Source organism: Astyanax mexicanus, chromosome 1, assembly GCF_023375975.1.
Source record: "Astyanax mexicanus isolate ESR-SI-001 chromosome 1, AstMex3_surface, whole genome shotgun sequence".
Classification (NCBI taxonomy): Eukaryota; Metazoa; Chordata; class Actinopteri; order Characiformes; family Acestrorhamphidae; genus Astyanax; species Astyanax mexicanus.
In genome coordinates this window covers 33,947,469-34,091,647 of record NC_064408.1, presented here as the reverse complement: position 1 = coordinate 34,091,647, position 144,179 = coordinate 33,947,469, and the positions used below count along the sequence as shown (strand labels likewise).

General features: G+C 37.7%; 5 protein-coding genes and 1 long non-coding RNA gene across 13 annotated transcripts in view; 3 read left to right on the top strand and 3 right to left on the bottom strand.

The window, feature by feature from the left end:
* Positions 1-31,588, top strand: part of aifm1 (apoptosis inducing factor mitochondrion associated 1) — a 34,016-nt gene extending 2,428 nt beyond the window's left edge. The window contains exons 1-20 of one of the 6 annotated variants that reach the window (XM_049466739.1): positions 1,773-2,025; positions 4,176-4,306; positions 6,204-6,327; positions 6,946-6,972; positions 13,144-13,242; positions 15,596-16,081; positions 16,225-16,284; positions 16,962-17,092; positions 17,319-17,449; positions 18,741-18,831; positions 18,998-19,082; positions 19,186-19,262; positions 22,694-22,802; positions 23,230-23,337; positions 24,226-24,314; positions 25,227-25,367; positions 26,649-26,791; positions 27,844-27,968; positions 29,910-30,100; positions 30,904-31,588. In XM_049466739.1, the coding sequence (XP_049322696.1) occupies positions 1,938-2,025; positions 4,176-4,306; positions 6,204-6,327; positions 6,946-6,972; positions 13,144-13,242; positions 15,596-16,081; positions 16,225-16,284; positions 16,962-17,092; positions 17,319-17,449; positions 18,741-18,831; positions 18,998-19,082; positions 19,186-19,262; positions 22,694-22,802; positions 23,230-23,337; positions 24,226-24,314; positions 25,227-25,367; positions 26,649-26,791; positions 27,844-27,968; positions 29,910-30,100; positions 30,904-30,975 (2,508 nt within the window). In that variant the 5' untranslated portion in view covers positions 1,773-1,937 and the 3' untranslated portion in view covers positions 30,976-31,588. Of the gene's footprint in view, positions 1-1,772; positions 2,026-4,175; positions 4,307-6,203; positions 6,328-6,945; positions 6,973-13,143; positions 13,243-15,595; positions 16,082-16,224; positions 16,285-16,961; positions 17,093-17,318; positions 17,450-18,740; positions 18,832-18,997; positions 19,083-19,185; positions 19,263-22,693; positions 22,803-23,229; positions 23,338-24,225; positions 24,315-25,226; positions 25,368-26,648; positions 26,792-27,843; positions 27,969-29,909; positions 30,101-30,903 lie in introns of those variants that run through there. The other 5 variants (XM_049466732.1, XM_049466743.1, XM_049466748.1 and 2 more) reach the window with 5 other exon arrangements.
* Positions 8,876-10,202, bottom strand: LOC125782497 (uncharacterized). 3 transcript variants are annotated; one of them, XR_007425178.1, is made up of 2 exons: positions 10,160-10,202; positions 8,876-9,017 (listed from the first exon to the last, which is right to left on the bottom strand). It is a non-coding gene; the product is annotated as an uncharacterized LOC125782497 (long non-coding RNA). The 3 variants fall into 3 exon arrangements; XR_007425180.1 differs by lacking the exon at positions 10,160-10,202 and adding an exon at positions 9,658-9,712; XR_007425179.1 differs by lacking the exon at positions 10,160-10,202 and adding an exon at positions 9,338-9,392.
* A 19,422-nt stretch (positions 31,589-51,010) lies between the features above and the next one.
* glra4b (glycine receptor, alpha 4b) lies at positions 51,011-88,253 on the top strand. Its single transcript, XM_049466730.1, has 10 exons — positions 51,011-51,470; positions 55,383-55,510; positions 64,752-64,819; positions 67,760-67,983; positions 69,097-69,179; positions 69,496-69,633; positions 70,409-70,623; positions 74,929-75,087; positions 81,293-81,400; positions 86,410-88,253. The coding sequence occupies exons 1-10, from the start codon at positions 51,403-51,405 to the stop codon at positions 86,689-86,691; spliced, it is 1,473 nt and encodes a 490-aa protein (XP_049322687.1). The 5' UTR covers positions 51,011-51,402; the 3' UTR covers positions 86,692-88,253.
* Positions 88,254-98,747: 10,494 nt separating this feature from the next.
* Positions 98,748-102,662, bottom strand: rpl36a (ribosomal protein L36A). Its single transcript, XM_007257493.4, has 5 exons — positions 102,576-102,662; positions 101,215-101,320; positions 101,042-101,109; positions 100,323-100,445; positions 98,748-98,822 (listed from the first exon to the last, which is right to left on the bottom strand). The coding sequence occupies exons 1-5, from the start codon at positions 102,576-102,578 to the stop codon at positions 98,802-98,804; spliced, it is 321 nt and encodes a 106-aa protein (XP_007257555.1). The 5' UTR covers positions 102,579-102,662; the 3' UTR covers positions 98,748-98,801.
* Positions 102,663-104,691: 2,029 nt separating this feature from the next.
* Positions 104,692-108,994, top strand: LOC111191589 (tripartite motif-containing protein 16-like). The gene is made up of 6 exons (XM_049466723.1): positions 104,692-105,341; positions 105,680-105,775; positions 106,132-106,365; positions 106,559-106,718; positions 106,983-107,039; positions 107,574-108,994. Exons 1-6 carry the CDS (start codon positions 104,748-104,750, stop codon positions 108,098-108,100), a joined length of 1,668 nt encoding a protein of 555 aa, XP_049322680.1. The 5' UTR covers positions 104,692-104,747; the 3' UTR covers positions 108,101-108,994.
* A 1,091-nt stretch (positions 108,995-110,085) lies between these two features.
* Positions 110,086-140,478, bottom strand: LOC103035994 (dystrophin-related protein 2-like). The gene is made up of 24 exons (XM_049466719.1): positions 140,368-140,478; positions 140,097-140,235; positions 135,958-136,030; positions 135,714-135,834; positions 134,251-134,359; positions 132,963-133,222; positions 131,789-131,935; positions 130,989-131,067; positions 129,536-129,596; positions 129,188-129,249; positions 128,171-128,245; positions 127,302-127,527; positions 125,294-125,379; positions 123,869-124,026; positions 122,467-122,633; positions 121,491-121,602; positions 121,031-121,167; positions 120,453-120,518; positions 116,711-116,761; positions 114,946-115,287; positions 113,655-113,856; positions 113,300-113,408; positions 111,620-111,712; positions 110,086-111,296 (listed from the first exon to the last, which is right to left on the bottom strand). Exons 1-24 carry the CDS (start codon positions 140,368-140,370, stop codon positions 111,277-111,279), a joined length of 2,898 nt encoding a protein of 965 aa, XP_049322676.1. The 5' UTR covers positions 140,371-140,478; the 3' UTR covers positions 110,086-111,276.
* Positions 140,479-144,179: the final 3,701 nt, after the last annotated feature.

Below are 144,179 nucleotides of genomic sequence, written 5' to 3'. Positions count from 1 at the left end.
TGATTGATGAATATTACTGATCTGACCATAAACAACCAAAGTAACTTAGCTGATACAGATAGATAGATAGATAGATAGATAGATAGATAGATAGATAGATAGATAGATACTTATATAGATGGACAGATAGATAAACACACATTCCACAGCTTACAAACTGTATATCTGTAAAAGTTCCTTCGTACTTTTAGAAAGTCTTTAGATTCAAGCTCAAAAATGGACAGAGGTGCACATTTCTGGGAGTAATTAATAAAATACAATTGTGCACAGTGTGGCTGGTGAGCTCTTATCTGTAAAGGACACTTATAACTCAATGGAACTTCAGATGAGACTGTTACTTGGTCAGTGCAGTACATACTGTAGTATTATGGCTTTTGCAGCTCCAGTAAGTCCACTGGACTGGTGCATCCACAGACACAGAAACGTTTGGTTTCACTTCAGCATTATCCTAACACACGCTGTCTCAGTACTGTGTTGCCATGTTGGTGCTAGCTGTAACACCTCAGCACAGCCTAATGTATGCTGTAGATCAGTCCAGATCATACCAGTGCACTGATTTATGCTGAATTTGACTTCAAACACATTAGCTAGATGTAAAGCCTTACCTTTTTGTTTCATAAGCCACAACTAAACAGTAAAAAACATGATTGAAAAGTGTTCTAAATCACATTAAATTAGTAAAAATTACATTTTACTTTGCCTCAATGGCTCTAGCACTACTGTTTTTTCAGTGCAGTGGGCAGGGCCAAGATACTGTTTCATTGATTTATAAACGTGTTCATTGGCTGGTTCATGGTCTATTCTAATGGACTGCAGCTCTCAAATAGTGTTATGTGCAACAAAACATTGAGTGTGTACCTGCTGCTAACCGCAGATGGAAGTGGTCGACAGTCACAGTCAGGTCTTCAAAACATAGATTTATAAAGTTTGTATTGTCTCAAACATTCTTCATCAAGACAGTGGGGATAAGCCAGTAGACTACTGGAAGCCACAAAGGCCCTCTGAACACTGTAATACTTTGTTCTGTGTTTTGGTCATGTATCACTCCAACAGTCTTTTTGTAGTTGTATTTGGGCTTACTGCTTTTTGGCTGCTACTCATTACTAAATTAGTCTTTATGCTGGGACCAATGCACAATCCAATATTAAGAGTCTATCCATTATAAGATTATATTTTTAACTCTTTATTCTGCTGGTGTGTAATCCACCCCAATGTTCTGATCAGTATCTAATCACATCTCAGGTAATACATCTGAAATACATAGCATAAACAAGTATCAGCTGATCAAGTAATGAGTGTCAATAACATGCCTGTCATTGATTTAATTAGTAAGCTACATTAAACTTTGTGCTTTTAGTCAGTTTTTATGGTTATAAATAATATTCATCCTAATAATATAATATTATAAGTATTTATAATTTAAAAACGTAAAACTCCATGTGCTTTCATAAAAAAAGATTAATATTTGTTTAGATAAAAACAGACGGACTGACACATGAATAATATGTTTATTAACAGATGTAGACGAGTATAAAACAGTGATAATGAACTTTAATTTGACAGGTAGTATAAATGCAACTTGAACTTACGTTTGACCTCCAACACGCACGAAGCGAAGTGCGCTATAAACAACCAATCATCAGACAAGGGAGGACTCTTTCCACCAATGGGCTACGAGCTTTCTTTAGCGACAATTATATCAACCAATGAACGAATCATGCGTCAGAGCGACATCCAATGAACGCGGGCGGGAGGCGGGACCTGGATCGGAAATAGGAAGGTCGTGCAGAAAGCGGAGTGACCCTAAGAAGAAGGACTCAACAGGGCCGCGTGTTTCTCTGTGTGTGTGTCTGGAACAGCGGTGGCGGGAGCGGTCGGTACCGGGGCTGGTTCTGGTTCTGGTGTTGGTGTTGAGTTAGTGTTTTGTCTGAGCCGCCATGTTTAAGTGTAAAGCAGCGTGGAATAAATTAGCCCCTCTGGCCCGAGCCTCATCAACTCTGTGTCGGCAAGCAGGGAAGAGAGCAGGCAAGTCCCCCTCTGCACCGCTCACTATTACTCACTATTACTCACTATTACACCAACTACCAATGTTTAACAGCTGTGGTGGACTTGCTTCTATCTGCACACAAAAATAAGCTTCGATACTGTTCAAGTCGTTTGTATGAAGATGGTGTGGTTTCTTAATGAAATTCTCTATTCCACCTTACATGATGCACTATTTAAGGTGGAACGGAGTATATTCGTAGTATAGAAGTCTCTGGTGCAGGTTTACCTGTCTCCAGTTGCAGCAGTAGAATTTGTTCATTTGTTCTTACTACTGCTAATAATAATAATAACAATGTTGTACAAGCAGCTTTTTCAAATATGTGTTAAGTAGGAGACCTGCTAATAAAAACATCTCTGAATATATGAAATTAAAAACCTGAGTAACAGTAGTTAGCTAGGACACCTTAAAACTGCAGCTGAATTCACAGGCCATTGGTTTGCGTTTGATTAAAAAAAAAAATATATATATATATATATATATATATATATATATATATATATATATATATATATATATACTGGATATATATATGTATATACTGGATATATATACTATATATATATATATATATATATATATCTGGCAGTGCCTCACCAGATGTGGTTTTAGAAGAAATACTGTAACTAAATAAAGTTTAACTGATGTTAAGAAGTCAAACCTTAAAGGAGAACTTTGGTGTGAAATAGACTTGGGGTGTAGTAAAACATGATTACGAGTACAAACTACAGCACATTTAGCCGATACTCCTAACATGCTTAAAGTGGTAGTAATGGGGGCATAGTGTTGCCCTTGAGAGTACTGGGGGTGAATGGAGGTAAACTATTCAACAAAATTTGTGCTTGTTTTCATGTATCACTACACCCCATGTCCATTTCACTCCGGATTTCTCCTTTTAAGAGTACATCACTCAGCAATATAACAGTAGTGTCATTCCTAAGGTGAAGGAACTTGGCTAATTGTTATATAATTTGTTCAAGGTGATCACATCTCAATTTAGTTAGCTAATTTATTTTGTATGTTTATGCTGGCAACATCACAGTGAATTAAGGAATATAGAAGTTTTATTCATAAGGTGAGGAGCTTATATAGCTAACATACATTAATTTAACTCTCAATCTAAGGCACCCTGTTTCATTTCATGCAAATATTGTGAGTAGAGCTTAATTGTAAACCATAATGCTTAATGCTGAACTTCGAAGGTGCCTGTATGGTGTTGAGGTTGTAAAGTCTATCTAGTCACTCACCGGCACAGTGGGAACCCCTCTCTCCACAAGTGTGATACTTTCTGTTGGCTGTTAAATCATGAAGTGTACCACAGTGTCCAGACTACAGGCACTAAAGGATTCTACATTTATACTTTATATTGTATCTTTATCTCTATCATTTTATCTTATGCTTCTTTGTAACTTCTGTGTACTATTTATATTTGCTACTGGATGTCTAGACTTTTGTCCGTGGTATCAGTGAAGTATCTATGTATCTATCTATACCAGGGGTGTCCAAACTATTTGCGGCCCGTTTCCTTTTTTGGAGCGGCCCGCGAGGTATTTTAGAAATAGAATGAAAGTTGGCCCGCTATTAAGCAGGTTTTTATAATGTGAGATTCAAAGTTTGAACGCTAGGTGTCAGAAACGGGCCAAGAGGTCTAAAAGCGGCGAGAGTGCGCATGTCTAGCGCAGAAAAACGAGGTAAAAGAGTCTAAAAGCAGAGAGAGTGCGCATTTCTAGCGCAGAAAAACGAAGTAAAAGAGTCTAAAAGCGGAGAGGGTGCGCATTTCTAGCGCAAAAAAACAGGCCAAAGTCTAAAAGTTGCCGTAATTAAGGAGTTTAATATTAAGAAACATCATGAAATTAAACATCAATTTGAAAAATCTTAGTTTACACAACACTGTCAAAGATAAAGATAGTAAGCGGTGTGTAAATGAAATAATCAGGAAAAAAGTATTATTTAAAGTGGTATATTTCATTATTTGTTAGTGTGGCCCGTGACTTAAAATATATTTCTCCTTCTGGCCCCCAACAAAAAAAGTTTGGACACCCCTGATCTATACAGTAGACAGCTACAGAATTTATTTTTGTACTTTGTCAACACACTTCATGTCTTGTGTCACTTGTGTTTGATTCTGCAGTGTTGAGGCATGAGAGGACGCCACAATTTGTCCAGCCGGCCCACATGTCCTCTGGGCCGTCAGGAGGAGGCGGGGAGAATACCCTTTACTTTGTTCTGGTTGGAGCTACATGTTTAGCAGGTGGAGCTTATGTAAGTATATTATCTTGCTATTCATCCACACTTTGGATTATTTGGATACAGTTGGAAAGATTTTATGTAGATTTCTAGTCTGGTAATTATTTCTGGGGAGCATCTAAATGAAAAAAGGTGTTTTAGTACATGAACTCTCAAGTAAAGGGTAGATTGGATAAGCTTGTACAGGGAAAGTCCCACGATGACACAAAATATAGTTAGGTATATTATTATCGTTTTAATCGATTAATATTAAAAGCTAACACAGTTGGAAAACATAATCTACAGGAAACCGCTCCAACATTTATGTGCTACTTTGTGGAACAAGATAATATAGTTTATTCACGTTAATTTGCATGCCATTATTGTTTGCCAAAATTTAGATTATTTTCCATGCTTAATTGTAACATATATATTACAGTAACTGTGGCTTTGTCTACTGCTCATTACTGCTTTCGTGTTCTGTGAGGCTTCTGTTATACAGTTTCCTCTGGATTAATTTAATCCATTGCTGTTTTAAATAATTTCTTAAGCAATAAGTTATCAACCCAGTGTGGTTAAACAGTAATGGATCTACAGTTGGACTTTAATCTCAGGATTGCATTTCTTTCTCGCATTCATGAACACACACAAACACACCTGCATTTTTTTTGCTGGGAGAAAGCCACAAGTACTAAATTTCTGCAGAATCCTTGTGATTAAAAGTTGTGTAAATGGATCTGGGTCACATTGTGTAATCTTGTGCATTAAATGTCCTGCAAATTATTGAGGTCAGTCATTTTGTGAATGGATTGGTTCTGGTCGGATTAAACAGGGCAAAGTTAGCGTTACTGACTAGACTTTTCTCAAGAAATCTTTTTGTTTTGCCAATAAATTGTTTCCTAGGTACCTACGGTATGAAATATTATTGCAAGACCATTTTATGGTGCTGGTATAATGATGTTAAAAAGCATAATAATACACAAATTTATATCCTGTTATATATCAAGTATTTTGTTGGTTTCATTATAAAAGTGGCAGTCCATATTATTTTGTTTCTATACTGAAATCAGAGGCATTTCTGAGTGGAGAAGGGATAAAATGTTGTGTTTAATGTTACCAGTGTGCTGAAATGACCATCCCTGCTAAACCTAATATATGGATTCTAAAACTGGGCTCTCTGGTCACTTTTCGCCGGAGTTCTTCTGGCCACGTCACACGTCTTTACCCATTATGTCACACATACAGCCCTTTTAAAAGAGGATCCGGTTCAGTTTTACTAAACGCGAGCAGCTGGTGGAGCAATGGAGACTTCAGAAGGGGAAACTCAGAGCTCAGTAGCACATTAATTTACACTGACAAAACAGACAATCGTATATAATAACTCTCTTACATCCTCTGAAGACATTTCCATTAGCAGTTTCCGACTAAGCGTACTCTCTCTCTCTCTCTCTCTCTCTGACTGAAATAACCTGGAATCGGATTCATTTGCTCTGAAAGGAGACCGCATCACACCCGCCCAGTTTAAAATGAGTCTATTGCATGCTCGTTGCAATTACCCATTCTCTCCAGCGAGGGGCATAAATCCCAAAACTTTTCTGCTTTAGGTAAGGTCAGACATTAAAATTGGAATGTGAAGTTGTTTATGTATCCAAAATATAGAAAAAAAAACATAAATTTTTAAACAGTTGAGCTGAGTTAATGTAATTGCAAAGAAAATGGGGTAATTGGCATTTTACTAAATTTCCGACTGCCTAATATGAGAGGTAAAATGCAGTTGGCTGTTTCTTACGCCAGAACCGCTCTTGCGTTTTTTCTGAACCACTGAAAGGCAGACTGTAATGTGAATGTGTTATTTAGAGCATATTTATTCTGTGCATTCAGAAGGAGTTTCTGTTATTTCTGATGAGTTTCTGCTCTGTTGTTTCTCTTAAAGGCTTATAGTACCTTAGTAGGAGATAGAGAGAGGTATCAGCAGAGAATCACAGAGATTGAAAGCAGATCCAGTAAACCAGCAGCAGAGCCCTCCACTCCTGCAAAAACACAGCCTGAGACTGCAGGTAAGCTGCTGAGACACTTTTGTTGTGTAGACTGTGCCGTGTTTATGTCTAAATTCCTATAGAAGGTCAAACCTTTAGTCACTCTTAGCTTTAGCAGCACACAGTTTGCTGCATGTGACATGCCTACAGTTCTAGTTTAGTGGTTTAAATAACAGAATAATGTGACTATTACCAATTGGTCTGAACAAACTACTTCACTGTGATTTATTTACACCCACTGAAATTCTTCTGGAGCTGTGATTGGTCAGGATACTGACTCTATACTGACCACTGTGGTTGGTTGAAGGGTTCATCTGTTATATGCAGACTGATTGTAATGTGGCCCTTATTTAGTTTATCATTTGCCAACACTGTACTCTCTAGTACTGTGACCTTCCTAGATGTGAGCTTGACAATCATTCTCTCCTAACTCCCAGACAGTCATAATTTTCTCTTATCCACCTTTAATCATGATGTGTTCAGTCACTAATAAAGCCTGGTGTTAAAATTTTAGCAAGCAAGAAGGTAGAAATAAGCAATGATAAATTATTCTGGTTTTAAGTGGCAGCCATTAAGTGTAGACTTTTTATATTTGCATGGAGTAATTCCGAGCCATTTTTTTTTTATAATTTAACGCAGCACAAGCAGTGTCAGAACCAACAGAAGGTGAGGGGTACTTTTTTTTAAATTTTATCTATGACCACACTTTTTTTTTTCTTACTGTCATGATTAAACCCAAACATGAATACAGCAACAAGCTACACAATGCCAGAGCAGCTCTGTGCCGTTTATATGGTATAACATGGGAGAGGATATTGAGAGAGATCGATCTACTTAAGTCATTGGTTTTAAAGGAGCAGTCAGTAACAGTTAATCTCAGTGTATTTAATATATTATTAATAATTTAGTAGTTTTTTTGACCAGAAATGAACTTTTTGCAAATCACTTTAGTTACTCAAGGGGATTAATCTTTTAGCCTGTTATCTTGAATTTTTAATAGCAGTAATTTTTATAATTCAAACTGGTCACTAAACACATTCCTGTCAAATTTTATTTAATATATATTTTTTACATTTAAATTAAACATTCAATTTAAATCAAATAATTACAACAGGCAATACTAATTTTATTAGATATTTGTGTACTGGTAATTTTCTGGGAAGACTTTACTTTGTTTAATTAGTCAGTTTATTAGTTTTTGCCTGTTGTTTTTTAATGCTTGTATCTTCTTTCTATAATTCTATTATTTTATATTGATAAAGAAAAGCAGTACACAAAACCTCAATCAGAAATTGCTGAAAATTTCGGCTTCCAGCCCAGTTAGCTTGGTGATTACTAACATGCAGCCTTTTCCGTGTTTTTATATGTTGTCCTATTGTTTTCTCTTGAAGCACGACTATTGTTTGATATAGTCTGTTGCACTATGAATGGCTGGGCTGCCAGTTGCAGTGATTCCTGATTGGGGGTTTATACATTAATTACACGTTATACAGTTGATTGACATCTAACTTTCCTGTACTCTGTTTCTGCATATGAAATGTGTATATGTGTGATACAGCACTACATGTTAGTTCTTTGCATCCATTGCATTTTCTTTTGTGATGCAATGTGTGCCTTAATATAAACAGACACACACATGCGCGCATATAGATTTTAACGACTTTTTCTGCATTTTTTTTTCTACTGTGGGTAAATACTAACCTTTGCTTTGCTTGACTTTGCATTGTACATGTGTATTAGTGTGTCAGCATATGTTTTATATAGCAGGATTTTACAGATGCTGAAGAAGGGCACGAGATGTTAATCCTAGTCAGGAATCAAATATCTGTCTAAGCACACTCCTAAAATCATCAGTGTGAAATTAAGTAGTGCGTTTAAGAGTTTCTATAAATTTTAGGTGATTAACAAACCTCAGTGAAGCTGGCCCCTCATATTATTAGAAATGAAATAAAAATATGTCCATTGGTTAGTGCTGCGTTTGTGCTGGTTTGTGCAGCAAAAATTAACGTTTGTGCTATTATCGTTTTTGAGATATTAAACATTTAATTTTCTGACCTGTTATGTAACCCAGCCCCTCATTTGTGGCCAAATCGCACGAAAGTGGTCTCATTGGTTAGTGCTACGTTTGTGCTGGTTTGTGCAGCAAAAATTAACGTTTGTGCTGTTATCATTATTAAAATATAAAAAATTATATTTATTTCCTGTTATGTAACCCAGCCCCTCATTTGTGGCCAAATCGCACCAAAGTGGTCTCATTGGTTAGTGCTACGTTTGTGCTGGTTTGTGCAGCAAAAATTAACATGTGTGCTGTTATCGTTGTTGAGATATTAAAAATTATATTTATTACCTGTTATGTAACCCAGCCCCTCATTTGTGGCCAAATCGCACCAAAGTGGTCTCATTGGTTAGTGCTGTGTTTGTGCTGGTTTGTGCAGCAAAAATTAACGTTTGTGCTGTTATCGTCATTGAAATATTAAACATTATATTTACTGTTAACCTTATTGAGATATTAAACATTTAATTTCTGACCTGTTATGTAACCCAGCCCCTCATCTGTGGCCAAATCGCACCAAAGTGGTCTCATTGGTTAGTGCTGTGTTTGTGCTGGTTTGTGCAGCAAAAATTAACGTTTGTGCTGTTATCGTCATTGAAATATTAAACATTATATTTACTGTTAACCTTATTGAGATATTAAACATTTAATTTCTGACCTGTTATGTAACCCAGCCCCTCATCTGTGGCCAAATCGCACCAAAGTGGTCTCATTGGTTAGTGCTACGTTTGTGCTGGTTTGTGCAGCAAAAATTAGTGTTTGTGCTGTTATTGTTATTGATTTATTAGGAAAAAAATATTGAATAGGTGTGAAGCTGGCCCCTCATATAATCAGAAATGAAATAAAAATATTTCCATTGGTTAGTGCTACGTTTGTGCTGGTTTGTGCAGCAAAAATTAACGTTTGTGCTGGTATCATTATTGAGATATTAAACATTATATTTACTGTTATTGACATATTAAGCATTTAATTTCTGACCTGTTATGTAACACAGCCCCTTATTTGTGGCTAAATCGCACCAAAGTGGTCTCATTGGTTAGTGCTACGTTTGTGCAGGTTTGTGCAGCAAAATTTAGTGTTTGTGCTGTTTTCGTTTTTAATTTATTAGGAAAAAAATATTGAATAGGTGTGAAGCTGGCCCCTCATATAATCAGAAATGAAATAAAAATATTTCCATTGGTTAGTGCTACGTTTGTGCTGGTTTGTGCAGCAAAAATTAACGTTTGTGCTGGTATCATTATTGAGATATTAAACATTATATTTACTGTTATTGACATATTAAGCATTTAATTTCTGACCTGTTATGTAACACAGCCCCTTATTTGTGGCTAAATCGCACCAAAGTGGTCTCATTGGTTAGTGCTACGTTTGTGCAGGTTTGTGCAGCAAAATTTAGTGTTTGTGCTGTTTTCGTTTTTAATTTATTAGGAAAAAAATATTGAATAGGTGTGAAGCTGGCCCCTCATATAATCAGAAATGAAATAAAAATATTTCCATTGGTTAGTGCTACGTTTGTGCTGGTTTGTGCAGCAAAAATTAACGTTTGTGCTGGTATCATTATTGAGATATTAAACATTATATTTACTGTTATCGTTATTGAAATATTTAACATAATAGGTCTTACCTGTTATGTAACACAGCCCCTCATCTGTGGCCAAATTCCACCAAAGTGGTCTCATTGGTTAGTGCTACGTTTGTGCAGGTTTTTGCAGCAAAAAATAGCGTTTGTGCTGTTATAGTTATTGAGATATTAAACATTATATTTACTGTTATTGAGATATTAAACGTTAAATGTATTACCTGTTATGTAACACAGCCCCTTATTTGTGGCTAAATTGCACCAAAGTGGTCTCATTGGTTAGTGCTACGTTTGTGCTGGTTTGTGCTGTTATTGTTATTGAGATATTAAACATTATATTTACTGTTATCATTACTGAGATATTAAACTATTTAATTTATTACCTTTTATGTAACACAGCCCCTCATCTAAAGCCAGATTTCATCAAAGTGGTGTTGTTTTTCTAGTGCTGTGTTTGTGCTGGTTTGTGCTATTAGAATAAATGTTTGTGCAAGTTTAGTTATGAGAGTTATTAGATAAAAAAATATTTAATTGGTGGCATTACCCAATATTTATTTACACACATCACCCAGCCCCCCTCATTTATCAGTGTGGTTAGTGCTCACAAAAAGGCACTCAGCCCGGTTAAAAGGCATTAACATGGCAGTCTGTTAAATATATGCTTTCATAAGTGCAGGAGCAATTTTTACCATGGTAAATAAGTTTTTACCATGAACAGTCATGTCACCTGAAGACATTCATCTGTGCTTTATTAGATGTGTAAATAAATATTGTTTTTCCTGTAGCTGAATAATCAAAATACCTGAAACATTTATTTTTTCAGCACTGCTGAATGAGACCACTGTGGTTTGGGCTGTATTGGGGGGCTGGATAATGCCACCCATTAAATATTTATTCTAATAGCACAAACCAGTACAAACACAGCACTAGAAAAACAACACCACTTTGATGAAATCTGGCCTTACCATAAAAGGTAATAAATTAAATAGTTTAATATCTCAGTAATGATAACAGTAAATATAATGTTTAATATCTCAATAATGATACCAGCACAAACGTAAATTTTTCCTGCACAAACCAGCACAAACGTAGCACTAACCAATGAGACCACTTTGGTGCGATTTAGCCACAAATAAGGGGCTGTGTTACATAACAGGTCAGAAATTAAATGCTTAATATGTCAATAACAGTAAATATAATGTTTAATATCTCAATAATGATACCAGCACAAACGTTAATTTTTGCTGCACAAACCAGCACAAACGTAGCACTAACCAATGGAAATATTTTTATTTCATTTCTGATTATATGAGGGGCCAGCTTCACACCTATTCAATATTTTTTTCCTAATAAATCAATAACAATAACAGCACAAACACTAATTTTTGCTGCACAAACCAGCACAAACGTAGCACTAACCAATGAGACCACTTTGGTGCGATTTGGCCACAGATGAGGGGCTGGGTTACATAACAGGTCAGAAATTAAATGTTTAATATCTCAATAAGGTTAACAGTAAATATAATGTTTAATATTTCAATGACGATAACAGCACAAACGTTAATTTTTGCTGCACAAACCAGCACAAACACAGCACTAACCAATGAGACCACTTTGGTGCGATTTGGCCACAAATGAGGGGCTGGGTTACATAACAGGAAATAAATATAATTTTTTATATTTTAATAATGATAACAGCACAAACGTTAATTTTTGCTGCACAAACCAGCACAAACGTAGCACTAACCAATGAGACCACTTTCGTGCGATTTGGCCACAAATGAGGGGCTGGGTTACATAACAGGTCAGAAAATTAAATGTTTAATATCTCAAAAACGATAATAGCACAAACGTTAATTTTTGCTGCACAAACCAGCACAAACGCAGCACTAACCAATGGACATATTTTTATTTCATTTCTAATAATATGAGGGGCCAGCTTCACTGAGGTGATTAACAAGATGACTGACAGGGTGTACTCACACTAGGCATGGTTGTCTTGTACCGTGCTTAAGCAAATTTGTACCTCCTCCCCATCCGCCTACACTCGCGATGTGCTTAATGTTCCCGGCCCTGACATGTATAGGTAATCACAATGCACCTTACTGTGTTGATGAAAGCAATCTGGTCCTCCCCCCATGCATCACTATTTACCGTGCTTACTATCAGTTTCCTACCTCTTTGCAAACTACATGTTTTCCAGCTGAAAGATACAACCTGTATAGGTATACGATGGTAATACTATCTGACTTACCTTGCCTTCGAGAGACTCTTTTCTGTGTAAATTTCACTTACACGTGACTTGAGTAACTCTCCTAAGGTATATTCATAACTAAAACTGTACCGCTTAAGTAACTGTGTGATTAGAATAGCACTACTGAGCACCTGGGTATCTGCTGGGATATTCAAATAAAATTTGTTAATTTATTCATTTTTTCAATATGTACTTTTATAATGGCCTTTTCGTCGAGAACCAGTTCAAATGAGGATATTTAACTTATGCATTTGGGAAAAAGGGCAGGTTGAAATAAAATCTGAAAAGCAGCATAATTGGTGTTCAGGCTTCTGCTAAATGTTTAAGTTTGTTTAGTTTTAGCTAAAAATGTTCATTTCAGTGCATTCATAATAATGGTAATAATACTTCAATACCCCTGCTACTCCTATTGCTTCTTTTAATAGTAGGTCATACAGTGTTCTTAATCCCTGGTTAAAGTGTTAACAGTATTACCACCACTGTACTGTATTATGTATACTAATTTTCCCTTCTCTCATTCTGTTAAAAAAATGTATAATGAGACAAAAGTAAGTGAAGTCAACATAAATACATACATGCACAGCCCATATGAGGCAAAAGACAAAGACCATATTTATTTATACTTATTTAATGGAGATTGCCTAGTGTGAGTACACTCTTAATCCTTGTCTTGAAATATGGCATCCCGTTTTGTGCATTTCAAGTGTTTGCCATGTCAACAGATTAACAGATTAATGAGTATTAGATGCAGACTTCGGATAGCTTGTCAATGCTATAGGTTATAAAGGTTTTATTTGCAAGTTTTCTAGTCAGTTGTGATATCAGACTGAATGGTTATAAAAATCCTATACAAAACTAATGTCTGGAAATAAAATGTAACCGTGTTCTGGGCTAAATTTCACAACCTGCTTGTCATTAGCTTGTAACCAAATGTGGTCTTTTATCATGAAGTGATCACTGATCAGGGCATGGGCGATGTGGAGGGTGTCCACCCACCTGTGGTAGAAGAATCAGCGCCCCCTAATGAGACCACAGCAGAAGTCCTAACAGGTTCTATAGATATGCCCAAAAACAATGGCCCTGACTCTCCTTGACCCCTGCCCCCACTGAGACTGTGTATCCCCCAGACACACCTCATTCATCATGTACCACCATTGGGTTGACTTGAAGTTTTACACTGGTGGAGGCTTTTCTTTATCTGGACTTGAACCCATTTGAATGTGCATGCAGGGAGAGCACCACATGTTACATGTTGCTTGTAGCCATCGCCTCTTTCTTTCTGTTTCTCAGTGTTCTGCATGCTACATTTCTGCACTGTTCCATTCACCATCTCTGCAACTTCATCTTTTGTGTGATGTCCATTTTTGTGAACTGTTTATTATTAACATTTGTTATAATATTGTGAGCATTTGTGACTGTGATTGTTTGTTTTTTTGGTTTTTCATCCATGTCAGCTCCATTGGCATACCTCCCCCAACCATAGTTCTTTATACATGTATGCATTTCAAGTGAATTTTCTTTGGTTGTGTTATGACAAATGTTCATTGCTAAAAGTAAAATTATGTTTATGCTGGTGTTCACAAAATTGGCCGCATCCAGCAGTGTAATGGTTGGTCTGAGGTGATGTTCTCTGAGGTCCCTTGTTGTCCCAGGAGTAGTCTTGTAGTTCTTCTTGTGACTTGTTGATGGATTTTCCTCTCCTGTCTCTCCCGTCGCACACTGTCCCTCCTAAAGACAAACTTTTTTTCTGAAAGTGAAAGTTTGTGTTGTGAATAATAATACTTTCTCATGTCTCTAACTAACGCCAGACCGTTCTCTGGGAAATGTTTTTTGACTTGTCATTTGTTAAGCTTTTGAGCTTATTTTATGTCCTTCAGGCTATTGGATCTGTCTTTGCCCTAATTTACTGTCCTCCTAATTGACACTGAAGTCAACATTTAGGATACTGGAGCAGGAGTTGGATTTGTTCACGTTTTAGTTATTGGGCTTTTGAAAAATAACATGATACTCCAACTTCAGACACATGTACCTGGATAATAGAGAAGAAATATTAAGTGGTCAAGAACAACATGGCAAAAAAGATCAGTTGGTTTCTACACTTCTACAGTGTAAGGATTGGAAGATCCTTTGATATTTTGGTTTCATCTCATGAAACAGAAGATGCTGTTTTTGCATTTGAAGAACCCCTTTCTGAGGAGTGTGAGAAGACTAAAAAGAAGCTGAATTGATAAACTATCTGCCCTCCACTATTGCCCATATATTTATGCTTCATTCTGTATGATGGATCTCCACAACGTTTCCACTAATTCAATATTGTTAGATAGACATTATACTCAATACAGGGAAAAGTATTGGGACACAACACACAATTAGAAAAATCAGGTGTTTTATTTATTCCATATCTGCTGGTACATAAATCAAATCACCAAACCATGCAGTCCTCCTTTATAAACATTTAGTGAAGGAATGGATCATTTATAAAAGACTCACTGAATTTCAGTGCAGCACTTAAAAATACTTCATTAAGTTCTTGATTTATCATAGTATGTGGACATGACCTGTACAGTTTTGATTATCTCGATATAGTCCTTTTGTATTTGCTTATTTAAAGTGGACAGTATATTGACTTAAAGAAAGTGATTTAATTTTACTAACATTATTGCTCCTTTTTTAAATTCCTTTCTAGGTCTGAATATTTTTAATGATTACAACTTCATTGCCCTTTCAGAGGGTGTAATTGTATTATAATGCCATCTTAGTATTGCTATATTATAGTTGTCTATAGTTTTTGTGTCTGTAACATTAAAATTTAAATAAAAAGGACAGTATTGTTAATTCCAAAAAATTCTGAAACAATATATTGTCCCCAAAATATTATGAAGGGCATACTGTTATATAAATTTCTTTCCTCCTAGATATTCCACAATTAACTATGAACAGTATTTTTTAAAAAGTGGAGGTGTTTAGGAACCACAGCTACTTCCACGGCCACTTAGTTAGAGCGGGGTTGCCAGTTATGAGGCATATAGTGCAGAAGTATTGCTAATTCTCTGTAGACTCAGTAACTGCAGATCTCTAAGCCTGCTGTTTAGGTTGCAAAAGGGGCAGCACCTCTATATTATTGCCTGTGGTTTTAGAATGGGATGTCATAAGAGCTCCTGTGTCCCAATACTTTTGTCCTTAAACTGTATCTCTCATTGATGGCCGACTGAGACAGTAGTAGAGTATTCTGCTTACCCAGCAAAAAGTGAAGATTTGGGTCAAGATGCACCACAGAGTTCCTGAAGCACCTACTGAACCTCACTAGTACAGTGATTATTGAGTTATTGAGGAGGCTTGTTTTGATACTGTTCTCCAGTAAGTCAACCAGTCTGTCTTGTGTATGCTCCATGTGTGGAATTAGAGCCTGTTTCTGAAGCAGTTGTGGAACCTTCCATTGCTGAACCTGTTCAAGAGGAGGCTCCTGTTCCTGAACCTGCAGCTGAACTGGTCACTGAAGCTCCAGCTCCAGAAGCTGTCCCAGAACCCCCTGTTGCAGAGCCATGCTTAGCAGAACCTGTAGTGGAGGAAGTAACACCGGAAGCACCCGTCCTTGAAGCAGCTCCAGAACTTGTAGTGGCTTCTGAAGCTCCGGCCCCAGAGACACCTGCCTCTGAAGCGCCGGCCCCTGAAGAACCGGCCCCGGAGGCAGCTGCCTCGCAAGAACCGGACTCTGGAGCACCCACTCCTGAAGCACCGGCCCCAGAGGCACCTGTTCCGGAAGTCTCCGCCCCTGAAGCAGCTCTAGAAGAGTCTGCACCAGAAATTGTCCCAGAACCCCCAGTGGCGGAACATCTTGTTGCAGAAGAGCCTGTAACTGAAGCCCTTGTTACTGAAGCAGTTTCTGCTGGTAAGCCTGATGCATCTGCATGGGGATCCGTCTGTGAACAAATATTGTAGACCAAATGAAGGACTTTTTTTGTTACGGTTTCTCTCTTAAATTGTGGTTAATCATTTCCCTGTGATTTTATGTTGGTGGGCAAAAACCAACAGAACCTCTTCCAGCAGCTGAGGCAGAAATCGTGCCTGAGACTCCACCAGTAACCCAAAGTGGTAAGAATCCAGTTTTAACTGGATGAAAACAGATGTTTTTTTACCCATATATAAAACATAAAAAGTAACAATACTGTAATGCTTTTAGCAACATTTTTTCCTACAACTTAAACATTTATTTTTAAAATTACTTTTAAAATTTTCAGCTACATTTCTTTCAAATGGATTTTAGTCGAAGTAGGATTGGGTTTTTAACATTTTTTTTATTATTATTTAATTTATTGTTCATGTCTTTTCTTGGTCATTTTGCTGTCTTTATGCCCCTGTCTTCCCTGCTGTGCTCGAGCCCACCCTACCAATTCCATTTTTATTTTTTTTAACCCCCTATTTAATTTTATTTTGACATTTTCCGTGTGACTTAATGCTAATGCTAACTATATATGTGATCACATCTCATTTTTTCAGTCGATGTATTTCAATAGGACAATTATTTTAAGTGTGTGATAACTGCTAAGGTGACTGTTAACGCTATGAACTCACACATGGTCTTACCATCATTCTTCCTGAATTACTTCCTTTTTTCCTGAAATGATCTCCCTCATTTTTCCCTCACTTCTATTGCAGAGATGACAGGTGTTGAAAATGCAAATGATGCAGCCAGAGTTGTAAGAAGTCTCCTCACGAAGTGTGTTTTTAGGTAATTATCTGAAACACTTTATTTTTTTACTTCGTTTTAGCTTCTGAGCCTGCGTCTGCTGCTGCTTCCACTGCTGTAGAACCTACACACGCCCCCTACCTCTTGATCGGTGGAGGTACTGCATCGTTTGCAGCTGCAAGATCCATTCGTGCTCGTGATCCTGGAGCCAGGGTGAGCAACTCCACTTTCACAGATTGACTAAAGATTAGCAGATATTTTTCAACATGTTAAACTGCAGTTTAACCAAATTGCGTATTTGTAGAGTTTTTTGTTTTATTATTGTGTGAAAATTAGAGGGTCAAGAGTTGAATCTTGAGGAACTCTACTCGTGTTAATATTGATTTATTTCTCTGCTGTTCATATATTTTGAGCTTAGGATCTTTTGTTTTTTCTGCAGGTTTTGATTGTGACAGAAGAAGATGATCTGCCATACATGAGGCCTCCTCTCTCTAAAGAGCTTTGGTTCTCTGATGATCCCACGGTCACAGAAACGTTGCGCTTCAAGCAATGGAATGGCAAGGAGAGAAGGTGTTGGTTGTTTTTTTTTTTTTTGTTTTTTTTGTTTTTTAAGAAAGGTTCTTAAAGACTGAAGCCTAGCTCATACGGTATCCTGGAGGAGAAATTAGAACCGAGAACAGAAACATTAGAACAGGCCTCCTGCAGCGTCTGCTGCTGCTCCATACTTTGAGTAACTATAGCCCTTGAATAATCTAGCTTAAAGGATAAGATTAATGAACTTAATGTATTCGTTAACTGGAGAACCAAGGGAACTGTGATGAACTGATAAACAGCTGCTTAAATACTGTAATACCTCTAAATTTTTTGATAAATATCTATTTGAATACTTAAAAGGAGTATTTTAAGTCCATTTATAGTGTTTATGGAACTATTAAAAAATAGTTTTGTAAAGGAAGCTGTGTTAAAGTTCTTGGCGTTTCTCTTTTTAAGGTCTATAGTTTAACTACATTCTTCAGGTGTTTTTCTGATAATGAACTCTGATTTCATCGTATATTGTGTCATTTTTTGTGGAACAAAGTAAACCCAATAGTAATCAAAGCCTTAATTTAAAGCCATAATGTTTGATACTATATGTACTTCTAACAGCTAACAGTACAGCAAGTATACAGCAACCTATATAAAAAAATATGAATAGTAATAATACAAGTACAGTGATATACCGTGAAACCGTCAGTATCTTGCAAAATACCGTGATCTGCATTTTTGGTCATACCGTCCAGCACATTATTTGAAGCCAAACTTCTACAAACTTTGTAATGTGCAGTATAGTGTGCATGCCATCTTATTCTATTTTATGTAGGCTTATATTTTTACTGCTACATATTTATTTAACTGTATTTTTTTTTTCATAAGAATTCTGTGCTAAATGGGACACAGAACTTAAGCTAAGCTTTTTTTTTTTTTTTTAAATAGCTGTTTCTACCCAGTTACAGTGGAGGGGGTTTTGCTGCAGTTGCCACATTTGATTTTGACATCCTCCCTGTTTTTTTTGTGTAGTTTAGTTTCTTTCTTTCTTTTTTTTTTTTTTAAAGTTTCTCCAACTGTAAAGTGCTTAGAGGGTTTTAGTGCTTTGGCTTTCACAGAATTTAGGTCAGTGTGTGATACTATTTTTAGTATGTGAATTAAATTTAAATGTAATTAATTTTACTAGTGTCATACACAAATGGTTAGCGCTACTGAAGTAACTGCCTACCTACAGACTTCATAATGAGTTTGCTTTTTTAATAATCCAAATGTTGTTGGAGTTATAAATGTTTAAAAAGTCTTTAAGGAAGCTCTTGTCTGTGTTTTTGGTTTCCAGTATTTATTTCCAGCCTTCCTCGTTCTATGTGAGCCCCACTGAGCTGGAGTCAGTGGAGAATGGAGGCGTGGCTGTGCTGACCGGCAGGAAGGTGAAAAACGCTGACCTCAGCACTTTCTCAGTTTACTGCTACTGTGCCCTCAGGCCAGGATCTGACACTTCTGATAAAAGTCTGAAAAGTATTAGATTCAGCAAAAAAGTGTGTCTGTGTGTGTGTGTATGTGTGTATGTGTGGTGTGTATGTTCATGTTCTCTAGGTGATGCATATGGATGTCAGGGGAAATAAGGTTAAACTGAGCGACGGTACAGAGATCTCCTACGACAAGTGCCTCATTGCCACAGGTAAACATGAGAATGAGAATTTCCTACACACTGTTTAAAAACCTTTATATCCTGATTCTAACCTGGATGATTAACCGTGTGTGCGCGTGTCTTTGTGCTTCAGGTGGAATTCCCAGAAATCTTCAGGTAATTGAGAGAGCAGGTGATGAGGTTATGAAGAGGACGACGCTCTTTAGGAAGGTATTTAGTACATATGCATGTACATACAGATGCTATGCATGTATGCTGTATAGTGGCAGAAATGATACCCACAGGAGGACTGTAGTTTGTTCAGACTCATTTGTACTGTTCAAAATATGTTTTATGTGTCTGGGAGATTAGTGCCAATATTACGTGTCATAGCACAAACCTTAAATGTATTATTGCGATTATACCACAGTTCCATTATCACTGTTTATTTAAAGAGTTTGAGTTAAAGAGGACAAAAATACAATCTGTTTGGTTATAAAAACTTCACAATTTAAAATAGTTACATTGCTGCTTTGTTTGTAGCTGCGCTGTTTGGTTTGTAAGCGATGTATCATTGCTAGGTTACCTGTATGTAGCGGAGTAATACATGAAGAGCATTGCAGGGTCAGATCTAACTGTGGTATAATTATTATTATTATTATACTTGATGGTTTACTGATGGTACATCCTAAAAAATGTGTTCAGACTTGATGGCTTTCTCACAAATTGAAGATAGTAGAGATGATTTGGATTTCTTGGTGTCCACACTGTTTCAAACAGCAGCGTAGTGATGAAGGACCAGGAACAGAATCACAAATACAACGAGAAAGATGTGAAAATACTGACTTCAGCCCTATCCGGACGGGTTTAGTTTCTCAAGGGGTCCTGGGGTCATTTTTTCTGTTATGGGGGGCCTCCTGTGCTTTTATTCCCGTCCAGAACGACCATGTACGAGTTTTTCTCGAATGTCCTCTGAAAAAAATTACAGGCTGAATTACCTATTGCTTATTGCTGAACTCCATGGTCCTCCAGTAATTTTAGTCCTGTTCAGACGCACATCTATGAGTTTCATCTCCTCACTATAATAAAATAGCTTTTTTTCTGCTGCCAGGCACTGTAATTACACTTTGTGCTTGTGTTTCCACGGAGATCCACATACAAATTCATCTCCAAATGTCCGAAATATGAGTCTGTCTTTTCTCTGCTCCTGGGTCTTTTAGAGTGCTTAGACTTCGCCATCAGCAAAACCTAATTTTACGTGAGAATGAGATTTCATGTGACTAAGAGAGCCAAAAAACTCACTGATCCTCCTGTTTTTTTCAATTGCAGTCCAGATGCAAGGGTTTTATCACTGAGTAGAAGTGTAAATTATATTTTTCACAGACGTCCCCCTGAAAACTAATGCCATCTGGACAGGGCTTTAGCCAAGTTATCCACAGTTCATTGCTAGATTTGTGCATTTAGCTGTATTATCACTCGCCATTATCATTTTAATCAGTAAAATAGTAGGCTAAATTACTAAACATCTATTTAAAAAATGACTTTATACCTTCCTGCCTTTGAATCCTGCCACAAGTAGGCACCATTTGTTTAAATTTAATTTTACATGATATTTACACTATATGTGGGACATCTCCCAAAATCTTACATAATAAATATTTAAAAAGCATAGTTTGCATTGCACACGTTTTACTTCTTTTGTTAAACTTTGTGCTAATCCACAGTGTTGATTTTCTGTTTGTGTATTAAGAGCTCTTTTTGTGAATGTGTGTTTTGTAGCCACTAGAAGGCACTGTCCCCCTCATCTCCTGTTTAGTCCACATGCAGCCTTATGAGCTCTGACAGCAGTCTGCTTTTATTAGGGTTTTATTTTAGGGTTCAAGCACCGAAGGTGCATAGAACCCTATTGTTTTTGCTAAAATTTTTCTTCTTATTATTATTCTTTTTCCTCTGAAAAAGCATATCTACAGCCTAAACCGTGAGACATGAAACTTGGTAGATATATGTAGTATTGGTGCATCTCGGAGGACAACAAAAATGGCACTGATTGGTTAAGTGGTGGCGCTATAAAGAAGGAAAGTTCATTTTTCACATTTTGCTCAATAACTCCAGAACCATAAGACCTATATTCAAAATTCTTTTTTTGCTGGATTCCTTGGGTCAATACCTACAACAGTTCAATTTGGACCATGCACTTCCGTCTATATAGATTTTTTGCTAATTTGCATAATATGCAAAACATACTTTTGCGAACTAGTCCTAGGAATTTTGACCAATCCTGACATGTTTGGTATCAAAATACTCGTGAGGGCATGGCCTTCAATATTCATCAAAAAATGTTGAAATTTGTAAACAATATGGCCGCCATATGCAAATTAGTCCTTCCGGACATATGCCCCATTCACTCCAACAGATCAATTTGGAGCACTGTTTCTCAGCAACAGTGCAACCTAGCAAGCTGAAACTTTGCATGCAGAATCTATTATACAACCTCTAAACGATGGTCAAAGGGCAACTGAATCAATTAACATGGCTGAACACCACCAGCCAATCAGCATTCAGCAGACATTTTGGCAGGCTGAATGTTGCCCAATCTGGATGATATTTGGCAGTTATGTTCAGGTGGAGACACTGTAGTGACCTGCAAAGTGCTGAAACAATCCGGCCACTGGGGGCGCTGTTCCAAAAAAACAAGTATATGTCAATCATGCTGTACTATTTTGACATGTAATTGTTTTTGCCATGTTTAGTACAGTGGCTCTGACAAATCTGTCAATACAACTCTGTTTAAAAAGTGCTTTGTTTATTCATAATTGCTAATTGTTTGAAAATAGCTATATTGATATTGGTCTCTGATATTTCAGTCTTGTTGCACACTGTAGAGTCTCTAGGTAAATGTTCATTAAAAACATTTGTGAAAATTTCACATACAATACTCTCCAGGCATCAAGCAATCTGTGCGTCCTTGGAATTTCCAACCTAAATTGCTGTAACTCTGCAGTATTTGCTGTAATCTCATAATGTTAAAGACCTTTGCACAATATCACTCTGATGAAGCGCCATTTAATTCAAAACTAGATTTAGAAAAACTTTGTAATTACATGTCATGTCAGACAATGCACTCGTTTGTGTTAATTTAAACTTGTTTGGTCAAACATTTCAGCTTGTTTTGCAAAGGTCAAAAGGTCAATCTGAACGCCACTTTGTGAACATTCTGGTTGAAGCCACCTGATCAATACCCATAACATGTAGACACCTTTTGACTAGTTCTTACTCACTTGATGAATATCCTACAAACTTCAATAGATTTGTATGTGAATTTAAGCACTGATCATGTTGAAAGGCCTCTGCTCAACATTAATAACAGGTGAAAAACTTTTGATAATTTCTAAATGTGACAGGGCGTCTCCAATCATATTAGCCCTTTTTACACATCACCATTCTATGCTCTAAGAGGCACCATTGTGCCAGTTGGTGCTTGAACCCGCAGATTGCCGCTTGTGGCTATATTTTATTTATTTCCCCTTCCTTTCTTTTCACGAGGCATTAAAGCATCTCCTCGAATGATTTCATCTGAATGCGTTTCGTGTTCCAACATGAACTTTTTGTTCTTTCACTCATTTTCTGGCCCTCTATTTTTTTCCCTCTGTTGTTTGCTACAGATCGAGGATTTCAAAGCGCTGGAGAAAGTGTCACGCGAGCTGAAGTCAATCACCATCATCGGAGGGGGCTTTCTGGGCAGTGAACTGGCCTGCGCCTTGGGCAGAAGATGTGAGTACAAACACCATCACTCAGCTGTCAGTCAAACGGCTGGAATCAGGTCAATGCACCCGGATCACTGCTTAAAAAAAAAAAAGATTAGTCACTGTGGGTGTCCCTCATTAGCGCAATGAGCAGGAAGGCAAAGATGCTTGTTTAGAGGGGTGTTTATTTTATTTATTAGTTTATATATTTTTCAGCTTTCTGGAACTGTGTCTGCTCTTCCAGAATTCCAGCATTTTGAAGAAGTACATGCACCATTTTAGCCATTAGTTGGCTGGAGAAACTGGTGCTTCATCATTAAAAAACTCAAGAGTCTCTGCAATAAATTGTAGACTAAGAAATTAATTTCACTTTCTAGTCTTGAGTTTGGGATTTCAGCATTAAAAACCTCCTCACTAGCAGCTAAAACTCTTTCCTCTGCTGTTTTTCTCTGCAGCTGCTGACCTCGGCCTGGAGGTGGTCCAGATGTTTCCGGAGAAGGGGAATATGGGAAAAGTTCTACCTGAATACCTGAGCAACTGGACCACAGACAAAGTCAAAAAAGGTGACAAAGAGAATATGATTAGGAATATAAAGCAATGCTGACATTTTTACATGTACAAATCAAAACAATGCTGATATATTTATATATATTATATATTTGATGTATTTTACAAAGAAATAGAACATCAGTTGGATTTACAAAGGCAGTAAAATGAATAAAAAGCAGGCATTTTAGTCACTTAAAATTTCACAGCGTCATTTAAACATTCATAAACGTAAAACAAAAACTAAAGTGGGAATGATCATGCTGGAGAGTACTGATAAAAACTGGGGAAAAAATGACTTCAGATGCCCGTTCTGTATCTCTCTGCTTTCTGCAGGAATGCAGGTCATTTATAGTAAGCTTAGAGTGTGAATGATTGAGGAGGAGACTATAGGGGAAGCTCAAGAGCTACATATAGCTTATATTAGTATATGTAGGCGCCGAGTGGTCCAGCGGTCTAATGCTCTGCCACTATGAGCGGGAGGTCGCAGGTTCGAACCCCCGCACAATTGGCTCTGCTCCCTCTGGGGTGGGTAGATGGCGCTCTCTCCCCATCACACTTAAGGTGGCGCCGGGCGGCACGAGGCGTCTGTGAGCGGATGAATCTGAGCCTAGCCGCTGTGCTTTCCTCCGAGCGCGCTAGCTGCTCAGGCAGTGATTCATCCGCAGCAGCTCGAAAAAAGGGGTGATTGACTTCACACGTGTTGGAGGAGGCATGTGCTCGTCCGCATCCTCCAAGGGTCACGGGCGTCACCGGTGATGGGGACGCACAAAGGGGTGGGACAATTGGATATCCAAATTGGGAGAAAATGGGGAAAAATCTGAAATAAAATATTAGTATATGTACATATACTAATGCTGCATATACTAAAGTCTGTCCTAAACTGAGTTTCTTGACCCTCACAGAGGGTGTGAAGGTGCTGACTGAGGCTGTGGTGAAGAACGTGACCTACAAGGAGGGAAAAGTGGAGATTAAGCTGAAGGACGGCAGAGTGGTGAGTCTGCAGACATGACAGTGTGGCTCAGACATCCAAGATTATATTTGAATAAAAATTATTCATATGGCCATTTAGTAATTGTTTGTTTTGTGCTAAAAATGGTCATTTTTGATACCGTTGGCAACTTTTGTACTTTTTTCTTTTTACTGCATTGCCAAGTAGGGGTGTGCCATATCGTATCGTACGTGATATCACCAAAAATTGTGAATATCGTGAACGATATCACACCCTAAAATATCGTGCCACATCACTTACTCCTAATTATCACATCAGGGTTCTACTTTTGTGCCGTTTTTAGCAAACAAAAAACGTACATTGTTCTCATTTTCTATTATATATCTACTAGAGACAGATTATATCTGTCCAGTATTATTTATTTTACTTTAATCCTGGATATAAGGAGATATTTGGAGTGCATTATTATTAGCATCATGACATTCTGGATCATTGACTTTTGTTACAAATCTGATTAAATTCTTTTTTTATATATATATCTGTTAGGCATATATTGCATCCAATAATAAAATTCTTACTCATTTTTCGAATTCAGTGTTTTGTCATATCGCCAAAAGTATCGTTATCGTGTAAATACCATGAAATATGATATTATTTTAGAGCCATATCGCCCACCCCTATTGCCAAGCATCGGATCAGGACTCTGTATGGGTAGATTTTACTCGGGGGGCAAAAAAAATGCAATCAGGATATTTCTACTACATCCCTTTTTATTATGCTATGTAATTCATGCTATGTAATGTTGCAGTGAAGCTTCATGTTAAATGGAGAAACAACATTGCAGCTTAATGCAGTTACCATAGTGTAATGGGGAACTGTAGTTAAAGTTATGAAAATAACTACATACAGTCTGTGTATAACTGCTTTGTTTATGTCTCTGTGTGTCGGCTGTAGGTGAAGACGGACCACGTTGTAGCAGCAGTGGGTCTGGAGCCCAGTGTTGAGTTGGCTAAATCGGCTGGGTTGGAGATCGACTCGGATTTCGGAGGATTCCGAGTCAACGCTGAGCTGCAGGCACGCTCCAACATCTGGGTGGTGAGTGTGACTCAGATCCTCCCCCGTCAGTCTACATATAACAGTCATCATGTTCCTCAAAGTGCTGGAGGTCCTCTGTAGGCAGTTTAGGGATTCAAACAATAAATCTTAATCAGGAATTCAGTAGTTACAACAATCTATCTCCCAAACCAGCTTTCTAAAAATGTGCGTCCAGATTCATGGATTACGTGAGTCATGATAAGTGGACGTGCCGTTAATGCAGAAAGTTCTCTGGCAATCACAAGGTCATTCTGACTGATTGCAATAAACAGCAGAAAGATTTGGAGGCAGTTGATCTACATGAATCACACAGACCCTTACAGGTTTCTCATAAATGTCACATATCTAAGAACAGTCACATCACACACTGTTAATTATGTTCAGTTATTGAGTAATACCTAAACCTGCCAGTGTCCTTAGTTAAGCAAGCTGTACTATGTTGGAAAAAACGCCACCTCCTGGTTGGTGAACAGGCTCCAGCCTGCCAATTCTGTGATACTCCTCAATTTATTAAACACATCTTAGTAGACCGCCCTGCGCTTTTAACCACCAGAAGGAACTTTTAGAATTATTATTATTATCGATGCCATAAAATAGCCAACATGTTGCTGATATGGCACAAAACACAAACAAACAAACAAAAAAATATTGGAAAAAAATGATATTGGGATATTTTTCTTTTTTCTGCAGTGCATATTGCAATGCTAAAACAAGTCACCATATTTCACTAGAAATCAATATTTCAACATGTCAAATAATATTGGGCTCATATGATCTACCTCTGCCATAGAAAATAAGGATTTTATTTTGGTACCAAGCAGAGAAAATCTGTTGCATACATTGCAATAACAGTGCTGAAACAATTTATCGTACAGCTCTAACCTAAACACACAAAGCTGTTAAAACTGTCATTAGGCTAAGAGCTGTCAGTGCGTTAAGTTAGTGCACTGTGTCAGAGCAGACAAGCTCAGCAGAGGTGGATCATAATGATCATCACAGTGGGATTCTGAATACTTTTGGTCCAGTAACAACTTGCGCAGCAGTTTTTATTAGTTGAATACAGTGAAAAAGTATGTTCATTCAGATATTGCTTAAGTTAGCAAATACAAAAAGAAGATATTGGATTTATTATGAAAGAAACGTTGTTTTATAAGAGTGTTGCTTTTATAAACTGCTGATTAGTTCAGTGATGGGTATTAGAGCAAGGAAAATGCTGATTTTCGTAGCATTTTTGTTTGAGTGTGTGTATTTTAAACTGTGTGTGTGTGCACGCACATGCAGGCGGGGGATGCAGCGTGTTTCTATGACATCAAGCTGGGCCGGAGGCGGGTGGAGCATCATGATCATGCGGTGGTCAGTGGCCGACTGGCTGGAGAAAATATGACCGGAGCCAGAAAACCCTACTGGCACCAGTCCATGTTCTGGTATGCACACACACACACACGCACATACACACACATACACACACGCACAGTGATTGTTGCTAATTGTTTGGGCTGTTTTAGGAATTGGTGTGATGTAGACAGTAGTTTGCGTGATGGCAGGCTGGCTTCAAGCATGCACATGTGTTCTCACACACCCCATGAGGAAGCCCTAGGCTCTTTGTCGCTTGACAAAAACAGTCCAAATATGGAGAAGACAAAGTCGCATGTGATAGCACTGTTCTCGAAAAGAAGCTTTGCAGACTGGATGTTTTCAGTAGATGCTGCTCTTTTTAATCATTTTGAAATATTATCATTTTCCACAGCTGAATAATTGGCAACTGGTATTAATGTAGTGACCTTTGTTATATACATGTAATGGTACAAAAATGCCATAGTGTTTCTTTTCAGTAAATTTCAACAGAGAGTTTAAAGTGCAAATTACTGTTTGCTTATTCTAATGCTGTACATCACCTCCCTAAGCTAGTTAATACAGCCTGTATTGTGTTAAATAAGCCCTAAAGTGTAAACATTTGCACACATTTGCTGACGGATTGTCCTCTTCCAGCCCACTCCATCCAAGGAGTTAAAATTAGATGTTTTATGAGGTATTGGTGAAATACATTATTTTAAAGATAAAGACAGATAAAAACAAGTGTACAAATCAATCTCTTTTCATACAGTAGCAAGAGAAAGATAAGACAGGAGGAGTGACGGGGACAAACAAGACTACAGTTAATTTAATATAGCAGTATTCCTACATGCATACAGTTGCTACAGTACCATGCAAATCTAATGACTTACAACTTAAGGTGTCCAATTGGCACACATGCATGTCAAATGACCTTATTAATCCTAATGGTGCACTCTGTGTAAGTGAGACTGCGTGCACCAAACCATGACCCCTGTACCATGATGGTTCGGGAATAAATAAATTTACACTGCATCGTTTACTTAATAGTTATACACTAAGATATAAATGCATCAACAAAGCGATACATATGGCACAATTATCATTTCAAATCTATTTAATATTTGTTTGTGTGTGCGTGTAGGAGTGACCTAGGCCCCGATGTAGGATATGAAGCTATTGGGATAGTGGACAGTAGTCTCCCCACTGTAGGAGTGTTCGCCAAAGCCACTGCCAAGGACACACCCAAAGCAGCAACCGAGCAATCAGGTACACACACTAACACATCACATGGATATGTACTCTTATTTATCTCCACACAGTGCTGTAAAAAAACTTTTTTGCATATTCATTACATTTAAAATAGCAGTCCTTAATAAATTATTTATATTTTTAAATGAAAGTAGTAGTGTTCCTAAGTGAATAGAGGGCAACATATTATAATAAATGGTATTAGTGTGCTTTTTCTGTCATTCCTGCAAAGCCACATATATTAATTCTAAAAAAAAGAGTGTCTGGTAGGTCCCTGAACCTTTTTTTCTGGCTCTAACCGCATTTGCTGGTTAGCTGAAAAGACTGGACACTGCTAATGGTGCTGATACAAAAGCTACTGCGAACATGGAGATATCAGAACAGCAAACTCTTGGACTGCTCAGTCACACCTGAAAACAGTCTAGCTCATTAAAGAAGCTACAAAACTGACCTTCCTTTGAGCAGATTGAGTTTCTGGAGCATCACATTTGTGGGGTCAATTAAACGCTCAAAATGGCCAGAAAAAGAGAACTTTCATCTGAAACTCAACAGTCTATTCTTGTTCTTAGAAATGAAGGCTATTCCATGCGAGAAATTGCTAAGAAATTGCTAAAAAATTGAAGATTTCCTACAACGGTGTGTACTACTCCCTTCAGAGGACAGCACAAACAGGCTCTAACCAGAGTAGAAAAAGAAGTGGGAGGCCGCGTTGCACAACTAAGCAAGAAGATAAGTACATTAGAGTCTCTAGTTTGAGAAACAGACGCCTCACAGGTCCCCAACTGGCATCTTCATTAAATAGTACCCGCAAAACACCAGTGTCAACATCTACAGTGAAGAGGCAGCTGCGGGATTTTGGGCTTCAGGGCAGAGTGGCAAAGAAAAAGCCATATCTGAGACTGGCTAATAAAAGAAAAAGATTAAGATGGGCAAAAGAACACAGACATTGGACAGAGGAAGACTGGAAAAAAGTGTTGTGGACGGATGAATCCAAGTTTGAGGTGTTTGGATCACAAAGAAGAACGTTCGTGAGACGCAGAACAAATGAAAAGATGCTGGAAGAATGCCTGACGCCATCTGTTAAGCATGGTGGAGGTAATGTGATGGTCTGGGGTTGCTTTGGTGCTGGTAAGGTGGGAGATTTGTACCGGGTAAAAGGGATTCTGAATAAGGAAGGCTATCACTCCATTTTGCAACACCATGCCATACCCAGTGGACAGCGCCTGATCGGAGCCAATTTCGTCCTACAACAGGACAATGACCCTAAACACACCTCCAAATTGTGCAAGAACTATTTACAGCAGAAGCAGGCAGCTGGTATTCTATTGGTAATGGAGTGGCCAGCGCAGTCACCAGATCTGAACCCCATTGAGCTGTTGTGGGAGCAGCTTGACCGTATGGTACGCCAGAAGTGCCCATCCAACCAATCCAACTTGTGGGAGCTGCTTCTAGAAGCGTGGGGTGCAATTTCTCCAGCTTACCTCAACAAATTTACAGCTAGAATGCCAAAGGTGTGCAATGCTGTAATTGCTGCAAATGGAGGATTCTTTGATGAAAGCAAAGTTTGATGTAAAAACAATGTTATTTCAAATACAAATCATTATTTCTAACCTTGTCAATGTCTTGACTCTATTTTCTATTCATTTCACAACGTATGGTGGTGAATAAGTGTGACTTTTCATGGAAAACACAAAATTGTTTGAGTGACCCCAAACTTTTGAACGGTAGTGTAAATGTGTAAAATATGAAAATAATTGGCAGATCCTTTTTCACAGCACTGTCTCTATGCAAATTATAAAGTATACAATTCAAAGGCTATGCACTTACAGAGAGACTGCATCGAGTAAGCATCAATTCAGATTTACTCTAAAATAAATTATGTTAACAGACACAACAGTATAAGCACATCAAGTACAAGTAAAGTTAATGCACCCCTTTTTTTTTTTTTTTTTTTTAAAGGTACGGGTATCCGATCAGAGAGTGAGACAGAGGCAGTTGCCGGGTCAGTCGCTGTTGGAAAGGCGGCCCCAACCCCTCCTCCACAGCAGAAGGAGGATTATGGGAAAGGCGTGATTTTCTACCTGAGGGATAAAGTTGTGGTGGGCATTGTCCTGTGGAATGTCTTTAACAGAATGCCCATCGCAAGGAAGGTAAACACGTGCACACACACGCTGTAAAAAACATGCATCACAAAATCATCCTAAAAGACAAACATGCATCACTATATCAGTTTACAACTCCAACATACATTGCTAAATTATTCTAAAACACAAGCAGTACATTGCTAAATCAGCCTAAAGGTATGTGTCCAATAGCACTTTAGTTCATCGCATTCCGTGACATGTTTTAATTCAAATGAAGCAACAGAAGCAGGCCATAATTTTTAATTAAGATTTAACATTTTTCATCAACCTCACTGTAATCTATGGTTCTGTAAATCAATGTTCTGCCATTTTTAGCTTCTTTTCTGTGTTTGGAAGGTGTCTGTTCTGTGTGTGTGGTGCTTGTATGTGTGTGATGTTGCAGCCTGCTCTTCCTTGATTGGCACAGCATGGCATCTGGATTCATTCAAATAAAGTTTTAAACTGCTAAATTATTCCATCTGATGTAGAGGCTGTTTTCAACGCAATGCAACATGGCGACTCTCTCCATTGAAATGAATAGAATGCTTTGAAGCTTAAGTGCTAGTGGACCCATACCGTTAAACACAAATGTGCATCACTAAATCAGCCTAAAATAAAAACCCTAATTTAGACTACTGAATATATATAATAATATCTATTACTAAATCATATGAAATATAAAAACACATGACTAAATCAGCCAAAAATATTAATATTTTTGTATCCATCAGTACAGTATCCTCCATTCCTCACTTGTCTCGTTCTGATGGCTCTTATTAGAAAAGTCTTGTTTTTAAATCATGTATGAATTTCTTTATGAATATTTCTAGATCATTAAAGATGGAGAGGAGCATGCTGATCTGAACGAGGTGGCCAAGCTGTTCAACATTCACGAAGAATAAAACAGCTGGACAAAAAACACAAGCACTGGATGGTCCAACCTGCCATCTCCACTTTGGCCTTGAACTCTCTCTAGAACTGCAGTTCTGCTTCCAGGCCTGGTGGTAGCAGTGCAGCCACAGTGTGCTCATGGACTTGTCAACTTAGTACTGTTCACAGTCTGCTGAGGGGGGAGCAACCCTCCCCCTGTTATTTGTATGGAAACATTCTGTACATGTTTTCTATCGAGGTCTGTAAATGTACGTTTAAATGAAATCTATGAATGCTTAATGCCTCCTACAATCCTAGTCCGACACTTTTCTGTGTATTGTAATGATTTATTACAGCCCTAATCAGGACCTGTTCAATCGTAGCCACTACAGGACTCGTTCTGAATTCAGCAACACACTAAAATGTTCTTTCGTCTGAATGTGGTGGTGGTGTTTGAAAGATTTAGTTGTTGTACTCTGAGGGATCCTGCCTGTTGCTGCAGTTCTGAATTGGATTTTAGAAAGGATTGAGAAAAAAACTGCACAGATTCATCCCTTGTTCCACTGGAGCCCAATTTGTCCTCATGTTTGCAAGATCAAAAAAAGCTGATAAAATATTGATCAAAATAAATTATTTTTAAACATTTTCAGAGAGATTGTGTTTTTTTTTTTTTTTTTTAATAAATTGCTTTTTATTTATTAACAGTGTTCAAGTTTTGACAATATTCTAAATCCAGTCATACATTTATTTTTTTATGAGTTTTGTAAGGTAAGTACTAGTGATGGTAGATGAGGCGCCATGAAGCGTTTCGACCCATAGGGAAACTGTATTGATACTGTGTCGATACAGTCACTGAATACTGACACCTACTGGACCTTAAAAATCCCTACAGGCAACCTAGTTGACGGACTGATTTTATGACCTAGTCTATACAAAATATGTTTCAAGTTATTGTATTTTATTGTATATTATATTATTGCATATATTCAGTTACATTTAAAATACCTTTGATATTCTTAGATACAGTCAATAAATAATGTAACATACATGTAACATGTAACATAACGTGAAAATCTAATTGAATGTGTTTGGAATGAGGATGCTTGTGGACTGTTTTTTTTTCCACACATTTTAATGGTTGTATACCTGAGTTTACTCTGGGTCTATCTGTGACTTTCTTCTCATGTTTGGCCCTATGATGCCTCAGCATTGAGGAGGTGAATTTGTTTCAATATGACAGTTCTGTCAAACAAATGCGACATTTAACCTGCAGAACATAATGTGAATAGTAAGCTAAGAGACAATTTGAGATGAATTTGGATTCAGATAGATCAAGTTAAAGCTCTGAAAGGATCCAGGTTAAACAATAACGCTATTAAAACAAATACGTACTTTTTTATGTAAGATTAAAATGGTTCCACACAGCAGAAAACTTTCTTTTTTCTTTGAAGCTGTTCCATAGTTTTGGATGAAAAAGTTGATGTACCGCTAAAGTGCAGAGGTTTTTTGGCAGACACATCCAGACAGATGCACGCTTCCTTTTAAACACAGATTGGCGCATTAGTGTCCTTTTGAAACAGTTTCTGTGTCGGTCATGTGACTTGCTGAAATCTGATAGTTTAAGCAATGATATGTTCAGCCGAAGTTTGGATATTTTCAGAAAGAAAAATGTAAGTAAATTAAATGAAGTAAAATTTCATTAGCCCAATCATCTTTCATGCCCTCATGCTGTTAGCATGGATGCTAGTTGACTATATTTTGTAAGTTTTCTAATTCTGTGCTAAAATCGAACTAACTCTGTGGCTCTTTTAGTTCACTGCCAGCAGAGAAACCTTATTAGGTTATAAAAAAATAACTTCATAAATAGATAAAAAGGCAAGTTTCAAGGGTTAAGTGACATCCTAGTTGGGGGAATCACCCAGCTATATTAGCTAGCTTTGTAGCTCCCATTCAAAACTGTAAGTTAGTCACAAACATTTCTTGCCTGTACTACATTTCAGTTATGAGGAGTAAATTAAAGAGGGTTTATATATATATATATATATATATATATATATATATATATATATATATATATATATATATATATATATATAAACTCTGTATGCAGATTTAAGGAAGCTTCCAGCTGTTGCTACGTTAGTGTTGATGCTAACATGAAGCTTAATGATGCGTCTGCTCTAGCGCTAACTCTCTGTGCTCTCATGGGAGCTGTGGTTGCTCCAGTAAAATATACCCACTGCCAGCTTGTAAACACACACACACAAACACACGCACAGCCTGGCCCAGTGGCCTCCTTTACCATCCTGGCACGCCACATACTGCACTAAACCGGACACTCTGGAGACTGTGGGCCTCTGACCTGTTACTCACTCAGAAATGCTCTCAGACTCCATTGGGATGTGCTGATTTCATTTATTTCACTGTTGGTTTACGTCAAACTCCAGTCGAGAACCACAGCACAGCCTGCTTCAGTATCATCCCGTCTGATTCAGCTCCGTCCGCTAATCTTCAGAGCAGTCCTAAAGCTGTAAAGACTTTTCCTGAATCTATTTGTTCTTTCTTTATTATTATTTTTATACACGTACGTAATTCTAAGCCTGAGCTGTGCATTTCTACGCCACATCATACACTGTATGTTAAATAGGGAGCTAGTTTAGATTCAGCCTGTGGGGTTCTTTCATCGCTAACCTAAATGTGCACTCAGTCTATTGGATGAGATTAGAGAAGTGTAGGTGACAGGCCTTGGCTGCACAACAGTTATGCTAATTATAGAATTTCTATATCAATAATACATGTTTGATGTGTTTGGATAAAATAGTTATGCCATTTTGTTCTTTGCACACTAATGATTCCCCTAAACGTGTTAGTCATTATAGAACACTTATGTGTCAGTGACCTATCTGCCCCAAACAATGAGGCTAACACTGTAGTGCATTAGCAGATAGCGCGCTTCTGTTTGGTTTTAATTTGTCTTAAGAGTCAATTATAATCATTTTGATTACTGAGAACAAATCTATATTTAATAATTAGATTTTTGACCATATACAAAGCCTTAAAAAAATGTAGTTAATGTGATGAAGTGGATAACACCACTGCTTGCTTGTGAGACTCCTCCTTATGTTGGAGACTGGGGTTCAGTTCCTGGTCTGGGTGACTGTACTGTGGTACACCAATAAGAGTCCTTGGGCAAGACTCCTAACACTACATTGGCCAAACTCTGTATTAGGAATAGCCTTATAATTTGCTCTGGATAAGAGCGGTAGCTAAATGCAGTAAATGTAAATGTAAATAAAATGACTTTACTGTTTTCAATGAAGAGCATTTAGGCTAAAGGTATTCTAGGACTTGGTGCTGCTTTCCTCTCAGAAATCATATGTTGGAGTTAGGCATTTCGCCTTTTCAAAAAAGACATTTTGAATATACATTGTTCCACATGACTTTAAAATATGTGATGCCCCTTGCTTATGATCACTTATTTCTTTTTTATTTTTTATTCCAAAATTCTTACAGGATTATTCCTGAACACAACTTTATTATATGTGAACACTCTTTTAGAATGTGACCAGGCTGAATGTAGTTAAATGTAGGTTTCTTCAGCATTATTGTTTTTTTTATTTCTAACCATTGATTTCTATAATTTATAAATATAATATAATTGAAACAATGAGCCTGTCAATCTCCATCTCACCATAAAAAAATCCTTAATGATGTCACAGGATTTATCTATTATTTTTATAGGTGGTAAACTGAATGGTGTGACGGGGTTGAAAACAAACTCCAGTTGAAATTTCTTAATTGGACATACTAATATTCCAGTTTAAATGAAATGCTGAATAATGCCAGTGCCAGAAGACATTTTAAACATGTTTTCCTTATAAAGGTCCCTCCACTTTCAAAATACATCATCTTAAGGGGGGATTCCTTCTTTTTAAAGTCTCCTGAGTGTACTGCAGCAGATATTACAGTATGTAGTGATGGTTAAATTTTCATTTTGGCTGTGATGTTGCTTTAAGCTGAGCCACAGTTAGCTTTAGAGCCCAAAATAGAGCAAGCAATAGAGGCTCCCTTAGGTGTGTTAAAGTCTGTTCTGTAGACCCCAGGGAGACGTTTGTTTTCCCTAAGCAAATGCACCTGCTTCAGCTAATGAGCAGGGGCTGCTCAGAGTCGGCTCAGGTGCAGGGAGAGCACTGAACTGTGCTAAGTTCTCAGTCCCTCAGCTGTGACTCAACAGGAGTCCTACTCATCTTAAGGTGCCACTATGTTCCATAATCATCAGATCTGAATATTCTTGAAAAAAAAAGAAATCCCTAAAAAAACTAATTTTAACATCTCAGCCAAGGTGACACATATAAATGTATCAATGTGAGCTTGTGAGTTATTTTAGGGACAGATTCTTTAACATTGCAAGAAGATGAGTCAAGATAGACAAATCTGATCTAAGCAAAAAAAAATCCTAATTAAATTAAAGCAATTAAATTAAAATGTTTTTATTATATAGCACTTTTCACAATTATGGATGAGGCTTGTAATATGAATGCAAAGACAACACTGCTTGCAAAATATTAATGAGTATAAAAATAAACCAAATAAGATGTCACAACCATGAGGTCCTTTACCTGTGATCACCCATTTCCATGGCAGTAATGTAGCTTGAGATGCAGCTTAGTGGTTAAAGGGCCGGGCCATTACCAACAAGATTATGTGTTAAAAACCCAGGGTTGGCAGGGCGCCAGGACACTTAAAAATGATGATTTTCTTAAATTTTACCAAGTTCAAAAAAACTCTGGAATATAATCAATAGGTAGATGGATGATCACTGGCCATCAAATCAAGCTGAACTGCTTGAGTTTTTGCACCAGGAGTGGAATAAAGTTATTCAAAAGCAGCGTGTAAGACTGATGGAGGAGAACATGCCAAGATGCATGAAAACTGTGATTAAAAAACAGGGGTATTACATCAAATATTGATTTCTTAACTCTTAAATCTTTGTGAATATAAAACTAGTTTTCTTTGCATTATTTTGTGTCTGAAAGCTCTGCATCTTTTTTGTTTTTTCAGCCATTTCTCATTTTATGCAAATAAATGCTCTAAATGACATAATTTTATTGAGAATTTGGGAGAAATGTTCTCCGTATTTTATAGAATAAAACAACAAAGTTCATTTTACTTAAATATATACCTATAAATAGCAAAATCAGAAAAACTGGTTCAGAAACTGAAATGGTCTCTTGAGTTTTTCCAGAGCTGTATATGGGATGTTCTCCTTTTTCTGTTTCTCCTGCAGTCTACAGATGTATTATTGGATGGAAAGGTGTCGAAAAGAAGATTAAACATAAATGTTTCTGACTGTCAGAAAGCAAACAGATCATTTCAGCTTCCAAACAATCCACACACATTTTTTCCCTCTATAGCCTAAAAAAATGATATATTTATCACACTGTAAAATGTGCAGCATGTTAGGTTGTGGCTAATGCACTAGCTTGGGGCTAACATATCAGATTGCTGCAGATCACGCCAAGTCCTTGTAACTCATACTGCATATTTTATAAATGTTGAATTATGAAACATAAGTAAAATATCATAGCACGGGTATATGCGTTTTTGGACTGACAAGTATGACTTTGGACACTACCTCAGTAGATTAAAAAAAGTAATATGAAGTGTACAATTTAGCTTTGCATTAAAATGTTACACTTATATAGCGCCTTACTAGAAACCCAAGGACACTTTACAATTTACACGTTTTACACACAACCATTTATACTCAGCACTCATCCACACACCAGTGAGAAGCAGCAGCCAATAGCAAACAGTACATTCTCAACCGGAAACGACCGTCCACCTGGAGGACTGCATCGGGCGAGAGAGAGAGAGAGAGGAGCAACGACGCGAACAGCGCGGAGAGCGCGAAGCGCGAGGGCAAGAGAGAGAGAGAGAGACCAATGACGGGAGTGAAAGAAAGCGCTGCAATTAAAAAAAAAATGGCTAGTGGAAGTGATGGCACGGAGACAGACACAGATTCTCCTTATGACCATTTTCATCACCTGGTAAGAAACCCACAATTGCAGTGTCATGAGCAAATGTCTACAATGAGCAGTTTCAAAGAACGTATAGTGATTTCTAGCTTGTAGTGTGAAAAAAGTAAAATGATTACAATTGTGAACTTTGAATGTGAACTGTTCACTTTGAGCATGTATGAACTGAACTTGAACTAGTTCAGAAAAGCTGTGAACTAGCACAATACTGCTGGGAGGTGAACGTGCTAACCACTAAGCCACCGTGCTGTAAAAGATGCAAAAATGCTGCAGCTATCAAGAAATTACAGTAATCTGTTACATAATTAGCATTTTTACAGGCTCAGAAGAATTTGCACAGCTGACTAAAGTTTTCACTTTCCATTTGGTAGCTGTTCAAGCGCGCTATTAGCATATATGTTTAATATATGTTTATTTATCTTTTTTTTTATTTTTTTTTTTTTACAAATTTTAGCCATAACAAGGCTAAAAAATGCAACCAATCTATCAGAGGGATAGCTTTTTTAAATCCTTTTAGCAGAAACAAATGAACAATTGGGTCTATTTTTTATAAAGAGTGAATTGATATCTCAGAAACTGCAAAAAAAAAAAAAAAGACTGAACAGATCGAGAGACCAAGAAAGACTAAATTATTTAATAGCACTGTAAAGGGGTCGGCATCTCAATGTCAAAGTCATCAAAATAGAGAAATAAAATTTAGGAGTGTAAAAAGAGTTTACCTCAAGATTCCTGGTAACACCCAAGAATATAAATATAAAGTTCTTGAAGTATTAGAATGGTAGAACATTTCTTTATAAGAGCAGATCAGGTCTTTGGACAGATGGAATCAAGTATAACTGAAGCAGACATGGAGAAGCTAAGGGTTTGTGATTTGAAGCCTTCCACTAGACATTCAACAAAGGTGAAACCATTGATATGGCATGGTCATGTATGGCAGACAATAAAACTGGGTCACTGGAGTTCATTGATATGATATGACTGCAGACAGAAGAAGCAGGATGAATTCTGAAGTGTATAGAGCTACAACCGGCTCAGATTCAGCCAGAGTGATAGGTTTGTGCTTTCCTGTACAGATGGATAATGACCCGAAACACACCACCAAAGCCAGCCAGCAGCTTCGTAAAGCAATAAAATGATATTTTCTTAAAACCCTGGATCACTCAATTCCATGAAGCAGCTTTTCACTTACTGAAGACAAAACAACGGGCAGAAAAACCTACAAAACAAGCAGTAACTGAAGACGGCTGCAGTAAAACCTAGCAAAGCATCTCAGAGGCAGAAACTCAGCATTTAAAGATGTCCATGAATTACAGACTTCACACCTTCATTAACAGCACAGGATTTGCTGTTAAAATAATCCTTATGTTTAATTTTTTTGTTTGTCCAGTAACTTTTGAGCTTCTTAGCACAGGCTATCTGGGACAACTAAAACATCTAGTACTAAGTTCCCCATTACACACACACACTTTTTAATTCTTCACTGCTCATTAATGATCAAAATAATGTATACTGCATTCTGTGCTCTTTTGTACTATTTCTGTTTTGTAATTTTAACATACATATTTTACTATACTAAATTTACTTTCTCTGTACCATAGACTGTATATAGCTGGACAGAGCATCGTGTCTCAAAAGTGAAGCCACCACAGGTCGGGCGCCCCCTGCTGTTCGGTTTCAGAAAGCTGTGTAACTCCACCCATCCCCATAGGTTTCAATGGCAAAACAGACAATTTTCAATCACGTTTTTTTTTTCTAATATACTGTAATTCTACCTCCATTATTTAAATGTAACAGCTAGTGTAACCTCTGCTTATATTGTCAAATGTATATATTCCCACAGAATTAGTTTTTAAAACGTTATTCAGCTCTATTCAAAAAGGTGTGGTTATTGTAAAAGGGCTGGTTATGGGCGGGACCAATAGCAGACCATCAGCTCCGCCGCTCCACTCTGCAGCCTGTGACCTCGAGGCAGCCCTCAGAGGCGGGGTTACTTAAATGAGTAGGCTGCTCTCCACAGTCTTTCTCCCTCCTCTGGTCTCGACTCGGGTATCAGCATCACCAACATGGTGGAAGATTTTGGCTTCATTTTCATTGAATGAATGGGAACGGCGACACGGCGTCCATCTATTTTTTACAGTCTCTGCTCTGTACATATACTATGCCTTTTTTATGGTATTTTCCGTTATTTGATTTAAATTTAATATTCTATATTGGGTACCACTTTAAAATAAGGCTCCTTTATGAAGGGTTTAGAAATAGTCTATAAGGGATTTTATTAATGGTTAGTAAATAGGCTGTAAATACTTTATAAACCATTAATAAATAGTTACCGCATATAAAACATATCCTACTTTTTTTTCATCAATCAGTATTAACTATATATATATAAAATATAATATATAGAAATAATATAATTATATATAATATAAAAACATGAAAAGTCAGTTTAGTTATTAGGGTTATTTTATGTTTATTTGCACCACCTTATGATAATTAGATAAATTATTAATTTGAGTAGTTAAAGTTGATAAAGTCGATATGCTATGAACAGTTATGTTAATGACTGCTGACTGATGGAACAGAAAAAGTGATATAGCAAGATAAGCATTCAGAAAGATCTGATGTTTAACAGTGTCAATTAATGTGGAATCATATTTAGTAAACAAGAAGCCACTATTATACTTTCTATATATGTGTTGTAACTGCTTATTAATGGTTTTTGAAGTATTTACAACCTCATTAATAACATTAAAAAACTCCTTTATAAACTATTTATAAACCCTTTATAAAGGAGTCTTATTTTAAAGTGTTGCCCTGTATTGTATTATATACAATGTGTTTTATAATGTTTTAGCACACTTCATTATTAACACTAACAGAAATTGTATCCCGGGGTGCCCCCATTTTTGCCGTACCACTATATGTGAGTAAAGACTTTAAATAAAAATTCGAATGTGCCTGTCCAGTTCGCACGGATCGCAAGGAATGACTCTCGAGCAACTTTTCTGTAGCACTTGTCAACCCTTGGCATGCCTTCTCTGTGCCTTTTCTCTCTTTTTTCGAGCGCTCTTTTGGCACGTAAGTATGAAGCTGGATGCCATGTGGAAAACAGCCATGGGTACTGTATGTGTATATTGGAGCCAAATCCATTCCCTCCAGCTGTGTCTCTACTAATGTGGAATTAAAATGGACAAAAGTAGGCTGCTCTTACTGTTTTTAGCTATGCTAATATACTTCAGTTCAAGTTAATGGAGACCTTTGATTGCTGCACCGTGCTATGGTTTTATTACTGTCCTTTACTTGTTAGCTGCATTATTGTTGTAGTTCACATGCAGAAAAATACACTACTAGTCAACAGTTTTAGAACATTAGAACTATTTTTTAGTTGTCCAAAAGCAGTTTTTTATTTAATCATCTTAGCAATTACTTCATTACTGTACTTCACCTAAACTGAGACTGAGTCTAATATTAAGCTGAGCTTAAGGTGTTGCCATGTGGGTCAGCCAAACCTCTTCCTGTACCAGTTTTCCCCAGTATCCAAAAGTTTTTGAAGGTATAGTAAACAGTACTCGCCCCTCTCTGTCTTTATCTATAAATGCTGTGGTAGAGAGTGCAGTAACACGAACTGTTTCAATACTGCTTTACTACACAAAGCTTTTGTAATTTGTTTAAATCTACTTTTTAAAAATGAAGTTTATTTCCATTGCTTCTAGTTATAAAGCTGTAAGCTATTATCCAATGTTTTGTTTGCTAAAGTTATCCAAAAGCAGTGTGTAAGACTGGTGGAGAAGAACACACCACGATGCATAACAACTGATTAAAAACCAGGGTTATTCCACCAAATATTGATTTCTGAACTCTTAAAACATTATAAATATGAACTTGTTTTCTTTGCATTATTTGAGGTCAGAAAAACTCTGCATCTTTTTTTGTTATTTCAGCCATTTCTCATTGTCTTCAAATAAATGCTCTAAATTACAATACTTTTATTTGGAATTTGTGAGAAATGTGTCCATAGTTTATAGAATAAAATAACAATGTTAATTTTACTCAAATATATACCTATAAATAGCAAAATCAGAGAAACTGATTCAGGAACTGAAGTGGTCTCCTAATTTGTATATATATATATTTATATATTTAGATTTAGATTTAAATTGTGCACTGGCTTTTATGCATTTGCAATTATTGATTGGACCTAAAGAGCTATGGAAAAAATAAAGGGAATTCTGTATCGCTTCACATTTTGTGTTTTAGTGACATTTAAATGGAATAAAAATGTTTAAGGCTGTTGTTTCAAATTATGGAAAACATTTGGCTAGAAACTGTGTTGAGTTTCCAGTACTGACTGTGTTTTCCTGTTTATACGATGCTAAATTAGCACAAGAATAGGCTAATGTGCTAAAGCTTCTCAAAGACTCTCTGAAATGAATCATCCTTCCTGTGTCAAAACAACTAAATATTACTTTTATTCAACAATAATAGCCTTGATTTTTTTCACAATTCTAATAAATGTGTACTTGCTAGCGCCTATTGGTTCCATTACACAGCTACATTAGGTCTTTAGCTCCAGCACAACCCTAAAAAAAGCAAACTTAAGATGTCAAACATGCCCTGGCCATGTGACTGCATTTAGGGTAAGGAAGATGAACTGTGTGAATTAGGTTTCTTGGTTTAAGTGGATAACTGCAATAAGTGCAAGACACAAAGACATGTAGCTAATAAGCTCTGTTAATGTGTACTGGGAAACCACGTCTCTTTCTGCTTTAAGGGGCTTTAATGTGATGACCCAAAGCTAAACCAGTAGGAATTGACCTCTTTGACCTTAATAAGGCCATGCTCTGCTGTTCTTCATACATACTGCTAGAGTGTGTGGGTGGGAGTGCATCCATCCAATCAGGTCACTGAGGGGTCCAGTATGTGTGTGTGTGTATGCGTGAGTGTGTGTGTGTGTGTGTGTGCTCTGAGGAGCTCGATGGAACTGCTATGTCAAAACTGTGCAGAGATTCTGGGTTGAAGAACGAAAAAAGCTTTCTCTCTCTCTCTCTCTCTCTCTCTCTCTCTCTCTCACACACACACACACACACACACACACACACACACGCACACACACTCCATCAGAATTCACTCAAGCATGTGAACATCACTGACCCCAGCATGCATACACACACAAACATGGTCCACTCACACTATAGAGCAGGAAGCAGAAGAAAAGTGTGTGTGACATACATATACACACTTTCTCTGACGCTTACGAACTGATGATGCCGTTCAAATGCACATGCATGTAGCCTGTGTGTGTGTGTTTGTGTGTGTGTGTGTGTGTTTGTGGTTGAAATTGGGCCTGATATGCATCAGTTGGAATCACTCCAAAGAAGGAACGCTCACATTAAAATTAACACTGGCCCTGGCCTAGTTACTCACACTGACTCCCCACTACACACACCCACTGCATCCTAGTCCTACACAAGTACACATATAATACTGTGCTATTAATTCCACTGCTTTGCAGCTTCTGGGAACCCCTGAATTCACGATTTTCTGGGCCTGTGAACCCCGCTGTTCAAGGTTTTTGGACCTGTAAACCCTAGACTTAAATATTCTAGCTTTTTGGAAATGTAAAACCTAAAATTCCAGATTTTCTGGATCTGTGAACTCCAGAGTTCTAGCTTTTTTGGACCTGTAAACTCTAGATTTATGGATTTTCTGTAAACCCATCAGAATTCTAGTTTTTTGGACATTTGAACCCTAGCATTCCAAATTTTCTGGGCCTGTAATTCCCAGAGTTATTTTTTTTCTGTGAACCCCTCAGAGTTCTAGCTTTTTGGAACTGCTAATGCTAGATCTCCAGATTTTCTGGACCTGTAAACCTTAAAATATATATTTTTTTCTGTGAACCCCTCAAAGTTCTAGCTTTTCTAGGCCTTTGAACTCCAGATTTCTAGCTTTTTGGACCTGAGAACCCCAGAAATTCCAGATTTTCCAGATCTGTGAACCTCAGAATTTTTTTTCTGTGAACCCCTCAGAGTTCTCACTTTTCTGGGCCTTTGAATCATAGATTTTCTGTTTTTCTGTAAACCCCTTAGAGTTCTAGATTTATGGACCTGTGCACCTCAGAATTATTTTATTTCTGTGAACTCCTAGAAGTTCTAGCTTTTCTGGGCCTTTGAATCTTAGACTTTCATATTTTCTGTGAACTATTCAGAGTTCTAGCTTTTTTGGGCCTGTAAACCCTAGAATTTTAGATTTTCTGTTAACTCAGATTTTCTGGGTCTGTGAACCCCTAGAGTTCAAGTATTTCTTAGAACTTAAGCCTTGTTAAATGATGTAGGCATGAGTGGCAAAGACATTTCTTCTGCTATTCTGTAAAAAGATTGGAGAACAACAAGCAGCATCTAATTCATTTTGTCTTGCCACTTTGAAGGACACTCAATCTCCTCTTTCTTAATATGCATAGTAGGGCTGGCCCGAATAGCGTTTTTTGAGCTCCGGATATTCGGCACTGATTCGAAGCGAATATTCGAATATTCGTTTTAAAAAAAAGAGGTAAAAAAAAAAAAAAAAAATCACGGCCCCTTTAATCCACTGAAAAATGTTCAATTTGCTCTGACCGATGAGACATATTAACCCCGGATTTTTGGTGTTTTTATCCCGGATTTTTGTGTTTTCACCCCATATTTTTTCTGTGTTTTTAGCCCAGATTTCTTTGTGTTTTCATCCCGGAATTTCTGCTGCCCCACACCGAGGCTGCTGCTGCACGGTTTCTCCGCTGCGCAAGCCAGCCCAGTAAATTGCTGTTTGTGTTTTCACACTTAGGCTATTTGCTTAAAAAAACAAACAAAAAAAACGTTTGTTCAGGAAGTATTTTATATTCTTAAACATTGTTGATTATATTAGAGGACAGTCATTGTAAACTGTACTTGGTCTATTTCGGTTAAAGGATTGTGCAGGGCATATTACTGATTTTGTATTTTTGCACTTGGGCTATAAGCTCAATATTAAATATTTAATTTGTTTAGAAATTATTTTATATTTTAAACCATGTTAAATTATATTAGAGTAGAGGAAAGTCATTGTTAATGACGTTATTGTACTTGGTCTATTTCGGTTAAAGCATTGTGCAGGGCATAGCCGTATTACTGATTTTGTATTTTTGCACTTGGGCTATAAGCTCAATATTAAATATTTCGTTTGCTTAGAAATTATTTTATATTTTTAAACCATTTTAAATTATATTAGATAAGAGGAAATTCGTTCAGACATCATTTTTGTAGGCCAGGCTTTTGTAACCGATTTAGCCCCTACTGTTGCCACATTACCCCTTACGTTTTATTATATAAATCAGTTTCGAAGAGCCTGCATTTTTTTTTATCATGTATAATAGAGGTCTGCGCGAGACTGATTTTTAAACCCACTCTTCCACGCTCCCGCGTTTCTGTCTCGTTACCGCTCCGCAAAAAAATTGCTTCTTTTAATCCCGCGCCCGCCCGCCACATACACATTTCTGCCGCTCCCGCCCCACGTTCCTAATATAAATTAAATAAACTACATTTAATGCTTCAAATTTACTTATATATTTATTAAAACAGCAGCGCTGAATAGTGCGGTCCCGTTCCTTACCCCAGTCCAAACACCATCGGTGTGTGCGTGTGTGTGTCGGTCCATCCTGCGCGTTGAGAGTTTTCTTTAGGTTTTTTTTTTTTTACAATTATTACAGTTTTCTTAACTATTTATTAATTTGCTCCCGCATCGTCTGGATTAAACTCCCGCTCCAGCCAATAACAGTTCAGTTCTGTCCCGCGCGCAAGATATTCTGACGGGACCCGCAAGAACAGAAGTGGTTAGAGTGAGGTGGAACTCTGGAAAGGAGAAAAAAAACGAATATCCGAATACCAAAATTAAAAACCGAATACCTACTCAACGAACGAATATCCGAATACCCGAATATTCGGGTCCAGCCCTAATGCATAGCTGCTATATTGCATTTTTCTTCTTCTGTGTTTCCAGATTATGTGCTATTTCTTTGCACCTCAGGTTTGTACTATATTTAGATTTCAACCAGCTGTTTTACATAAAAAATATTTTAGTCGATATTTAAATTTTTTGAGCTCCTACCATATTTTATTTTTGAAAGTTTTTATTTTTTATGTGTGAGCACCATTGGGATGACAACCTAATTTAATTGTAAAAAATATATTTTTCATTTTATTTAAAATAAAATATAGAAAGTGCCAGAAAAACATTTTATGGTCATTGTGGCCCTTATTTTTGTCTGGTACTAGAAATTGCTTCTTTTTGAAGTTGCTTTTGGAATATTTTCCTTGTCCTTTCCATCTCCCTCTATTTCTCTCGCTTTCCTCTACCCCCTCTATAATCCTCAAGTCTGAAGGCAACATGAAATATACATCCACCCCTGATTCCACAGAGACACCTTAAACTCACCATCTGCTCTGAGACAGCGACATGGCCAGGCTGGGCATGTGTGTATATGTGTGTACTCTCCCAGGTCACTTCGCATTATGAACGCTCTTTGGACAGTAGTATATGCCTCTGCTCCCACGCTCGCACAGTTTCAGCCTGTTTGGCTGATCAGTACAGTCTCTACTGCATTCAGTTCTCAAGGCTTTTGAACGTCTTATACCTGGAATATAACATCTCTTCACTCAGTGGCTTTACTACATTGCATAATTTCCAAACAATTATCTGATAAAACTTAAAACTTATTTTTCTTTCACCTTGTTTCTTGAAGATCAAGACTCTGAGTCAAGACCAAGACTTTTCAGTAGTCGAGTCCGAGTCAAGACCAGGGGCGTTGCCTGGGTATGTAAAGATCCGAGGCTATATATATATATATATATATATATACACTACCGTTCAAAAGTTTGGGGTCACTCAAACAATTTTGTGTTTTCCATGAAAAGTCACACTTATTCACCACCATACGTTGTGAAATGAATAGAAAATAGAGTCAAGACATTGACAAGGTTAGAAATAATGATTTGTATTTGAAATAACATTGTTTTTACATCAAACTTTGCTTTCATCAAAGAATCCTCCATTTGCAGCAATTACAGCATTGCACACCTTTGGCATTCTAGCTGTTAATTTGTTGAGGTAAGCTGGAGAAATTGCACCCCACGCTTCTAGAAGCAGCTCCCACAAGTTGGATTGGTTGGATGGGCACTTCTGGCGTACCATACGGTCAAGCTGCTCCCACAACAGCTCAATGGGGTTCAGATCTGGTGACTGCGCTGGCCACTCCATTACCAATAGAATACCAGCTGCCTGCTTCTGCTGTAAATAGTTCTTGCACAATTTGGAGGTGTGTTTAGGGTCATTGTCCTGTTGTAGGACGAAATTGGCTCCGATCAGGCGCTGTCCACTGGGTATGGCATGGCGTTTCTAAATGGAGTGATAGCCTTCCTTATTCAGAATCCCTTTTACCCTGTACCACCTTACCAGCACCAAAGCAACCCCAGACCATCACATTACCTCCACCATGCTTAACAGATGGCGTCAGGCATTCTTCCAGCATCTTTTCATTTGTTCTGCGTCTCACAAACGTTCTTCTTTGTGATCCAAACACCTCAAACTTGGATTCATCCGTCCACAACACTTTTTTCCAGTCTTCCTCTGTCCAATGTCTGTGTTCTTTTGCCCATCTTAATCTTTTTCTTTTATTAGCCAGTCTCAGATATGGCTTTTTCTTTGCCACTCTGCCCTGAAGCCCAAAATCCCGCAGCTGCCTCTTCACTGTAGATGTTGACACTGGTGTTTTGCGGGTACTATTTAATGAAGATGCCAGTTGGGGACCTGTGAGGTGTCTGTTTCTCAAACTAGAGACTCTAATGTACTTATCTTCTTGCTTAGTTGTGCAACGTGGCCTCCCACTTCTTTTTCTACTCTGGTTAGAGCCTGTTTGTGCTGTCCTCTGAAGGGAGTAGTACACACTGTTGTAGGAAATCTTCAATTTCTTAGCAATTTCTCGCATGGAATAGCCTTCATTTCTAAGAACAAGAATAGACTGTCGAGTTTCAGATGAAAGTTCTCTTTTTCTGGCCATTTTGAGCGTTTAATTGACCCCACAAATGTGATGCTCCAGAAACTCAATCTGCTCAAAGGAAGGTCAGTTTTGTAGCTTCTGTAATGAGCTAGACTGTTTTCAGGTGTGTGAACATGATTGCACAAGGGTTTTCTATTATCAATTAGCCTTCTGAGCCAATGAGCAAACACATTGTACCATTAGAACACTGGAGTGATAGTTGCTGGAAATGGGCCTCTATACACCTATGTAGATATTGCACCAAAACCAGACATTTGCAGCTAGAATAGTCATTTACCACATTAGCAATGTACAGAGTGTATTTGTTTAAAGTTAGGACTAGTTTAAAGTTATCTTCATTGAAAAGTACAGTGCTTTTCCTTCAAAAATAAGGACGTTTCAATGTGACCCCAAACTTTTGAACGGTAGTGTATATATATATATGAACTAAGGTCAGGGTTAAGAAATTCATTTAAATTAAGTATTGTACTAAATTATGGCTATCCACAACATCCAGCTTCTGCCTAACTAGTTAGCAAATTTTATTTTCGTTATTTATTGCTGTCCTGCAATCCTTAATTAAAGGGATAGTTCGGTATTTTTGACATGAGTCTGTATGGCATCATCATAACCAGTGTCGTGCATCCACACTGACTTACCCCCCACAGCGTCCTGTGAGCCGAGTTCTTGTCCAGTTTAGGTCAAAGCGAAAGTAGTCCGGCATGTTTGCTGGGGTCAGGAAAATAACTCCTTTTTCTTCCCAAAGCAGTACGTGTTCAAAAGAGTGATTTATTTACATCACAAAAAACTAACCCTGCAAAAGTCACGCCTCGTAAATCACTTGGGTCCTACTTTCTCTCGTTCCATATCAATGCGCGCAGCGCTGCAACCTGACAGCTAGCCTACGTGTTTGGGTCGCTTTGTTTACTTCTCGCCTCGAGAACATGTCTGACTACGAGAGTGACGAGGAAAACATTGATCACCGCTCAGAGCCACGGGGATATCTTTATGAACCCGAGTATACAGATGTTGAACTTCGCCAAATGGAATTAGATCGGGCAGAAAGAGAGAGGGTGGACAGAGAAGTGGTGGAAGATGAAACTGGAGCCACTGCTGGAGCTGCGATACCCAGGGTGGCCGACAAATCTTGGTGCACTTGTTTCAAGTGCGAAATAATGCAGACCGAGGTGGAATGCTACTGTTGCCACGAGTGGGACTTAGTTATGCCCGAGATGCAAGACCTATCCATTGATGAGGATGTCAGCGGGGCAGCTGCTTGCATCACAAACAAGTTGATGCGTGCGCAGCTCGCTGTCAGAATGACGCGCACTGATACGAAATGAGAGAAAGTAGGACCCAAGTGATTTACGAGGCGTGACTTTTGCAGGGTTAGTTTTTTGTGATGTAAATAAATCACTCTTTTGAACACGTACTGCTTTGGGAAGAAAAAGGAGTTATTTTCCTGACCCCAGCAAACATGCCGGACTACTTTCGCTTTGACCTAAACTGGACAAGAACTCGGCTCACAGGACGCTGTGGGGGGTAAGTCAGTGTGGATGCACGACACTGGTTATGATGATGCCATACAGACTCATGTCAAAAATACCGAACTATCCCTTTAACAAAATCAATTTGAAAATTAAATAGTTATTGGCTGATCAGGTACATCAGGGCAAGTTAAACACACACATATATATATATATATATATATATATATATATATATATATTTTTTTTTTTTGCTTAAACCTTGACTATCTATCTAAGCTAGCTGATTCTAAATTTAAGCTAACTGACTGTCACAGGCTGTAATTTATTAAGCACACAGTGGGTTTCATCTGTGTGTTTTGATTCAGAGACGAGTTTTTTTAACCAGCTATCAGAAACAATCTCATCACAGTTTACATAGTTAGTCTACCTTATATTCATATATATTTTATCATCAGGTCCGTGATTAGCGTTAAGATATTTCATAATTACATAGCGGTCAGTGGCCTGCCTCATTATTAATAATACAGCTCAGCTGAGTGAAACGATTCGGGGCTACTGGAAAATTATTCGGGGCTAAAGCCCCAGAAGCCCTGAACCCCTGAACCCCCAGAACCCCTGGTCAAGACCAAGTGCAAGAAAAAATGAGACCAAACCGAGACCAAATTAAAATTAAAAAATTAAAAATTAAATTAAAATTCCATACTGTTTATTAAAAAATGTGAAAACAATCACAATTTGCCCTCAAACAGATCCTTGCTAAGGTTAGCTAGCTTATTGCTAACGGTAATTAAACATTTCTGAAGTATGTGCCACTGTATCTTTGAAACTTTGAGCCTGATACCATAATTGGTAGATATGCTGGCTCAGAAGCCCAACACAACCCTTGCTGTTTTGAAGACCCTCAGGTCCTGTTGTCTGAACCGACAACCAGGTCCGCCCATTTCTTCTGTATCAGCACATCGACTACAAATCATCACTGTTCAGTTCAGTTACTGTCTAACACGCATCTGACATGCACGTGTTTGTTTTTGCTTCATATGTTTCGTCATCTTGTATATTTTGTTATATATGCAAAGCTAGCAGTGCAATATTATGATCATATATATATATATATATATATATATATATATATATATATACAAATTCAAAAAAAGTGTTTTCTGACTATTTCACACAGGGAAACTTGTTTTTGCTTTGTATAAAAGACGCTGAATCAGGATTTACGCACCACACATGCTGCAGGGTAAGCAAACCAGCCACTCAATTAGCAAAAAGAATCTGCAATCAGGCTCAGAACCGAATCAGCCGTCTAATAACACAACACCAGCAGCAGAGCAGAAACCTACAGAGACCAACCAGAGGAAACAGGAGGAGGAAAAGGGAGGAAAGAGTGATAAAAAAGATGGATATAAGACAGGGATGGGACTATAACAAATAATGCATTGGTGATGAAGATGGTGATGATGTGATCATGATAATGATCGTGATGATGGAAACAATATCAATAAGGATAATGCTGATGAGTGTAAGTTGATCATGATGATCATAGTGATGGTGCTTTTGGTAGCGAGTATGATGGCACTGTGGTGTTGATCATGTGGATGAAGTTGATCATTATAATGATCATTTTGATCCTATGAGTGATTATGGTGTTGATGATGATCATGATGATGGTGGTGATGATTGTGATGCTGCAGAAGGTGGTGATGATGATGATGGTGATTGAAACGATTATCCTGTTGCTCACGATAGTGTTGATGGTGGTAATGATGGCAATCATGATCATAATGACAGTGATTAGGATCGTGATTATGGTGGTGATGATGATTGCGATGCTGTAGATAATGATAATGTTGATGATGATATTGGTGGTGAGCATAATGATCCTGGTTTAGTGGTAATGATTGTGATGGTGTAGATGATGATGGGCATTGTAATCATCATGTTGATCATGATAGAGATGATGATGATTATGATCATGATGGTAATGGTTGTGATCATGGTTATTATGTGATCAGGTTCATCATGATAGGGATGGTAGTTGGTGTTAATCGCTATTAATGGTAACAATTGTTATAATTGTGAGGATAAAGATCATGATTGTGGTGATTATGATGGAACGGGTCATGGTAATGATAATGATTATGGTTATGATAATGAAGGTCATAATAAAGATCATGTTGATCATGATAGTGATGAAAGCAATGCTTTTATTGTTAATGATTATAATCACAGCAATAGTGGTGGTGATTATGATGATGTAGTGCATGGTGATGGTGAAGATGGTGTGTTTGTGGCATGCCCCTCAGGTGCACACGTATTACAGTTCATTTTTTTTTTCTATAAATGTCTTTAAACACATCACTCGCTCAGCTGCCTGCTGTGCTTTACACGCACACGCAAGACACACACACACACACACACATGCTTTTGTCTCTGCTCTGGCTCCTCGGGCTAGCATGTGTCCAGTGGAAGGAGAGAGAGAGAGAGAGAGAGAGAGAGAGAGAGAGAGAGAGAGGAAGAGAGACAGTGAGAACAGTGCGATGGAGAAAAGAAAAAGAGGAAAGAGAAAAGGGAGAATGTGCACAGAGATGTTAGAGTGAGAAAAGAGTAGAGAGGTAAAAGAGAATAGAGTTATTGAAAGGTTAGTAAGAGAGGAAGATAGAAAAGAGTGAAAATATAGCAAATTAGAGAAGGAGAGAGAGATAGAGAGCTGAAAAGTTCTCTGAATGCCTGATGCGGCTGCTGAGTCCAACTGTGTGGGAGGAGAGGGGTGTGTGAGTGTATGAGGGCTTCGGAGAACATCATAGACCACTTCAGAGCACAGAGAGAAAGAGAGAGAGAGGGAGAGAGAAAGAGAGGGAGAGAGAGAGAGAGAGAGGAGAAAGAATGCTTACACACGTGTGGAAGAGTAGCTGGATTTGGCTCCTGCTGTGGCTGTGTGGAGGAGTCCTCAGGTAAACAGCTGTTTGTGTGTGTAAACGGGGATGTTCACAGAGGTTTTCATTTCTGCATGGAGAGGAGATGTAGAAACCCCCCATGTCTGGAATGTGTGTGTGGAGTAATGGTGTGTGTGTGCGAGTTGGTTTGTTTGTGTATGCATGCAAATGTATACTATATATATATATATATATATATATACCAATTCTATGGCTATTATAGCTATATATATATATATTTATATAAAAACTTATAGAAGTCAATGTAAAAAGAGTTTACTTCTGGTAATTTTGGAATTTCTGGAATTTCTATTGGTCTATTTAGCAATAAATTTTAACTCAGTGTAAAATACAGTATGTTTAAATTATGTCGTAAACTAATTAACAAACTCTGTTTGATAATTAACACAAATAATTAACACAAAAACAGATGTCATGGCAATTTAACATCTAGCAATGATTTAAAGAGGATAGTTTTAAACCTAATTCCAAATCTTAAAAAAAAAATGATTATAAAAAAGACAGAAAATAGTTTTTAAACATTTTAACAGCTACAAAGTGTAGAGCATTTCTTGCTAGCTTTATGGACTATACTCAGACTTAACCACAGCCTATAGCCTTTATTAATAAGAAGTAAACTTTATGTTATAGTAAAAATCTGAACACAAGCCCTAAATCGTGGAGATTAACTCAGTAAAGATAGCTGCCATCTGGGAAAGAGCTATTTAAAAAGGTCCCATTTTGTTTTATTTTGACTTGTTTTATTGTTTTGCATAAAAAATACCTTGTCACTCTTTTGCCACAAATTATTATCCTAAAGCAGTACAATCAAATTATCTAATCCACTGAGGGTCTAGCTGATTTTACCACAGGTGGTCATGTAGCTGCATGAAGAGATGATTTAGGCAAAAACTCAGTATTGATTATTAATTATTATTTTACATGTAAAGATAGGTGTCAGACAGTGGTTCATTTAGTGTTGTGTTTAAACCTCGACCACTAGACAGCAGTGTTGTACTCAGCCTTCAGACCCCTCTGTTATTGTATAAATATGATTTTTTTTTAAACTCAGGTTTTATAAATATTGACTTGTTTATATATACAGTTCTGAAAAGAAATAAGATATCACTTAAAAATGATGAGTTTCGATGGTTTTACCAAATTGAAAATGAATATGAATATACCACAAGAGGAAGATGGATGATCACAAGCCATCCAACCAAACTGAACTGCTTGAATTTTTGCACCAGGAGTTATCCAAAAGCAGTGTGTAAGACTGGTGGAGAAGAATATATTCCACCAATATTGATTTCTGAACTCTTAAAACTTTATGAATATGAGCTTGTTTTCTTTGCATTATTTGAGGTCTGAAAGCTCTGCATTTTTTTTTTTGTTATTTCAACTATTTCTCAATTTCTGCAAATAAATGCTCTAAATGCTAAATGCCAATATTTTTATTTGGAATTTGGGAAAAAAATATTTTTTGTATTTTCTCTGTTTTTTAAGAAATCCTCTCATGAGTTTTCTCTTCTTTCAGTTATTAAATTATTATTAATATTTATTCCTATTATTTATTTCTATTAATAGACACTGTACACATATATGGTATGTATAGTGTGGGGTGAAGGCATGCTGATGTGTGGGAGTGCACTACACTTTATTTATTCTTCAGTGGCTGTGTGTTCATGTATATGTCTGAGCGTGTCCATATGTATGTGTGTGTATGTGTGCGCATTTTTGTGTGTGTGTGTGTGTGTTCATGCGTGTGTGTGTGTGTGTGTGTGTGTGTGGTGCATTTTGGTTCTCTGTAAATGATGAGGCTGACATACAGAGACAGCACTGTCCAGATTCATATTTTTACTGTCAATGAACAGAAAAGGAAGGGAAAAATTCTGCATCCAGAAATACTCATTCAGTTTGGGTTTAATGAGACAGTCTGCTCCCGCTGCTTTCAGACAGAGCTACCCAAAATGTGGGCCAGTAGGACAATCAAACAGGAAGCCAATATGAATTAACGTGAACTTGTCGTCTGGGTTGACTGTTGACACGTCTGGCTGCTTTTGTAGTTTTGGCAGAAAAACGTGACACACTTCTGCTCTCGAACGCGAGGTGAAGGAGCTTGAGCGTGAAATGTGTCTAAATGTGGAGTAAAATCCGCTGGACTGAAGCTGACTGGAGTGTGACACTGTGTGTGTGTGTGTGTGTGTGTGTTAGTGTGTAGGACTGAGAGAGCACTTTATAGTTATTCTTATAATCATTTAAGGCCTCTTGTAACACATGAAATATTCACATGTACAACAACTTGCAATTTAGGGCCAGATCTGTTGAGGTTTCTTAATGTGTAGAACTGGAAGAGTGTTTTAGACAGAGGGTGCGATCAGAGAGCTCTGCAGCGGGGCTAAGGTGGGTTTTAGGTTTAGAAACATATATATATTTTTTTTGGAGTTTAAAGTGCAGTGGATGCAGTAACAGATCATCCTTAAAGAGATCATCTGTTAATTTTCCCCTTTTGCCAAATTGTGTCTGTTGCTTGCTTGGTGTTTAGTCGTTTCTGCGTTCTGTGGGGAAAATACAAGGCTAATGTAGCTAACAGGTAAAGGAAGGATAGTTACACAGATAATTGTGCTTAAATCATTTTACAAACCATGTGGACTTGTTCAGTAATCTCTAATAGACTTTAAGTTTATGTTGTTTTTGACAGTGAATGACCCATTGTTATCTATACAAATGGACTAAAACATGTAACATTGCTTAATTTGGCGACTGGGCAATCCCAAGTTTAGTAGCCAGTGACCCTCTTGACTTCACACAATGCTACTAGTGTTTAAAAGGTGCAGGCTACACTGTAAGCCCGGATAAGTTGAATTTACTTTTAAAAAATTGAGGAAACCAGTTGCCTTAAAAAAGTTAAGTAATGGGCAATGAAAACTTAAGTTGGCATAACTTAGAACATCAAGTTATTACAACTAAAGGGGAAGTTGATTTAACTTTAACTTGACTTTTGTTATACTGTAAGACCAGATAAGTTGATTTTACTTAACTTTTTTAAGGCATCCAGTTTGCTCAATTTTTTCAAGCAATGAGGAGTGAAAACTTGAGTTAGCATAATTTAAAACCTCAAGTTATTTTAACCAAAGGGGACTTGATTTATTTCTAAGGTAGCCCAGGGGGAATCACTACACACTGTCAGAAACTGTTGGACACACCCAGTATGCAAATAGATTGTGACAGAAGCCAATGGAAAAGAAGCTGCTGAAGGCAACAGATTAACCTCAGTTATTATAAGTTGGTTCAACTCAAAGATCTCAGTTTGATTGTATATGTGCCCACACATTTTCAGCTAACTCAAAATTGTTGAGTTGAGTATTATTATGTAAAACAGACTTAAACAATTTGAGTTCAAACTACTGTTGGGTTTACATGTGCATTCTCTATTATGTGACACATCACCACAACTAACACAACATCACTGGAGTTCAACACGCTGGCAGGAGAACGCTAATAACTTCTAATTCTCTCACATAAATCGCTGGCTAGCAATGTGAGTCATTGTAAAAGAGGAGGAGCACCCTTATGGTGAAATGGAGAGGAGGGTGAGGGGTGGGGTTTAGCCAAGAGTTTTCTAATTGGTCACCCAGCAGCCAATGACTTTGGTATCACCAGAGCCTGAATTCATTCTTGAAAGCTCCTTCTCTTCGTTTTTACATGTGACACAAATAAGCACACCAATAAGGGCCTTTTTATTTTTAGCATTAGTTCTGTCTCTGTTTATCCTATCACAAATAAACTGAAAGATTTGGGAGAAGTGGCTGTTTCCATCTTAAAAGTGTGTCTAGTGATCTAGTGATCTTCTAATCAGATTTTATAATTCTCATTTATTTTGTCATTTTATTCATCTTCTTCTCTCTTTCTCTCTTTGTTCATTTTCAGGTTTGTTTCGGGAAGAGAGATGAAGTCCCCCAGCAGTAAGACAAAGCCCATGTCCCCCTCTGACTTCTTGGACAAGCTGATGGGAAAAACCTCAGGGTATGACGCTCGTATCAGACCCAACTTTAAAGGTACAGTGAGATTAGATCTCGATTTATATTAAGCAGGTGGTTTCACAAACATAAATGTTTTAGTCTCATTGTGGTCTAAAACAGAGTCTCAAGGCTAAATTACTATTGAAAATTATATTTATCCCAGTCTTAAGCCTAATCTGAGTCTTGGAAACTGGGTCACTGTATGTTAAATGTTAAACTATGAACTAACAATTCTTAAAAATGAAATTAGCTTATGTTGAGTTTGCATTCCACAACACTGATTTGTCGACTACATCAATTTTACGGAAATAAATCTGAGTGGCTTGAGGGTGACGGATTTGTGCACTTATTTGCTCAGAAAGCAACCTGTGTAATTAGGTTTGTTTAGTACATTGTTTATTTCTGAAGGTTTTAGCACAGTGGATCCAAAGGGATTATTCCTGCAGGAGAGGAGTGCACTTTATTTAAGGGTCATGGTCTATTTTAGGGGTTAATATTCACAGCTGAACTTTCTCTTTGAAGTTCCTCTCTTTCCTCGTCCAGTTTTTCTTCAAATCTTCTGTGCTCCTGCCTTCATTCCCTCTCCTGTCCTGCACTGCTGTCTCCGGGTGATATTTTTGTCACTTTGGGACATTTTGAAATAGCGGCAGAGCACAGAAGGAAACCTGCTGATTTCAGCCGGAAAAAGCTTTCTGTCCGAAACTTCACTCACTCTCGGACTGCGGGAATAACAAAGACAATCGCTGATAGGGGGTGAGCGAGGGTGTGTGTATGTGTGTGTGAGAAGAGGAGAAAGAGAGACAGAAAAAGGAGAACGTAAGAGAATGTTTTGACGTGTGCAGCAGAAATATTTTTTTCTAATCTGACAGACTCACCTGTGAAAAAGCTCAGGAACTCTAAAGGTCAGAAAGGCAAGGTGGAGAACTGTCTGAGTGGAGCTCTCAGGTCAGCGTGGGCTATTTTCCGCTTCACAGAGACGGACATCTGTTCTGAGTTATTTTTTCCCACGCATATTCCAACATGTCCTGCCTAGAAGATCCCACCTCCTATACTCAGACAGGGACTGACCAATAGTATCTGATCTTTTGCAAGATTGTCTTATGCTGCATAACATTCAGCTTGGCTGTTGGATGTTGGAGCACCCAAGCTGATTATGGTTCAGTTAAAAGATTATTTCCAAAAAACAGTTAGCTAAAGAGTTTAGAGTTAAGTATGACTGATTTGACAGACACATTCAGTTAATCTATTTCCCTCTGTGTGTGTCCCAGGTTAGCATTGTCAGCAATACTAGATGATACCAATGCTTTAAATAGTATTTTGAGCATTCTAACACCAGCTCGACATACACTCTAAAAAACAGGTATTATAGAAGTACTTTTTTGTACTTAAAGGTACACTTTTCATAATTGTACCCTCAAAAGTATAATATTGGTCTTTACAGGGTCAGATGTGTTTTCTCTGAGGTACAAAGTCATTCCTAACAGCAGTAAGTACAGATTTGTATCATTTAACCAGCCTAAAGTTACATTCAGTATTCTGTATCACTGCACTAATAAACTATATATATTTTAATTGCACATTTTTTATTTGAAAGCCAGACAATTTTGGATCATCACGTTTTTGAGCCATATTTAGTTGATGATAATGTTTATAATCTTCATAATCTCTACTGGCACAAAAAACATGGGTACACAAAATGACTTTTACTGAAAGGTACTTTTTTTGTACCTCAATATAAGGTACAGCCCCAGTGACAAGCTTACTGTACTTACTTTTCTTAGGGTGTAGGGTTGCCACCCATCCCGTAAAATATGGAATTGTCCCTTGTTTGGCAACTAAATGTTGCTTCCCGTATTGAACATTTGCTTCCCAATCATTTGCTTCCCAATCCACATGTCTATCACTCACACGTCAACACTAAACTCTTCCTGCCTCCGCTCTACTCCTCTGTGTGCTGCAACGGTTCCCTACAGACCTACTAGACCCCAGAGTAGCCATGGGTGGCATCCTTTATTTTAAATTCTAAAAGGTGGCAGCCCTAGGTCCACAGATACTTGAAAGTTAGAGAGTACTGTTTGTACGACTGATTTAATGATACATAGATCAACATTAGTGCTTACAATCTGTGTAATGCTACTGCTTTTTGTGCAAAGCAGCCATCTAGTATTCTTCATTTTGGGATGGTGAAGCTCTTCTGACTTAGTAAATCTAACCTGTGGGGATGTTCTGGTTAACATTTTCTACTTTCTGTTTTTAATACCTTTAAATGGAATGCAGCATTATATCAATCCCTGCTGTTAGTACTGTAATCTGATGAGACTGGTCAGAAGTCCTGTTAGTTATGTCAAACTTTCCTTTGTTAGTTGTATCCAGCCTCCTGTGCAGGAATTGGCTAGTTATACACTGCCTCTTATGCTGAATAACAGTGTTTTGTTTTGTCACCAGCAGTAGAATTATAATTGTGTTGTCATATTAACTCCGGTGTAAAATGGTAGTTTGGTGTAGTAAAACATGATAAGAAGTTCTTACCTTTGATGAATAGCACACCTCCGCTCTCCCACAGCGTTCCGAGATCCAGAAATTTTCCAAACACCGTTCAGACTGGGTGACTTTGCTCCGATAAATCGCTTTTTTCTCTGTTATCTGGGCTCAGAGTGCTCCAGTGGACTAAGGCTGCAAATAGTCAATCCTGCCACTATGATCAGGAGATCGTTGGTTTGAATCCTGTTCATGTAGTTTGCCAATGGCTGCCTGAGAGAGCACAATAGGCCTTGGTCTCTTTGGGTGGATAGATGGTGCTCTCTCTCCACATCACTGCAAAGGGGGATGTTGATCAGCACAAGGAGTCTGTGAGCTGGTGTATCGGAACCGAGTCACTTTTGCTTTGCTATTTTTAGTAGTGTTTTGCCCGTTCGAAAGGAGGCGATGGCTGACTTCAAATATGTCTGAGGAGGCATTTTCTAGTCCTCACCCTCCTGGTGTTGGGGCATCACTAGTGATAGGGAGATTCCTAATGAGTGGATTAGGTAATTGGCTGTGTAAATTGGGGAGAAAATGGGATTTTTTTAAAATATTGTAATAGGACTGCTAAGTTGTTTCCTGTCTTCATCCTGTGCCTCCAAGTTGGATTAATTAGTAATGATTAACCTAATCTGATATGTTTAATTTAGACAAATAATACAGGGCAGTACTTCCTGGTTTCTACATTAGTTGTGGCTGATAATTCTTTATTAAATGCTGTAGGTTTACGATTAGCCATTCGTTTGCTGTCTCCTCTTGGACTAACTGGCAAGTTGACCAACTGGATAGTGCTAATCCACCGTCAGGAATAGAAATATGTATGATAATAAATATGGTTTGATTGTCCAACAGTCTTCCACCTGCTTGTCTGGACTGTCCAAACTACGCGAGGTATTTTAGAAATAGAATGAAAGTTGGCCCGCTGTTAAGCAGGTTATTATAATGTGAGATTCAAAGTTTGAACGCTAGGTGTCAGAAACGGGCCAAAGAGTCTAAAAGCGGCGAGAGTGAAGTTTTAGCGCAGAAAACAGGCCAAAGAGTCTAAAAGCGGAGAGAGTGCGCATTTCTAGCACAGAAAATCGTGCCAAAGAGTCTAAAAGCCGAGAGAGTGCGCATTTCTAGCACAGAAAATCGGGCCAAAGAGTCTAAAAGCCGAGAGAGTGCGCATTTCTAGCACAGAAAATCGGGCCAAAGAGTCTAAAAGCCGAGAGAGTGCGCATTTCTAGCACAGAAAATCGGGCCAAAGAGTCTAAAAGCGGAGGGAGTGCACATTTCTAGCGCAAAAAACGGCCAAAGAGTCTAAAAGTGGAGGGAGTGCACATTTCTAGCGCAAAAAACGGGCCAAAGAGTCTAAAAGCGGAGAGAGTGTGCATTTCTAGTGCAAAAAACGGGCCAAAGAGTCTAAAAGCGGAGAGAGTGCGCATTTCTAGCGCAAAAAAGGGCCAAAGAGTCTAAAAGCGGAGAGGGTGCGCATTTCTAGCGCAAAAAAAGGGCCAAAGAGTCTAAAAGCGGAGAGGGTGCACATTTCTAGCGCAGAAAAACGGGCCAAAGAGTCTAAAAGCGGAGAGAGTGCGCATTTCTAGTGCAAAAAACGGGCCAAAGAGTCTAAAAGCGGAGAGAGTGCGCAGTTTTAGCGCAGAAAAAGGGCAAATGAGTCTAAAAGTTGCCATAATTAAGGAGTTTAATATTAAGAGACATCATGAAATGAAACATCAATTTGAAAAATCTTAGTTTACACAACACTGTCAAAGATAAAGATAGTAAGTCAAGTAAAATGGTGTTTAAATGAAAGTAATCAGGAAAAAGTATTATTTAAAGTGGTATATTTCATTATTTGTTTTATTATAGAGTCTGTGGCCCATGACTTCAAATATATTTCTCCTTCTGGCCCCCAACAAAAAAAAGTTTGGACACCCCTGGACTAGAAGGATCTCACCTCTTGTGCTAAGATTGAGGTGCATCTCACCTCCAGAGCTACTATAGATACTCTGCAAGCATGTGATGGTTATATCCCTAAAGCTGTAAATGACTATGATTGGCTAATGGTATCTGGATCCTGTTGAAGGATTGGCTGCTTGCATCCAACATCTACACTAGGAGTCACTTGTCCTAGGACCGGTTAGTGCTATTTCATCTGCTTTGCTTTGCTGTGTTTATTAGTGTTCTGCCTCCTGAACCTCCTGAACTTGAGTTGATTAACAGTGTCCTTCCTCTTGCACAAGAATCATAACCGGCTAGTATTGCTAGCACTGGCTAAAGCATGTAGAACACGGGACTGGCTAATTACAGCATAGGAAGTGGGGATTTTATAATATTGTGGACTTTATCCAGCACTTGTTTCTATCTACATTCCAACATTTAACCACCAGACCGAAACTGCCCTGATGCTGCAAATCAAATAACCATATAATCTGTGTTTTATTTATATGAGTTCAATTCTTAGCCTGTACGTTTATCGTGTTAAAACAAGCTACGTGGGACAAACTGCTAGCTAATATCGCCCTGGCTTACTGGAACACTCAGGGTTCCTCAGTGTAGCGCATTTGGGTGACAATACCCGCTAACCGCTAGTGGTTAGCTGCTAATGCTAATGCTCCAGCCTTAGTGTTGGAGAAATTCTGTAATCTAAGCTTACTGTAAATAAAGGAAAGAGCTTTATTCACCCAAATAAAGAGTTTTCAGGAGAGAAATCTGTGTAGATTAACATCCAGCACATGTTTATCTTTAAGAGAAAGTTTTTTTAATTACAGTTTTGTTTACCAAGCTTAGCTTTACTTAACTTAGTTAGCTACCCCCACCACCACACAGCGATTCAGACCTGCTGAATTAGAAGTTCCTTATAGTGTCTTTTAAAATGCGCCTTGTGTATTAAAATAGACTAGAAAAAAAGAGGTTCATTGATAGAGCCATATAATAAGGTGCACCTTATAGTGCGAAAAATACGGTAGTTTTGCAATTCTAGCAAAAACTGAGAACTTTATGCCTCGTCTCAAAAGACATGGACACAAAGTTTTAAATAAATATCATTCTGCCCTCTTTGACATTGAACTTTGTGCGTCACGTCATTTTAAATGAGTTTGCCACTCCTGGTCTATACAGACCCTTGTTTTAAAAATAAAAACATAATTGAAAAATTGATTTGCTGCAAGAGTAGTCTCAAGAACTTGATTAAAGTGGATCCTGAGACAACAACTGTGGCAATGTGTTGCTCTCACAGTGTGTCGTGAGGTCGTACGGAAAAGTGCCACAGCCGCTTGTCCACAAGTCTTTGCGTAAAGGGAATTTTTTCTGTCAGTGGGTCCATTTAGTTTGCTTTCCTGTCTGCTTGACTGTGTGTTAACCCACAGACCTAAATCAGTCGCTCTCCCTCTGGTTCTCTCTCTCTCTTTCTCTCTTTCAGCTCTTCTCTTTTCTCCTCTATTGCTCAGTTCACCAATACACTTGGCATATTCTGTGTGACACGTTTGCTGCAGGCTCTCTCTCTCTCTCTCTCTCTCTCTCTCTCTCTCTTTCTCTGTTTATCTGTTGTTGGTTAATTTTGTTCTTTCTTGGCATGTCTGATTCATGGCACTGCCAGAGCACATATTAAATATTAATATATGTCATTACTGTCAAAAATCCTGCACATCCATTCACGATGTGAATGTGACAGTTTTTCTTTACATTGCATCAGAATGTCATGATGAGTGGGCCAAAAGAAATGCTCCAAAGTGAGTTCCATTAAAAGTCTTTAAAAGATCTTCCTACTGTACAGTTGCCATTTTGGAGATACATGTTTTTTGTGATGATGTGGACAGTGATGATACACTATGTGCCTTCTAATTTATATATTCAGCTACTTTAGTTTGCACTCACTGCTGACACAGATGTGCAAATGCATACATACATTTAGTCTAGTTCCTGGAGAGACATATTTCCAAATAGAATAAGAGTCTCTGAAACAGATAAACAAAAACCTATTGGCACCATTGGAACAGATTACCTTATGACAGGTGTAGAATAAAAGAGTACAAAGCCCCCCTTTCAGCATTGAAACCAGTACTTTTTGGATTAATAGAGGCAGTTACTCCAAAAAAGCAGGAGAAAACCTTTTTAATACTCTTGATTTCAGAAGAAACAATTAATAAACAGGTGTCCTAATACTTTTGTCCATATAGTGAATGTATATAGCAGTAGTCATTTTGATTTGTTGATTTGTTGTGTACCTGTGCTACAAATGTAAAACGTAGCAACAAACAAACAAACAAACAAGCAAACATATGAATACATTTCTCTGTCATTAAGATAGAATGTGTACCTACAAATGCACTAATAATGGCAATAGTAATACGCAATAAACATGCAGAACAAATTTTCACTCTCTCTCTTCTTTCCCTTTTCAAACTCCCTCCCCATTTATTAATTCTCCTTCCCTCTTCCCTCTTCCTCTCTTCCCTCTTTTTTTTCTGTCTCCTCCTCTCCCCAGCTCTCTCGTCAACTCATACTCTTCCTCTCTTGCTCTCCACTTGTTCTCTCTCTCTCTCCATCTGTGGGCGGTCTCTGAACTCATGTATATTTCATTTCTGTTCCACATCTCCGAGATAGGGCTGTCAGTGCAGGCGAGGGAATGTCCCGACTGATCAGCTATAAATATCACTCTAAACCTTAATCAATTAATGATCGTTTCTGCGGAAACAACACAATCAAATATTTACTGCAGATAGTTTGGAGCGGCTGGCCACTAATTGGACCGTGCTGGACTGATCGTCACAGTCGCAGAGCGTCAGGCTGGTGATAAGTGAGAGCTCGCCAGTTGGCTGCTTTCTGCAACAAGCTCCTCTCACGCAGTCACTTCAGCGGGAATGATGTGACAATCTGGCAACCTTTTAGATAATTCACCACATTGATGGTATCTGTTGCAGTGAGCTACAGGTGGAGTGTTTGTTTGTGTCTCAGACTCTCATAGTCCCTCTGTTCTGCTTTGTTATTGTGGCGCTATCAGTTCTGCTTCATTATTTATCTCAACTGGGAAAAATTGGGCCAGTTTGTTTATAGAATAGGAATTTTAATGATTATACAAGTCATCTCTCTTAAGGCGTTTGTTCTGACAGTAGTTGAGTTGCGTTAAACATACACTCTATGAAAAACAGTATTGGAACACCTGCTTATTCTTGTGTGTCTCTTCTGAAATCTACCACCACACCTTACATCCCCAAACCCCAACCAACTCATCCCAAACCTATTGGATAAAGCACCATCAGCCCAGAGAACACAGTTCCACTGCTCCACACCTCAGTACTGGGGGATTTATACCCCTCAAGCCCACACCTGGCTTTAGTCATGGTACCAATAGCTTTATGCTCATTTTCTATAAAGAGTCCAATTCTATTGGACATTTAGGTTCGATACTTCTCTACTAAGGACTAAACAAGTGTCTGGTTATTTCATGCACATCTGTGTCAGCAGTGGGTTTAACTTAAAGTAGCTGAATACGTTTATTTGGTCATTGTGTCCACAAACATTTGGACAGCAGGCATACAGATAATGTAAATACTGTATGTGGTGTGTTTGGGGCTGCAAATGATTTACATTTAGAACATTAAAATAACGTCTTTTGAAGAGAGGCATCCAAACATCTGCACTTAACCCCTGTTTTACCCAAAAATTGTCAAACACGGGCACTGAGTGGTCCATAGACTGTAAAAAAGATGGACGCCGTGTTGCCTTTCCCATTCATTTAATGAAAATGAAGCCAAAATCTTCCGCCATGTTGGTGATCCTGAAACCCGAGTCTGCGCAGTAGAGACCAGAGGAGGGAGAAAGACTGTGGAGAGACCGCCTACTCATTTGAATAACCTTTTAAAAAACTAATTCTGTGGGGTTATAAAAAATAGACAATATAAGCAGAGGTTACACTAGCTGTTACATTTAAATAAAGGAGGTAGAATTACAGTATATTGGAAAAAAAACGTGATTGAAAGTTGTCTGTTTTGCCCTTGAAACCTATGGGGATGGGTGGGGTTACACAGCTTTCTGAAACCAAACAGCAGGGGGCGCCCGACCTGTGGTGGCTTCACTTTTGAGAAACGATGCTCTGTCCAGCTATACACAGTCCATGGAGTGATCCAGCAGTCTAATGCACTGCCACTATGAAGGGGATGGTGGCACCCAGAGGGAGCAGCACAGTTGGCCTGGTGGGTAGATGGCGCCCTCTCTCCCCATCAAACTCAAAGGTGGCGTCGGGCAGCACGAGGCATCTGTGAGAGGATGTATCAGAACCTAGCCACTGTGTTTTTCTCCGAGCGTGCTAGTCGCTCAGGCAGTGATGCAACAACAGCAGTTCGTAAAAAGGGGTGACTGACTTCACATGTGTCGGAGGAGGCGTGTGCTCGTCCGCATCCTCCTAAGGTCACAGGCACCACTGGTGATGACAATAGGATAGCCAAATTGGGAAAAAAATTGGGGAAAAAATCGTCAAACACAACTTTACAGAAGCAGGGAATAAATACATGTATTCTTTTTTACACTGGTATTACAATGATTATATTATTAGAATACGCATATTGGAATGAATGCAAAATATATTGTGTTCTATATCTAAAATTTTGGAAATAACATTTTTTTCTGACTGACATCTTTTGAAAGTTGGCATGAGGATGTGTTGTTTATTAAGAATAATGTTAATGGTGTAAACTCACTCCTGGCTTTTCATAATTGTGTGTAACAGATTGAATGATGGTCTCTATGTGTGTGTGTGTGTGTGTTTGTGTGTCTTTAGGACCTCCTGTGAACGTCACCTGCAACATCTTTATCAACAGCTTTGGCTCTGTCACAGAGACAACTATGGTACTGTTAGATACACACACACACACACACACACACACATGCACGTAGTTCTATGATTAGGGCAACCCGGATAAAAATGTGTTACCATGCATCGCTGCTGGCTGTTCAGACTTGGTTAAAAGGGTCAGAATATTTATGAAGCTTTAAAATTTGCATCACCTAACCTTTCCAGACCTAACAAGCTAATTAAAGTCTAAGACCTTGGAAAAAGATAGGTGAGTTCCTATCTCTTGGGGTACCCAAATTTTACATAGTGCTGCGTTCCATTTTCACTTTCAAAGTGTAACAAAAACAAAAAAACATACACTAATCTTGATTACGTTAAAACATGTTAACAAAAATATTTCTAACTTAATTTAAAGAACAGAAAACCTGATTCTGACGCAAGCGGAGATCAGCAAGTTTATTTCAAAATGTATTGTACTGTGAAGACACACGGGTCTTGAAAGTTTAAATTACTTGCAAATACTTTCACACAGTCCTTATTTTAATTTTACATCACAAACATACACACACACACACACACACACACACTCACACAAACACACAAACACAATCCTAACAAGTGCCATATTGAGGATCGCCACAGGACCACCATGTGTCACAGTGTATTACACCAAGCCGGACCAGCTTTAAATCAGAGAGCATCCAGCAGACATGCTATGAAGCGCAGAGAAGCCCACTATGAATAATATAGCAATGGCACACACACACACACACACACACACACACACACACACACACACACACTCACATAGTTTCAAAGGTCAAATTACTACAGCATGCTTCTCTGCTTGAACCCATGAAATAAACAGCATGAGGGTATTTAAATAGAGTGGATTGGCCACAGTAGACTCTGAGCTGCCAGATACTATACAGAATAATTTATATCAATCTGGCAGTGCAACAGCAAATCCTGATGACTAAATGAGGCGATGTCAAAAATACACCATAGTGCAGGGAATCTGAACAGGATCATATTATAGAAAATTCAAGAGGGGTGGGGGAGGGAAGAGGAGACATGAAAACTACATTTTCTATAGCAGTAGCTATTAATTAATCTAGTGCATTTACCCAAATAAAACTAATAAAAACCCATCTTTTATTTGCTAGCAGTTTGAAGCTTAAGGTTTTTTTTTTTTTTTCGTAGAACTAGCACTTGTGAAATTTGGATTTGTGTAAAATTCAGTCATTCTCATCCACCACATGCACCCTTCCTCTCTAGCACACAGCTTAGTGTGCATTTTCCTTATAACTGCAATGTCTGTATCATTACTGCTTTGTGCGACAACACATATTGTTACACTGTTAATTTCACACCTCAGTCCTCGTCTGTCTCGTTTTCTTTCTTTCTTGGTCTTTCTTGTCCCTGTCTTGCTTTTCTGTCATTTCCCCAGCTTGGTTTGTTTTCTACACCATGTGTGTTTTAAGCACATGACCCTGTTGTGTTTCTGTCTTGTCTCCACCCTAGCCCTGCCCTAGCCCCTCATTGTCATTAGTTTTTCTTATCTGTCTTGTTTGTAACTCTGCCGCCGCATTATCTTCCCCAGGTGTTCCTTGTCTGTGTATATATACCCCATGTTTTCCTTTGTTCTCTGTCATGCTTTTTTGACCCACAGTTGTGTTTATGCTTTTTTGTGTTTTTAAGCTAGTCTTTGTATTCTGGATTCAAGCAAGCTTCTTTTTATTCTTCCATGGCTTCAAATAAAACCGCTATGCACTTGCCTCCATCCTGTGACTGCATGTGCAAGGCGGTTTTAATTGAACCCATAGAAAAATAAACAAAGTGGCAACAAAAAATACTATAAAACAAACAAAAAAGGACTAGCTTGAAAAGCAAGGACTAACAAGAACGGAAGAAAAACAAACAAAACAAACAATACAGGATAAGCACAACTGTGGGTCCAAAAAGCACAATGGAGAACAAAGGAAATCGTGGGGTATATATGCACATACACAAACAAGGAACACCTGGGGCAGATGACGAGGGGGTGGGGTTACAAACTACACAGATGAGAACACTGATGACAGGACATGACAAGGGCGGGGCTAGGGTAAAGACAAGTCAACAAAAAACAGGGCAATTTGCTTAAAGAGCACATGGGGAAGAAAACAAAACAGACTGGGAAAATGACAGACAGAAAAGCAAGACAGGATCAAGAGTTTGTCTAAAACTTTATAAATGTAGGCCATTTAATATCTATTTCGATTAGCCATAATATTAATATATAAAATTAATATTCTGCACTCACTGGCCATTTTCTTTAGTTAGACTATTAGTTGTAATCCTTTTTTCTCTGCATACTTTGTTAGCCCCCTTTCACCTTGTTCTTCAATGATCAGGAACCCACAAGACCACCACAGAGCAGTTATTATAGTATGGTATGATGATACATGGTAGAGGTGTGTTAGTGTGTGTTTCTGGTATAAGATATCAGACACAGCACTGCTGCAGGAATTTCTAAAGCACCACAATGGATTATTTCTTAATTAGCTTTTTTTTACATGCAAAAATGCTTCTTTGCAATAATAGTAACAATAGCAGAACCTTTTTTTGCTGTATAATAGAAAAATAGAACCATCTATTCTGTCTTCCACCTGTCTAAAAATAACTTTAACCAGGCAAACACATTTTTAAGCACGCTTTGCCTTTGTTAAAGAACTCTTAAACTCCTTTTTAAGTGACTGGGGTGGATGAAATAATCTTCGTATTTCTATTTTAAAAACATCTGTTTGGTGCAAATGCAAATTCTGACCTCACCCCTTTTAATGTGCATTTAGTTCATCAGCCAAAACATGTTTTTTATCTGTATCTTCTTTACCTTTGCACTAGAGCTATGTATCTAATGTAGCAACCAGTTATATACTTAGCCACTTATAGTCACCCAATTAGCAATCATGATCTGAATTCTAATCCTTCTATACTCCACCCTTCCTCAGGATTACCGGCTGAATGTGTTTCTGCGACAGCAGTGGAATGACCCACGGCTGGCTTATAAGGAGTACCCGGACGACTCTCTGGACCTGGATCCCTCCATGCTGGACTCCATCTGGAAGCCCGACCTGTTCTTCGCCAATGAGAAAGGAGCCAACTTCCATGAGGTTACCACCGACAACAAGCTGCTGAGGATCTTCCAGAATGGAAATGTGCTCTACAGTATCAGGTTAGGACCACCTTTTCATAGAGTTGCTTTTTTTTTTTCACTTGGAACAAGCTGAGTGTGGTTAATGAAGATCTTCTGATGCTGCTTATATTGTGCCTATAAAACATTATAATAATAATGACCTGAATTGAAAATCTTTATTTTTCTTTGTGTTGAAATCATTTGATTTTGAAATATATACATTGGGTACAGAAAGTTTGCACTTTTTGTTTTATAGCAGCCATTTCCTAAAATAAAAAAGTATATTTTATTTTTCATTAATTTACACTTAGCACCCCAACCTGACAGAAAGAAAAACAGAAATGTAAAAAAATGTCTACAATGAAACAAAGAGTGACAAATTTAAAAGGGGTCTGAATACTTTCTGTACCCACTGTATTTGATGGTAAGATAAACAGCATGAATTCTGGATGTTCAGTTGTTCTATTTAATCACATTTTAAGATTTAGACTTTGAGAAGAATGTTTGCACAACTTGCACTAAAATAAAACTAAACAATTACAGAATCTCAGATAAGAAATGTAATCTTAAAAATAAACGATTCTATTATCTTAGGAAATGAGGGAGAATGGGATGCATTATTGAAGATCTCAAAAAACAAACAACTCTGGTTGCAGAAAAAGGTGTAAATAAAATATGATTGTGGGAAAATGTGTATATAAAACATGCAAATGAGTGCATCTTTCAGGCTTATGTAGGGTCTCTTATTTTGAAGGAATAATTATTTTCTCAATTAACAGAGAAACAGAACATATTTTAGAAACTAAACATTTTATCTGAATTAAATTTCACTTTTAATTGGTGCTATGCAGTACAGGTTCTAAGTTGTATGATTCTGACTTCATAAGGTAATAGCTACGGCTAACTGCGTGGGCCTCAGTGCTTGGATAATATGCATGTTCAGGTGTGTGTAAGAGTGTGTGTCGGCTGTCCAGCTGAGTTTGTCTTGATCTGCTTTTATACGCAGTCAGATCAGCAGCACCTGCTGTCTGTCACCTGGATAACACTCACAGGACAGGGACCTCTTCCAGGACAGGCAGTGTAAATCTGTCACACTTCCCTCTCTGTCTCTTTGAATCTTTGTAACTCTATCTATTTTTTTTCTCTCCTCAGGTTAACTCTAATTCTCTCCTGTCCCATGGATCTGAAGAATTTCCCCATGGATATTCAGACCTGCACAATGCAGCTAGAGAGCTGTGAGCCTTTACTTATCTTTATTAGTTATTTTCTTTTTGTAGATTATGTTGCATTTTGTATATTTAAAGGATAAACTCCTTATATCTTAGTACATAATTAATTTAGTTTTTTATGCTTTGTATTTAAGTTCATGCTGATTTACTTTAATACTGATGTACTTTAACAGTTCCTATTGTTCTTTAGGTAAGTATCTTCATCTTTTATTTCATTTTGTTGTAATCGTTGTCACAGGCACAATTTAGGCAGTTGCATAATATTTACTTCTCTCTCTCTTTCTCTCTCTCTCCCTCTCTCTCTCTTTCTCTCCCTCTGCAGTTGGTTACACTATGAATGATCTGATATTTCAGTGGCTGGACATTGGCCCTGTGCAGGTGGCTGATGATCTAATGCTGCCTCAGTTTGTACTCAAAGAGGAGAAAGATCTGGGATACTGCACTAAACACTATAACACTGGTACACACACACATACACACACACACACACACACAGATACACATTTTCAATGCTAAAATTGACATGCAGCAATGATAAATTTGTTCATCCCCAAAATAACCTACATTCCCGCATTACTGGTGTGCATCCCATTTAAAGTCCTCTTGATGTAAAGGTTGCAAACACACACACACACACACACACACACACACACACACACACAGACATACAAAACACACAAACATTTAAGAAGTTTAATAGTCAAAATTAACCCCTTTAGCCCAAGTATTTTTACTACACTCTAAGGCTTATACTCTATTCTGCAACAACATGAAAAGCAATGCAATCTGGCTGAGTTATATCAGAGGAAAAAAGCCAAGAACAATGAGATGTTCTATGGAGTTTAAGAGATTAATAAAAGACAAATGGCTGCAGAAATCACATTGCATTAATTTCATTAGGCCCCACATGCATAGTCTACATGTCATTTCAGCATTATTTGTTAAGTTAAAAGTCATGGGGCACGTCATTTATGTTAATTCCTGTGCCATCGTTTGTATTTGATTCTTTGTGAAGACCCAATTTTTAAATCTGTCATGATAGAAAACCTGAAAAGTGAGGACATTCTGCTTTTTTTCACAAGAGGCCTTAAATATGATGTAACACTATGATGCTTCTTGGAGATTTGGCCTGGACTAGTGGAAACACTGAACGACCTTAACATCTTTTTAGGTTTAGAGGAATATTTAGCTTCATAGTTTCACCAGTTTTAATGAATCTTTGTGTGTGTGTGTAGGTAAGTTCACCTGTATAGAGGTGAAGTTTCACCTGGAGAGGCAGATGGGTTATTATCTCATCCAGATGTACATCCCCAGCCTGCTGACCGTTATCTTGTCCTGGGTCTCCTTCTGGATCAACATGGACGCCGCTCCAGCCCGAGTGGGGCTGGGCATCACCACTGTACTGACCATGACCACTCAGAGCTCCGGCTCCAGAGCCTCACTGCCCAAGGTCTAGTATCAGAATAAAGATTCATTTTTACATCTATCCTTTTATTCATCCATACATTTATCTATCCTTCCATCTATCTACCTATATAGATAAACATGAACCATGCCTAATGCTAGGAATGAACTAGAATGAACTATTTATTCTATTCTATTCTAGAAGGGTATAAAACCCCCCAGTACTGAGCTAAACTAGTAGAAAGTCTAACCTCAAAACACATCATCCATCCAGCTTTCCACTCGTATACAACATCCAGCAATCCACAATGGTACCGCAATGATAACTGCCAGGTTCTTCAGTTATTTATCTGCCTATCCAACCAACCATCTAAGTTTTCCATTTATCCATAATTACATCAGTGTTTTAATTTCTCATTCATTCATTTATTCATTCATTTTTCCATCTGTCCTCCTACATCCAGTATTCATCCATGCATCTGACCATGTATCCTCTATGTATACCACAGTGGTACCATAGTAAATTCTGGTGAACCCATTAATGACTTATCTGTCCATGCAACCATGCAGCTATCAATTTATCCATAATTCCATCAGCGCTTTTATATCTCATCCAGACTTTTATCCACCCATCCAACTTTTCATCCAGCCATCCATTTATCTATCCACCCATCCATTCTTCTTTATCCAACTATCCATCCACGCCTGTGACCATTTATCCACTATTTATACCATACTATTACCACAGTGATTACTGGTGAATCCATCAATGACATCAATGGTCTGTCCATCCATCCAACCATTCAGCATCAACTCATCTATAATTTGATCAGCCTTTTAATTTCCCATCCATCCAATCACTCGTCCCTTCATCCTTCCATCTATTCTTCTGTCCAACTACTAATTAGTCCATGATTCCATTAGCGCATTAATATCTAATTCATAACTTATTCCACCCATCCATGAATCTGACCATTTATCCACTATTTACAGATCCATCAATGGCTTATCTCTACCATCCAGCTATCAATTCATCTATAATCTGATCAGCCCTTTAACTTCCATCCATCCATCCATCCACCCTTATATCCACCCTTCCATCCATCCAACTATCCAACCTTTCATTCACCCATTCAGTAATGTGTTGTGGGGGTTAGCCCATTGCTCTGAGGCCTAGTTATAATTCAGTAAGTCATGTATTTGATGTAGCTGATAGTGTTTAGCTGCTGCCTTTACGTCCCTCAGCACAACTAGAAATACCCAATCTGCTCCGAGTGCTTTGTCCTTGAACTGGCATCTTTAAGTCACTCCACATAAGCCTGTCATCAGTATGATTAGGGTTAATGTCTCACTGCATGATGAGAAGATGTGTGTGTGTGTGCGTGTGTGTGTGTGGCTGTCCTACATTAAATCTTCATATGCATAGTTGCACGTATGTAGCAGAAACACACCATGTACTGTAAAGATGATGTACTACACTCTATGTCTAAATCAGGGGTGTCAAACTCATTTTGGCCGAGGGCCACATTAGCACATGGCTGTCCTCTGAGGGCCAGATGTAACTTATAAATGTAATAAAATGTAACCAAATGTAATATAAAATGAATGTAATTACTCCTTAATGTTAAATAACTATATTCAATCAAATATTACAGTTGCATGGAAAAAATGTTTGCTTGTTGCTCTATTAACATAAATCCTTTTAATTTGTCATGGTATGAAATCCAAAAACTCCATCAATCAAGAACCAAACTATTCAAGTGAATAGAAATGACATCAAATACAAGTTATATTAACTTTGATCAAAACGTTTGATACTGAAAAGAGGCTTAATAAACATAAAATCAAAAATTGTGAGCTGCTAAGGACATGTGACAGATTTAGCATTTCCTCAGATTTAGCAGTTCCTCATCCAACCACTAGTCGGAGCTGCAGCTGCAGCAGCACAAGCCCGCAGTCTTTACTTAGTCAGAGCTACAGCCCAGCCACGGGCTACAGGGCTCAGCTCAGCCAGTCTGGAGCGTTTTTAAAATTTTTAAGTTCTTCTGTATAGGAAATAAAGGTTTTAACCCCACTAAACGGATAATACAGCTCTCTACAGTTCATCTTTCAGCCCAAGCAGCTAACAGCAGCAGTTTAGAGCAGTCGTCCCGGAGTCACTGCTCGGATTACATTATAAACAGGTCAGTTAGCGCGCTGCTAACCTCAGGATGTTTATAACTACGGAGTTTAGTGGACACACCACGGCTGCAAGGTTAGACTGTTGAAGGCTACTGAAGACTATTAAAGGCTATTGGAGGTTATTGAAAGGGTTATTGGGGGCAGAAATCAGTAAAGGCTGGTTAGATAAGTGATTCACGTCCTCGTCCTTTGCTGCGGTGAAAGTGTGACTATTTACACACAACTTATATCTCTCATAAAAAGCATTTATTTTGGTCAGTAACACAAAAGGCATACCGGTCTTTCGCCTTGAAGCACAGCCGTCCGTCTGCATCAACTTTTCTTTTTCTGGACATTATGGGATAAACATTTGTATGTCTCAATTCCACCCGCGAAGTTACGCCTTCCCTCCGGCAGGGTTTCCACATCAATGACTACACTGCCCTGTAGCGGCAGTAAGCCGTAACTTCGCGGGTAACACAATCGACAAGCATTGTGGGAAATGTAGTTTTTGGTCAAAGCACGCTTCTGACCTATTTATTATAGACACTAAGATTTTACAAGCTCTCGCGGGCCACATAAAAGGACGTGGCGGGCCACATTTGGCCCGCGGGCCTTGTGTTTGACACATGTGGTCTAAATGTTTCTGGATACCCCCCTAATGAATGAATTAGTTCATTAGTACTATTACTAATTTTACTACTGCTATTAAGTTGCAGTTATTATTGGCATTGATGTGCAAATGCACACACAGTTTGTCTAGTCCCTCCCTGAAGAGACATGCTGCCAATAGTACTGCCACTATGGACTACATGAAGATTACATTACATTACATTACATTACATTTGGCAGACGCTTTTTTCCAAAGCGACTTACAATAGTCAAGTACAAAAGTAATAGAAGGTAAGATAAACCATTTTTTAGATAGGGCTTAAAGGAGGTCGAAGGGAAAAAAGGGATAGAGAAGTGAAGGAGGGGAAGAAGGAAATGGGGTTAGAAGTAGTTAGTGTGTTAGAGGTGTTACGAGAGTAAGTGCTCTTTGAAGAGCTCTGTCTTCAGGAGTTTATTAAAGATAGCGAGAGATTCTCCTGATCTGGTAGTGGAAGGTAGTTTGTTCCACCATTGGGGAACTCTGTATGAGAACAGTCTGGATTGCTTTGTGTGAGTGTTTGGTAAAGCGAGGCAACGTTCATTGGAGGAGAGCAGCGGCCGGGAGGTAGCGTAAGCCTTCAGGAGTGATCAGTGCAGGTAGGAAGGAGCTTGTTCTGTCATCTCCTTGTAGGCCATTGTAAGAGTTTTGAATTTGATGCGAGCATCAACTGGTAGCCAATGGAGCTCAATAAGCCTGTTGGCATCATGCATGTTGGCATCAGGTGTGGGTGGATTAGAGCTGTGGAGCAGTGGAGAGTATCTGTGTTTGCTGAAATGATGGTGCTCCTTCAAGTATGTTTGGGATGATTTGGGGAGTTGGGAATTAGGTAAGGTGGCACTCCTGTCAGTGGCACTGAATGCAATCAAATACTCATACCAATGTTCTACAATTGGCTAGAAATCCCTCTCTGGACAGTAGAGACAGTTACTCCAACAAAAGCAGGAGAAACTCTTGTTAATACCCTTGATTTTAGCAGAATCAGTAAATGAGCAGTTGGACCAATAACATTGTCCATATTGGGTATAAATGCATGTTAAACTATTGACAAAAATACTGGTTCCTGATGCTTGCCATCAGCTGCAGGAGTCTGAGAGAGTTCAATTGGCCTTGCTCTTTCTGGGTGGGTAGATGGCGCTCTCTTTCCACATCACTTCCAAGGTAATGTCGGTTAGCACATGAGTCTGTGGGCTGATGTATCGTAACCTTTAAGCGTGTTGGCTAAGAAATGATGCTGCATCGGTTGTAGCTTGAAAAGAGGCGGAGTCTGACTTCTCATGTATCAGAGGAGGCATGTGCTAGTCTTCACCTTCCTAGTGTGTGGGGTGTAAATGATGATAGGGAGAGTCCTAATGAGTGGGCTGGGTAATTGGCCTTCCAAATGGGAGAGAAAATAGGATAAAATTAGAGATAAAATGATCAAAATAAATAAATAATGACAAAAAATTGTTATGATGATCAGTAATAAAGTGGATAAAAGGATATTATGGCTTAACTAAAAACTTTAAAAATACTTTTTTTATCTGTATGTGTGTGTTGCAGGTGTCATATGTGAAGGCCATAGATATCTGGATGGCGGTGTGTTTGCTGTTTGTTTTTGCCGCCTTGTTGGAATACGCCGCTGTAAACTTTGTCTCTCGACAACACAAAGAGTTCTTCAGACTCAGGAGGAGGCTACGGGAGGAGCAACGGCAACGAGCTGTGAGTAACACACACACACACACACACCTTCAGGCCCTTTACAGGCACGTTTTTGTCTCCTGTAGAGCCTCACTGCCTGGGGAAGAGAGCAGCTTAATTTTCCTGTCTCTCGAGACCATTAGCTGCACTACTATGCCACAGTGGTGTGTGGAATCACACATCTGCATAATACAACATCCCATCATCCACGAAAATGTAGGCCAAAGTAAGCGGTCCTCCTGGCCTCCTGGCTAATGAAGTCATACAGTTGTGGAACTCTCTCTACTGGAGGCAGCGTGAGAACAAGGACAAGTACTGCAATCTTAGAATGCAGTCGTACAACCATGAGCCACAGAAAGATTCCATTTCTTAAAGCATACAGTCCGGTCTATAGGTATTTATAAAGACACACAGTTTTTTATAGTTTTGTAGTTTTGCCTGAAATTCATTAAATTAAATTCATTAAATTAAATTACATTCATTAAATTACAAATCATAAATTACATTCAGTTATTATATATGGAAGCACACACTTGCCAAAAAAACCGAAATAATCCACTTTTTTATTATTAAGTAAACTGCTCTCATGATCTCATTATTTTGAGATAGTAAGTCATTATTTTGAGATACTATCTCAATATTTTGAGGTAGTAAGTCATTATTTTGAGATATTAAGTCATTATTTTGAGATATTAAGTCATTATTTTGACATAGTAAGTCATTATTTTCTTTTAGATCCAGTTGGAACAAACAAACAATGAGCCTGATTGTGGCGCTTTATTACGAACAAAAACAACATTACTACTTTAACTGATTAAACTATATATATATATATATGTATTTTTTTTAATATACTGAGACAGAGAGAGAGAGAGAGGGTACAAGCGAGAGAGAGTAAGAGTGTGAGAGAGAGAGAGAGAGAGAGAGAGAGAGAGAGGGTTCAAGCGAGAGAGAGTAAGAGTGTGAGAGAGAGAGAGAGAGAGAGAGAGAGAGGGTACAAGCGAGAGAGAGTAAGAGTATGAGAGAGAGAGAGAGAGAGAGAGAGGGTACACGCGAGAGAGAGTAAGAGTGTGAGAGAGAGAGAGAGAGAGAGAGAGAGAGGGTACACGCGAGAGAGAGTAAGAGTGAGAGAGAGAGGGTTCAAGCGAGAGAGAGTAAGAGTGTGAGAGAGAGAGAGAGAGAGAGAGAGAGAGAGAGGGTACAAGCGAGAGAGAGTAAGAGTGTGAGAGAGAGAGAGAGAGAGAGAGGGTACACGCGAGAGAGAGAGTAAGAGTGAGAGAGAGAGGGTTCAAGCGAGAGAGAGTAAGAGTGTGAGAGAGAGAGAGAGAGAGAGAGAGAGAGGGTACAAGCGAGAGAGAGTAAGAGTGTGTGAGAGAGAGAGAGAGAGAGAGGGTACACGCGAGAGAGAGTAAGAGTGAGAGAGAGAGGGTTCAAGCGAGAGAGAGAGTAAGAGTGTGTGAGAGAGAGAGAGAGAGAAAGAGGTTGAGAGAGAGTAAGAGTGAGAGAGAGAGACAGAGAAAGAGAGAAAGAGGTTGAGGGAGAGTAAGAGTGAGAGAGAGGGCGTGAGAGAGTGAGAGAAAGAGTGAAAGAGGGTAAGAGAGAGGGCGTGAGAAAGAGAGAAAGCGTGCGAGAGAGACAGAGAGAGTGCAAGAGAGAGAAAGAAAGAGCGCAATCGAAAGAGAGGGCGCGAAAGCCCCTTACTGTGACGGTTCGCAAAAAATTCACGTACCGTTACTCCCCTAGACATCACTAAATGCTGAGCTTCCTTCGCTGTGCTGCTTTTCCAGGTCTTTACTGGAGCCGCCTTTTCCAGTGTTTGCTGGTTTTATTATACTGTCTTCAGTAAGGGAAAAGCTCCTTAATTAGGTTGAGGTCAGGTAACCATTTTACAGCCGTTTAAAAACATTCCACCTCTCTACTTTAAAAACCTCTTGTAAAGTATTGGCAGTAAGTTTCAGGTCATTATCCATCTGTACTGTGTTAGAAATTCAGCCTTCAGGATTCATGAGTCAGATTCACAGAGGAGGAGAGGAGGCTGGATGTTCAAATTGCGATTTTCTGCACATGCAGACAGAGTATCATACACAGGCACAGGCTTAGTTGGGCAACAGTGTCGATATTCTTTTGGGTCCACGTCCCCCGTTCCTCTCTCTCTGTCCATCTGACTAATATATTTAGAGTTTAAGTACATACTGGTGTGAAAGAAGATGAGGGGAAAGGGGTGAGGGTGAGGTTAGGAATTGATTAAATTAGCACAGCAGAATAGCATTCTTTAAGTGAAAAGTTGAAAACATAAAGAAAGCCCTATTTGTTGTAGACAGAATCGCTCAACCACAAAGCTCATAACAGTTTTGCAGCAACATATAGTTCTCCAAAACACCAAATTCAACCTTTGGAATGAACTCAAGAGCTTTTCTTATCTCCTTAATCTGCATAGAAATAGCGTAACAGCAAAACCATAAATGTTGATACGTTTTGTTACTGTCCAAATAACTATGGAGCTGATTTTTAGCAAAACTGCACAGTAGTGTCGGGCTGATAATTTATATTTTTAAACATCATGATAATATTATAATATAGTATGATATAAAATAACTTTTATAGCAATCAGATTAATCTTGAATGACAAATGACACTTTGACATTCACTTTGACACAAAAGATCTCATTAAAATCATTTATATCAGTGAAAATGCATGTTTGTGTAAATAAGAAATCCAGGTATGGACCTGTAAGACCTTACTCTAACAAGAACACACAGCTGACTTACAAAAAGCCTCTACCTATGAATCTTTTAAAAGTTCCCCATCCACTGGACAGACTATGAGCAGGCTTCTTTCTTTGTCTTAAAATAAAAAATCTCACAAATATCACTGAATTAATTAACAAATAAAATGAATTAAAAATTGAATTATGTTTATGTAAAAAGGAAATGGTAGACCTGAACCTGTTTAATGAAATCTGCAGCATCTCCCACATTGAAATAATTAGTGGTTTTCAGCAGACTTATTAAGTTATTGTTTGCATCTCTTTGAATATAAATCTTGTAAATGCTGTAAATTAATATTAAAAATATCTATGATTTGGGCATTTAACTCTCTTGTACACTTGGAATGTGACAATAAATCTTATTTAAATTGATTTGATTTTGATGTAGGCCAGCACAAACTTTTGTTTAACTTAAAACGAAGATTCTTCTTCAAAATTTGCCCTGGTGCAATCCTTGTGCTTTTTTGTCTCTGTTTTATAAAACAGCTATCATTAAACACTCTGAAATAGTTAACTTAAAGAATCTTAGTAAATTGATTAGGCTCTCTGAGTTTCATTGGGCAGCTCTAAGGAAATCAGATTTAAAGTAGGCAAACAGAAAAATTGGACAAGGCTACAAGGAAAAAGGAACACATTTGAAGTGATTGTGAGGAATTAGAAGATACATCCAACTATTCAGACACTGCCTAGACAAAATTACTAGAAGAGGACTTATGAGAGAAAGCACAGAGGTACCACAGGCTAAGACTGGATTCCTGGTGTACCAGTCAACAATATAAAGAACTCTCTGTTTAATTGACCTGTATGTAGGGATGATTAGAAAGTCTTTGTCCTCAACTAAAATTTGTTGGTTAGTAATTAGTTAGTAACATTCTCAGAAAGTTCAATTTGTGAAGTTATTAACATTCTGGCAATGTTGCTGCATTGCCACGTGTGTCAGTGTTTTATTTTTTTGTTTGTTTTGGGAATGTTTCTATTTTGTTAGTATTCAATATGCTGGGAATGTCATGTGAGAAACATTCTGACAACATTGTGATGGAAACCATTATTCTGTCACATGTATTCAGAACATTCCTGGACTTTTTTTTTTTGTAACGTTACAAGCTAACCTTCCTGTAATCTTTTTAAAACATTGTTGTTAAACATTCTTATAACATTCTCTGTTTGCAAAGTCAGAACAGACACAAGTGTTATTTATAGGACAAATGCATGTAAAGACTTTTAAATACTTTAGCAGGGCATGGTATGTAAATAATGACCCCTGATCTTATCTGTAGTCTAGGCTGAAACATCGAACAGGGCTAAAATGCTGTTGGCTAAATGTTGCATGACCCACTTATGGTCAAGCTTCAGTTAATGTACAGATAGCCTGACATTCTCCTGATGAATTTGCTTGTGCAGTCAAGAATTCACATCATCATTATTGCTAGCAAGCCTTTAAAGCCCTAAGACAGGGAAAGAGACACAAAAACACGATACAGCCACCACAGTTGCAATTAGGTTCTTATGTTTGAATGTAGTTGTGTAAACTAAAGATTGTAATGTTGGAATCAGCAACAAGAAAGAAAGACTGTGGAGAGACAGCCTACTCATTTAAATAACCCCGCCTCTGAGGGCTGCCTCCACAGAGCTCACATATTCATTAGTCCCACCCCGGCTAGGTGTAACTCAGCCCTTTTACAATAACCACACCTTTTGACAATATAAGCAGAGGTTACACTAGCTGCTGCATTTAAATAAAGGAGGTAGAATTACAGTATATTAGAAAAAAACGTGATTGAAAGTTGTCTGTTTTGCCATTGAGCCTATGGGGATGGGTTGGGTTACACAGCTTTCTGAAACCAAACAGCAGGGGGCGCCCGACCTGTGGTGGCTTCACTTCTGAGAGACAATGCTCTGTCCAGCTATATACAGTCTAGGCTTAAACCTAAGTGTTAAGAAACAGTCTTTGATAGCAAAAGCACAAGTTTATGTTTGTCTAAACCATGAAAAGGCATGTTTATCTCTTGCCTGATGCTCATTATTGACACACCAGACTTTATCCCTGTAAATGAATGCACTAGCTAAGGTTCACATATGTTTTCCAATCTGATCACATTTCAGGTCAAATTTATGCAGAAAAACTGAAACTTTAGAACGCTTATCAAAACTTGTGCAAACTGTCGATGAGATTTCTGGGAACTTCACTTGGGGACTGTCAGGGTGAATAGTCTGAGAGAGCAGAAAGCAGAAATAATCCACTCTTCTCCCCCGCATCATCCCTCTATCCTCCTGCAGGGCACTCTGGCCTACTGGGGAGTGGTGTGTGTGTGGGTGTGCATGTGTGTGTGTGTGTATGAGCAGGTAGAGCTCTGTTGCCTTTACCTGGCCCACTGTAATTCTGTTGTCTTTTATGTTTTAGGTGTGTGTGTGTGTTAATTCATAAGACACACGCCTTGTTTCTACCCTGAAAAAAGTGTATTCAGCTCATTGTTTGTGAGTGTGTTTGTGTAGACACATATTGTAAACAGGTCAGTGCTTTGTGAGTAAGTGTGTTTGGGATCAGGCCGTGTGTGAAGGTCCTCTGTCTATGCCTGTGTTACTGTGTGAATGCTAGTAGCACTCACAGGCAACACAGGCATACACAGAGGACATTTTCAAAGTCTTGTTTTTATAATAGTTAGAAATAGAAATTCTCAATCTTGCAATGAGATATTAGAGTGTGACATCAGCATGCAGCCCTGTTAAGACTGTTAGACTATATGTGTGATCATCAGGCTACTGAGAAGGTCCTTTTAGAATGGTCCCACTAAGGACCCAGCCTGCTGCAGGCTAGGCTTTGGGACGCAAATACCCTCTCTATTACAGCATTGCTGACGAGTATAGGTTATGTAGCATATGATTTTAGTTTAGCTTAGTCTAGCTTGGTGATGCTGGTCATGTTGTTTGAGCAGCTTGGCTTTAGCTGGTCATAAAGATCGGTCTGCTCTTGCTGCTCAACCTGCTCAAGTCATGCTTGTCATGATGTTTAACCAGCATAGTCAAGATTGGTCATCTAGCAAATTTGCTTTTTTAGCCTGTTGACATTGATCATGATTGTAGACCAGCTAAAACATAAATTTTAAACAAATGTGTGTCAGTGTGTGTGTGTGTGTGCGTGTGTGTGTGTGTGTTTGAGTGGCTTAAACATGTGAGGCTCCCTTTGTTCCTGTGAGAGTCTGAAGACCAGCTGATGCATCAGCAGTGCAAGAAGTCATCCTCAGTTCTGTGTGTGTGTGTGTGTGTGTGTGTATGTGTGTGTGTGTTGGGGTACACAGTGACCTCGATTCAGAGCTTTAGTGTTTGTGCATTGAGAGTTTGAGTGGAGAGGAGGAAAGTGAGGGAATAATTTTACAGTGTGAATAAATGATGTGTTGTGGCTGTTTCTTACTAAAGGTGTGTGTGTGTGTGTGTGTGTGTGTGTGTATTTGTGTGATCAGGCTTCAGGTCAGCTCGGGGGAGCCGAGACGAAAAGCAAGAACAACGATGTTACAGGCAGCACTACGTCCTGCAGGAACACACAACGCCAGTGCAGCGCCTGTGCAAGGGTACACACACACACACACACACACACACACACCTACTTCAACCTCAAGTTTAACCTCAATATTCATACATTTTTCATTAATCTTTTTTTTACTAAAAACTTTGTAGGTGCATTTTTTATGTTTATTTTAGGACTTTTTGACATAAATTAAATCTGGCTGTTGCTCCTTACATAGCATCAATTACTTGCTAAATGGACCAATAGAAATTACCCAAAATGCCTCTAGGATGCTCCTAGCTAGCACATGGGTATGAAGCTGCAATCAAAATGATCCAACCACTATTTCAAATTAGATTTAATAACAAAAAAACTAAAAGAACAAGTGGTTTCTTTAAATTCAACAAAACACATCACTTTTAATGACTTCTGGGGCTTCGCAATTATTAAAATCATTTATGGCAAGTACTTTGTTACCCCCTTTTGCGCTTATGTCCTGCTTCTGTTCTGGCAGCATTCCAGAAGAATCTCAACCTATTCCTTATGGGCTGTTGTAAAACACAACATGCTGCATCTGCCTTCTCCTTTAGATCTCACCAATGTTTTCAAATGTGACGGTCATGCCAGAATCTTCCAGGACTTCTTTTGAAACCAAGCCTTGGTTGACTTTTACTGCTTTTGAAACCAGTTTGCGTGTTCCCATCAACAAAAGTAGGTTCCAGAAGCAAGAACTTTCGTTCGCAGCGGTAACCAAATACTAGGCACGGTGGTTTGCTGTTTGCTTTAAAATCGTCAGTGTGCCTCATGTATGTAACCACTAGTAAATTCTAATGCTTCTACACCCAGCATCAGTGGAAATCTGGAAATCTAAGCTTACTGTAAATAAATCGAAGCACTTTACTCACCCAAATAAACAGTTTTCAGGAGAGAAATCTGTGTAGATTAACATCCAGCACTCGTTTGACTTCAAAAGAATTACAGTTTTGTTTACTTGGCTTTGCACACACACATCACCCAGTGGCGAGACCTGCTCAATTAGAAGGAAAACATGGTGACACTCCTGTTCCTTACTAGTGTGGCATAATGCACCTTATAATCCGGAGCACCTTATGTATGAAAATAGATTAGACAATAAACATTCATTGATAGTGCGCCTTATAATACATTGTGCCTTGTGGTAAGAAAAATACGTTACCCCTTTTTAACTAATTAGCTCATCTGACATCAGCGCAGATGCTCTATATTAAATGTACTCGGATAACACCTGCCCTTTGCTTAAAACCAGGTCACTCATGAAAGAGGCCAATGAAGGCTAGCATGACTCAGAGTACAAGGCTCTGGTATAGTCAGTCTAACTCCCCGGCACACTCACACTAACCTCATATACGCTACACAGACAGTGTGTGTACACACATACACACAGTAAGTACACCACACACACATATGCCCAGATGATGTGTCATGCTGTGTCAGCTTCTCATCACAATGCCACAATGAGTAATTATATAAATGGCCAGCAGGTTTATAATCAGTGATTGGAACAACACCCTGCAGCTTCTCTCCGACCCAGTCTCTTTTTTTTATTCCAGCGCTGCTCTTATCAAATCAAATCAAATTTATTTGTATAGCGCTTTTTACAACAGGTGTTGGCACAAAGCAGCTTTACAGAAACATGATTACAGGACAAAGAATCAGGCAAAACATTAAACATAGAAAATACAGAATACAGAACCCCCAGTGAGCGCGGAGGCAAGGAAAAACTCCCTCAGAGCTGCAGGAGGAGGAAGAAACCTTGGGAGGACCAAGACTCACATTTGAGGGGGGACCATCCTACCACTGGTCTTATTCTGCTTCACAGCTCTGAAAACTAACTTTAGCTACCAACTTTGTTTTTTAATGTCCTGGCAATGTTTTGAGAATGTTTCTCCTGTTTATAAAATTGTGACATTTAAAACCAATAAATACACATATACTCACTGGGCAAAAGCAGTAGGACATCTGTACTAGGGGTGGGAATCGATTACTATCTCACGATTCGATTCGATTCCGATTTTGGGGGCCACGATTCGATTCAAAATCGATTTTTGATTCAAAACGATTTGAATTATAAAAATTTCTGCTTCTGGCTTATGAATCTTATTGAAAAAAAAACCCTCCATAATATACACTGGTCCTGGAGCAAGTAATGTGTTACAAAAACAATAAAATGTGCAGGAATGTGGGTCCTCAGTGACAGAGGAATCACTGGGATATCACAATGACGTTAATGAACAATAAATAAATAATAAATAACACTGCTTTATTACCAGGCTACTAGCGGGTGTGTGTAGGTGACGCTGCTGGGCTGATGTGATGATAGCAGTGAAGCGCTAAAGTTCAGGAGCAGCTGCTGATTAACTAGTTAATTTTAGGCCGTTGTATTTCTTCAGAAAGGGGGCAGGAGGTGGAGAAATTAATTCATATTGTCCATTCCTTAATTCCTCTGTGATGAGGAGCTGAAATTAGCTCTGATTAGCTTATTGTTATTTTTCCGTTCCGCCTTAAATGCTGCAGCCCGCTGCCACCTGTAGCGTTATTTAAGGTGGAACTGGAAAGTTAGCTAGTTAGCTAGCTAACAGTTACTGAAACTAACTACTAGCGATCTTTTTTATGCTTGTTATGAAGCATTCTGCCATAAAACATTGAAACTACACGTTAATCTAAGGTAATATAGTGCTTGTTCTGCCATCTTACCGGTGATTCTCAAACACCTACTACGCTCTGTGTGGGTCTGGAAGACCTCGGTTTGAAGGGACAAGCGGGTTGCCAGGTCCAACAAAAATACCCAGCCCAAAATCAGTCCAAAACCCGCCCCTCAGAATCGATTTTGGGACATTTTAAATCGATTCTGAATCGTAGTAAATGAGAATCAAGATTCTTATGTGAATCGATTTTTTGGCACACCTCTAATCTGTACGTTTAAGAAAACTCTTTATAAAGAGTTTTTTCTTACTTTTGTTGGGAGTAAACTATTTTTTGGAGCATTGCTGCAAGTGTTTAATCGCTTTCAGCAAAAACAATGTTTGAGAGGTTAAGATTCTGGGTAATCACCACCCACCTTATCATCTCCAACTCACTAACGCATCGTAAATGTAATGGATAAAGCATCACCATTCCAAAAAACACGGTTCCACTGCTCCACAGCTCAATACTGCAGGATTTATAGTCTCCTACCCCACCTGGCTTTGGACATGGAGTCTCACAGTTTATGGAGTCTCACATTTATGTGAGTTTTCTTCTATTGGGAATACTTCTCTGCTGGGACTAGTGTGTGGAGTGTTCTCTGGAATGATGATCTCTTCAATAATTTTGGGATGAGTTGGGGGTGATGAGGTTGGATGGAGATTATCCATTATCCTGACCATATCATTATTTGTTTTGCCAATAAATGCAATCAAATCCTCACAGCAATTCTCATAAAAAATCTATTATCTAATAGAAAGTCTTCCATGGACAGTAGAGTTACTTCAACAAATCAGGGTAAATTCTGTAATAATACCCTTGATTTCATAAGAAATAATGACTGTTCAGGTGTCCTTATACGTTTTTCCATATAGTCTAGCTTCTGTGGTAACATCTGCAGAAGCTAGACTATCTAGACATCTAAAATCAAATATTTTACAACTTATTTAAAGTGCTAATTATACTCGAGTAAATTTTCTATACAAAATCAAATCTATCGCACCTTAAAGTATGCAACAAGACATATAAATATTTTTTAATACTGCTGCTCATACAGTAGTAGTCAGAAGTTTGAAGACCCCTTATTCAATTTTCTTTTTTTCCTACATTGTAACTAAATACCAGTCATCCAGACAATGAAGGAACACATAAGGAATACTCTGGGAACTCTGATGAACTTATCCTGTGCAACAGAAGTAACTCTTGATCTTCCTTTCCTGGGGTGCTCCTGATGAGAGCCAGTTTTATCAGAATGTTTTTGAAGGTCTTTGTGACTGCACTTGAGTTCTTGAAATGTTTTGGATTGACTGACCTTCATTTCTTAAAGTATCTTTTTTTTCATAATATGGATTAGAACATTACTCAAATATGGCAAATCACTGTATATCAACTCTACCTCTTCACAACACAACTGATGCTCTAAGACACATTAAAAGGACAAGAAATTCTAAACAAGAGGTGCGACTTTGAATTATCTAAAATATAAAATATTTTGTGGTTTGATCTTTTCTGTATGCTAAATAATTCCATATGTTTTTCTTCATATTTTGGATAACTTTAGTGTTAATCTACAGTGCAGAAAATTTTAAAATAATGAAAAAACACTGAATTTAAGGTGTGTGTCCAAACGTCTGACAGGTACTGTACTTTACTATAATTTACATAACGTACATAACTTATATAAACACTAGGGCTGTAAGAAAATTTCAATATATTTAAATATTGCAATACTTTCTTTGCAGTACAGTAGCACTTTTTAAAAACACAATATAGAGTTTTATTTGTTAGTTTTTTTTTTCAAATTTTTCTTATTTTCTCCCCAATTTAGACAGCCAATTACCCAACCCGCTCATTAGGAGTCCCCCTATCACTAGTAATGCCTCAACACACCAGGAGGGTAAGGATTAACACATGCCTCCTCCAATACCCTGTGCTGTGGACATCACCGTAGGAGTGATGTGGGGAGAGAGCGCCATCTACCCACCTGGAGGGAGCAGGGCCAATTTTGCTCCCTCTGAGCACCGCCAGCTTGATGACAAACCTGCATGAGCGGGAGTTCGAACCGGCGACCTCCCGCTCATAGTGGCAGCGCTTTGGACCGCTGGACCACTCAGCGCCCCCCCTATTTGTTAGTTAATTTTACAGATTGGAGTCAGACAGTGGTTTATTCAGTGTTGTGTTTAAATCTCAACCACTAGACCACAGTGTTTTTAGAATTCAGTCAATGAATTTTTAGAATTCTTGACTTGCTATTCCAAAAGCAGACATAAAAGATAAATATAAAAGTGGACTGAAACCCTGCTGTTCTGGCTCTTTTTGAGGTACTGGTATCTTCTCTGTTCGGTGTTGCAGGAGGAGCAGCTTGCTCAGCAGAATGCAGATGTATTCTTCCCTGGTTACGGCCTGGAGACCTTCCTGTCAGGGGATGGACCCATCTCTGAGACAGCCGCCATGTTCGCCAGTCTGCCTCCTGGCCACGCCCTCTTCGAGATCCGCCGCCGGTTCATCGACCGTGCCAAACGCATCGACACCATTTCACGCGCTGTCTTTCCCCTCAGCTTCCTCATCTTTAACGTCTTCTACTGGCTCACGTACAAAGTGCTCCGCAACGAGGACATCCACGCGGTCCTGTGAGCGAGGCGTGCGCTGACCAAAGGACTGGACTGTGTCAAAAAGCCCCTTTCACATGCCACGGCTTACGGCATTATAGCTTCAAGCTCCTTGTGTCCTAAGGACAGAGATACAGTACAACAGGAGATATGTGCAATATAGGTAGGCACTTTTCTGAAGATTTAAAGGGGCCATATTATTAAAAACATATTACAAATATTTCCTTTTAAAATAAGAGTTTAAGGTCACCTGTAAATCGATACGGTTCATAGTCGATAGATCAAATGCAAAAACGGCTCATTTAAAATCATATACAGAACATATATCTGTTCTGGTGTCCTTTTTTCTGAAGATAAGCTTTACTCTTAAAAGCATATTAAAAGGCAGCCAATCAAAAGTGAAGCACTTTAAATAGTTAATCTGTCATAAAGGCACAGTACCCAAACCAACATAAAGAACTGTAATGAATTTAAAGTCCTATTAGGACAGGACTAGATTTGCTTGGGAAAAGGGAATAGTGTAAGTCTATGTAAAATGACAGTCATTTTTAAAATAACTTCAGGATATATTAATCTGGTGCAAACTAACATGGGAATGACTACTTCATCCAGTTTTGTGAGAAAAGAGTTTTTGTTTTTTGGTAGTATATAGATGGTGTTTAGTTTCATAGTGCCCAGTACAGATAGCTCAGCTCATTCAATCTATGTCTGTTAAACGACATACAACACGCAAATCCAGAAAACAAGTCAGAGCAGGTGATGTAGTGTTTAAATCAAGCAGCCACTCCCATCTCAGCAATTTCTTATCCCATGTGAATGGGTCATAAATCCTGTAGATGCCCTTTAGAGGAGGTTGATAATTGTCATGAAAACATGATTTTTGCACACAAATATTATAAACATACAATACAGGTCAAACGTTTTAGAACACCCCTATTTTTGATTGATCCAGTAGCAGTGCTGTACGGACCAGACAAGCTGCTGTTTTTTTTTCTTATCTTAGCAATGACTTTATTACTGCACTTCACCTGTCAGACCTCTAATTTTTCTCTTCACTGCTAAAAGTGAGACTTATTCTAATGTTAAAAGCTTAGCTAAAGGTGTTGCCATGTGGGTCAGCCAGACCCGACTCTTCCTGTTCCAGTTTTCTCCAGTTTCCAAGAGTTTTTTTTAAATGCGTAAGAAACAGTACTCATCGCTTTCTGGCTTTATTTGTAATCTCTCTAAAGGAAACACATTTACATTTAACAGTCACTGAATTATTTGGGTTTGTGTGTCTTTTTCTAGTTTTTATGATGATATTCCAATTCTGCTTTACTGCTGGCAAAAATCTATTTCTAAAGCTCAGTTTATTTTTAATGCTACTTACAAGCTGTCAGAAGTTTACCAATGAATTGCCCGCTAAAAATAGCACTCTCTTTTTCCAGAATTTTTTTTTTACAATATTATTATTATTATTATTTACTTTTTAATTTTTTTTTGTTTGTTTTTAGCTAATTTGTTTTCCTTAAAGGCCCTGGTAGACACTAGATTTGGCACTATTTCTGGTTATTGACTGGACCTAAAGAGCTTAAATAGCTCTAAAACTAGATTTTTGACCGGTAATGTACATGTAGGGTGAAGTGAAAATAAAAGTAGAATATGGCCTCTTTAAATATTGCAAGGGTTGGAACACATAAGTCATGTAATGTGAAAGGGATTTGGAACATCTCAAGGATTTAACTACTGCACTAGGAGTGCAAGCAGACCAACCTGGACATTCTGTTTGGCTCCCATGTAGAGTTCTGTAGATCCCTTTATGATTCCCATATCCTTCCACAGCGTCCTATTAATCAGCCTGCGGACTCTCCATCAGTCAGGACATTCTCTGATGATGAAACATTGACTACTGCAGTCTACACTTTAAAAACATAATGATGTAAAAACTGATCTGATCATACCATCAGGTCACTAAGTGTGTGGAAGTGAGTATATGAAGCCCAGGACACACCAACCCAGCATTCTTCCACAAAACAAACACATTCAAACATTGCACTTCATTCATAACACATGAGCAGAATGAATTTCATCTAAATTATTCATAAAACACTTAACAAAGGTTGAATGACAGGCTGCAGGCTAAAATCACACAGAGTATATCTGGCCCAACACAATGAATTTAACTATTAACCTTTAATGTGTAATGTAAAAAAAGGAATAATAACTGCACTTTACTAAACCACTACCTCACAAAAACGTCATGCCAAAATAAAAGTCACTATAATGAACAAACCGAACCATGTCAAAATAAGTCACTAACTCAAAAAATAAGACCATGTTAAAATAAGTCACTAACTCAAAAAATAAGTCACTGATACAAACAAACCCTGTTAAAATAAGTCACTAATACAAACAAACCAACAGACACTGTTAAAATAAGTCACTAATACATACAATCAGACCCTGTTAAAATAAGTCACTAATACATACAATCAGACCCTGTTTAAATAAGTCACTAATACAAATAAAGCAACATAAAGTAACATAAACAATTTTTTTTTTACTGAGTTGGTCCAAAACTTTTTTTTTTGGTTTAGTTATCGTTACACTACTACTTTATACTACTTTTTTTTTTACTGCACAACAACCCTTTTTGTGGCTAACATAAAGTCTGTGTGTCCTGGGATAAACCTCTCCCAATCTTCATTTTGGATAAGTTAAAAAAACATGTTTATAAGCAAACATCAATTACTGTCACACACTAAGGCAGTAAAATTATACAACAGAAACTCTGTACAGAACTGCTGAAGAACCAATCAGAAGAGAGTGATGTTACAATAGAGATTAAAAAGCACCGGTAAATAGATTTTAATGGTCACATTTGCACAGGATTTTGTTTTTCCATGTGACAGTATGTGTGGGGAAACTAAATGGCAATAGCAGCTGTGTTCGTTTACAATTCTCAGAAGGCTTTGAGGACTTTTGACACTGTTCACTTGTTATTTCTTTTCAGTGTAATTTATTATAAATGAATAAAATGGTAAAATTATTTCTGTCTCATAGTTTAACGCAGTTTGTGTAAATATATTCATAATAATGCAATCAAAATACCATAGCAACATGCGCTGACCTTAAAAACACAGAAGCACATGCATTCAACCTCAACACACACACTCTGACATCAATCTGTCAGACATCTCTTCCCCAGCACTACAAACACTTGTTATGAATCATGAATGCGATGTCACTCTCTAATGAGTCATGCTCTCATCAGATTAGCCTCCTTCCAGCAGTGAAGAAAAAGAAAAAATAGACCAGAAATCCTAAAAAGACGAAGAAGTGAATGACTTGAAATATACCTTTATTACAGGCATGCATATTTTGGAAATAATAAAAAAAATAAAATAAAAAAAATAATTTGTACCAAAAAATGACAGATTTATTTTAAATCATTGTTTAGTACATTTATGATTATAGTAGTGCAGTAGTGCTAAGGAATATTTGTAACTCAAAAAGCACTCCTGAGGTTAATGTATGATTAGAGTAGCAGTGCTGAGGTAAATTTGGGACCAGAATAGCACTGCTGATGTAGCAAAATGTATGTTTAGAATAGCAATAAGTATTTGAATTTGTAATTAGAAAGCACTGCTGTGGTAAATTTAGTGTTAGAAACCACTGTTGAGGCTAAAGTGTGAATGGAATGGCACTGTTGAAGTAAGTACATGATAAGAATATCAGCACAGGGGTGGATTTATTATTAGAATGTTAGCAATGCTGAGGTTAATGTGTGACTAGTATAGCACTGCTGAAACAAATTATTTTTTGTTTTTTCTGTTTTGGGACCAAAAAACATTTTGGAATGTCCTTACATTATTATTATTATGCATTTATATATATATATCTTGGTATATGATATAATTATTTTGGGAATAGCAATGGGCTGGTAATGGATGGGTATAAAAAGGTTCTATTGAAAAGGAATAACGGCCTATTTATTAAATGAAGAAACCCAAATGAAGGAGAACTAGTTCAATTAAATTAGTATGAACTAAAATTTGAACTAGTTCATTTTAAATGTGGACTGACAGTGAAGATAGCTTGCCTTAAAAGTCCAAACCCTCTGAAACAAGTTCTTTAAACTGCAGACGAAATGGAACATGGTTCAGTTGATCCAGACCAAGAGCACCTCTTTTGGTTGGACCAAATGTTGATGCTCTGATCTGGACTAGAGCTTAGATTCTCTGCCCGAACCCGACCTAAACCGAGGACCGACCCAAAATCGACCCGAAAAAACATAACTAACTCGAACTGTATTGTGTGTTTATAAAACTAACTAAAACGAACTGAAATGACTGATAGAATACCCTCATTTTCGTGTTTAATTTATTTATAAGCGCTGTTTTACAGCGGAGTTGTACAGCGGGCGGTGTTGTGCCGATTCTGTTTGCGAAGCGGAGTCGGATTCAGCAGGGAGTCGGATACAGCACAGCAGCGGCAGCGAGCGACACCTCGTGGTCCGTGGCGTTAGTTCTTGTGTAAAAGCAGCAAAATACGACAGAAAACACTGAGAAACTGCAGAACTATGTATGGGATTACAATATGAGCACGAGGCAGATGAAAGAGAAACAGGAGATACAGTGTGTGAGAACCTTTACCTGTGAGTAGCTCATACCAGAACACGCAAATCTCTCTCTCTCTCTCTCTCTCTCTCGTTTCTTAGATTGATCTCTCTGATGAGATTTGTGAAAACTAATAAAAACTAGCAAGCCCACTCTAAAAACAAATTAAAACTTACTGAACTGTAGGAGAAAAAATAAAAACAAAATTAAATTAAACTATAGTAAAAATGAAAAATGTAATCGCGTAGCTCTGGGCGCACGTGAACGCCTCCGCGTTTGACTTGCAGCACTGTGTGTAGCTTTTCTCAAAAATCACCCAGCTCGGGCTGGGTCGGGTCGGCTTTTTAGGGCCCGATCTAAGCTCTAATCTGGACTGTGCTTTGTGCCACCAACTGTTTTGGTTTGGAATAAACAAGGTAGGTGTGAAAGCACCGCTTCCTAAATTCTATACATTCCTGATTTGTGCAAATCTATCATGCTTCCCTGATCTGCACTGAACAATTTGGTCTTTTTTATTGTATTATGTGTTGTTACATCCAGTTAGCTACCAGCTGTAGTCAATCATGATCTTAAGCAGAAAGTTAAAAGGCCTTGATGTTGGCAAGTTAAGACATTTGTCAATTTGCAGCACCACTGTAGCCTACCGATAAAGCAATGGGTGTATTCATAGGTGTGATCCTGTGTTTATTCCAGGAAACACCATATTAAAACCTACTTATTATTATTTTTTATTAAATATGTATTCTGTACACTTAGGCTGATTTAAACTGATCATTTAAGGCCCAATATTACCATATTTTGCCATCTAAGTCTATGATTAAAAACAACTATGCAATTGAAGAGAAAATTAAGTAAACCCTTTGGAACGATCTTGATATTGACATTGATTACTGATGAAACGTGATATGATTGTTATATAAGTCACAATTACAGACAAACACAGTCTAACTGAACATGTTATAGGACACATTTGTCTAAACATCCTCAGTGCTGGCTGGAAAAGGTAATTAAACCTCTGCTGATTACTTCTCCAAGAGCTGACTGGCAAAAGATGTTTCAATTTGCAATGTAATTGAATTTGGAAGTGTGGGTTTCACAAGTGCTGTTAAAGAAGTGATAGATCCACTTACTCTGAACCTAACATGTAGGTAATTGTGAAACTTAAAAACAATTCAAAACAGTACATAATTTGGGTGTTAATTAATTAATTAGATTGTGTTTGTATAACAAAAATCAAACCTCCACTATCTATACCAAAACACTTGCTATTAGTTATCAACGTATATATTAATATATAGAATCAACTTGCAACTGTGTACATGTGCACACGCAATTAAAGCAGATAATTAAATAAAATTATTTTGTAGACCCCAGAAAAAATAAACAGACCTACAATCTGTACAAACCCACAGCTATTCTTATAAGAATCTGTTCCATCTCCCTGCCTCTTCTGAAGTCCGGCTAAAGCGAGATAACCTCTGACCAAGCCTGGAGGTCCCTCACACATTCTCTCTCTCTCTCTCTCTCTCTCTCTCTCACACACACACACACACACACACAATCCTTCTTGTAAATGGGGCAACATGTCACACTCAATTCTTAATCAACATGTCCAGAGACGCTGGGGCACCGCGGCTCCCCCCCAGGGGGCGCTGATGTTCCTCTGGGCTTTCCCTCCAAATACTCAGCCTTTTTATTACTGTACAGCTCTGCACCGCACCGGACACCCAGCTAAAACCACCTCAATCCATGATTGTGCAGCCAGCAGCTGAGCAAGTGTGGGTTAGGGGGTTTCGCTAAACACACACACACACACTTAATACACAAGTGCCTCGGTTGACCCGATATCAAACAGAGCAGCTAAGTTACTTCTCTCTGACTTGTAGAAATGCTACATGGTGCACTTAAAGGAGAATTCTAGTGTAAAATGGACTTTTGGTGTAGTAAAACATGTTAAAAAGTACTTACCTTTGTTAAATAGGCCACCTCCACTCTCCCACAGCTTTCTGAGATACAGTCATTTTGTACTTTTAGGCCAGCACTCTTTACAACAGCCGTATCGGCGCCAGCACTGTACTGATAATGACAGACATATATACATAGACTCCGCATAAACTGCCTTCTGGCGCCGGCTGCTATGCCAGGAGGCAGGCTATGCAGGATCTATGTATATATTTCTGTCATTATCAGTACTGTAATGGCGTCGGCCGGAGCTACAAGGAAGCGCTATGGGATGTAAACAGTTTTTTAATAAGCTTCTTGTGCATTTTTAAGCTATAAATGCATCAATTTAAATGCCAGGGCTTTCCAGATATTACCAATGAGGTGTGGAGCTACTGGATAACAGTATAAAAGGGATTTATCAGGTTAAAATTTGCCCCGATACAGCCGTTGTACTGGGCAAATAGCACACAATTACTGGATCTCAGAAAGCTGTGGGAGAGTGGAGGTGGGCTACTCAATAGGGCTGGCCCGAATAGCGTTTTTTGAGCTCCGGATATTCGGCACTGATTCGAAGCAAATATTCGAATATTCGTTTTTAAAAAAAGAGGTAAAAAAAAAAAGGAAATCACGGCCCCTTTAATCCACTGAAAAATGTTCAATTTGCTCTGACCGACGAGACATATTCACCCCGGATTTTTGGTGTTTTTATCCCGGATTTTTGTGTTTTCACCCCATATTTTTTCTGTGTTTTTAGCCCAGATTTCTTTGTGTTTTCATCCCGGAATTTCTGCTGCCCTACACCGCGGCTGCTGCTGCACGGTTTCTCCGCTGCGCAAGCCAGCCCAGTAAATTGCTGTTTGTGTTTTCACACTTAGGCTATTTGCTTAAAAAAACAAACAAAAAAAACGTTTGTTCAGGAAGTATTTTATATTCTTAAACATTGTTGATTATATTAGAGGACAGTCATTGTAAACTGTACTTGGTCTATTTCGGTTAAAGGATTGTGCAGGGCATATTACTGATTTTGTATTTTTGCACTTGGGCTATAAGCTCAATATTAAATATTTCGTTTGTTTAGAAATTATTTTATATTTTTAAACCATTTTAAATTATATTAGAGTAGAGGAAAGTCATTGTTAATGACGTTATTGTACTTGGTCTATTTCGGTTTAAGGATTGTGCAGGGCATAGCCGTATTACTGACTTTGTATTTTTGCACTTGGGCTATAAGCTCAATATTAAATATTTCGTTTGCTTAGAAATTATTTTATATTTTTAAACCATTTTAAATTATATTAGATAAGAGGAAATTCGTTCAGACATCATTTTTGTAGGCCAGGCTTTTGTAACCGATTTAGCCACTACTGTTGCCACATTACCCCTTACGTTTTATTATATAAATCAGTTTCGTTTTTTTTATCATGTATAATAGAGGTCTGCGCGAGACTGATTTTTAAACCCACTCTTCCACGCTCCCGCATTTCTGTCTCGTTACCGCTCCGCAAAAAAATTGCTTCTTTTAATCCCGCGCCCGCCCGCCACATACACATTTCTGCCGCTCCCGCCCCACGTTCCTAATATAAATTAAATAAACTACATTTAATGCTTCAAATTTACTTATATATTTATTAAAACAGCAGCGCTGAATAGCGCGGTCCCGTTCCTTACCCCAGTCCAAACACCATCGGTGTGTGCGTGTGTGTGTCGGTCCATCCTGCGCGTTGAGAGTTTTCTTTAGGTTTTTTTTTTTTTTACAATTATTACAGTTTTCTTAACTATTTATTAATTTGCTCCCGTATCGTCTGGATTAAACTCCCGCTCCAGCCAATAACAGTTCAGTTCTGTCCCGCGCGCAAGATATTCTGACGGGACCCGCGAGAACAGAAGTGGTTAGACTGAGGTGGAACTCTGAAAGGAGAAAAAAAACGAATATCCGAATACCAAAATTAAAAACCGAATACCTACTCAACGAACGAATATCCAAATACCCGAATATTCGGGTCCAGCCCTACTACTCAACAAAGGTAAGTACTTTTTATCATGTTTTACTACACCCAAAGTAAATTTAACACCAGAGTTCTCCTTTAAATACAGTCTAAACAGGTTCAATATAGCACTGACTAAATATACATTATGGACTTTAACAATACTGAAACCATCTAAAAACTAGGGGGAATATATGCTTCTTAAAAAGTGTTTCTTAACCTCTTGAGACCATGCCTCCTCATATGGGGGCATTACATTTCTGCTTCTCTAAACCATGATACTTTTTTCTAAAACGTAGACCCTTTTGACCTTATATAGAGACACTGCCCATACCATCTAGTGGTCACATGATAATATTTCACACAATTGATTGAAAACAAAATAGGCAGATTTCTAGTTTTTGTTTTTGAGGCCAGTCCATAGAGAAACATGGGTCAATTCTCATTCAATTTTGAAATTTAATGACCTACTGTAGAAAGCTAAAAATTTTGTATTTAGCAGCCCAAATGGCAAGGATGATTTTAAGTTTAGGTTAAAATAAACTCCATACGAGGAAATTGTTTTTTTTTTTTTTTTTTTTTTTTTTTGCAGTAAAGTTTTGTTTTTATCAGTGGTGTGCAGTGAGGCCCTTCTAACCCTTCAGAGAAAACCCTGCATGTAAAAAAATTACGTAATTTTTAACCAGGAAATATATATATATCATAGCTATTATTATGGAAATCTTATCTTCTACTAATGCTAATTTGTTAGTTCTTTAAACTAACAGAAATAAAACTTGGTGGGTAGTCATGCCAGACCATACCTGTCAAGTTTTGGACTTAAAAATAAGGGATTTTTTCCGCCGCCCCAACAGCCCAACCGAGGGCTTGTGCTTTATATATATATATATGTATATATATATATATATATATATATATATATATATATATATATATATATATATATATATATATATATATATATGAAATTGAAGGGTGCACAAATTTACAAGAAGGACATGGATCAGATATATTCCATAAGTAAATAATTGTCCTAAGGGGCCTACACAATTACTAATCTTTCATTAATACTTCTTTCTATCGTTCAGTCCACTCCTGATCAGTTCAGTTAATTCACATTTTCTCTCTCTCCAGCTCAACCATCTCTTCTACCCCTTCTAAATAATACATTACACCACAATACTTGAGATTTAAACAAATTCTAACAAACCCTAAAACTAGCCCTGAACAAATAGAGTTTGGAAATTATAGTTATTGGCTGATCAGGCACATAAGGGCATATATATATATATATATATATATATATATATATATATATATATATATATATATATATATATATATATATATATATATATGTAGATTTTTCTCAAACCCTGAATATCTATCTAGCTAATTCTAAAGTTAAGCTAACTGAGTTACAAGCTGGATTTTATTAAACACACAATGGGTTTAATTTATGTTTTGATTCAGAGAAGAGTCTTTTTAACCAGCTATCAGAAACAATCTCATCACAGTTTCCATGGTTAATTACCTTTCTTTTAGAAAAATCTCCGTATATCCAGATTAGTTTTAACGACAGCTGCTCCCACTAGCTGCCTGAATTCACAGCTGATTGGCTGTTTCTCCTGAAAGGCGGGACTTTCTCCTTGAACCGGCACCACGATTGGTTAAGAGACACACAGCGGTCAGTGCATTGTCGCCTATGGCCTATATATTTTTTTATTTAGTATAATACGGGAAATTTACGGGAAAATACTAATACGGGAGGACGGCGGGAAAGAGGAGTAAAATACGGTAGTTTCCCGGCCAAAACGGGAGACTTGACAGGTATGTGCCAGACTGTCATGAAAGGAAGGGAAGCGGGTCATCTTCAGTGCTGATGGTCTTCATTACAGCCACTTTGACAGACTTAAGGTACATTAATAAGGAGCTAACTTTGCTGAACGCACACTCCAATGTGCTATTCCAACAGGACAATGCTTGTATACTGGTGTCATCTCAAAAGCTTCCCTTAAAGGCCTTAGAGATTTTGCCAGCCACACCAACACACCTATCCTTCCCTGAAAATAAATACACTATTAATTAACAAACATTTGGCAGGTCGTTACACATGCATTACAACTTACATGTGTACATCAAACTTTGTGTATTATTAATCTTTCTTTTGAACAACATAGCATTACAAATTTCTTTGGCAAGTATATCTAACCCGGCAACACGCAAAACACTTTTCAGTGACAACAGGGCAGATTCGGGATAACTTTTCAGTCACTGTTTAATGCACCATCACCTCACCTCTCATAGGTGTTAATTTACTGACACATGAAGCCAAAGTGCATTTCCCCCCACTGTGGCACTGCAGCTAAATGATTCTGCTGACAAGTGTGTCTACAAGATATTTATTTTTTGCAGAACAGGGGAGCTTTCATGCATAATGTGTTTTGGAGTTATAAGGGGCAAATGTGAAGTAGCATTTCACAGCATGGGTTACAAACAGAACATTGTGCATGTCTGAACTGTTCCACCAAGCTGTCTTATCCAGTTAGGTGGACATGGCTTTGCTGTCTGTTTGCTAAGTTTATTTTTGTATTAAGTTGGAAATGTCTTCAAATGGGCTGTTTAAAATGTCTGGATGCATTAATTCTAAAACATTAGGATTGTCATTTCTGATATGCTGTTTCATTCTGGGACTAACATGCAGGGAGAACCACAGTGGAAAAGGAAAACATACCAATAATACACATGACAATGACTAATGAACGTTAGATGACCAACAAGCAAGAGTTTAAAAACTCCACTTTTTTACCCATTCTCTGTCATTGTCACTTTAAACAATTGCTTGCTAATATAAACACTGATATTTGCACCCAACGCAAGAACACCATATGCAATGTTGGTCACATGTTATTGTTCTAAAAGTTGCATAAATTTACACATTTAAATATTTAAAGTAAGAAGATACATTTAAGTTTTTTTTAATGACTGGCTTTTTTTTTTATTTCAATACTAACCAACTCGCAAACATGAAAAAAAAAATTAAAAACTTTCACTGACAAATTTTTAAGCTAAACACTTGAATGCATAATATTCAAGTGGCTTGTGAGGTTTTCCTATAAATGAGTAAGCTGACAATATATTAAAACCATTCAGAATATAATAAATCACCAATGGAAATGGAAAGCACTACAAATTACTTAATGACTTGTAGTATCCACCTTATTGTGTAATATGCAATTAAGAGGGTAGTGTTATGCAGGGGGAGCACTTTGTTTAAACTGATGTGACATTTAACTATAGCTCTTGCGGGATAGGATTTGATGCTTTTTTTGTGTGCCTTACACAGATTTGGAACATACTCAGGCCATTATACGTGTGTAAACAGGACTTGGGTAGCAAGTTTAAAAACAATTACACCTAACTTTAACCATTTATTATTTAAAACAAAGAAAAAGGCAGGTGCTGATTATTCAATAAGTAATTCAATACAGCAATGTAAGTAAAATCAATCATTTTAGGAAAACAAGCAGCAAACAAGCACAGGAGTCAGCATGTTTCTGTATACAACTTTTATTGATGGAATAGCACAAAAGCGTCCATGGCCCAGCTTAGAACTGGATGACCTGGCCCTGTAACAGACAGACAGAAGGGAAACATTAGTTTCAACACAGAGCAAATGAGATGCTATTTGACCCAATATTAACCGAGTTGAACCTCAACATATAGTCAACAAGTCAATGTATCTCCAACAAACAGTTCAAAGCTTTTCAAGCCACAGTGTCTAATTCCATTTTAATATATTCATTCTACTTCAACACTGAACAGCAATTACCCAGAAGCCCCCAATTCATGGAGGCCTACACGCATGAACTAAGTGGTTTGAGGGCGATACTCAGCCATCCTGAAGCATACCATTAAAACTGCACTGGAGCATTGAGAATTCTGAAAGCAATCAGCTGAAAAGAACTGTGACCTACATCACTGGTATTTTGCTTTAGTAACAGCTGGAAATAAAAATATTCTATGCAAAAAAAAGCAATTAATACTCCTGGGAGTTAAATTACACATGATCTGTAGATACATCAGTCCTGTTTACAGATGCCCTTAGATACACTGTATGCATTTTTAACACCATGACTGAGGCAACTTAATCAGTATAAACTGTTAAAGATTTTATACAGACAAAAAGGACATAAGAATATGTCTAGTCTGCCAAATCTACAGAAAAGTATTTTGTAAGAGCATAAAATCAAATTTTGATATAATTTAAAAGAGAATTACTTTAGGCAATTGCTAACCTACAGACTTAAAGCACTTAAGTGAACATCCCACAACATGCACCTAAAGCTCATTAAACAAGACCACAGAAGTCTGGAGTGTCCAAACACAGATATCAGCGCAATGCAGATGATTAACCATCAGCACCACTATGTGGCCAAATAATTTAATGCACTTTCACTAACAGCCAAATTATGCGTAGAAATTACATCAGTTTTCTAAAATGTATAAAAAACATCTCTGGAACATACTCAATTAAAACTTAGTCTAAAAGTCTACAAAACCTATTAATACATTAGATTAACTGATTTAAGAAATATCCCATTCCTCAAGGACTCACTATTGGGTACAATTATTCCTACTAATGAATTGCTCCTCTAGCACTAGTAAACCATGAAACACTAGATATCAATTTGCACTGAACAAATCCTAAAATTAAAGAGAAACTACTTGTAATAAAATACTTTTACCTGGTTTGATAACAGTATTTTCTGTACATAAACATGCATTTTATTGGATGAATTCATAATCCAAATGCTACAACTAATATTTATATCTGTTATATTCCCAGTTCTGAACTTACTGACTCCATGACACTAAAAGGATGTTAACATAAGAATCTTAGAATTACACTCAATCTATTAAGCAATTATAACCCTTATATTAGTGCAGACCTTTAATACGGCACAGATTCTCTCCAAACTAAGTCTATAAGAACACACACTTTGTAACCACCGTAACTGTCTTACACAGTGAATATGGTCACTTCATATGATTTTCAGAATATCAGATCCTTATTGATGCTAAATGTGGATTTAAAGACCAAATTAAGTGTTTTTGAACAGGCTTACCTTTCTCTTCTTGTCTCCACCCAATTCAAAGTGTTTGCATCTCTTAATGGCCAGCATCCTCTTAGAGCGGCAGTTGGGCTCCACACACTCCAGCCTCAGCACGATCTTCTTTGTGGTTTTGGCCTATTGGAAATTTTAACAAAATAAGTAAATTAAACGTACTAATAATAAGAATTAAATAATAAACACCTCCCAAGTACTGGCCAACAATTCAACAACTATTTTAGAACATATAGGATATATTTTCCCAGGAAATAACATTTGTATTTAAGACCATTTAATGCCACTAAAACAATGGTGTAAACACTATGGGTTATGTTTACATATTGTTTAAACCAGTAAAGTATTTGAAAGGTTTATCCTGGAGTCACAAAAATACATACATTATGGTTACTCGCATTTCTTAAAATAATGGTGATACTGTCACCAATCACTAGTTTTATATTTAAGTTTATTTTATATCCTTTGGACATGTAAAAGACATGTCTAAAGGTTAAAGGTAAAAATTAACATTTTAAATTTTAAATCAGTCACTTTTCTTTCTTGACTACCTTGCTTGCTTCCTACAATTCTATTATGTAAAGTTCAATTTAGAACAAGTTTAATTGGAACAGTGTCCAGAGCCAGTTCAATGCAAACATCTGACACCAAAAAATGGTTTACATGCAAGTACATAAAGACCATGCTTACAACTTCCTCAAGGCTAGTCATCTACATACCTTTTTCCTGAAAATAGGCTTTGTTTGTCCACCGTAACCGCTCTGCTTTCTGTCGTAACGCCTCTTACCTGAAAAACATAAAATAGGCTATATCATCACAATGCACACTATAACACACAACATTCCTACATTAATGTTTTAGTCATTGCTAAAAAAACAGGATGAACACTTACCCTGGGCATAAAGAGAGTCTTTGCCCTTCTTGTACTGGGTAACTTTATGAGGCTGGTGCTTCTTGCACTTCTTGCAGTATGTCCTGCGGGTTTTCGGTACGTTCACCTGAAAAACAGCAAAATAAAACTTTTGCTTCAGTTTTCTGTTTCAATTTAACCTATTAAACCCAGACCACTTTATGAATATTGATGCAAAGTCCAAAATTGTATTAGATCAATTCAGTGGGCAGCTCATTCATATTTGTTTCCTATTTTAGACAGATGACTAAATATTTTAAGATTGAAATCTCGACGTAACTAAATTGACAACAATTTTATAAATATTAGTAACATTTTGTTCTAGAAATCATGTAAGAACTAACTTAGTTATATGGAACATAAAACGTTCATTTAAGCATCTGACCTCTTAAAACGGCTGAAACAGACAGTAAATATACACAAGCAGTAAATATACTTTTAAAAGGGGCTAGTTTTATCTTCAGCACTCCAACATTTTGTAAATGAATGAGGTGAATGAACTGCTGTCCTGTAGTAATGATCTCAGGATGTTCAGTAACGTTATGTGTTACTGAGGGACTTCATTAGGTAAAGTAAAAAAAACTAACAACATTTATACAAAAATGTATGATGTCTGTGACTCAACTCCACGTGGGCTCTTTTGGGTTAAGATGTCAGGTAGTTAGCAACGTTAAGGTGTCAGTAAAGGTACCTAAATGGAGCTGTTGCAAAATTTAAGGTGGACTATTCAATCTGAACAGTTTAGATAACGCTAGCTAACCTAGTAAACTAGAGTTTTACACAACGGCATGCCTGCAGATGCATCAGTCATTTTTTATGAGCGAAAATGCGTCCGTCCCACGCTTTAACACCGTTTTAAAGACAAAACACCCAAATGTTAACCATATTAGACGTACCCTCACGCATGGCGCTGCCTGTAACTAACTAGCTCGCTAGCTAACCAAGTTAGCCACTTTAGCTATAGCCTGTAGGTAGCTACAAAGAACTTAATAAAATATTTAAAGCGCCGAGTTTTAAGTATTAAAATCCCAAATCCTCCAGGAAAGCTCCACACTAATTACTACATACACAACAGACCTTCTTAATCACACCCTTTTTACTCTGTATGCCCTGTTTTTAACCACCAGCCACTGCTGTCTGTTGAGCTGAGCTAGCTAAGGTTCCTTGTCCCGGTAAAATTGCTTTAAATATCTTATTATACACAAATGTGCTCAAATAAAGCACTTGCCTCATTGCCAACATGTTACAGAACCATATTTAGTGGGTTAAAAAGAACATGAATTGTGATATTTAGAGGATTAAATCGGATTTTGGGTGAAAATATTCTCCTCCGCTTTACATACCATGGCTGCCCTCCTAGCGCAGGAACGAAGAGAACGCGCATGCGCGCTGCACGGGTTTATCACACGGAGCGGCGGAGCTCGGCGGTGCTGCCCCTGGCGGACACTCTCAGTAACTACAACAAACAAATCTACAGGAACTGGATCATACTAGTGTACAGAGTAAACACTCTCATTAATGTTTTTCAAAAAGAAATTATATCATATATCATATATGAGAATGTGATACTTTTAAAACACATTTTTCTTACGAATGGAAGTACAGACACTAACAATAAGCATACATTTCCTTAATTGTTTAATAATAAGCAATATCTTAATTTCAGATAACTCAAATTAAACAATGTTTTGATAAATGCAATTATCATTTATTAAAGTACTTTACAGGATAACATTGTCTCATCTATTTTTTTTAATAGTTCCTAAATGTTCAGACAACTATTTTGAAGACTTGAATAAAGCAAAGTATTTTTCTTTTTTCCACAAAATTAAAAAGTTATTGCAATCTGAAGTATCTGTTTTATAGAATATATATTTAATGTTAATTTGTGGTCCATACAATAATATCTGTATGTTGTAATGACATATAATATATATTGTAAACCTTCATTGATAAACACAATGATGTATTATGAATTTCTTCGAATTTCATGGAATTCTAATTCTACTTCTACAAATCTGCTTCTGTAAGAATTAAACTTTTAAGTGTAGCTAGCCAGCCAGGTTCATGATTCCTGCAAACAGCAAAAAATGAATCCTCATAAACAGAGTTATCCACAAGGAAGCCAGAAAAGAAGAAAGAGAAGAAGAAAAGAAAAAACAAGATAGCAGTAAGTGATCATTTACACTGGATAAATTGGGCCTGCGTATACAAATAGTGTAATTTAGCAGCAGGAAGGCTAGCAACAACACATAAATGTGTAAGGTTTAAGTCGGCTAACCTACCCGCCTGGCAGTAAATGCTAATACATTTTAGAACAGTGCAGCTTTTTTCAAAACAGCAACTTTACAGGAGAGAGAAAAAACCTTCTAAACCTTTAATGTACATCAATTTAGAAATAGTTTATTTTAGGTTATTTTGAAGTGTTTGTATTGATCTGTACATCAAGACATTTTGGCACAGTGTAAAGGACAGCTTGTCTGTTCAAAGGGTTCACATACTTTTTTCCACCCTGCACTGTGAATATTAACATGTTGTGTTCAATAAAACCATACAACCATATATATATTTTATGTGGTATTAGTTTAAGCAGACTGCGTTTGTCTATTGTTGTGATTTAGATGAAGATCAGAACACATTTAATGTCCAATTTATGCAGAAATCCAAGTAATCTGAAGGGGTGCACATACCTTTTCTTGCAACTGTATGTAGTAAACTAAAAATCGTCAAAAATGGAGATACTTGTTTTTCATTGCAAAGCGATGATATGCAACATATGTAAGCAGTATTTGCCCTGTCAAAAATATTTTATTGATATAGTGTGTCTGAGTGTAGGTGAACCACAACTCCACAGCAACATAAATCTTTCTGAAGGTTTTTTGCTGTGAAAAGACAGGGGTTTGATTTGCCTTTTTTAAAATAAATCTTTAGCAATCTTTGCGATCTTGCAGACCTCACCTTCTTTGCAGAAAGAATTGTTCAAAATAACACCTAAAAGATTTTACACCTCACTGGTAGAGTCCAGAGAGGCGCTACCATATTAATCTTTTTCCTTAAGATGGCGGAGCCCAGAGAATAGGTTACGTTACGGGTTTAAGATTCTTGTGCACTTTTAATTCTACCAATGAGGTGTGGAGCTACTTTGAGCCTGGACAAAAGTGTAAAAAGCAATTTATCTACAGGGGCAAGAACATGCCCCATATCATTCATTCTAAAGCCTGTTTGGACAAACTGCTTAAAATTTCTGGATCTCGGAAAACTGTGGGAGAACGGAGGTGGGCTGTTACTACATCCCAAATCAATTTTACACCAGAGTTCTCCTTTTAGGTTGTAGTTCCCAGTCCACCAGTCAGTTCAGTCCTCTCTTTCTCCTCCTTCTCTCTTTCTCCTCCTCCTCCTCCTCCTCTCTGTGACACTCTGAACAGCAGGAAAACAGGAAGTCCCTCCTTCTCAGTTCAGAGTAAATGAAAGTGATCTCAGAGTGCTGCTCTCTCTTAGTCTAGAAGTGCAGGAAAATGGCAGAGGCCAGTATTTCAGTAGATCACGATCAGTTCAGCTGTCCAGTCTGTCTGGATCTGCTGAAGGATCCAGTGGCTGTTCCCTGTGGACACAGTTTCTGTATGGTGTGTATTAATGGCTGCTGGGATCAGGAGGATCAGAGGGGGATCTACAGCTGCCCCCAGTGCACAGAGACCTTCACTCCAAGGCCTGTTATACGCAGAAACAACATGCTGGCTGAAGTGGTGGAGAAACTGAAGAAGAACACAGAACTCCAAGCTGCTTCTCCTGCTCCCCGTTACGCTGGAGCTGGAGATGTGGAGTGTGATTTCTGCACCGGGAGAAAACTCAGAGCCATCAAGTCCTGTCTGATGTGTCTGGCCTCCTTTTGTGAAGCTCACCTTAAACCTCACTATGAAGTTCCTGCTCTGAAGAAACACAAGCTGGTTAAAGCGTCCACCCAGCTCCAAGAGAAGATCTGCTCTCAGCATGATGAAGTGATGAAGATCTACTGTCGTACTGATCAGAGATCTATCTGTTATTTATGTACAATGGAGGAACATAAAGGACATGATACAGTCTCAGCTACAACAGAGAGAACCAGGAAACAGGTGAGAACTATTAAATTATTATGAATCACATGATAAGCAGAATAAAATGAGTAAAATTTAACAGTTCAGCAATTTCAAAAAAGTATATTCTTTACATTAGTCTTTAAAATATAAAGAAAGTAGTAAAGCTGTACACAGAGCTTTTTAATAAACAGGTCAGAGCAGTTAGTGAATATGTAACCAGCCAACACCCAACAACACCCACCTACCTGCCCTGTTTTGCTCATAGTAAAACTCAGTAGAATAAGAGTGAAAGTAACACAAATCTCTGTAGATCATAATAATTAAATAATAATTCACAGAACATCATAAATATCATAAATTGTATCTGTTGATAGAATCAGCTGAAAGAGGTGCAGGAGAAACTCCAGCAGAGAATCCAGGAGAATCAGAAGAAGCTGCAGGAGCTGAAAAAGACTGTAAACACTCTTAAGGTAAGAACTGAGCAGAGATTTGATATTTCAGAGATCAGTCTGGATCTCCTCCAGTCAGACAGTGAGGAGATACTGTGTTGATACTTTAGGATCAAAATGATACAGTTCTTCCCCCCATCCTGAATGCAGCTAAAGCATGTGTAGATTCTGAAGATATGAGGCTAATGTAGCTAACAAATCATAGAGGCTAATTCCCACCAATCAGCATTTAGTAATCTGCATCAGCAAATCTTAACCTATTTATGAGATAATTTCCAATTTACATAATTTCAGATGAACTGCCTGTAAAACTACTGTGTGTGTGTGTGTGTGTAATTGTGTTTGTGTGTGTGTTTGCGCGTGTGTGTGTGTAACAGCGCTCTGCACAGGCAGCAGTGGAGGACAGTGAGAGGATCTTTACTGAGCTGATCCGCTCCATTGAGAAAAAGCGCTCTGAGGTAACAGAGCTGATCAGAGATCAGGAGAAGGCTGAACTGAGTGGAGCTGAAGAACTCCTGGAGAAACTGCAGCAGGAGATGGCTGATCTAAAGAGGAGACACACTGAGCTGGAGCAGCTTTCACACACAGAGGATCACATCCATTTCCTCCAGGTAACTCTCACTGATCTCCAGAGGAAGCTGCTCCTCATCAAGCTTCTAAAACTCCTCTCAGCAAAAGTTCATGAAGCTCCAATAAATAAAGCTGTCTGGAATCCCAAGTTTCTCTTTAGTCGAATTTGCTCTGAGCTCCTTCATTTCTCCTCTCCACCTTTATCTTCCTCCACTGTGTTTCTTCTCTCTGTAGAGTTTCCAGTCTCTCTGTGTCTCTTCTGGATCTGAGGACTCTCCCAGCATCACTGTCCATCAACATCCCTCATTTGATGGAGTGAGGAAATCTCTCTCTGAGCTGAAAGAGCGACTAGAGGAATTCTGCAGAGAGGAATTCAGGAAAATTCATTTACAGGGTAAGAGCGGCGTTTCTTTTGCATAGTTTAAAAAAAATACCTTATTTTTAAAACAACTGATCTAAATATTTAGAAATAGAGAGAAAGAGAGAAGGGGTAAGTAAAGTGAATTTCCCCAAAGTCCATAAGAAATAAAGAAAAACATTTTTTTACTTTATACAATATTTAACTTGTATGAAGTTTTTTTTCTTTCTCTGTGTTCTATTCTACTCTGTTGATTTGTTGGAATGTTGTGTGTGTGTCTGTGTGTGTGTGTCTCCACAGCTGCAGCAGTTCAGATTTTACCATCAGAACCAAAAACCAGAGAGGATTTTCTGCAGTGTATGTATAACACACACCACACACACAAACACTCACACACACAAACACACACACACACACACAGACTCACATAAGTAAACTCACTGGGGGTTCTGTATTCTGTATTTTCTATGTTTAATGTTTTGCCTGATTCTTTGTCCTGTAATCATGTTTCTGTAAAGCTGCTTTGTGACAACATCAGTTGTAAAAAAAACATTATACAAATAAATTTGATTTGATTTAACTAAACAATCACACACACACAAACGTATACACACATTGCAAATACAATTTTACACACGCACACACAGTGTTGCACACACACATTATTAAACATACACACACAATTACACAAATGCATAGACACACACACACACAACCACATACACAAACAATTACACACATGCATGCACAATCACATAGACAAGTATATACACACAATAACACACAAAGAATGTCACACACACACACATTCACTTCCACAAACAATTAAACATGTACACACTTTTTTTTTAACAAACATAAAATGATCTTTTTTTGTTGATTTTTCTGTAGATTTCTGTCGGCTGACTCTGGATCCAAACACAGCAAATCGTTTCCTCATTCTGTCTGAGAAGAACAGAGTGGTGAAGTGGAGTAATAAAGTTCAGCCATACTCTGATCATCCAGAGAGATTTGATAGCTGGTGTCAGGTGTTGAGTAAGGAGAGTGTGTGTGGACGCTGTTACTGGGAGGTTGAGTGGAGCACTGAATGGGGAGGGTGTGTGTACATCTCAGTCTCATATAAAGGGATCAGTAGGAAAGGATCGGGTGATGATTGTGGGTTTGGATACAACAGTCAGTCCTGGAGTCTGATATGTTCTTCCTCTCCCTCTTTCTTCCACAACAACATTAATACTGTTCTCTCAGCTCCTCCATCCTCCAGAATAGGAGTGTATGTGGATCACAGTGCAGGAACTCTGTCCTTCTACAGCGTCTCTGATACAATGACCCTCCTACACACACTCCACACCACATTCACTCAGCCCCTCTATGCTGGATTCTATGTTGTAGGAACTGTGAGGTTATGTGATAAAAACTGATGTGTGTGTTAAACATTATAGATGATAAAATAATCTCCTATATTTCTGTTTTATTAATGAACTGAGATATAAATATAAATCATATATCTTTCAGCTCATCAGATGAAGATGATTCTTCTCCACAGAGCTGAAATCACTTTCTCTCAGTCTCTCTGCTGGTTGAGTGTTTAAACAGATGCAGATAAAGAGCTGAAAGTGTTGTCAGTAACAGCTGATGGAAAATGAAGCATTAGATTAGGATGTGAATGAGTTCTTTTACAGCAGCTCATCTGCAGTCTGTCAGCTGCCATCATGATTTCCATCAAAAATCAAGCCTTTTATTCCTGCAGCTCTAAAACATCTCAAATCTGTGCTCCAGACAGTTTTAAATAAATAATGAAATGTGATTTAACTGATTTAATCTTCATCAACTCACACAGTGTTGATTTTCTAGAAAGCTTTTTTACTGTGAAGTGTAATGTTTCATCTCAATCTGATTATTACCAGTAATATCTTCTATATGACTCATTTATCAGAGAATAATGATGTGCTGATATCTGAACTACAGTGCACTGCTGTTCATATCTGCAGGTATTTTAGAAGATCAACATAAAGTTTATTCATCCTGAAGGGAATTTCATTCATAGCAGCAGAAGAACTGCACAGATCACACAACTCTATTAGGATATATATAATCTTCTGTTGAAGCCTCTGTAGTTTTGTTCCTGAAGTCTTCTTTAAACAGTAGATTGTGATATCTTCACTGCTGCCCTCTGGAAGTTGTTGCTGATGTCACTAACAGTTATTTTATTGTCTTGCACAATTTTCTGTCATCTGTTTTCCTTGGTCTACCTGTTCAACTGGTGTAATCTGTTGCATATTAAACCAGTGATAACTTCTTCAGAACATTTCAAACGATTGTACTGGCTGTGACTTATATTTTTGATCTTCTCTTAGCTTCACAATTGCTTGTTTTTAACTATAGACAGCTCTATGGTTTTCACGTTGGTTACTTCTCTATATAATCTTATATATAGAGATTATAAACTATAATCCTAAATCTGAAACTGATTAGTAGACATTCAGTGCTATTTATTGTTTAAATAATCAATGTATCAGGACGCACCTGGGCAACAAAACACACCTGATGGTTAAATAATTGAGTTGTCCTCATTGTTTCAATATTTATAGAGGACATTCTACATTTTCTAATTTATAATTTAATAAAAAAGAAAATAATTATATGGACAATGTATATGGACATGTTTATATCCCAATGTGATATTTGCCTGCTAAATGTCTACAATTAATAGTTTTTTTTTATAACTGGTCATAATATAACATCTGTTTGGTTTAGTTTATCCTGATATTGTATTATTTGGTAAATTAGAAATATGATTTGGAGCTGTTTCTGAGGTGAACAAAAGCAGCATTGAGGCTGACATTTTAAACATTTTGATGCTTTGTAATATTAATTACTTAACAAGGTTTATCTAAAAAATGATCTAATATAATAAATGTAACACATCTACTTACACTTGTGGTTTATTGTGTGAATAGTAAATCAAAATGGCCTTTTGGTGTTAAACTTGAGATTAATACTACATTTTAATGCTTAAAAATCTTCCCAGGACCTTCACAGAGTCACATAATCCGCTTTTTAGGTGCAACTGCGCAAAAAGACATTCCTAAGGCATTTATTAGTGGCCCAGAATTATCTTGTGTTACGAATGATCTTAAAAACTTACTTACTTATGAAGGAGTTTGGGAAATGCTTGTAATTTTAAGAATGTAGGAGTTTGAGAACTGTGACAGGGCCTGGAGGAGATTAAACAAACGATTTTTTAACAGGTTAAGTTAACAGCTGAGTAATTACTTAATGTGTATTTTGCAGTAACACAGAATAAAACCAATTAAAATATATTTTTCTAGCTACATTACTTTCATTTAATCCCAAGTCTCTGTTATTTAGGACACACACACTGAAGTAGCTGGCTACTTGGATTATTTAATTCAATCATATTTTCACTCAGTTTGTATTATCTTTAACTGCACAACATAAAAAACATATACAATACATGCCAAAGACTTCAAGACAAATGTGACTCCCTGATTTTTAAATACATTGAGTTATGGAGCATTGAAGCACACAATAACTGAGAAAAGTGCTTCAAATTGAAAGTATTGATAAGCAGAAAAACATATTAAATTCCTAATGATTATGTTGGCATCATAGTTTAAATTGCAACCGACAAAATGGGGCTCATTCTTCTTAAAATGAAACAAGTGCTGGCACTCTTCTGCAAAGTTCAGTGGCCTATTTTCAGTAAAGGAACGAAAGTTCATACTTATCTCATGTTAACACTGTGTACTCAGTTCAAATATGAAAATAAAGTGAATTTGTTCTGCTAGTCAATCAACAGTACAGTATCTGCTTAATTACAGTTAGCCATTACTGAATGTATAATCAATATTATACCACAGTTAGCAATGTGACTAAGAGGCTTTTTATGAGTGCTGGTATCAGCCGGTAATGCACTGTAACCGAAGCTCGCCATGTATTACTCCACCACATACAGGTGACCTAGCAACAATGCAGCGCTTACAAGCCAAACAGTGCAGCTACAAACAGAGCAGCAATGGAACTATTTTAACTTAAGTTTTTATAACCAAACAGATCATATTTTCTCGTCCTCTTTAACACAAAATATTTCAATAAACAGCGATAATGGAACTGTGGTGTAATCGCTATAATACACTCGAGTTCCGAGCTATAACGTGCTATAACGTACGGTACTCGACCTGCAGTCGCAGCACAGCATTGCCAAAATTACATGTTATAGCTAAATTAGACTATACAATAGTACCTGTGAGTGTATAATAGTGTTTTTAGTATATATTAGTGTATATTAGGAGTTTTTATAACCCAACAGATCGTATTTTCTCATCCTCTTTAACTCAAAATCTTTTAATAAACAGAGATAATGGAACTGTGGTATAATCGCAAAAATACACTCAAAGTTCACATTATAGCACTCTCTCGTGTATTATTGCTTAAATATAAGAATGCACATTCCAGAACCACTACAGACATTAGATTTCAGTCCAGCCATGAACTGTCCACTCCTGGTTTGCTGCCATCCTGGTGGTTCCTGGTAATATCCTGAAAGCAGACCCAATTCAGTGACATCTGTGGTTTACAGGGCAGTGGTGCTGTCTGGAATTAACAGGACAGAGACACACAGAAGCAGAATTTTATTAACTTTTTAACGTTGTGAGTAAGTACAATTAAATGCGATATAAACTGGTGTGTGTTACAATCTCTCTTTAGGATAAATATATATATATATATATATATATATATATATATATATATATATATATATATATATATATATATTAATAACACACTCTAAATGTAGATATTGTGATGTTAGAAACTGAGGTGTGTGTTACAGGCACTCCGGTCATTTACAATCAGTAATTCTCAGAAATTCAGAAAAAAATATCTTTCTAAACCCTCAACCCCCCTACTCTCACCACTTTCTGAGGGGAAGGTGTGTCTCAGTTGTTCGATGACTTGCTGCAGGTGGTCAGTGGTGTGGTTCTGGCTGTCCTGTTGGATACACACACCTGGACAGCAATGAAACCAACCAGTCATAATGGAGCTAAGAACTGCTTTACATAACAATGATCTTCTAGCTTCTGAATCTATTTCTGAAAAAAAATCTGTAGTTCCCAGTGAAATAAAAACAGTTCCTGGTGAGGCTGACCTGCTGGAGGAGAAACAATGTTAAGACAATACTGATGAATGCCGAATACGCACACGTTTTTTGCAGGTTTTCCTTAATTTTTCCTCTTTTTTCACTACTGAATAAATTAAATAGCCTAAATGTATTTTGTCGTTGTCATGCATATAGCCAGCATGTTGAGAGTGTGCAATAGACACAAAAAAATGATAAAACTTCAATTATCATTTAATTATAAATTTACTTTAGTTCTACAAAAGGTAGCCTTGCAGTGCTACTCAAGTCATATGTAAGTGAAAATGTTTGTAAAAGGATAGTAAACTAATCATGAACATGATAAGTGGTGCTGAACGCTTTATTCTCTTTCATTTTTGTCGAGTTGAGCCTAAAAGTCCTCTGCTCTGTTAGAGGAAACACTGAAATAAAAAAACAAGCTTTTCACTACTTTAGATGAACCCCAAAAGTGTTTTTTGATACTTATATAACTGCCACATATAATGCTAACCTTAATTGTCAAATTGTGATAAAATCATTTGGACTGATTCTGTTGGTCCAGTGTAACACAGATATACAGTGGTATGAAAAAGTTTGCGCACCCCTGATCATTTTCATGATTTTCCTTTATAAATCATTGGTTGTTTGGATCAGCAATTTCAGTTAAATATATCATATAGCAGACGAACACAGTGATATATGAGAGGTGAAGATTTTTAGGATTTACAGGATTTACAGAAAGTGTGCAATAATTATTTAAACAAAATTAGGCAGGTTTAGTTGATTTGAATACCTTTAGCACTAATTACTGGAACACAACATTTGTTTGGTAAGCTCATTGACTCTTGACCTACATACAGAGGTGAATCAAATAATGAGAAAGGGTTAAGGAGCCAATTGCAAGTTTTTCTACTCTTTGCATCTTCTCTGAAAAGTGGCTACATGGGAGACTCAAAACAACAAAACAACTCTCAAATTACCTAAAAAAACAAAGACTGTTCAACATCTTGGTTTTGGGGAAGATACAAAAAGATATCTCAGAGATTTCAGCTGTCAGTTTCCACTCTGCAGAACATAGTTAGCAATCGCCTGGAGGCCTCACCTTAAAGGATCTGCTGCTAGCATCTAGGTGTCAGAAACCACAGGACACCTTCAGAGGTTTTATGAAGTTTATGCCTTAAAGGGACAGAGCGGTTGTGACGGCACAGTTTATTATTAGGCAGGTGGTGCTAATGTAATGACTAATGTTTGTATATGTTAATGACCTATACAGATATCTTTATGCAGTCTCAGACACAAACATGGACAAACGATGGCTATCCATCAGAACGGCCTCAAAGTGGCAAATACTTCTGCAGGTATTTGCCAGAACTCATTCCACATACTACATAACTTAATATAACTAACAGTAAGAGTGAGATACTGTATCTATAGTTGAGGATATGTGTCTAGTCCCCTGCAGGACTGAATGAAGTACCTGTTGTTTTAGAGCAGTGCTGGATTAGCAGTTGTGGTGGGCGGGGCCCAGGTGAGCAGGTGGAGGTGGAGCTTCCTGCAGAAATGCTGTTCTCAGACTCATCTCTGATCTAATAAAAGCATGATTCAATACACAGTGTAATTTAAAAAAAAAAGTTAGCCTTGTTGTAAGTTAAAAATGACTTGGGGTCTATTAAAAGGTGATGTGTAATACAGACATATAACTTATAATACACAGGTGTACATACAATTAAAACACACACACAAATATATACATATATATAAAAAAATAAAATTCAGAGTTATATATGCAGGTGCGGTTTAACTGTAGCTTCTGTATGCATGTATGTGTGTACCTGCTGTAGCAGTAAGGTTCTGAGTTGCTGTATTTGGGTCTCCAGCTGCTCCTTGTGTTCCTCCAGCATGAGCATTCGCCTCTCCAGTTCTATTTGTAACCCTGACCTCTGATTTTCAGCTGATCTTGGTGACCTCTGTGAAACTTGGGCTTCAGCCTCCTCAAGCTGCCACTGCAGCCTCCTGTACTCCCTCTGCAGGAGCCTGCAGGAACAACACAGCTTTACACTAGACACTCTCTAACTAGATTATTAATAAAGTGTAACTTTTGATAGGTCAGGAGTTATTAATGGTTGTACACAGATGTTCAGAGCTTTCGAAGAATAAACTGACCTGATTTTAATGAATAAACTGGATGATAAATTGAAGAGTGGTTGAAGAGATTGAATGTAACCTTTTAAACAGGTTTTCAGATGTGTTAAAGCTGATGACCACATTTTAACAATAAGAAAATGTGTGTTTGGTAAATTGTACTTTAAATGATGTGAATTTCTTCTTCTCTTAGCAAAGAAGGTTCAAAAATATTTACTTATTTTTTTCTAGAAATGTGCTTTTTAGAATTTTAGAGTGAAGGAACACTGTTTATTAAACACTTATTCATACATGTAAAAGAGGACTGACCGTTTACAAACTCCACTATTTTTATAGCACAATAATGCACATTTCATGTCTGTTGTTCATGTAATTGATTGGTTGGCAAATTTTTGAATGACTTTGTTACTCTCCTACTGATTATTTTGCTGGTTTTCCCCTATGTTAATTATGTATGATAATTAACGTGTGACTATTAAATGTTACATACACTGTAAAAAACATTTCTGTAAAAACTGTTATTTTCTTGCAGAAAGCTTGCCAGAAATACACTATGAAAAATGTATTTTCCATTAAGCAGAAAATGCTTAAAAACAGAGAAGCACTTTTTTTAAAATAAAAAATACTACTTAAATTCCTTTCTTTTTATCTAAATTAAAATCTAAAATGAACCCCAAAGCATCACATGAGCACTCCATTGTTACAATACTATTACATTACAAAGTCTAACAGGTCCCACAATGATATTTTATTTTAAGATCAAATATTCCAATGCTTAATTATGTTAACAAAAAGACAAAACTTTTTAAGGGGTGTCCTTACTTTTTCACAGGACTATATGTATATTTTTATCCCACTCATCGGATTGATTAACCCGCACTCCCACTGCATTACATACAAATATTGCCCCATGGGAATGCAGACATCTAATATGTAAACCTTTAAACACATTAATCACAATATTTCATAAAGCTTCCGGACCTGTTCTGCTGCTCCAGGATGCAGATGGACCTCTGCAGCTGTACTCGACTCTGCTGTCCTGGGCCGTTGGTCAGAATGTCTTCTCTGATTGGCTGTTTCACACAGGCGTGGCAGTTGTGCTGGTTTGTGCCAGATGAAGAGTCCATGCAGATGTTGGTGTATTCAGGCTTGGCACTTGGTGTGACGGTCCAGTCTGCGCAGATGTTACTGTATTCTGGCTGTGTGGTCAGTCCGCCTGGCCGTTCTGTAAAGGTGTGGTTGTATTTGAGGAGGTGAGGGCAGGGTAAAGCATCAGGCTCCAGCACTGGGCTGTAATAACGAAGAGGGTACTGCTCTTCATCACTGTAGTAACCAAGCACACATACACACAAATACATACAAATAAAAAATGAGACCCACCAAACATGTAAAATAAAGGGGCAGCCGTTAAGATAGTAACAACAAAGTACTATGTTCCAATAATTGCCTGGAAATTAGAGCAACGGTGTTAAAAAAGCATAATAATTCCATGGAGGTAAAATTGAATTTTAAGCAAATGCCCTTAAATTAAAGTATGGAATGTGCTCTTTAATCACATCTGATTGGTTTTATTTGGAATTTCAAACTGTGGAACGGGGAGATATCAGTCCCAGCTGACAGAATTGAGAACAGTTCTCAGAAGGAGTCAAACGAGCACTGGATGTTAATCTACACAGATTTCTCTCCTGAAAACTGTTTATTTTGGTGAGCAAAGCGCTTCTGTTTATTTACAGTAAGCTTAGATTACATCATTTCTCCAGAACTAGGCTGGAGCATTAGCATTAGCGGTTAACCACTCCGGCAGCGCTAGCCGGGGTTAGGAGCAGACTACATGCAGATAATACTCCCCTCTGTGAGCACAGTAAGAGTGTAATATTAATGCTACTCCAGCCTCAGTGCTGGATAACTAAACTGAAACTCCTCTATAATGCTGTACTTCAGCGGAGTGGCTTTACTGTTCCTTAGCCTACAATCTGACTGGTAAAATTTATACAGAAGACACACTGGATTAAAAGGCGCACTGACGATTGTTGGGGAAATTTAAGGATTATAGTGCAAAAAATACGGTATATTAATTAACCCTAGGCCACGTTCAATTACTGTTTAACTAAAATATTAGGAGTAAGCTTTGCCTTATTTAGTAGGGTATTCTAGATTAATTATTAATTGTTTGCCGAATCTGTTCCCTCCCCAGACAAATCCTTCACAAAAAAGAGAAAAGTAAGTCAAAAATTTCTCCACAGGCACGGGATTTTTTCTAATGGAAATGTTAGTGACAAAAAAAAATCATCCTTTGATTTCTTTTCGACAGGACTGTACATACTGTAATGCCAAGAATGAAGTAAAGTCTGATGATATTTATTGATTCATGGTTGTGGTTTGAAATTGCAGTGAGAGACCAGAATATTTCTGTAGCCTAATTTACACTACTAGCATCCCCTTGGCCCATTATAGTGTAGAGAGCGCCACCTGCTGGCATTCACATTATCAGCAAGAATGAAATAATCACATCACAGTCGTTGGATTAAGTAACGACCCCCGCCCCCCATTTAAAAATGCTCCTGACACCCCTGTACAGCACAGTGTATTAACATTCTGCAGACACTGTGCTGTATAGTATAATTCAGCACAGGTCAGTCAGGAAAACACCTTAAAATTAAACTCTTCAGTTTACTCATACAGAGGAAGCACTGCAGGGGTTTAGTACAGCAGTAAATACAGCAGTAAATAAGGTAATGATACTCACAGGCTTTGGTTAAAGAAAGAGCAGTTCTGGTTCTCCATTTCAGCCAGACTACTGAAAAATATAAACACATAAGCCATTATATTCATATTTCTACAAAATAAAAATGTTCTTTTCACAGTAAAGACAATGTCAGCGAATGATAGGCCTGTATGTTGACATGACATTGTACAATACATAAACATGTCCTCAAATATTTTTGCTAATCTATTATTTTTACAGAGCCATTAACATCAATAAAGCTTGTATACCAACTTTGTGTGAAAACAACAGTTACATTTTATTTATGTTTTACTTATTTCAGATATTTAAACATTTTATACATTCCAGTTGAGGGTCTGAATATTATTAAAAATGAAATTGTTAACGGACTGTAAAAAGGGAGTAATTGCATTTTTATGATATGAATATTTATATATGAATCATTATTATTTATATCTTTTATCACAGTTATTTCTGGGACAGTTTATGGTCCAGACAAATTAGCTATTCTGACAGGTCTAGGGTATAATGCTCAGAATGTGACTGTATTATTGTCAGAAGTTTGGGCTCACATTCTCATGCATATTTGTCCTTTATTTGTATTATTCACTACATTGCAAATAAATATTAAAGACTCGAAGAAACACATATCCAATTAGGTAGCAGATAAAAGACACATGACATTAAAAAACCCAACCCAGGTGTTATTATGTAAACAATTATTATACAGTTCTGGATACTAATGTTACTAGAGCTTAATTAAGAATATAATTATTATTAGAAGTGTATCTAATTTAAGAGAGATAGAGAACCATTCCAGGTTCTACCTTATGAAGCCAACTGAGAGAATAATGTAAAGAGAGGGCAAGGTTGGCATCAGATAAAGAGGTGCGAGTTTGAAGAATAAAACATATTTTGGCTTGTTTAACACTTTTTTGTTTACTTCATAACTGTATATATGTTTGTGCATTGTTTCAATGTCTTCAATATTAGTCTATAATTGGTGCTGTATATCTAATAGACAGAAATAAATGTTTTGTACCACCAGAGGGCAGTAGGAGCGTAAAGTATTTTTTTTATATATATAGCCTGCCTAAATTTACTCTGCTGGAGAAAAATAATAAACAAAGACTGACTACATCTACACACACACATATGCACATGTAGGCTAAATATTAACACATAACCCTGGGTGTTGGCACTGATGTGAGGTGCCCCAGGCTGTATGCTGCCTAAAGTCCAGTACAGTGACAGTCACCAGGGGTCCCTCACAATCAACCTTCATGACCAGTGTGTGACCGGCTCATGACCCACGGCTGCCCTCTGTCAGACTGTGACTCATTACTATAAACCAGGGCATGGCCCACTAAACCAGACCCCACCGTACAGTGCAGACTACAGTATACAGAGTACAGTCAGTCACTGCGTTCACTCATTCACTGTATTACATTACATTACATTACATTACATTACATTTGGCAGACGCTTTTGTCCAAAGCGACTTACAATAGTCAAGTACAATGTAAAATAAGTTTAAAGGAAAAACATCTTTGGATGGGGATAAAAGGAGGACAAAGGGGAATAATAGGATAGAGGAGTGAAGGAGAGGAAGAAGGAAATGAGGTTAGAAGTAGTTAGTGTGTTAGAGGTGTTAAGAGAGTAAGTGCTCTTTGAAGAGCTCTGTCTTCAGGAGTTTCTTAAAGATAGCGAGAGATTCTCCTGATCTGGTAGTGGAGGGTAGTTTGTTCCACCATTGGGGAACTCTGTATGAGAACAGTCTGGATTGCTTTGTGTGAATGTTTGGCAAAGCGAGGCGACGTTCACTGGAGGAGCGCAGTGGCCGGGAGGTAGCGTAAGCCTTCAGGAGCGAGTGCAGGTAGGAAGGAGCCTGTTCTGTCATCACCTTGTAGGCGATTGTAAGAGTTTTGAATTTGATGCGAGCATCAACTGGTAGCCAATGGAGCTCAATGAGCAGCGGGGTGACATGTACATGTATTATCCAAATGAAACAGAGCACTGTGTTATTATATATTAAAATTCATTCAGGATATTAATATTTCTAGAGCTTTAAAATATTAAGATTTTTTTTCCCAGTTTTCCTTACATTAAAATGACATGCGTAGCACAATTATTTAAACTGACACACAGAGAGTATAACCTCTTCTCAAGTCCTCTCAACACATTTTCTGCTTTACACACAATTTATAATTCAAAACAGCACTTTTAACACGATTCTCTGCATAACACACAACAAAAGTCGCCTGTGAATGGAAGAGTGAGAGGGAGAGAGAGTGAAAGGGAGGGGAAGAGTGAGAGGGGAGGAGGAGTGATGGAGGAAGAAGCGTGGGGGAAGAGGAAGAGTGAGAGGGAAGGAAGAGTTATTTTGATAAAACCAGCCTAGTTTACAAAATTGTGTTTTGGAAATTGTAACAAAAACTTTATTAGAAGTTCATGTTATTAGAACTTCATTGTGGATATTACTATTACAGCTTTCTTCTGAATATGAATGTTATTAGAACTTCATTGTCGATATTAATGTTATTAAAACTTAACTCTGGACATTAATGTAGTTAGAATTAACACAATTAAAAATAATATAAAACAATATACATATAAATTAAATTAAAGAGGTTTATATTTATTAAAAACATTGATTTTAATCTGTAGTGCATGTTCACTGTAAGAAGTATGTGAAGCTACAGTCCTTTGTGTGAGTGTGTGTGTGTGTGTGTGCATGTGTGTGTAGGTGTACAGTAGGTAATGTGGGCTAAAGTCCGCCCTGCAGCTCAGCCCAGCTAATCTCCACCTGATTCCACTAATTAACTCCTCCAGCCGAGCACACTGATGAGGTTAGTGAAATCAAGCAATCTGCTCTATACAACACAAGCCATGGGACATCTGTGACATATAGAGTGTGTGTGTGTAAGAGAGAGACAGTGTTGGGGAGGGTGCATGTGTGAGACTTACCTGAGGGCATGCTGTGCAATCATACAATGGAATTTAAGATAACTGAATGAAAACCTGACTTTAAGAAATGGCTTTTAATGCTGAAAAACACTCTTTTGTAATTGCACAGAACACATTTTCACACATATAAAAAAATATTTTAATGAGTTTAATAATGTTTATCTTTATAATAATTAAGATAAAATAATTAATAACTAGACATTTCAGAGTAGCAGACAATTCCATGATAATTGTTATAAAAGTTATAAAAGCACCAAGAACAAAGTTAAAATAAAAGTAACATCTAGTATTTCCCATATTTAATAAGTAAAATTAAACTTATAAGTTAGATGTACTGATGAACAGAACACGTTTAAATGCAGCTAAGACAATAAGATTATGAAAAAAAAGATCTATTTTGTAACAGATAGTTTAACAGAGAGTTTACTGTGTCTAAAAGGTGACACTGAGCATTTATTTACTGTAACTTTACTGTATTCCTGACTGATTTAAGGAGCTACAGAAGTGTCTGGATGGTAGAATCAGCAGGATCTCATAAGTGCAGCAGGAAAATCAGCAGAGGTTTTAAACTCATGAAATGAAAATATAAAATGTTTAAAGGCAGTAATGCAGTCAGAATCTTGTCCCACAGTGTTCGGGGGGGAAACATATGGAAACATACGGTCAGGTAAGTTATTTTCTCGGCCCTTGATTTCAAAGGACCATAAATAATTGTACATTTTGCCGCCTCATTATTTCTTCTAGGCCAGCTGTGATTGTATGCATGTGTGTGTGTGTGTGTGTGTGTGTGATTCACCTGCAGGCAAACGGCTCAATACTGGAGTTGGAGTCTGAATGTGGCAACTTCGGCGAAAAACTGGGACTAAAGACAAAAAAAGAGAGCTAATTAAGATAGCTAATTCTCTTAATTATTCATGGGTGTGTTTGGGGCATAAATGCAATAACCCAATCAGCGTAATCCTTGCCATTCCCTTTAACGTTGGACACAAGCCTGAGTTGACAATTCATTGCTAAGATAGCAATGAACGACTTTTGAAGTCTGCCTATGTTGTTTTTTAGTCAGTGCCACACCTGTGTTTTCCGTTGCCAAGACATCAATATGGCAGAAATTTACCTGAACACACCTCACTTTCAGACCCCCACGCTCATAGGAGTAGATATATTCACAAGCATCTTTACTATTTAAACAATGCAGGGGCTGAGTGTAAAAATATACTGTTGGCGAGGTGTAAGATAGCAGTGAGCATTGCAACCCATCTTGTGCAGGGTGTGTGATCAGGCCTTTTATCTTTAGATTATTTGTGATCTGAAGTTTACAGGGACATTAAAAGTAATATGTGTGTGAGTGTTGTTAAGTGTTTATGTGTGTGTTACCTGTCCTCTTCCCCCTGTCCCACAGTGGACTGGACCGGTAGATATCCTCGTTGTGGGTGTCTGCTAAAATACTGTTTAGAGCGAAACTTATTCTTCAGCGTCTCTGCAAAAGCCCTCACCTTCTCGCCAGAGGTGCTCTGTGCACACACACACACACACACACATACACAAATTCCTAAAATCAAGAAATTCAACATGATATGATTAATGCTTAAAATAATCTGCTGCATTTTTCCAGTTGGGTACTGTAGTCTTATTCTAGTGCAGCATGCTCTTATAAATCAGAGTAGAATACAGAGCTGCATGCTGGGTAGTGTAGTCTTTTTTGAAAAGTCTGGTTATTGTAAAATGTGATGCTTAATGTTGGGTACTGTATTCATTTTGTGGAGTGGTATTCTATGATGGGTCAGTGCAGCTTTTGCAGAATGTTATTGTTGAATTCTGGGTAGTGTAGTCTTACTTTGGTGTAGTATTCTATGATGGGGTACTGAAGGGTTTTACCCCTCCATGCACGTCCTGACAGGAAGCAGCTTTGGCAGATATCCACATTAAACTGCTTTAAGCTTCGATACCTTTCAGATAAAAACAAACAAACAAGCCGGACCAAAAAAGTCACATTCAAGCATTATGGAATCAATTTTAACAATCAATAGCACCGTGCAGCTTGATATAGGGTGTGTCAGTATGTCTTTAGTATTTATTATCTTAATTAATCATGGGTGTGTTTTGGGCATAACATGAAATAAACATCAGCATGTCACTTGCTATTCCCTTTAAGAGCTACATACACTCAGATTTTGGTGGGTTACTATTTTAAAGGCGCAGCACTTCTGCACTTCTCAGGAGAGGATACTGACCTGCTTGTTCACGCTGTGAAGGTGTGTGAGCATGGAAATTTACAGGAACAGCAATGTTATTATTCTGTTTATTGTTGATGTAAAAGTGGTGTGTGTGCACTGTTGTGCATCCTTGTGTGTGTGTGTGTGTGTGTAAACAGTGGCGATGTATGTGAGTTAAGTTTTTGCAGTGCACCTGCATTGCCGAGATAGCAATAAACGTCTGATTATTTACTGTTGTCTAGGTTCTAATTAGTCAGTGCCACACCTGTGTCTTCCATTGCCAAGATAGCAATACACCAGAAATTTACCTGAACACACCTGACTTCCAAACCACCACCCCCATTGGTGTAGATATATCCACGAGCATCTTTGCTATTTAAACCACGCAGACGCAAGGCATGAAAATAGACTGTTTTCAGGGTATAAGATAGCAATGAGCATCGCAGCGCACCTTGCGCAGGGTGCAAGAATGGGCCTATACTTGCTTTTTAATGCCTTAAAGCAAAATCCTGCATATAACAGTGAGTCATACGATGTCAGGAAACTACATAAATAAGTATTAAAAATCAGGAAGCTGATCTGAAATCAATTTGAGACCTGAAGCCGCGGATGGGGCTGTGTCTGCACACTGAACAGCGGATGTGGTGCAATGTGTGTTCTGATTGGCTGACACGCTGCAAGACAGGAAGCCACACTACAGACTGAGGCTCCAGAGCGATCCAGTCCAGAAAATCATTCTCTCCTACTGAGAGACGCCCTGAGACCTGCAGAGAGAGAGAGAGAGAGAGAGAAAGAGAGAGAGAGAGAGAGAGAGAGGGGGGGGGGAGGGACAGAGTTTATATATTTACTTTATAAACTGTTACTTGATATTAGAATGTGTAGTGTTTATTTAATGAGTGTGTGTGTGTGTTATGTGGGAGGTCCTTGTGTGATGTAAAATGTACTGTGGGTGTGTCTATGTAAAGCTATTAGCTAGTTTTGATGCTAATTCTTTGTGGCTCCATTAAGAAAACACTTCCTCATTAGGAGTGTGTGTCACCCAAGTTTACCCTCAGTCAGAAAACTAACAAAGCCATTACCATCACACAGAGAGAGAGAGAGAGAGAGAGAGAGAGAGAGAGAGAGAGAGAGAAAGAGAGAAATAGAGCCCTGAGCTGAAAGGCTGACCTACTTCCCCAAACCTACACACACACACAAGGTCACAGGAGCAGTGACGACAGTAAGAGGTCAATGGAAGAGGCCGCTTGTTTACACTCATAATTAAAGGCAAAGTTTAGCAAAAAAAATCTCAATCCAAATTTAAAAACACAGCTATGACAGGTTCAGTGACTAAAGCACACTATGAGGTTAATGTAGGTTTGTAGCTATCAGGCTAAGGTTGCTAAAAAGCAAAGAAAGCTTGTATCAAACAGATTAGCATGGTGCTAACTGGCTGCCAAAACAATCGCACACTCCTCTAAACTCTCCTCTAAATGTGTGGAGCTGTTTAGGAATCCCTAATAGTTTGTTTTTGTGGTTTCTGATACTGTTTAACTCGTTGTTAGCTATAACCACTGGGTAAAGGACAGACTAAAGCTAAAAAGAACTGCAGTTACGGTTTAAAGTGACCTTTAAACCATTTGTCATTACTTAAATTTATTTACATTTCTAAAAGCACTACTGTAATCAAAACACCTTGTATCTTCTATTTTTTTTCACCTTTTGACATATTTTTTAAATTTCAGCCGTTGTTCACATTGCCTAAAAATCTAGTATTCAGGACGAATGGTCTATTGAATTGCACCAAACTGACTTCCACTAAAAGTTAAGAATGTTTTTTTTTCATTTTCCTGTAAATCTGATTTGGCGATACAAGGTTAATACCTGACAGAAACTCACACTAAAGTTCCAATGAGCCAGCCAACTACAGGTATATGGTACAGGGCAGCCAATCAAAACACAGTTTATTTGCATATAACAGTACCAGTTTGTCACTTTTACTGTGAAAAACAGTTCAGACCATTCTGAAGCAGCTGTTGACACTGGGTTCTACACTGTTCCCACCGAAAGCCGCTGCCTCCCCCAGCTGCCGCGGGATCTGGATCAGCTCATTCAATAGAGAGCTCAGGTGAGCGGCGTCACACTGCCCATCCGCTCCAGACACCTGCCAGAACAAATCTAACACACACATAACATATTATATATTCATACAGAGCTGCTGCACCTATATCCAGAGATATATTAATAAAGTTCATATTAATTTTGGTGTCTGTTATTGATGCTTTGGCGAACCAAATGAACAATAACTATCAATTGCTTGCTCAGAAACTATAAGGGCAGCATGATGCTTTTTTTGTACACTGAGAGAAACGCAGTAGCACACAGCTATAGTTTCACATGCTGATACATTTTACTATGGCCATTGGCCAATAAGGGCGGGAATCACAAGAAATCTAACCATATGATATTATCATGATACGTTGCCCACAATAACAATGAGATCCTGTAAGATACTGTAAGAATAAAAAGATAAAATACTCTTAAATATGCAAATACCAAAAAGTATGTATGTATTATTATGTATGTAGGTAGAACACAACTACACTACAATAAAAACATTTTTAAATAAAATATAATAAAATAAATATTGACATTTTACACCATGTACCAATAGTTTACTTTATTGTGAATAGAAATGATACAATATATTGCTGTATCAATATTTTGTCACACCCCTAATGGCCAATGGTGGATATGCAGAGAAGACACTATTAAAGGGCTATATGTTTGCAATGTAAACTTTTAAGCATGCACTTTGAGCTGATTTTTCTGGTAATGCAAAATGTGGGTTGTAATGTGGCTATTATATAAAGGACCTGTTAAATGTGTTTTATTATTATTATTATATATATATTTTTACATTGTACATTTAATATTAAAGACATTAAAGCTATACAGGAACTCAAAAACAAAAAGGTGTTAAACAAACCAGAATATTTTTTATACTTTAGATTTTTCTAAGCAGCAATATTTAGTTTGTCTTGTGTGTCTTCATGATAGAATCATCTGAAATAGTTTTCTCAGTGCCCTGAAAGAGTTCCTGGAGGTGCTGAACAATAGTTCACACTGTGCTCCACATCTCAGTTGGGATTGTGGAGAACAAACCTTTTCTTTGTTTACTACATAATTGCAACAAATGTACTAAAAATAAGTGTCCCTTAATTGTTTTGATGTTTAAATATTAATATACAATGTAGAAAATAAACTAAAAAAATAAATAAAGAAAAACACTGAATGAGAAGGTGTGTCCAAACTTTTGACTGGTACCTTATGTTGGGCTTTTTGATAGTTGACCTATCATGAAGCAATATAATCCACAAAACTAGGTTTCTGTCTGGATCATGCAGTGCTAATGTCCATCACACAAATTCTACATTAGACTTACATTTGCATTTGTCTTTCACATCAGCATCACACAGACTGACCAGGCCAGTAACCAGCGACAACAGACGCAACCTCCCAGTGCGACCACTGCGAGAGAGAGAAACAGAAACCGAGAGATGGTATAATTAAATATCACACACACACATGCACATTATTACTCACACGCACACAAACACGCACACACACTTCAGAGTTTATAAGACATGTCCAGGTGTTTTCCCTGCAGTGATACAGACTGCAGAAGAAGAAATACACTTCTGTGCACCACATGCATACAAAACAAATTAAACAGCCTTCTCTCATACTGTTACTATTACAACTGATATAGTACTACTACTACCACTAATACTACCTCAGATATACTACTGCTGCCACAAGGGTAGTACTACTACATCTGTACTTCTACTACCACAACTGATACAGGGGTTGGACAATGAAACTGATACACCAGTCATTTTAGTGTGGACGGTTCCATGGCTAAATTGGAGCAGAGTGTGAAGGTTCAATCAGCAGGATAAGAGCACAGTTTTGCTCAAAATATTGCAATGCACACAACATTATGGGTGACATACCAGAGTTCAAAAGAGGACAAATTGTTGGTGCATGTCTTGCTGACGCATCTGTGAACAAGACTTCAACCAAGTATTTGCGATGTATCAAGAACCACGGTATCCAGGGTAATGTCAGCATACCACCAAGAAGGACCAACCACATCCAACAGGATTAACTGTGGACGCAAGAGGAAGCTGTCTGAAAGGGATGTTCAGGTGGTAACCCGGATTGTATCGAAAAAACATAAAACCACGGCTGCCCAAATCACGGCAGAATTCAATGTGCAGCTCAACTCTCCTGTTTCCACCAGAACTGTCCATCGGGACAATAAATTATTGTGGTCTAAAACCAGGTGTTTCAGTTTCATTGTCCAACCCCTGTATACTACAGAATGATAATCTACCCCAGCTACACTACTATTAAAACAACTGTACTAGTACTTCTGATATGCCACTACAAACATATATTTATATATTTGCAGCTCTCTTGCTATTGCCGCCAATACTTATATACTACTGCAAATATACACAATCCAGTCAATGTATTATGACCACCTCTTTGTTTTACTTTGTTATCAGCTCCACTGCCTCTTTATAGTTCTGTTATTACTGACTGTGACTGTGTTACTTTTTGTTTCTCTTCTCCAGCAGTTATTATTTGAGTCATTCTCAGCACTGCAGTGTTGCATGTTGGTGTTTGTTATGTTGGTTTTAGAGGCAGCAGTGCAATTTTTAAACATTGTGTCCACTCACTATCCACTCTATTATACATGCCTACATAGTTGCCCCACCTTGTAGATCTTAAGCCAGAAATAGACAGTCATCTGTTGCTACACAGTTTGTGTTGGTCATTCCCTAGACCTTTATCAGTGATCTCAGGACACCTCTCACAGGATGCTGCCCACAGGACACTGCTGGTTGTCCAGCAGTGACACTGAGATGTTTAAAAACTCCAGTAGCCTTCTATGTCTTCTATGACTTATTTCCAGTACACATGTGACACTGTAGATCAAGAAATGTTAAATTTCCACACAACTTGACAAGAAATGGAATGTCCCATCAATCTGGCCTAACTTGAACACCAACAATATATGTCACCTTGCCATGAGCTGGCTGGAGGGTGTGCAACCTCACTCACAAGATAACACCTCATAATTTAAACAGGTGTGTGTATTTCCAGTTTATGCCATGTGGTAACACTTAATGATCAATCTGATCGCTAGAACTGTTATACTACTGTCTGTATTACTGGATGGGGATCAATGAGATTCCATCTCTTTAAAAAATGTGCATTTAAAAAATGTGCCTGGTAAAACTGCTACATGATGTTGTTATAAAAAGGTAAGAACTGATAATCTTCGCCAATGCAATTTTGTATGCTTTAAATGAGTTATGTTCCATTATAGTAATTTACACAGTGATAAAGGTGAGGAAGATAATTAAAATCATTCTTCTGACCTATCGTATACACTGAGCAGCCAGTTGAGACACATGTCCACATACAGAGGAATATCCACCATCATGCCTTTCTCCTGCTCCACATGTTCATACAGAGAGGTCAACACCTCCACAACCTCCTGAATCTCTACAGCCCTGCCGCCGGACCCCATCACCTCTGACCCCTGAATGACACCCACATCGCCCTGAAGTTCCGCCACCAGCGAGCTCAGAGGGATACAGTCCACTGTGAGAGAGAATTAGAGAGATAGAACGAGGTGAAGTCAATGGTTTCAGAGTAATCTTGATTCATATGTACAGTGTGTACAGGGTTTGGACAATGAAACTGAAACACCTGGTTTTGGACCACAATAATTTATTGCCCCGACGGACAGTTCTGGTGGAAACAGGAGAGTTGAGCTGCACATTGAATTCTGCCTTGATTTGATCAGCCGTGGTTTGATGTTTTTTGGATACAATCCGGCTTAGCAACCAAACATTCCTTTCAGACAGCTTCCTCTTACAGCGTCCACAGTTAATCCTGTTGGATGTGGTAAGTCCTTGTTGGTGGTATGCTGACATTACCCTGGATACCGTGGCTCTTGATACATCACAAAGACTTGCTGTCTTGGTCACAGATGCGTCAGCAAGACGTGCACCAACAATTTGTCCTCTTTTAAACTCACCCATAATGTTGAGTGTCCTGCTGATTGAACCTTCACACTCTGCTCCAATTTAGCCATGAAACCTCCTACACTAAAATGACAGGTGTTTCAGTTTCATTGTCCAACCCCTGTATATACAGTATATTTATTGTTTGTTTGTGTGCTAATATCATTTTACTTTTTATCATTTTACATTTTACTTTTTTACTTTTTAAATGCACTTACATTTTAAGAGTTTTTGCACACGTCTCAGTTTCATGGCTGTCCTGTAGGCTGAAAATCTAATCTCGCTGAGATCAGCTAAAAGAGAGAGAGAGAAAAGGAGATAGGGAGGGAGAGCAGGAGAACATAGTCATTAACTGCCAACACTCCCACCACTAGAGGGCAGTATTGAGAATCTGGATTTCAGAGATTAAAGCAGCACTCCTAAGATTGTTCCTTTGAATTAAAAGCAATATTAAATAGGGAGTGGGCAAAATATTAAAATATTATAGTAAATGGCATCAATATGCTTCTGCTACCATTCCTGCATAGACCAATACTATATACTACTTCTATAAACCCGTGTCTGGTGGGTCCCAGGAGGTTTTTCTCACTACAACAGATTTTGCCTGTTATCTGAGCAACAGTGGTGCTGCTAATGGTGCTGATACAAGAGCTACTGCAAACATGGAGATATCAGAAATGCAGATTCAGTCTTCATTTGCTCATTTGTAAATGTGAGTTTTTTCATAATTATTATTATACCTTGCTAAAAAATTATAATCTATAATATAATACATTGCAATATACTAGTGTATATCTGAAAAAATAAGAATATCATCGTTTATAAAGTTATAAACTTGGACTTTATACAACACAGTGGACCAACACCAGCAAATGATATAGGCTCTCCAGGCCATCACTGACCATCAGTAAACTTTGCATTTCATTTGTAAATCAAGGAAGCAGAGTCTGGGGGAAGAGTGGAGAGATTGTGGTCTTTCTTACAAAATTGTATTCCTTCTTCTACTTTGTCTTCTTCTAATTCATATTATTCAGTCAGACATACAATATAAAAAGCCTGAATATCTAAAGTAAACAGGAAAAAAACAACTAGACTGAGTTCAGCTAAAAATATAGAGGTCATGCATCTTTACATTGTATGAAGAGCCAATAACATGAGTTTTTGTGACAGTCCTAGTTACTATAGATTGTTACCAGGTGGTTAATTGCTGATTTGGAACAGAGCCGTATTCTCACCCATAGACTGATAGAGCTGGATCATGCGAGGGTGATCCCAGCTAGTGCTCTGAGTACTGTGACTGGAGAGATAAAGAGTAAAAAGAAACACAAACAGAGAAAGAGAGTAACAGAATGCAGAAAACAAAGCACTGTTAGTTGCGTGCCCCAGTGGTTGTGTGGATACTTATAAAATTATAATGATTACGTTTGTGTTGCGTAAAAGGATGAGGATGCAGGACGCACTGAAAGGGTTTTATACTCACACATCAATCTGATTTGCTTATCAAATAAACATGTCTCTCTCTCTCTCTCTCTCTCTCTCTCTCTCTCTCTCTCTCTCTCGCACACAAACACACACACACTTACTTGATATAGTATGGCACTCTGCTAGCTGAAATGGCTCTTTCCCATGGACTCTGGACAGAACCTACAGACACAAACACACACACATTCTTTATATGTATTCTTGTGTACATCCTTAAAATTAATGTTTTTGTATCCATCACATAATATAGGAACTATCCTACACCAAGGCATAGGCATGTCATAAACGAAAAGGTACTGGATCACTAGTGTCTGGAGGCAATCAAGTTTTGCATCTTTTTGGACTGAGAGGCTGCTGTCCAAAAAAGGCTCAACTCAGAAAAACTCTTTTAGTCAGTTTAAACAAAGGTGGAGGTATTAGACCCAAGAACAGTGCAATATCTTTTAAACACGGTGGTGGTAGCAACTGCTTTGGAATATGTATACTCCTCAAAGTGGATGGAATAATGTGAAAGGAGGTCTAAGCCAGAACCTTCATTTTAACTTTAATAACTTTAATCATTAGCTAGATGACCGAAACTTGGTAACAATTGAGCGTTTAAATAAGAGGCTGAGCCCAAAGACACATGAAAGATTGTTATAAAATGGACAAAGCAGAATAATTTTTACTACTGTTTGTTGGAGGCCATTAGTAGTAAGTAAAATATATATTCTATCACTGGCGGTTCTAGGGGTGGGGCCACACAAGCATTGGCCCCAGCTGAAATCTGATTGGCCCCTGAAGTGCTCATGACTTGTCCCTCCACTGTCCTTCACCTGAGAGCATTGATCAGATTATAGGTGGTTGCAATTTCAAGCCCAAACAACACTAGTTCGTTTTAGTATTAGTTAAAATAAAATTAATAAAATACACCACAAAAAAAAAAAAACACCACAAAAATGTAAGCAAAGACTGGTCAAATCCGAACGCAAATAATTTTCTAATTATTTTAAAAAATATATTTGATATATATTCTTTCTGTTTTTAATTTGCAACATAAACGTTTTCCTTTTTATTGTTACATTTTTGATTGCAGATTCTTTGTGTAAAACATTTGGCACAGAATGAAATCCCTAGATTTTACTGTGTTAACATGTAAAAGTGTTTGAACATGATGTGACTGGTTCCGAAGAACAGATATAAAAGACTATAAAAGACTTTTATAACAGAGTTTAAAATTACTAGCTGAAAAATCCTTTTATGTGTTTTATAGTGAATCTAACCAAAATATATACAACTTTTATGTTCCAGGTTATCATTATTAGCATAGTCCCAGATTAGCATTGCTGTTGCTAGTGATTCCAGTTGCTAACCATGCATTATGCAGTATTTTGTGCATCCAAAAATCATAAAAACACATCCACAGAGAACTTTTTTACTTCACTCTGCACTCTGTACTTGAGGCAATGTCCTTGACTAGCTGTCTTCATCCATATTAGCCATCTATTCCATACAGCCCCTTCTGTATATATTGCTGTTATGTATGTGCCTGTGCATGACAGATAAGTAAATTACCTGAGAAAAAGTGTTGTGATGAGGGTCCAAAGTCTGTTAGAGCTTCCTGCAGCTCTCGTAGTCTCTCCTCTGTACACTCCTACAGACAGAATGAGTAATGAATTATAGGTCTAAAAGTCTCATACACAATCTAAAAGACTCTGGACCCTATTTTACTTCCTGTACAAAGTGTCGTGATTTTACATCTTTCACGCCTTGCGTCTGAATCTTTTAAATAGCAAAGATGTTTACGAATATATCTACACTGATGGGCGTGGTGGTTTGAAAGTGAGGTGTGTTCAGGTAAATTTCTGGCGTATTGCCTATTGGCAGCAGAAAACACAGGTGCGCAGTCATCTGTCAGACATTTATGCTTGGTGCACATACACCCACGCTCATAATACAAACATGGACATGCAGCAGCACACAGACCCAACTTTTACATCAAGTTCACAGTGTGAACGAGCAGGTCAGTTTCCTCTGCTAACAAGCGCAGAAGCGCAGATGTGCTGCACTGTTAAAATACCAATCCGCCAAAGTCAGAACACACCTGGCTCCTAAAGGAAATGGCAAGTAAAACAGTGATTGGTTTATTTTACATTATGCCCAAAATACTCCCAAAATTAATAAAGAGAATTAATACATGCCTTTTGCAGGTTTAGAGCCATGGCAGGTATACTTTTCCCACCATTACGACAGCAAAGACACACTAACAAGCCCTTAATTTAAGCTGCGCAGTGTGTGGTTGATTGCTTGCTAAAAGAATGCCCTCTGTGTGCATTAATGTATGTGTGTGTGTGTGTGTGTGTGTGTTTTTATACCTGAAGCAGTCTCCAGTGTGCATTAAGGTTGTGAAGTGTGCGCGTGTCCTGTTCTGTTAGACACATACCAGCGTTGCAGAGCTGGTGGGCTAAAATGTTGACATTTTTTAGCCCCTCTTTCACAGGAACCAACTCCTCCTCAAATAACTACAAACAATCAGACAGAGAGACACACACACACACATACACACAAAAATTAACATATATGCAACCACTATCAAGGCATTTGACAAAATACTTTTTTTACTCAAAAATTTTACAAAACAAAAATAATTCATTAAGCTTGTTTAAAATGTTGAACTCTATACACATTGAAATGGCAAAAGTCATGGGACATCAATATATAAATGGACCATGAAGTGTTACCTCAGAGGAGATGGAAATGGCACACCCCTATAAATTCTGAGGTGATATCTTGTGAGTGGGGCTGGTCAGCATGGTCATGGCAAGGTGCCATGAATTATCAGAGTTTGAGTGAGGTATGATAATGATTGTCAGATAGATGCAGGCATATGTCATATAATAAATTACCAGTACATTAATGGCAATGATGATTTTCGATAAACACACACTGTACACCCCCACCCCCCCTAACCATTTATATTACATACAGTATGTTTGGCCAAGGGCTAATAAACATTGCTTCATTTGTAAATTTGAAACTAAACAAATTTTCTACTCATATCTTGAGTTAAATTCATTTTCTTTTACATTTTATTAAAAAAACTAATAAAAAAGAGTAGCACTTTTTGAAAGAAATGTAACATAAGAAAGGTAAAGGGCAAATATTAACCATGTAAGCTGTTTATATTGCTTGCAATTTAGGTGACGCAAGCATGTGTAAAGCATTTTAATGTAAAATTGCTTAATTTTGCTGAATTAAATACAAGTAACAAAGTAAACGAGTAACAAAAATATGAACACCAAGGGTTAAAGAAGGAGACCCCTCACACATATATTTTATGGGTGAGTGGAGTGTTATTTAGCTTCTATGAGACGTGTCAAAAGTCATGGCACATTATATAGTTCCTGTCCAATGATCTTTTGTATGCCAGTGTACAGTTTATTGCAAAATGTGAACAGTCGAATGACATATGTCTATTATAACCTATATGTAATTATATATTATTATTATTATTATTATTATTATTATTATATGTGTGTGTGAGTGTACCCCTATAGCGTCCACATGGTCTTGCAGCGTTTCCATCTGTAGTTCTTCCAGTGGTTCCCAGGCCTGCTGGATTCCCTGAGCCTCCTCAATCTCTCTCTGTATTTCCTCTATGCTGCAGTGCATCTCCTCCAGGCCGCTCACAGCGTCCTCAAGCCTCTTCCTGCGGGCACTGCAGCGCCGTAACACACTTTGCCACCGAGTCTCCGCTGTTCGAGCAGTGTGACCCACACACTCTCTCACTGATGGCTCCACACAAACCCCTGAGACAGGAGCAAAGTATATGAGTATATAATTAGTAGGAGAAGTTAGGCTGGGGGGCATAACTACACACTGACGGTGAGTAAAGGGGAAATGGACACACAGCCACTATGCAAATAAATGTTTGCAGGAGCCAATGGGAAAGGCGTGTGCTATAACTTACAGTTTTAAATTCATTTAACTCATTACAGATTTTCACCTCCACAACTAACATAAAAATCTGAATTGAAAGGCTGACAGCTCATAAACTGTAATTGAAATCACAAAACTTAATTTGATGAGTTAAGATAAATAAATAAAAATAATAACTTAAATACGTTTTACAGTGTAGTTGCCACAGTATTACTGAATAAATAAGATTAAAAAGCCCTTCTTAAAAATAACTGCTGGGATAAATCAATGAATTAAGATATATAAGATAAGATAAGATAATCCTTTATTTGTCCCACAATTGAGAAATTCACAGTATTAAAGCAGCAAAGGGATAGCAAGGCACAAAATAGCTAAAATGAACAGTACAATGTATACAATATCCATTGTTAATGTTAACATATTTTATGTCCTTTTCTGGTCAGAAAAAAAGGCCTAGTGAATGTTATTTATTTAACTCAGAGGTACAAGAAATTAAGTCTTAAATGAATTAGTTCTAATTTTTGGTTGAACTGCCAAACTGCCACCTCTTCTCACCTGTCCAGCTGTCTACGCTGCTGCCTCACAATTTTGTAAATTTAAGTTGAGAAAGAAATATATATATATGTAACGAGCAGGGCTGTACCACAGACTGCCAGCAGGGGGGCTGGTGATATAGGGGAAGAAATGGTCAGAACTCCCTAAATTCCCAGAATTTAGTGCCAACCAGCTGAACCTGTGCAGCACTAAATAAACAATCTTCATACACTAAACATGTCTTTACTACAGCTTCCACATTTGGAATAAGAAAGGCAAATAAGAGGCAAATAAGATTCTATATTGTTTGCTAAAATATCACTTTACAGCAGTATGAACTGAGATGAGAGATACAAATGGGCACCTGTGGTGGTCTCTACTAGCGCTAGGGGGTGCTGTGAGAGGAAGTCCTGAGCTGCCTCTAGTACAGAGTGCACGAAAGACGTTCTGGAGTTCAGCTCCTCCTCAAAGAACTGTGGAAGGAAACAATTAGAGTTAAAACACAAATCATTGTAATGTCAATTACACAATTGGAAGAGTATCTGGTCATTTTCTGTCAGTTAACCCTTGTGTGGTGTTCATATTTTTGTTACTCGTTTACATTGTTACTTGTATTTAATTCAGCAAAATTAAGCAATTTTACATTGAAATGCTTTACACATGCTTGCTTCACCTAAATTGCAAGCAATATAAACCGCTTACATGGTTAATATTTGCCCTTTACCTTTCTTATGTTACATTTCTTTCAAAAAGTGCTACTCTTTTTTTATTAGTTGTTTTAATAAAATGTAAAAGAAAATGAATTAAACTCAAGATATGAGTAGAAAATTTGTTTAGTTTCAAATTTACAAATGAAGCAATGTTTATTAGCCCTTGGCCAAACATACTGTATGTAATATAAATGTGTGTGTGTGGGCGGTGTACAGTTTGTGCTTATCGAAAATGTGTTTTGATATATGTTTTTCACAAAAAATGAGCCAATTTCAATGAGTTTGAGTTAGAAAAAATATTTTTTAGTATCATTTGATGAAAACGGGTCCCACAGACCCGAACACCACACAAGGGTTAAGTCTGTGCATGAGTGTGTGTGTGTGTGTGTGTGTGTGTGTGCATGTTATTATGAGGGATGTTAGAAACTGGCACTATTTAATGTATGTTGACATTATCTTACTTCCTGCGCAAGGCTCGTTGATATCTTACACCCTGTCAACAGTCTATTTTCATGCTTTATGCTTGCGTTGTTTAAATAGCGATGAAGTTTATGAATATATCTACGCCGATGAGTGTGGTGGTCTGGAAGTGAGGTGTGTTCAAGGTACAAGGACACACAGCAATGCACTCAACTCAACTTTTACATCAACAATAAACAGAATACTGAATAAAATAACATTGTTGTTCCTGTGAACAAGCAGGTCAGTTTTCTTCTGCTGAGAAGCACAGAAGTGCTGCTCCTTAAAAATACCAGTGACACACTGATTGGTTTATTTTATGTTACGCCAATTATGTTACATGCCTTTTCCGCAAAAGATGACCAAAATATGGTCCTATGTTTTGTAAAACTGTAGCGATGTTCAACCAGTAGTCTAAATGCAAAAGTGGGTGTCAGTACTCTGTCTTCAGATTCCACTGTTATGATTGGATAAAATGTAAACTTTTTATTTACATTGACTTTATGCATATAATTGTGTGTTTCTTTTCTACATCAATTTACTTAAAACGTATTTTAATAAAAATTCCAATAGCATTGCTTACAGTATCACACTATACAACAACATATGAGCCGTAACCCTGTATCATGTTTTGTCAATTCACATCCAAAGGTTTTACCTGGTGCTGCTGTCTCTGGTGCTGCAGGGTCTTAAGATCGCCCCCCAGAGGCCACGGCTCCTCAAGATCCGCCTCCTTCAAAGCCAGCCAGCCAGTCAGCTCTTGTAGGGACAACTGGAGACTACACACACACGCACACACACACACGCACACACATACATACACAAACATTCAATACTGTCTTTACTAGATTGTTGCATGAAACCTGCAGTTAACAAAGTCACACATTTAAACACACTCATACCTGTGTTGTATCCGTGTCCCACACACTCGATGACCCTCTGGTGAAGTCACTAGGTGTGACCCATTGCCTAGAACTGGAGATAAATACTGTGATGAGAGCTGCCCAGCTGGAAAAAAGACACAGGTCACACACACATATACAGAGACGCACACAAAACTATGTACACTGTATGGACACCTACTAGTACTGGGACACCTGCACATTCAATGTTTCGTCTAAAATCAATAAACACCACTCTCATTCCATAGAGCACAGTTTCACTGGTCATTTCCTTGTAGCCCACACCTGACAGTATACACGGTGGCAAAAAGTTCACATTTATCTCTTTAAGAGAGTATTATACTTTTGGCAATACTTCTCTGCTAACACTACACAAGCTGTGTCACATTTGTTTAAAAACACCACCATCAGTGGATTAGAATGGACTGTCCTATTAACGTCAGAAAACTTTATAATAAATAAAAATTGTTATTTCATTTATCATCACATTACTGTCAGTACTTTCAGTACTGTCTATTACTGTTCATTACCAGTACTGGTTTCACCATCATTATTGCCATCATCACCATCATTACTGTCATCACCATTATCAACATCACATCATTACAATCATCTTTTCTATTTTTACTGTAATCATTATTATCAGTATCACCATCCTCACACTACCATCATTACAATCACTATTACATCATCATTACAATCGTCTTCTCCATTTTTACTGTAATCAGTTTCTTCAGTATCACAAGCATTACAGTACCATCATTACAATCACTATTACATCATCATTACAATCATAATCACCATTTTCTGTAACCATTATCCTCGATATCACCATTATTACAATCAATATTACATCATTACAATCATCACCATTTTTACTGTAATCATTATCTTCAGTATCACCATTATTACAATCACTATTACATCATTACAATCATCATCACTAGTACTATTTTCATTTTCAACATCACCATCATTCCCATATTCATCCCCATTAATGCTGCCATCACCATCGTTACCTTCATCTTTACCATCATTATCACAATCATTATCACCATCATTGCAATCATCACTTTCAATACCATCATCACTGTCATCATCTTTACAATCATTATCAATTCCATAATCAACACCAATATCACATCATTACAGTCACTATCAGATTAACTGTTAACACCATTCATCTCATCATCACCATCATCTTCTTCAACATCATTACAATAATCACAATCAATACTATCATCACAACTTCCCTCACCATAATCATGGTCATTAATATAACCATCATTCCCAGCATTAATGTCATCATCATAATCATCATTACATCTTTATTAACATCAACCATCACACACACACACACCTCACTCACACATTCTTCTTCCTTCTGTGCATTTGCGTGTCCCTGTGGTTTGGCTTTAGTCCAAGCATATGGAAGGAGGATGTGGGATAACCTTTATGCATATATGCACATACACACACACACACACACACACACACACACACACACACACACTAACCACTGGTGAGATCTGCTTTATTCATGAGGGTGTTACATTGGCAATCTTCTTCTTTAACTTTCTCTGACACACACTCACAGCCACACACACTCATATGCATGTCTGCACACTATATGGGATAGACAAACAGATAGACACTCACATGTGGCCACACACACGCACACATATGCATGTACTGAACTTTCTTTTATCATTTATTGCCACTTAGGCTGAGTTTAATTTGACTAATACTAAAAGTCATTTTGTGTTGATCTAAAATTAGAATGTGAAGTAACTCATACACTGAAACCATTTGAATTTCTGAAGATATAAAATGCAGTTCACTGAATCCTCATTTGAAATTCAAGAGTTTAATGCCCCATGATCCTGTATTATCATAACATTTCTTCATCTCAGACTGTAACATAACAGAGGAAACTAATGAGATCAGGCTAGCTGGATATGAAGACTTTCTTATTAGTAGCGTACACTTGCACAATCTTAACATTTTTAGATGCATCTCATTTCCATCAAACTGCCTTTTGCAGTAAAAACAATTTACATTATAAAATCTTGTTTCCACTCTTCTCTTTTTTGATCACAATCAGAAAACTGTGCTTATAGTAGCACAATGTAACTCAATTAAAAGAACAGAGAATCTTTACTATAGTGAATGTATGAAGACTGTAGCACAATGTAACTCAATTAAAAGAACAGAGAAAATGTACTATAGTGAATGTATGAGTACTGTAGCACAATATAACTCAATTAAAATAGCAGAGAAACTATAGTGAAAAAACAAGTACTGCATCACAATCAGAACAGAAAAACAGAAGAAGAAGAACAGAAACTGTACATTGTTAAAAGTATAGAAACTGTATCCCTATTGAACATTTTGTTAAAATAAGATTTTAAAATAAGATAAGATTTTTCCTTTCTTTTTCTAATTTATGCATTTGGATAAGGTGTGTGTATGTGTGTGTGTTTCCTTTCATAGAACTGCAGGCACTTTAATATATCTTGGAGGTTATGGGCTTTCTTAAATAATCAACACACACACACAACTACACAAAGCATGCACTGAAATCATTAATGTGCTCAGTCAAGTGAATCATTTAATTAATGCCCCAAGTCAGTCTGAGATGAGCACAAAATGACACCTCTGTCCCTATACTAACCCCCCCCACACACACACACACTTTTTATACACAAAATCACACATGCAGACATATTTCACCTCAGTATGAAAACACAGGCTGTTTAAGAAATGGTAATGATGATGATTATGATTATGATGATAAAATAAGATAATAAATCTATACATATTGTATGTACCTACTTGTAAAAAAATAACGTAGGTGGAAATTTGAGTCTGAATGTACAGTACAGGCCAAAAGTTTGGACACACAGTGTTTTCTTAATTTTCATGACTATTTACATTGTAGATTCTCACTGAAGGCATCAAAACTATGAATGAACACATGTGGAGTTATGTAATTAACAATATATATATATATATATATATATATATATATATATATATATATATATCTGATTACTGCTTTGCACACTCTTGGCATCATTCTCTCAATGACCTTCAAGGGGTAATCACCTGAAATGGTTTTCCATGAGTCTTGAAGGAGTTCCCAGAGGTGTTTAGCTCTTGTTGGCCCCTTTGCCTTTACTCTGTGCTCCAGCTCACCCTAAACCATCTCGATTGGGTTTTGGGTCATTTTTTATTAAGTCCAAACTTTTGGTCTGTACTGTATATATATACTTTCATCCACTGAGTCTCCTCCTGTTCTTCCACATCCCAAAGATCTGCTATCAGATGTATATCTGAGATTGGGATGACCAGTAAAGAAAACTGTTGGTCATTATCATTTATTAAATCAGTTTAACCCTTTGAGGCACCTCCTAATTTTTTTTTATTTCTTACTTGGTAAATGTGTTACATTTAAAAAATTTAGCACACAGAAACTGATGTGAAAACTGTAGCTTTTCTGTAAATCTGCCATTTTCAAAGAAATATGTGCCTAAAAGGATAATGTAGTCTTATAAAAATAAAAGTAGCAGTTAGAAGATGGGTAAATTGGGGGCAAAAAAGGATGAACCTAGTCAGCAATTATTTATTCAATCTTCATTTATTTCCCAAACAAATGATCCAGTCTTAAAGTGGTGAGCCCGTGTCCACTGCAGCCTCAGCTTTTTGTTCTTATCTGACAGAAGAGGGACCCTGGCATGGTCTTCTGCTGTTGTAGCCCATCTGCATCAGTGCTGGATGTGCTGTGCATTCTAGGATGCGCTTTTGCTTGTCACAATTGTACAGAGTAGTTATCTGAGTTACTGAGTTACTGTAGCCTTTCTGTCAGCTCCAACCAGTCTAACCATTCTTAGCTGAGGTCTGTGATCAACAACATAGTTTTGTCTGCAGAGCGTCTGCCCACTGCATGTGTTTTATTACACTTTTCTGAGTGTAACTCTAGAGAATTTTTTTCTAAACTTATTTTTATATTACATATAAAAGTTTTAAGAGTTTTTTTTATATAAATTCATATTCTGTATTCTGCAGAGTCCAAATATTTAGAACCCATTGATTGTGAATAAAATGTATCAAAGACACACACACACACACACACTTACCTTCTCTCTTGCTCTTTGAGTTTCTAACTGAGCCGTTCTGTGTGTTGCTGTGTATTGTGTCCCGTACTCGTACTGGGGTGTGCGGGGACTTTCTGGGTGGCAATCTTGGTGCTACTTCAGCAACACTTTTATCACTGCTCTGAAACACAACCACAAACACACACGTGTGAATGTGCATCACAATCCAGATGGTATGTCTTTTTTATCTTTCCCAAACAAACACACACTCACACAGACACACACGTAAAGACTCAGGAACACATAGACTTACCATGATGCTGAAATCTGCATGAAATCCAACCAAATAGCTGAAGAATGAGTAAAACAGAGAAATGAGCTAGAGAGGGAGGGAGAGAGAGAGTGAAACAAATGCGTAGAACAGAGAAACTGAGAAAGAGGCAGTGACTAAATTCAGGAGAGAGAGAGAGGAAGGAGGAAGAAAATGTGTAAATGCAAAAAAGACAATTGGCCATGTGCTCTTGTGTGTGTGTGTGTGTGTGTGTGTGTGTGCCTGGAGGGCTGTATGCAGTGAGGGTACTGCCACATTAGCTCATCCTCATCATCAGTGCACACGACCAGCTCTCCCGAGGTTTACTTTCACCAGGAGAGACCACAAGATGGGGGGGAATTGGAGGGGAGTGATAAAAAAACAAGAGAAAGAAAAAGAGAAAGAGAGAGAGAGACGAGGAAAAAGTGAGAAATGAGAGTAAGTAAAAAGAAAAGACAGAGAGAGATGGGGGGTAAATATTAAACAGTAAGAAAAATAAAAGTTTTAAAAAGTCTTGCTGGTAAACTTATATATGTTTGCAAAATGTTGACCAATCAAGATGTAACCCTCACCCCCACCACACACACACAAATGCTGACTGATATTTTTACTAACCAATCAGTTTGCCATCTTTGTCACACCTCTTTGTCACACTTAGAATGGAAGTAAAATGTAAGACAAAGGGATTTCTCTCTTTACTGCATTTGGTAAACTCAACTTAAAAGTCCTCTTTATAATGCAAATGCTGGGTTTTAAGCCCTAAAAGTTAGTTGTTGTTGTTTTTTTGTTTGTTTGGTTTTAATTCTGATTTATTTCAGACTTGGTTTAAATGTCAATCATATCACATTACTTTTAGAATATTTGATTCAGTGTTACAAAAGTGTTTAAAAATGACCTCTTATCACATCTGTTCCCTTATCTTTACCCCGACACAGTGATTTGCACTATATCCTAATCTTCTATTTGGGGCATTTTTTTTTTTCAATGAAATGTAATGTGATGTTTTAAGAGTTTTAAAAAATCCTAACTGCTGTTTTATTTAGACCACTATAAAAATACACTGCGGTGGCACACTTGACAAGGTAGCACAACTCATCAGAACACCAGGATGTATTCACTGTCCCACTAATGCCTGTTGTGATCATACAATGTCCACTAGCCTCGGTTTCATTAATGCTCATTTTGATTTAATCTGTGTGGACCACTATATACTTCTCTCTCTCTCTTGCTCACACACACACACACACACACACACACACACATACATGCACTAGCGTACATGTGATTTCACGAAATGTGAGAATCCACTCAAACTCACATTGACATCTGAGCTCCACGCTACTAAATGATTTACTTTCCATGGCTTGTTAGCATGTTCCGCTCGCCTTTACGCCAGAATGATCTTCATCTTCATCTTCATCCTTCCTCTACCTCAATTTACGCTGCAAATGAAGCGTGAGGGCCACACACTGCACTACAGAGCTTTTAACATGTAGATGTATGCAGTGCAGTCTGTACCTAATAGAACTGTGACACAGTTTTTGTTGTGGGTGAATAACAGTGGGTAAGCTCACAGTATGTGCAATAAAATAATTAGAAATGTTATAACAGTGTAATTATCAGAATATTATACCCTTTGGCCCTCAAAATAAAATGCTTAAGATGTTTAATTATTTTGACTATTTATCATATACAGCGCAGTGAAAAAGTATTTGCCCCTTACAGATTTCTTACAAATTGTCATACTTATTTTTTTTTTCAGATTATAAAACCAAATTTAATATATTTTGAAGACAACCTGAGTAAATATAAAAAGCACTTTTAAATGATAAATTTATTTAATAAGATTAAAAAAAACAATGCAAACCACTCTACCCCTATGTGAAAAAGTGATTGATACCAAAGTGGAACTTTTTGGAAGGCGTGTGTCCCGTTACATACTGAAAGTCAAGCATGGTGGTGGTAGTGTGATGTTCTGGAGCTGCTTTGCTGCTGTAAGACCTGGACAAACTGCTGTAATTTATGTAATAATGAATTCTGCTCTCTACCAGTAAATTCTGCTCATTAGTTTGTGACTTCAAGCTCAGCATCTACAAGTGAAGCAGGTAGTGTATTTCTGACAAAAGAATTTGTTTTTTAAATGGACAAATTCCTTGAAAAGGTTTGCTGTGGGTTAGTGCCCACTTTCAATAGCTTGCTTATTTATTTATTTTCTTATTCACTGTTTATTAATGTTTAATATTTTTATACTAAAACTCTCCTCTGTTCATCAACACAGAACAACAGCAAACGTTTGTGTACAGAGGACATATTTCTAAAGCTTTTAAACTGCGGTTAAACACTTTTAAAGGTGTTCTGACTGTAATTCCAGTATCAGCTGGTGTCTTTAATGCTTTAAAACCTGTTTAATGGTAGAAAAATTACGTTTTTTTTAGTGATTAAGCAAAATACTTTATTCTGTTTTCTAAAAATAAAGGAATAACCTGGTCATGTAATTAGTTCGTATTTTTAATTCGCGGTTTTAGCTGTTTAGCTTCATTCACCCCATTCATTTTGCACTCCCTCGCGGGCTCCCTCTAGCGGTTAGCAGTAATTTTCTGGTATAATGGTGAAGAGAGGAGGTAGGCAGGCCCTCCATAATCCGGCTCTGTTGTTTCAGCACCGCTGCGCTGTCCACAGTCTATGACTGTATGAAACACAATAGCTCCCTCTGCTGGTAAAAAAAATAAGAAAACCCAGCATGATATTTAATTCTGCGCCACAGAGACACGTGTCACACCTTTCTTCATAATCTATATCAGATTAGAAGTTTAAGCACTACATGTTTATTAAACATGGGTTTCTAGAAACCCAGGGACGCTTTACAATTTACCCATTTTACACTCAACCACACACCGGTGAGAAGCGGCAGCCAATAGCACACAGCATACTATTAACCGGAAACGACCGTCCACCTGGAGGACTGCATCAGGCACTACAGCATTTACCCATGACAGAGTGCCAATCCATATGTGGTCACACAGTCTTACATATATTTTATACACATAATTGTATACGTACATATACAAATTTATTTAAAAGTGAGCTAGTGAGTTAGGGTTAGGTAGTTATTATACGTCTAGGCAAAGCCAAGAACCTACAGTGAAAGGTACTGTGGAGGTCTCTGGCAAAATCCAAACTGAAGTACTTTTAAAAAAACTGCAAAGAATAAGTGAACAAGTATATTAAAAAATATATATTGGCTATATTTTTTCTCTTTTGAATTTGCAACATACACAGATTGCAGATTTTCTTTTTCTTTTTTTTTACAAGATTCACTCAGGTAGCAAACTCATAGTGTGGCATAGTAATTTAACTATTTGAAAGTAACATCAGCAGACAAGCCACTGCATTTACAGTAAACGAGTTAACCAGTTTTTGTTTATAAAATTTGGAACAGATGTGCAAAGGTGGGCAAAAATCTCCCTTTACAAAAATAAACCTTTACCTTTATTTACGTGTGAAATACTATTTTGTTTGTATTATTTGTATTATTTACAAATATTTTACAAAAATATAAAATATAAATATAAAGTTATTTTTTAGCACAATATATTGGCGCTCAAATGAGCTGTCTGTTGACAATAAATCTGTTTTATCATTAGTTTGAGAATATTTTAATTACATTCAATGCGGACGGACACAGAGGGAGGGTGTTGTATGGCAAAAGAGGCCCTATATTGAACATTTGCTTAATAAAATTTTTTATTTACTTACTATTAAAAATAATAGTAATAAATAATTTATTTACATACTGTGTCAGTTCAGTAAGAACA

Bases quoted from the DNA above. Each gene is read 5' to 3' on its own strand.
- LOC111191589 (XM_049466723.1), top strand. From the start codon at position 104,748: ATGGCAGAGGCCAGTATTTCAGTAGATCACGATCAGTTCAGCTGTCCA. The intron at 105,342-105,679 runs GTGAGAACTATT...ATCTGTTGATAG, and splicing joins CAGAGAGAACCAGGAAACAG to AATCAGCTGAAAGAGGTGCA. The intron at 105,776-106,131 runs GTAAGAACTGAG...TGTGTGTAACAG, and splicing joins AGACTGTAAACACTCTTAAG to CGCTCTGCACAGGCAGCAGT.
- LOC103035994 (XM_049466719.1), bottom strand. The intron at 127,528-128,170 runs GTAAGTGCATTT...TCTCTCTCACAG, and splicing joins TGTGCAAAAACTCTTAAAAT to TGGACTGTATCCCTCTGAGC. The intron at 120,519-121,030 runs GTAACACACACA...TTTTGTCTTTAG, and splicing joins GGACAGGGGGAAGAGGACAG to TCCCAGTTTTTCGCCGAAGT.
- rpl36a (XM_007257493.4), bottom strand. The intron at 101,110-101,214 runs GTAAGTGTTCAT...TATGTTTTTCAG, and splicing joins AGACTCTCTTTATGCCCAGG to GTAAGAGGCGTTACGACAGA. The intron at 98,823-100,322 runs GTAAGCCTGTTC...TGTCTGTTACAG, and splicing joins GTGGAGACAAGAAGAGAAAG to GGCCAGGTCATCCAGTTCTA.
- glra4b (XM_049466730.1), top strand. From the start codon at position 51,403: ATGCTTACACACGTGTGGAAGAGTAGCTGGATTTGGCTCCTGCTGTGG. The intron at 51,471-55,382 runs GTAAACAGCTGT...GTTCATTTTCAG, and splicing joins CTGTGTGGAGGAGTCCTCAG to GTTTGTTTCGGGAAGAGAGA. The intron at 70,624-74,928 runs GTCTAGTATCAG...TGTGTGTTGCAG, and splicing joins CCAGAGCCTCACTGCCCAAG to GTGTCATATGTGAAGGCCAT.